The 121,896-nt window shown below is 47.0% G+C and overlaps 1 protein-coding gene across 1 annotated transcript; it reads left to right on the top strand.

Annotated features, from left to right (window-relative positions):
• Positions 1-20,957: 20,957 nt before the first annotated feature.
• Mab21l3 (mab-21 like 3) lies at positions 20,958-43,268 on the top strand. The gene is made up of 6 exons (XM_036190994.1): positions 20,958-21,295; positions 29,378-29,518; positions 32,883-33,174; positions 36,716-36,894; positions 37,483-37,677; positions 41,667-43,268. Exons 1-6 carry the CDS (start codon positions 21,047-21,049, stop codon positions 41,898-41,900), a joined length of 1,290 nt encoding a protein of 429 aa, XP_036046887.1. The 5' UTR covers positions 20,958-21,046; the 3' UTR covers positions 41,901-43,268.
• Positions 43,269-121,896: the final 78,628 nt, after the last annotated feature.

The raw sequence follows: 121,896 nt of genomic DNA, 5'->3' as shown, positions 1-121,896 counted from the left end.
TCTTTATTACTAAGCCATGGGCTCTGTGGAGATAGAGTACATATCTTCCTTTTCCCTGCCGTAGTGTAGTCCAGAGAACCCGATCTGGTGTTGGACAGATGTGCAAATATTTTTGAAGGAATGAACCAGTCTCTTGCCCACTCTTTCCTAAAGCTCTGTTGTCATACAGGCAAGAATAACTATTTTATTCACCTTAGAAGCTCTGCAGGCATTTATTGATATTGGGGTGAATGGATATAGAGACATTAGCTGGTTTACTGGTTTGTCTAGTCAGTACTCAAGAGGGATACTCTTCACCCAAATCAATTTGAGAAAATGTCTGTGGACAGTTTGCCTCCGGAAATGCTACTTATAGGTAACTGCAAAGGCTCCAGTTCCACCTCCACCTCGCTACACAACCCTGGCATTTGTGCAAGGTAGTAGGACCTTGAAAACAGAAGTGAGTAAAAGATTAGCCACTCAATTATTTTGTCCATGTAGTCTCTACTGAAGGGAGAAGGAGAATTTGTGGTGGGTGGACGGGCTGTGCATTATGTGTCTATATGTGATCTATGTGGTGTATATATGTCTTTGTATGTGACGTGTGTGTTATATGTGTATATGTGGTCTGTGGTGTATGTGTGATATGGGAGGGTGGGAGTGTGGAATATGTGTGAGTATAAGAATATGGTGTATATGATGTGTGTATGGGGATTTGTGTCATGTGTGTGTTTGTCTACATGTGTCTGTGTATGTATGGTGTGGGGGGGTGCATGGGAGTATAGTGTGTGTTTATGGTATATGTGATAAATGTATGGGTGTGTGTAGTGGATATGTCTGTGTATGTCTGTGTATGTGTGGTGGTTGTAGTATATGTGTGAATGTGTGTGTGTGTGTGTGTGTGTGTGTGTGTGTGTGTGTGTGTGTAATATACGTATATGTGTGTATGTGGCCTATGTGGTATATGTGTGATGTTTGGGACTTGGGAGTGTGATATGTGTGGTTGTGTGTATGGTGTATATAATGTGTGTGTGTGTGCACATGTGTATGTGTTTAACTGATCATCTCTGTCCTTAGAGGCCATCACTGCACTGTGAAGGTGTTCTTTGGAGGAATTTTGGGTCTAATCATCAATGTTGAAATGTTCATGTCTCTTAAATAGGAACAGCACATGGGAAGTTCAGGTATGCTGTCAATTTGGATACAGACATTTGAAGATCAATACATTTAAAAAAAACAATCACTAGTGTTAGAAGAGTGTTTAGATTTCTTTGTTGGGTCTCAAATGCTTGTTTCCATAGGTTAACTTAAATATGGATAACCTTAGAGTAGTCAGAGGAATGAACCCACATCTGAAAACAGCTGGAATTGAGGCCTAAGAGAACCGCTGACCCCTTCCTTGTATTTATTTCTTTATCTAGACACACCCCAGGAGAAAACGGCATTTATTTCTTAGTAAATGGGCCCCCAAACATCTCTGAGACAAAAAAAAAAAAAACTGCCTCCATATTCCACTGTGCCATGGAATTCCACACTGTTGACATGGCAAGCTCCTAGCAGAGACATAGCTGCTCGGTCTCACTTTCACGGAGAAGGAATTTATGATCCCAGCCATCCTACAGGGCAGGGAAGGGCTGGACCCAGAGTCAGCTGATTAGGAGATGGCAAGGTGGGGCCTGAGGCAGCAGCCACCCTAGTACATGCTGGGAGGCAAAGCTAGAAGGGGGGGGGGGGGGGCAACGTCACTGTTTGGGTCACGTGCAATGAGCAGTTCAGGTTAGTAGGAGAAGGGACTGATTAGTAAGTGCAGCTGGCAAAGGCACCCTGGGATGCTCTCATGTGAGCAGTAAGGGGGCAGTCCAGGGGTATATCTCATCTCCTGCCTCATGGAGCTGGGAGCTTATTCCTGTATGGATGTGTATAAATGATCAGAAGATACAAGCTGCTTCTAGAACGCAAGCGCTTTCAGGAGGGATCACATTCACTCAGTGACATAGGAAGCAGCAGCTGCATCCCGGGTGCCGTTAGAACAGGTGCTGGACTTGCCAGACAATATCTACTTGGTTTTCCCTTGGACTTGTTTTTTTTTCCCCTTGGACTTTGTTTAGTGAAGAGGTCTGGCAAACTGTCACTGCTGTTCAGAGGGCCCCAAGCTCCGCGCCACCATGTCAAGAATACTCAGGGTTCTGCCATATTGTTCTCATCACTATCAAGGGAGTGAAAACTGGGAGGCTAGGGACAAGTGACCCGCCCAGGGTCACAGCTGGGGTGGCAGTGTGGAGTCTAGACCTATTTGGGGGTTGACGAAGCTCACACACATGCTTGCTCCTCCTTCCTCCCGAGGAAGAGAGAGATTTCAAGAGGGAGCAGTGCTATTTGAAAGACTCTTAGCACCATCTCCACCTTGTCCCTGGCTCCTGGAACAGGGGCAGCAGAGCAGGCACATAGGATTCAGATTAGTCAAGGGTTCCCGTGTTTGTGGGAAGCATGGAGATTTTTTCCTCTCCAGTATTAAATCAGTGGACGAAGACATTTGTAATTAAATGATCCGGGTTGTCAGGAGCTGTGCCTTTACGGCAGGTAAGACATTGTAATGATAATGGCAGACTTTCGGGGTGTCTCTAGGGGTTGCTCATATTAACTGCTTTGGGGACACTGTTAACTTGTGTTGTATTTGAGTCCATTGGAGAAATCTGAGGACTAAGGCCATTGTAGTGGGCTTGAGTCAAGATCAACCAGATGGGTGTCTCCAGCTGTGAGTCTTCCCAGGTCTTTGACCTGACTGGGATGTATGTGGTTAGGGAGTCAGGAAGACAGACCACAGAAGGATCTGCAGCGTTTCAAGAGGGAAAGGCTAATGTGAAATTCCAGGGAGACCCCAGATGTCTAAGTCTGGACTAGTAACAACAATGTTGGCTTTCTAAGGAGAAGGAGTATCTTGAGAAGTGAGATCTTGGACATTTTGGCTAGAATTTTGAAGAAATCTGTAACTGCTAATCACCCCTCCCCCAGCACATTAATCATGACTAAAACCCCCTGCTATGGAGAAGAACTGTTAGTAAAAGGGTAGGGACCTTTCCTCTGAGTAATATCTCTCTTCTCCTCAGTACACTTAGTCACCCAGGGCAGACAACCAGGCCTGCCCAATACCAACACATTTTCTTTCATATTCCATAGGAAATCTGTTTATTTTGTGGTCAGTATCTGTTAGCCTTGGGATAGTTCAAAATATTCTCTAAAGACACTTTTGTGTCTCGGGAAGTCTTCGTAACTGCTCTGGTATAAATAATGGCCGTAGAATTGGAGTGGAATCCTAGTTTTCCTCATCTGCAACATAAAGTGTTAATAGCCTATGTCGTAAATCGGCTTTGATGATTCCTAACTGTTTATAAAAATCGCACATAGTAGGGCTCACAATAAGTGTGTGTCAAAGAGCTTTTCAAAAGGGTTTAAACTCAGAGATTCCCCTGCCTCTGCTTCCTGAGGCTGGGATTAAAGGCTTGCAGCACCACCACCCCGCCAAGACACCCGTTTTGGTTTTTTTTTTAAGTGATGGCTTTTTTCATTTTGGCCAGCAGTTCATGCCTGCAGTGGCAGCTAATCCGGAAAGTTGAGACAGGGTGGCCCATTGAATCTAGCAGCTGCCAGCCATTCTCAGTAAAACAAAACTGATAAAATAAAAGGCTTAAGGTGTGTGGCTAGGTCACAGATTCTGTGCTGAGCATGTGAGAGAGGTCCTGAAAAGCTTGGGTGGTTTTTATAAAGATTTCTTCCTAACGTGGCCTCTTCCTTTGTTTAGAGCCCCTCTGTTTACCAGCTAATAATGTAACTGAGAAAATGTGGCATTTATGAGGTCATTTCCCTTTTCTTTATGGTCCTAGAAGACCTGTCATTTTCAGGGAAGGAATGTCTATAAAACTAACCTCCCCCTGGGGCTGGGGCGAGCTGACTTCTCCTCCCACTTTTCTGAGGAATCCTGGGCCTGGGGGAGGAGGCTGCAGCCTCCCTGTGGAGCAGTGGGAGGTTACATAAAAACCCCGGTTCTCAGGTAAAGAAGAGCAGACCTCTCTGTCCGTGGAAGCAGGTTAAAGGGGTAAGTGTGGATGGAAGAGAATTGAGGGTCCGTGTGTGTGTGTGTGTGTGTGTGTGTGTGTGTGTGTGTGTGTGTGTGTGTGTGGTGTGGTGTGTTCACACACCCTTTCATCTATGCATCCGTGCATGTGAGCACGTGTTCAGTGGAGGAGGAGACTGGGCACACTGGCTGAGGTCGCTCTACAGAGGGAAAGGCAGGAGGCAAAGGTTCTTCCTGCCTACATGTGGCCTCGAGTGTCGTCTTTGTTCAAATTCCGGGAGCCCGAGGGAGCTGTAGGCGATGAGCTCTTGCATGCTATGTATATCACTTTTAGGGTGGGTGGGCAGAACACATCAGTTTGTTGCCACTGCCACAGCTGGTCCACATGTGCTGTCTTTCCTGGTAGCTCTCCTGTACACGCTTTTCTTTCTACTCTACACACGCTCTCTGAGCAAGCTCGACACCACCATCTTGGAATATTGAGTCCTGTGATTTGTAATGTTCTTTTGTGTCTTAAAATGATTCATTACTGGTTATAAAAATATCTTGAGTAATACAAGAAAAATCAAACGTTGAAAACACTAGCAAGGCATGGAGGTATAAACCACTAATCCTACCTATGGAGAGACTGAGGCAGGCCGGCAGGTGGCAAGTTCAAGCCAGCCTTGGACATTTAAAGAGTTTAAGGCAGTGGTTCACTGAACTCCATGTTGTATTTACATATCTATATCTGTATAACATAATGATTGTAAATGTTTGTTTTAAAAATATCTTAAATCCAAAGGCTTTTGGTGACTTCTGCCAAAGAGGTTTATAGACAACAAATAGATTTTAAAACATAAAAAAAAAAAAAAAAAGGTGGTGGTTCTCAACCTTCCTAATGCTGCAACCTTTTAATCCAGTTGCTCATGTTGTGGTGAGCTCCTCCCCACCATAAAATCATTTCATTCTTCATAATTAATAATCATTCTACTTCATAACTGTAATTTTGCTACTGTTATGAATTGTAATAAAAACATCTGATATGCGAGGATATTTGCTATGTGACCCCAGTGGGGGTTGTGACCCACGGGTCGAGAACTGCTGGTTTAAGGTCATCCCTCATTCAGCTAAAAGGGAGACCCCCATCCCAACAAAACAAAGAAAAACAAAGTATAACCTTACCAGCAAGAGATAGCCACTCCCAAGCTTTTGTGCATGTGTGGGTAATGTCTGGGATGTTTCTCACGAACACTTTCTGGTATTAAGTTGTCTTTTTCTAAACTACATTTTAAAGGCTACAGAGTCTCCTGTCTACCTTTCCTTCATGTAAATGAGGCATAGAGAGCGTCCCTTCTGTTTTTCCTTCTGATAACGGATTGGGTCAAAGGGCACAATTTAAAAAGTTTTAATGAAAACATTCATGTAAGATTATACTGCTATGTGTAATATATGAAGGCTAAGTTCTCACAGTCTCTTAAACCCTGGGACCTTTTCCGAGTCTTTGTCAAATTATCAACTTCGGTGGGCGTGTCTGTTGGATGGACAAGGGGTTGTCTTATTGTTAGGGCTTACTTTATGCCTTGTCGGTGGCTAGAGATGTGGCCCTTTCTATGCTTATTAAGCATTTCTATTTCTTCCTTTGAGGACTGCTTCTTCAAATGTATGGTTTTGAAGATTTTAACAAGTTTCCAGTACCTTCCACAATAGTTCCTCATGCATGTGAGTTCAGCTTTTTCCCCTAGTCCTATGCCTGTGTTTAACCTCTTCGTTTATTGGAATTTATTTTTATATGGGGAGCAGGGTGATATGGTGGTCTGACATCACATTTTTCTGAATGCGTTGAGCATCTTTCTTTCCCCAAGTCGCTCGTCATTCATTTTGTCTCCCACCAATGAAATGAGCCATCAGGGCTGGGCTTAGAGTTCAGTAGGACAGAGCTCACCTCAAGGTCTAGGTCCTGTGTTTGATCACAGAGAGAAAGAGCAGCCCCAGACTCAGGCCTTAGGCATCCGGAGCTCTTGGATGCTCGCAGCAGCTTGGGCAGAAGGCTAGGGGTAAAAGGAAATGGAGACTCCAGCCCTATGAGGAGCCTTTTGTCTGCCGTGCTTCAATAGGTGCTTCCATGTATAGAGTTTGGATATAGCCTGGGCATATTTTCTGTGTTTCTCTGGTGTTTTGCAAAAAAATTCATACATATGTACATGAATTATACAAACCTATGAACTATACACTTCCTGAAAGTTTAAAAGAATCGTGAGTAAAAAGAGCCCGCCCAGCATTTTTTGAAGAGACAAAACCAACGAGCATGCAGTTTGTAAAGATTACCTTTATTGATGCTTTTGCTGCTTTTAAGCCGGTCCCCTTGATTGTCTTCTGGGACATCACCTATTTAACGCTGGTTTGAGGCCGGTGGCCAGAAGGTTTCACAGAGTACCCTTCCACAGCTGCCCCTGTCTGACTCCGGTGTGCAGTGTTGATTTCTCCTTTTCCCCGTTTAAATCAGAGTATTCGCTTATTTGCTTACGCTCCTAGTAGATCCTTTGCTCATCACGTCAAGAGTTTCTCGGGCATCCCTAACTAAGGCTGTCTCCCTGCTTGTGTGGTTGGTGCACACTTTGCACTTGGTAGAGCCAGGCCTTTCCCCTCGTTGATCCTGCCCCAGTCTTTACATCAGTTTTGTGCCTTATAGTCCCCAATATCAAAATCTTAATATTTGGGTCATGCTCCTTTGTCTCCCACATGACTTTAGCTGTACACATTCTCTTTCTGTTTTTAGTTCTGAGTTCACTTTTTATCATTCTTTCTTTTCTCGTAGGATGTCATCATCCACTTTTCATTTAATCAGTTCCATGTTTGCTTCAGTTGCATACGCTCCCTGAAGAGGAAGCCCCATAATATTCCTAGAGAAAATCCTTCAGAAGTATCCTCATGCCCACTTCTTTTTTTCACTCATCTGTAATCTAAAAAGATAGATTTGACACCAATGCTTTCCAAAAACTTGTTGATTCTTGTCGGATGGCCTTACCTGGATGTGTAGAGTTTTATTCCATGTTTTAACTCGGGGAGGTGGTTAACAAAAACCCATTCACTGCTCTAAGACTTGAGAGGACTGTGTCCACAGGGACGATTTGTTGCCTTTGGGCTTGGAGAAGCATGGGAAGCAGGTGCAGTGTGCCAAGTGTAGTTTCTTATTTGGTGCGGCTGCCCTGCCAGGGTTTCGTGGCAACATCCGGTTCTTACTGGTTTATTCTCACCAAATTAAGATTGCTGTCTGGGTTCTGCCCCCTTAGCTGCCTTCTGAGACCCCTGCCCACAACTGGGAATGGAGAGGAGTGGAGTGCCGCTCTGGGGCCTTCCCTGTCTAACTGATGGCTCTGGGCAGAAGTTACACTTACCTAGTCAGTCACTCGCTTCCCAGCCTTCCTTTCGATGACAGGGAAGGGGCTCAGTCTTCAAGCTTGTATCCAAGTGCAGTTGGTGACATTTGGTGCCATCACTCCTTAGTTTCCACATGAATAAAAACCAAATGTGCACTTTTTCCATTGATCATTTAAAATGGCTTGGGAGTGGGAGAAGAAAGATTCTGATGCCTACATAGATTGTTCCTTTAATTGAGAGACTGTGGTCATTCTCTGGCCTCTTACCTTCGTGTCTCTATTTTTCTGATTTTCTATTTTTTTCCTGCCATCAGATGGATTTTTTTTCTAGACACACATGTTAATAATTTTGTCTTCCAGCTTTAAAAAACTATGTGGGGAGTATTGTTACACACACACACACACACACACACACACACACACACACACACACATTATGTATAACTATATAAAGTCAGCATATAAAGTATAACAATGTAAAGTCAGTCTTACAGTCCATGAACATGGGATATATTTGTATTTATTTAGGTTTTAATTTCTGCCAGTGATGTTTCATAGTTATATCTGTTCCTATCTATTTTATTCTCTTGGATACTATCACAAATGGAATTGTTTCCTTAATTTCATTTCAAATTGCTCATTGTTAGTGTACAATAACAAAACTGACTTTGCTTTCTTTAGATAGTTATATCCCTCAACTTAGCTACCAGACTTGCTTATTGAAACTAGTAGGATTTGTGTGTATGTGGATTCCTTAAGATTATCTATATATCTGGTAATGCAAGGAAAAGTGGTGTTGCCTTTCCTTCCCAGTCCAGACGTTGTTCATTTCTTTACCTTGCCTAGTCACCATGGATAGACCAGTTACCTAGTTTCCATGGTAGACCAGTTACCTAGTTTCCATGGATAGACCAGTTACATAGTTTCCATGGATAGACCAGTTACCTAGTCACCATGGGTAGACTAGTTACCTAGTCACCATGGGTAGACTAGTTACCTAGTTTCCATGGATAGACCAGTTACCTAGTTTCCATGGATAGACTAATTACCTAGTTACAATGGATAGACTAATTACCTAGTTACAATGGATAGACTAAATACCTAGTTACAATGGATGGACTAATTACCTAGTTTCCATGGATAGACTAGTTATCTAGTTTCCATGGATAGACCAGTTACCTAGTTTCCATGGATAGACTAGTTACCTAGTTACCACGGGTAGACTAGTTACCTAGTTACCACAGGTAGACTATAGAGTAATTTGGAGCAGAAGTGATGAAAGGGGACATGCCAGTCCTGTTCCCTATCATAGGCCAGAAGGTTCCAGATTGTCATTAACAAACTTCTTAGCAGGGGTTTTTATTAGTTACCATCATTGCTTCAATTTGCTTGTTTTTGTTTTGTGAGATACAGTCTCTCTGTGTGTATCCCTGGCTGTCCTGGAACTCACTATATAGACCAGCTTAACCTTGAACTCACTGAGATCCTCCTGCCTCTGCCTCCCCAGTGCTGTGCCACCACCCTCAGCTTCTTTCCAATTTTTTTTTTTTTTAAAGAAGAACTTGTGACTGACTAGCTGCCTGTTTGATGAGAGTGGACTTTTTTTTTTTTTTTTTTTTCAAAACAGGGTTTCTCTGTGTAGTTTTGTGCCTTTCCTGGATCTCGTCCTGTAGACCAGGCTGGGCTCGAACTCACAGAGATCCGCCTGGCTCTGCCTCCCGAGTGCTGGGATTAAAGGCGGGCGCCACCACAGCCCGGCGATGGTGGACTTCTTCTGTGGCGCTCTCTATCCTGAGGCTTACTCTCAGAGAAGCTTTTGACAAGTGAGTCCATCTCTACTTGTTCATTCAGATGCTGATGGCCTGTGCTGGCAGTTTTCTAGAAAAAATAGTTCCTAGCATATTCTCTTATGGCGTTTGATTTTTTTTTTCCGTCCTAGAAGACTTTCAATTTTGCTGTTCATTCCTCAACATTTCTTACTTTCTCTCAGCATTTTGTGAGAGGGGGCCCATTGCCTCTCACCTGCATGGCCTCTGATAAAAGGTGTTAATTTTATTGAGACTTCTTTGCATGCTGGGTCCCCTCTCTTGAGGTTTTGAAGGTTCTCTTTGCATTTCAGCAGTTCTGTCTGTGTCTGAGTGTGAGGCTCTCCGAGTGTTTTCTACTTTGGGTCCAGTGAGTTTTTGGCTCTATACTTTGTTTTTAATTAAATACAAGAATTTTTCAAGTGTTTTTGCCCCTATTTTCTCTTCTAGATTCCAGTGTGGATTTGTTTACAAGCTTGATTGTCCCACAGATATGTGAAGTTCTGTTAATGAAAAAAATTAGAGATTTATTTTACTTTATGTCTAAGAGTGCTTTGCTCAGATGTATGCGTGTGTACCATGTGTGTGTCTAATTTTTATTTGTCCTTTCTCCCATTAGCCAGACTGAACAACCTCATTAATGTATTCTAAAGTTGTCTGTTTCTTTCTGTGTCTTGTTTAGATCTTATGCTGATGCTCTCAGTGAAGTCTGTGTTGTACTTACACAGTTTTACACCAGATCTCTCTTTGGTTCCTTTTCGCAAATTCTGTCTCTTTAATGATAATTGATATTTGGTTAGTCATTGTTTTCATATTTTCCTTGAATATTAGGTTATAGTTTGCCTGAGCTCTTTGATATATTTGAGAGATTTGAAGTCTGGGTTTAATGAATCCAATGTCTGGGCTTCTAGGAACAATTTACACTAATTACTTTTTCCAATGAACTTCTCATAATTTGGGGTTGAGAAAAGGTAAGTTGGGGAGACTAGAGATCAAATTCCTCTTTCCCATTGTTGGGTTCTCTTAGTGTTTGCTGTGAGGGTTGTTTCTTGGTTGTCTAGTGACTTCTCTGAACTAATCCTGTAAAGTCATCCTTTACTGTGTGTGACCACTGACGTCTCTGTTCATGCAGCTTAATTGTTTATCGACCAATAATTGTCAGCTTTTCTATATCAGTAGGAATCAGCAAGTTCCCCAGCCGTTGCCAAGAAACTCTGCTGTGGTTTGGCCCATGTCTTTTAAAAACATTGCGGGGGGGGGGGGGGGGGGGGGGGGGGGGGGTGGCTCAGAGGTTAAGAGCACGGGCTGCTCTTCCAGAGGTTCTGAGTTCAATTCCCAGCAACAACATGGTGGCTCACAACCATCTATAATGAAATCTGGTGCCCTCTTCTGGTGTACAGGCATACATGTAGGCAGAATACTGTATACATAATAAATAAATCTTCAAAAAAAGAAAAAAAAAGAAAAAAAGGACATTCAGGATGCTGACAGTTCTGACTATGTTTTCCCCTGCTTGTGCAGGGCCTCTATTCAACAGAACTGAGAGCTTAGGGCCTCCTTGGATCTCTTTGGCCTTGGGCATGGGTACAACTCATACAGGCTTGATCCCTTAAGTTCAGAAATAGGTAGATGTTCACTAGAGTCTCTGTGGACATCCACTCTCTAACCTTCCTATTTCAGCTCTTTGGTAATGTGTCGTCTGTCTTATTGTCCATTTGTCTGGGCAGCTATGAAATTAAACAATTGCTTGAAATTGTTTAGAAAAAAATCCCATCAAGGAGAAACTTTGAGGGGGGCATCAGATAACAAGTCTATGACACTTTTTGTTGGTTTGTTGGGTTTATTTGTTTTTAATATTTTTGAGAAATTCATACATGTGTACCACCACCCCTGCCCCACTCCAAGTCCTCTATGTGCCCCCCCCCCCCCCCGTTCAATCTCCAACTCATGACCGCATCTTCAATTATTATTGTTACATACATGTACTTGTAAAGAAGTGTGTGTGTGTGTGTGTGTGTGTGTGTGTGTGTGTCCAGACACACAAACTGCTGAATCCATTTAGTGTCATTCATACGCACGTGTTTAGGGTTGACACCTGGGGATGATCTAATCTATCAGTGGGCTTGACCCTAGGGAAGACTGATTCTTCTGCTTTCAGCAGGCATCGGTTGCCTGGAGCTCTTCATCAGGGGTGGGGCCTTGTGAGATCCCCCCATCCACGCTGGCATGCCAGTTGGTGTTGTCATGCAGGTCCTGTTTGGGTGACGGTATTGTTGAGATCTCATGGCACAGCTTCTCTGTCGTGTCTCGGGGACACTGTCTCGCAGCTGCCGCCCAGGTCTTCTTGCTCTTGCAATTCTTCCACCCCATCTGCTCTAATGTCCCCTGAGCCTTAGGTCCGGGGATTGTACTATAGATGCTGGGATACCCCATGGGCAGTTGTACTCTGCATTTCTGACCAGTTGTGGATTTCTGTGATGTTCTCCATCTACTGCAAGAAGAAGCTTTAGTGAGGGGTGAGATCTGCACTCTCAGGCAAGGCTGGCACAGGAGCTACACATCCAGGCCTAGGGAATGTGGAGACGGCGTGGGCAGGCCTGGGTCTGGAGGAACACACCAGGCAAGGCTGGCACAGGAGCTGAGTGGTGGGAACCAGGCCTGGGAGTGTGGGCACTGGGTAGCAGCTGAGGTTCGGGCAGATGACACTTTGAAAAAACTTAAATCCCCTTGTTTCCCCCAGGACGCCAGGAGTCTCTGTTATTAAAGTGCAACACTACAGAAGAGCTGAATAATGAAATATGAATGAAATTAATGAATAAACAAGAAACATGAAAACACATGAAACTCATTCTCCTTACCCAGAATCAGCCTTTTTTCTTGAATAATCCCCCAGATTGCCAAAAGTCTTTAGTGAAACTATTTAAAGAATGCATTCTGTCAATGTTTACTGTTTTTTTTTTTAATTATATTTTAGTTTTTATTTTTGTAACGTATTCCTATTGGTGTGTATTCATTGTACATGATAGTGGCTTGTCTAAGGACGTTTCTATTCAGGTATATATACTCTGTACTTTGAGCACAGTCTCCCTGCCCCACTCAGTACCCATCTACTCCCTGGTCAGTCTTTTTTGTTCCCTGAGACAGTTTTGCTTGGACTGCCACACCATGTGCTCATGTACAGTCAATGTATCTATGTAAAATCTAGGGAGCACAAATGAGAGGCAAGAGGGGATGTCTGAGTCTGGGGACTTTAAAGGTCTGTGCCCTTGCCCTGACATCACTGGCTCTTGTTCTTCAACCTGCTTTCCTCTGGAGCATCTTTTCTTTCTGAGCTGTCTCACTAATCTTTCTGCCCTTTGTGACTAGTGTCAGCTCTTCTTCCCTGACTTCCTAGTGAACAGCCCGGCCCATCTGTATTTGGCTTAGGTTTAACTACCACCCTGCTTTGCAGTTGAGTGTCGCAGCCTTGACCAGACCCTTTCTGTCTTACACATTGACACCTCTGCTGTGTGGCACTAACTCCAGTGTAGAGTGTCAGCAATGTCCCCCAGCTGCACACCTCTGCTGCCCCGAGAGACTTAAGGCTTTAAAGGGGGAAATGTGAAACCCATTTACCAGGAGAATAAAAGCAAGTTGTCAGTGGACCTGTGAGTACAGACAGCGGTGTTACTTATGTATTCTGTCTACCTTAGCTATAGTCTTTCTGGGAGACCCAGGCTCTCTAACTGGGTTGTTTCTATTAACCTGGAGAAGTTATAATATATATTTTGGTTGTGGAAGCTTCTAGAAGGAGTTAATCAAAAGGAGTTATAGAGCTGGCCTGGGCACAGAGCTGCAGGTGTGGCTGAGTTATATCCTATTTCATGCTTTCCTTTTTAGGGGCCTTTGGCTTCCCTGTGTCAGTCAGCATTGTCTCCTATTTGTGATCATTTTCATCTCATTTAATGACTACGGCAGAGACGGGGCTGGCAAGTTGAGGCTTTATGTAATCTTTTTGATTGGGCATTAAAGAGGAAACTGAAATCTGAACAGTCCTTGATGCCAAGAGCCCAGAAACCCTGGGAACCCTCCAGTGTCAGCAACTGGCTATCCAGTGTTATAATATGACCAGGATTCACCAAGAGACAGGTCATTATTTGAAATGAAACCACATGGGCTGGAGATAAGGGCTTTCTTTTTCCTTCTGATGGATACTGTTGTACTAGTTGCTTATGATTGATGGTTGCTGCCATAGTGATAGGGGAAAATGCATTGGGAAGTGACTAACTGTGATGGATAATGCATTAGAGAAGAAGGAAATGGCCCACACATCATTTGTTAATTGTTGATAGCCTTTCATTGACTAGGGTATGAAGTGTCATGTTGCCCTTCCAGACATGAGAGCTATGTGAAGATACATTATATGAAGATAGTGCAAGACTCCTACAGTTTGTGGACCAGCTTGTCCCTGTCTCTGCTCCATTCACCTATGACCACAAGAAGCTTAGGCACCGAGACAGAGACCTGATCCAAGAAAAATGTTGTGTTTTTTTTTTACAATAAGTTTAGGAATTAAAGCCACTTGGAAAACAGCTATCCCATTTGATACCTGTTGTTAGACACTTGTCCTGATTATTTTTTTAATCTTTTTTTTTTTTTTCAGAGCTGGAGATCGAACCCAGGGCCTTGTGCTTGCTAGGCAAGCGCTCTACCACTGAGCTAAATCCCCAACCCCCATCCTGATTATTTTTTAGAAGCAGATTAATAATGAAGGCTGACTGGTGTTGGGTATCATCACACATTTCCTCTCTGCTCTTCCTGCCATTGTCCTCTGTGTGGATGGGCTGCCCCTGGCCGCTCTGATTGAAGGGGTGCCTGGCCTTTGGGCAAGTTTTCTTTTCTTAGCATCAGTTGTAGAGTATATGCTCCAATAAACGTGTGTGGGAATTAGCCATGCTCTCCTTGGCGCTTGGTTTTCTCACAAACACTGTGGTCTCTGAGTGGTGCAGGGGTAGTGGTCTGGTACAGCCTCCAGCACTACTTTGTGAGATAGTTATCTCCACCAGGAAGAACACAGTCTATTCCAGGGTAGCCTTTGTGGGCTCTCTTAATTTCCTGGAGTCCCAAGGGAAAGTGTTAGGCTATTTGAATAGTTCATTTTAAACCTCTGTGACAAAATACTTGAAGCTTGATACTTTTTAAAGGAAGTGGTTTGTTAAATTCCAGTTTCAGAGGTTCCATAACATAACATTCCCTTATTTGGGCCTCCTGCTTTGATTGAGGACTCTAAGGCAGATGGCATCATGACAGTCACAAGTTGGGACACAAAACCAGAAGATGGAGAGGAGCCAGGCTTGCTCTTTTGTAAAGACCCACTCTGGAAAACCAACCCAAGATGTCGTGAGAATGTCATAAATCCATCCAAGGGCCGTGGTCCCCAAGACTGAACCACCTCCTCCCAGTGGTGCCCACCTCTTCAGGGCCCCACACTTCCTCTTAGCACCAGCACATAGAAGACCATGCTGCTAATACATGAGCTTCAATATGCAAGTCCTAGGGGATGCGATCGCCCCTTCCTATACCAGAGCTGATGTCTCTATCGGGAACTCTGAGCACCGTTTGATTTACAGAGTACTTCTAAGTCTTCTGAAGAGAGATGTTGGAGGGGAAGGGGTCCTAGGGATTTACAGAGTACTTCTGAATCTTCTGAAGAGAGAGGTTGGAGGGGAAGGGGTCCTAGGGATTTACAGAGTACTTCTAAGTCTTCTGAAGAGAGATGTTGGAGGGGAAGGGGTCCTAGGGATTTACAGAGTACTTCTGAGTCTTCTGAAGAGAGAGGTTGGAGGGGAAGGGGTCCTAGGGATTTACAGAGTACTTGTAAGTCTTCTGAAGAGAGATGTTGGAGGGGAAGGGGTCCTAGGGGGCGGGGGAGGTGGCAGCCACTTTTCTGTGGCCAGAGGGGGAACATAACGCTGTCCTCAGATGCTTGTGGGGATGAGGAGAGTAGCAGAAACATTTTTCAAAAAATACCCAAGGCGGGCTGGGGATACAGCTCAGAGACAGAGTGCTTACCTATCACGGGGTGAGGCCATCCTAAGGACAAGGGAACAAAGGAAGATACAAAGTCTCCAAAGATGCTGGCCGAAGGGTTGAAGTAAAGGGTGGAGCCGCTAAGACGCTTTTACCCAGCTCTGGCAAACACAAGTGAGTTCTTCCACAGAGGAGCACCCTCTTCTTGGGTGGTTCTAGAACCCCACAGGCTGGGCTGACTAAACAGCAGATGCAGTTCACACACTTCCGGAGGGCAGAAGGCCGAGGTCAAGGTGCCGTCCCGGTTGGTTTCTCCTGAGACTTTGTCCCTGGGTATGCACACCTGTGGATATCAAGTCCCTTTTACAGTGAATGATGCCGGGGCTATTGACTTCCAATAGCCAAGAACTCTTTGTTTAACCTAAAGTTACAGGGGCTAACCCCACCTTTCCTTCCACAAGCTTTAGGTTTTGTGCTTTTCCTGGAGGTCTATGAGCCATGTCCAATTGGTCTTTAAAGGCCTGACTTCCTTTTCTTCGGTGGACCATCCATTGCTCATACCACCTGTTGCATATCTTTTCTTCCATGGGATTTGTTTATTCTTTGTCAAAGATCCGATGACCATGTTTGCATAAATCTGTGACTGGAAATGTTTATCTCCATCTACATCCTCGTGTTGGTCTCTTTTGAGTAAGCAATCAGACAGATTTGTCATGGTTCATGAACAATCGTGGGTGGGGCAGGAGAGGGGGGCTTTCCTCTGAATGCCCGAGAGCTAAAACGGTGATTCCTCTAATCAGGTGTTTCCTCCTGACTCAGCCATCCCAGAAACTGAGGTGAGCAGTTCGGCAGTTACCAGATGGCATTAAAAATGAGTGGACAGCCATCCACTTCCTGAATTGCTTCCCTCACCCTCTTGCTTTCTCTGGTGATAGCAACTTAAAAATAGCTCGGCCTCACATGACTGGCGGCATCCTGGATTCAGGAAGAGTTTTGAATGAAAATACAATATTCTCCCCCCCCCCCCCAAATAGGCAAAGAGATTTGATTTGAAAATAAAGTGTTATCCAAGTCATAACAAGAGCTTCATGGCCTTGGTGACTGTTCTCTGTTAAAACACCAAGTCTCTAGGCTGGTTTCTGGGCTTAATCCACTGAATGGGGACAATTCAGAAAAAGTATGCTAGCAATGTCATGCACTTGGATGGGCACACGAACCCACAGGCTTAGGCCTGGGAAATGTCTCTGCCCTCGCCCACACTGAATCATTTCTTGTACTTTCTCTCTTTTTAAACATTTCATACTTTTAAATTATTTGAATGTGTGTGTGTGTTCATACCTGTAGGTATGTACCTGTGTGAGTGAGGGTGCCCAAGGAGTCCAGAAGAGGGCATCAGATCTCCTGGAGCTGGAACTTTAGGCAGCTGTGAACTGTTGAATATAGGTGCTGGGGACCAAACCCAGGCCCTCTATAGGCGGTACTTACTCTTAACTGCTGGGCAGTCCCTCCAGCTCCATTTCTTGTATTTTTTGCACCTAAGCCAGATCCTCTTTACCCTGTGAGAAGCTTGAGCTCACAGCCTGGCTTTTCCCACTTTCACTGACCTCAGGCTGTGCACGGGGCAGAGGAGCCCTTGCCGTGAAGCAAGCATCTGTTTTCTTCTTTCTAAGGGGTACCACTATTTCTGGAAGTGCTGGGACAATCACAGTAGCTAATAAGCAGCCTGATGTTCTTCAGATGGCCAGGGGCAGCCCCGGCTTTCACAAAGACGTGAGGATTCTGGGCTTCCAGCATGTTCTGTTATTGGGCTGTTTTTCAGCATTCCTGCTGGCATTAGGCTGTGAAAAGTGACTTCCTTCAGGTGCAGACACATCTCCTATTGCTTTGCTCCTTCTGGGTTAAAGTCAAGCGCTCTTTCTCTCTCTCTCTCTCTCTCTCTCTCTCTCTCTCTCTCTCTCTCTGTGTGTGTGTGTGTGTGTGTGTGTGTGTGTGTGTTCATGTGAGTGTGGAGGTCAGAGGTCAGCCTCAGGCCTGGAGCTCTCTGACTAGGCTTAGACTGGCTGGCCAGTAAGCCCCAGGGACCCCCCTTTCTCTATCTCCCCAGTACTGACGTGGCATTTTACATGGGTTCTGGGGAGTCAAGTTTGGGTCCTCATGCTTGAACAATAACTACTTTCCTGCTCGAGCCTTGTCTCCTGTCCTGGAAGTGTGCCCCTGAAACTACCCTAGGTCTCCTTATTCCATGTCTACACTGTCTAGGTTTATTTTAGATTCTACCTTGTCCACATAAGCATATGAGTTCAGGAACCCTTGCCTCTGACCTCAGTAAAGAGGAAAGGAGACAGGTCTTTGGTGGAGCTGTGATGAATGACCCTTTGCAGGATCCGTCCACCAGATGGAGGGTGGCCACACACGAGAAGGCCCCTTGTCTTCAGTGAATAAAGTGATCACGATTTACTAAGATCCTAACTTGTGCCAGACTTTTCGTAAGAGGAGATGATAACCAAAGTGATCACAGGATCACACATGTAATTAAATTTGTAATACATGAAGTGAATGCTTTGTACCATATAGTATTTCATTAATTATCGATAGATGGGATGCATGGACATCCATAGAAACACAGATTTTCTCTTCCTCCTGCCCAAACTGGGAGCTTTTGTTTTTGTTTGTTTATTTGTTTGTATGGTGTTTTGGCAGTGGCAGCAAGGCGGGTGTTGGAAATGGGTCTCATATTCAGCCCAAGTTGTCCTTGAATTCAAAGCAATCCTCCTGCTCAGCTTCCCTAGTGTTAAGCCGTAAGATGTGAATTACCATGCCTTGCATAACATTTATTCTACATAATTTTTGTAGTACACTGCCACTAGTCTTAAGGAAGTCTGATAAATATTTAATAATATTTGCTGATCAACTTTGTGTGTGATAGAGGCCTCCCTGGACATGGAGATTGCCTTGGACCCTGTTGCAGACTGTTCACTATTGTGGGTTTCATCCAGGGTCCGGTCTTCTGAGCTGCTGGATTTGACCCTTCCCAGATTAAAGTGAATCTGTGAAGGAGTAAGTCAGAGTTTGTAACCCTGTCATTCTTGAGCAAATCTGCACATTTAAGATTGGTTTGGATCAGGCTCATCTTTCCCCTTCTTGCCATGAACTGTTTAGCCACTTGATAAACCAGTAATAACACTGGGTGAGCCTGGATAGGTGTGGTCTTCCCAAGATGTCTCACTGAATGTTAGGATTGACTTAAGATGGTTAAAAACCTTAAGCTGGCTCACTCAGTAAGGTTCTTGCCTTGAATGCATGAGAACATGAGTTCAGACCCCCCAGAACCCATGTAAAAAAATGGTTGCAGTGCCTGGGGTCCCCAGCAATGGCGAAATGGGGGGCAGGACATGGAGGCCTGGGAGCTTGTGGCTCAGCTCCTGACCTACACAGCAAGGTCCCTGTCTCAAGGAAAAGGCAGAAGGCACCCAAGGACTGACACCTGAGCTTGTCCTCTGACCTCTGTGTGCACACCTCACTACCCAACCCCAACACAAAACTATAAATAAGAAAAATATTTTGACTGCTTTGTTAAACAGACATTAAACATGTTATTGATGCTCAGAATCTATTACTTTTATTTATCTATTATTTGTATATGTGTGTGGAGGTATACATGAGGCAGCTAGCTCTCTCCTTCCGCCAAGTGGGTCCTGGGAGGTGGGGAGAAATGGAACTCAGGTGCTCAGGCTTGGTGGCAGGCATATCTGCTGGGCCATTTCACCTGACCCCAGTCCTCAGAGTCTACACTGAGGTGAAGCTGCCTTCTATTTTCACTTGCCTTGCATATGAATCATGAAAAATGAGGATTTTTATTTCCCAAGGAAGGAGGAAAACTTGCATTAACTAGGTCCCTCTTGGTGGCCATAGGCACACCCTTAGTCAACAGATTTTTGCTGACCTATTGTCCAATTAACTAGAGATCTGTATCTGCCAGGAAAGCTTGTTTTCTTCAGCCTTTCTGATAGGAGCTGCCGGAGCCCGGGTCTGTGCTGTAGCACGTTACCCACTAGGAACTGGGCCATGCAGTGAGTGTGTGCTTTCTGTGTTCACACAACACACCGATCTCCTGCTGGGACCAGTGGGAATGTGACTGCAGCCAGCTGCCCTGAGCTCACAGTGCCCTTCCTTCCCCGGGTTCCTCCAGTAGCTCAATTTTCCGCTTCCCCTGTTCAAACCTGGCAAGAATCTTTCCATCTTGGAGCAAGAGAAGTTTCCGGATAGGACATTTCAATCTGCAGTTCTGGAGTAACTGAGATGGGTCCGCATCAGAGTGACAATGATGAAGGTTTGGGTATTTGAGTCCAGAAACCCAGGACAGCTTTATTGTTACCAGGAAAGGCCTTACTAGAGGCGCAGGACTGTGAGGTAATGGTTCCAGCAAAAGCAGAAGCCAAGGGCAAAACCAAAAGTATGTGGGGGAAATGGGGACTTTGGTGCCATTCATAGTGACGTGGAGGGAGAATTCCAGAAGGCAGGTTAAGGGGAAGAGGCTCTTGTTTCATTTGTGAAAAACTCATGTGGCCGATTGGAGTGTTGATCAGGGGAACAGAAGCCAAGGGAAGAAGATTCTGGACCATCTGAGAGCGTGTGGGGTGAAGAGAAGGGGATTTCCGTGACACAGAACAGCAGGTGGGAGATCAAGGAAGTGTGGAGGGGATTCTGAGGATCCTTGAGGAAGCTGTAGCTTTTCAGGACTGGGTATAAGGTCCTGGATTGGCAGATGGAGCCCTGAGAAGGCAGCCAGAACACCTAGGAGAAGGAGGTGGGTGGGGTCAGACGTGGCTCTCACCTGGAGCTGTCTGGGAGGATATGCAAATTCGGGGCCACAGGAGAGAGTAGAAAGGCTGGATTGGCTGAGGTTGAAGAGCGTTGAGGAGGTTGGTTTGGGCAGCTGCCTGCCTGGAAGCCTTGATCAGATTCGAGCTGGGCTGTCAGTCCTTCGGGTCACAGACAGTAGATTGTGATATTTTCCAGTTTCGGGAAGATCAGGCTGCTGGGATTTTCTCACCCTGTACTAAAGCTATCCCCAACCAGTCAGACTGGGAACTCACTGTCTGTACTGTTGTCCAGGATGAGTTTTACTGGTAAAACTAGAAATGTCCTAGACTCTTAAGGGGCCTGTTTATATTGATTTTATTTTGAATGTCAGCCATCAAGTAGGACAAAGAAATCACATTCTAAGGTCAGCAGGTGAGAGGCAGGACTCTGCCCTACTTTTCTCTACATGTATGTGCCTGTTTGTAAGCCTGCCTCGTGTGTGTGTGTGTGTGTGTGTGTGTGTGTGTGTGTGTGTGTGTGTCCCCGTCTGTCTCTATGTGTCTGCCTGTCTCTCTCTCTCTCTCTCTCTCTCTCTCTCTCTCTCTCTCTCTCTCTCTGTGTGTGTGTGTGTGTGTGTGTGTGTGTGTGTGTGTGTGTGTGTGTAAAAGCTTGCCTTTGTACACAAGAGTGTATCTGTGAGCTCATGCTTTTCCAAATGTTGATCCTGGCCCTCATCTGATTGGCAAGGCTTGTGTTGGGCATGATGGTGAGAAACCAGACGGTTTGTTTGCAATTTCTTATTTGTTTATGGTAAGGAGGTAAATCAATTGCAGAATTTTCTGGATTGGAGGGCAGAGGATGTTTACTGTCAACAGGATAAGGACAAGGAGATGTAAAGATACTGGTCACCAAAGTGCAGTGGATAAAAAAGACAGGGTGACTAATACCAGGGAACACCAGGTGGGCTCCAGCTCATTTCCATCAAGCTTCCTTTCTAATCTTCTATCATTCCCTGAAAGATGGCAGACGGATTCTCCCACGTTGGAAAGGAAAACTGCAGTGATCAGGCACGAAGAGGCCAAGTCTCTGGTCCACGCTCACAATTCCAGAGAAGTTTCATCCAGAGAGTAACGTTGCTGGGAAAGCTGCCTACCAGTTTTGTCCTCCATCGTGAAAAGAAGCAGAAGGTTGCTGCTATCCTGGGGATGGACCAAGAAGCCATGAAGTCTCTTCCAGAGGGAGACTTACAAGATTACCTGCTGAGTAAGGTGAGCCAGGGCCGGCCTTTCCTGGGCACGCCCTCTTCCTCTCTACCCCACTGACATTGGTCCAAAAGGATTCCCCTGCTTCTGGAGATCATAGATGGTTCCTGAAACACAGGACCACTAACCTCAGCATGCTGAGGAACTTTACCTAACCAGTTCTTTTCTCTGAGGTTCTAGTACCCAGAGGAATGCTAGGTACAAAATACAGAACAGACCTCTGGTTCTGTTCATTGCTGACACTTATGAGGCCAGTTAATCTATCCAAGGCTCAGACTCCTTCCTTTTCCATCAAATGAGGTCTGCATGGGGTCACTGGGAAATGACCCAGGCAGGCAAATCTCTGTAAATTCAAAGCCAGCCTGGGCTACAGAGTAGGTCCCTGACCAGCCTGGACCACACAGTGACACCTTGTCTCAAGGGAGGAAAAAACAACAACAAAAAAGAAAGACAAAGAGGAGAGGAAAGGAGTGGGGGAGAAAAGAGCTAGTTTATTTCAATCTTAGGCTCTTTTGATGTCAGACTTTGTAGCGACCCTAAATATTATTTAATTTAAGATGTTCCAATGTTCCACTTCCACATGAAGCTTCTAAGGCATGCAGTTAATGTTTAAACGGAAAGGTTTAAGCTGAGAGGTAGGGACTGGTCTCTGGCTTTCATGCCTTTATATGTAAACAGAGCTAAGATTGTTATCACGGTGAGATATGAGTGCACTTTTTAGACAAAACCATCATAGGAAGGTCTACGCACATAAAAAATAATGAACAAAATGATTTTCCATTGCTCCTCTACGCAGAAGCAGTTTTGACTGGCATCTCCCTGGGGTCCTAGGTTTTCTGGGAAAACAACATTCCAACTTTCACCTGCTCGGTTCTCTGCCCCCTGTCTCTGGGTCCACCAGCAGAAATCATAAATGGTATTCCCAATATGCCATCCAGCCTGGGCTCACGCATGGTCTGTTTGGTCTATAGAGCATTTTCTAAAGTTTTCTTTCACAGACATTTCAAAATACTGAGACTTTGCATAGGAATCTGGACTTCTGTCTCCTATGGAGATTGAAAAATCAGGGTCCATGGCAAGCGCAGGTCCTCTGTCTGGCCTGGAAATCACGACTTGAGTGTTTGTTAGTGTGCCAGCCAGTTCTCGGGGGGCTGGAGCCCCTGCCTCCAGTCTGACAGAGCTCTGTCTCTTGTCCCTGAAGGTGGGCCAGCCTCCACATCTGCCCCATAAGAGCTATGTCCTAACAGACTTCAGGCCTAGCCTCTCTCTTCTCTCTCTCTCTCTCTCTCTCTCTCTCTCTCTCTCTCTCTCTCTCTCTCTCTCTCTCTCTCATTTTAATCCTTCTCATGCAGCTCAGAGTTGGTTCAAAGGCTCCCCTAACTCCGGGCATAGAACACTCCTGTCACACTGGGAACTCTGGAGCTGACCCTGTTTATTGATTACATACACTGGCTCCTCCTAGCATGGCTTCAGTTGCTGACTTACACCTTGGAAGATCTCATTACTTACACCTTCTTAGAGGGACCAACAGTGTCCTGGGTACATTACTTTTCTTCCACATTCCCAGAGTATCTTGCACAGATGTGGTCTGAACCCCTTCAGAGTTCACTGAAGATAAGGAAAAACACTGTGAAGGGCACTGACAGGTCGGAGTTCAGGTAACACTTATGTAGCCACCAGCCAACCTCCATTTCTACAGAGGAAGAGAGCTTTGTAGAGATGAAAAGATTTGGCTAGCGTCCAGTGGCTATAAAGTGAAGGTACTGAGGTCTCAGCACAGCTGGTTGGGCCCAGAGACTGTCTCCTCTGCTGAAATCCTCTATCTCCCAGGCACACAGAACCCCCACTTTATGTCAAATCCTGCTCTGTGGTTTGGAGGAGCTCAAGCCCTGAGATGCAGTCTGCTAAATGGGAAAGAAATGCTGTGCATGCCCGAGGGATGGCCGGCCATACCTACAGATTCTGTTCTTTACACCCCAGGAAGAAGGGGACGTTTATGTACAGTCATTCAGTCTATCATTGAGTGTACAGTCACTGAGTACACAGCAGACCCCGGGGCTGCAATGGAGAGATAGCCTTGCAGAGCAAAAGGAAGGGATGGGAGAAGTGGTCCACAGAAAGAGGAATGGAGATGAGGGCTTGGAGGATGTGTTAGGTTTCCATAAATGAAGCAGACAAGTACAGGAGGAAACTCAGTTTATCCACCCACCCCATTTGACGGGGGTTTTGTATTCAGATACCTTTTCTTTTAGGGAAGCAGAATTTGAGGTAGCAAATATGACCTGCTTATAACTTAACCAACTCTGTTACAAATTGCCTCCTGAGCCTCAAATCTCCCGTCTATAAAATGGGAGCCATCATTGAATGGTGAAGGAGGCTCCGGTACTCCTGTTCATACGAAGTGCCCGGTACCCTGGAAGGACTGAGTAACCCCAGCTCCACATGTGGAGCTACCAATACCAGGTGGGCCAGGCACTCCTCATGGAATTGAGTAGAGCTGTTTCCCCTGTGTCTGTCAATAAGTTTTTGGCTTCCTCCTTTTAAACTGGCAGCTTCTAGAGGACAGGGAAGATACCCATCCTGTTTTAATCCATTATCAGACTTAAAGCAATTCTAAGATTAACAGCACAACTTTCTATTGTCTGGGAGGAAGTTCTCGGCCATTTTTTCCTCCCTGTCCTCCACTGGGCGATGCTCATATAGATAGACCACCTGTCCTGGGTGCAGCTGGCCCCGTACAACTTTTCCCGCAAGCCACTTAATTGGCCCTCCACAGAGTTCAAGGAAGAGGGTTGCAACACCCATGAGTCAGCACGGTGTTGTTATGGGGAGAAGTCTTGAATTCCCAATAATTTATATTTGAAACAGTAAATTATTCACAAACCTGAACTATTAATAGCAGCAAATGACTTGTGGTCCAACAATAACTCAGAGGCTCTGGCTGGGAACGAGGGGAGGGAGCCTAGGATGAGACAGGAACGTGTGTGGAAGCACGTAGACACACCTGGAGAGAGAGAGGCCCTGGGCAAAGCTACGGCGTGAAGGCGTCGTCTGCTGCCTGGGGTGACCTTGGAGCATGCAGCCTTGTGTGTGCCTGGTTGATTCAATGTGGCTGGGCTCTGCCACACCCACAAAGGCAGCCCTTGAAAAAGAGAATGGCCCCTTTTGGATTCGCTGAGTTTATCAGCAGAAGAGGAGAGTGAAAATTGGATAGGCTCCAAAATCAAGCTTGGATTGAGTTAAGCTTTGAATCCATTTTCTTCAATGATCCCATTTCTCCCTTATGTTTATTTTCAAGCCTTTCTTTGCTGAAATGCATTTGGTGATGAGACTGTATTGCTGGCCTGTTGACATTTGAGAGACTAGAAAGGAAAGGGATTCTGAGATTGGGTGTGGAGGGGCCTGCACTTGTGGTAAAGCATCCAAAATCACTTTTACCAAAATCTCTCTGCAGTAGACCCCAGGCTGCATCTGCATCTCTGCATTTCCTCACCCACAGCTTCAATCCTCTTGTTCTGTTTCCCTGGGTTCAGTCAAGATAAGTAGAGGGCAATAGTCAAGCAGGGAAGGTCAGAGTCTAGGTTGGGGATGCAACCTAAGACCTGGCCTGGGATCCCCAGCACAGAGCGTTTGGGGGCTGTGGGTTGCTCAGTGATGCTGTCGTGGTAAGAGCCTGTCGCTGCACACGTGGTCAATAATGTGGGAGCAGGGCAGATATCACCTGATGAAAATTGAACCCAGCCTCAGCATCCTGGGCACTGTGGGGACAGATCTGCCTAGGGCTCTTCACTATCTGACCCCTACTATGTTACCCTAGTGTCCTTATGGGATGTAAGAACAGTCCGTAGTACCCACAAAATGGCAGCTCCAGACTTGCTGTTTCATGAGCCCAGACTCCAGACTGAAAGCCTTTTCTATCTAGGTCCAGGAAGAAGATAAGGGGCAGGTTCTACTCACAGCACTTCTGTCCATGAGGGCATGGCAGAGAGTGCTGGAAAATGGCATTGGAAACCCCACACATGTTCTACTTCCAGTTGCTGGTATGACAGAGGAGAGCCACTTGCTGCTCTGGTACTCTATTTGGTGACACCAGATAAGACGATTTCTGAAGTGGAAATAATTCTAAGATGCTAAGTTTAAGGCACCCACGTGTAAGACGTGACGGAAGAATTTGTAGTATGAGCTTCCAGTTCTCCATTCTGACTTCCATGTCTGCAGATCAGAACACATGAGGATAATGAGCTAAGCTAAGGATAATTAGAGTGATTACAGGGGCCTTCCAGGGTATGTTCAGACTTGTTCTGCCCAGTCACTGTCCAGTCCACGGTCAAGTTCACTCATAGAGAAGGATTTTGGTTCTGAGGAAGGCTGTTCCCCGGGGTGTTTTGTCTCCTACCCCAGTGCCAATACTGTAATGGAGCTTTTCTTAGTGTGCTGGTGAGGTTTCTGTCACCTCGACATAAGCTTGACTTGAGTTGCTGTTCTGTTTTTCCAGACAGGGTTTCTCTGCTTATCCCTGACTGCCCTGGAACTTGCTCTATAGACCAGGCTGGCCTCAAACTTAGAGATCTGCCTGCCTCTGCCTCCTGAGTGCTGGGATTGAAGATGTGTACCACCATGCCTGTCCTAGTTAGAGTCATTTCGAAGAGGGAACATTGATTGGCAAAATGCTTCCATCAGATTGGCTTGTAGGCAAGTCTGTAGAGGTATTTTCTTGATTAATGACTGGTGTGGGAGGGTGCAGCCCACAGTGGGCAGAACTACCCCTGGGCAGGTAGTTCAGGGTTGTACAAGAAAGATAGATGAGCAAGCTGTGGATAACAAGGCAGTAAGCAGCACCCTCCAAGGTCTTTGCTTGGTCCCTGCCTTGACTTCCCTGGTGTGGGAATATGATTGGAATGTGTAAGCCAAATATACACTTTCCTCCTCCAAGTTGTTTTTGGTCCATGTTTTATCATAGCAATAGAAGCAACTTAGGACATTGGGTTTTTCATATTCAAAATCTGTGGAATCATACCCATAAACTTAAAGATTCGGGGACTTTTGAGATTATAAGCCTTGGCCCCCTCCATGCCTTCTGAGAACTTGGCTACTCAATGACAACTCCTCACAGCCATTCTGTCTGCAGTGCTCTACCTGGTCAGAGCACCTTGCATGGCTTCTTTTTTTTTCCTTCAGTTTTTCTAGACAGGGTTTCTCTGTGTTGTTTTGGTGCCTGTCCTGGATCTCGCTCTGTAGACCAGGCTGGCCTCAAACTCACAGAGATCAGCCTGGCTCTGCCTCCCAAGTGCTGGGATTACAGGCGTGCCACCGTCATCAGGCAACTTGCATGGCTTCTTTATTTCAAGGCTTGTAAATGATTCTATATAATCCACACACCCCCCCTCGTGCTGCACTCATTTAGTAGATTCGTCCCTGTTCAGTACCCTGTAATCTACCAGCCTGGCTATATGCATTCCATCCTCAGGCTGAAAAATCCAACTCAACCGCCAAAACCCCACCTCCAACTTCCACCCTTCCAACTGAGCACCCCAGCCTGACTGGAGGGTTCAGAGGTGCTTCAGACACCTTACAACTGAGCCCACGAATACTCCCACAACCTCATGGGCCTCACCATGACTACAACTCCATCTTTACACAAGTACCCAAGCCATCCCTCATCCCTCATCCCTTGGGAAGCTGGTCTAGTCTATTACCTGAAGCCTGGCACCTGCCACCTTCTCTGGCTTCTTCTGGCCTCGTCTCCTACCTGTGAAGAAAATACGTAGACTTCGAGCAGGAAATCTCTCCAGTTCCCAACACCTCTCTCTTTCTCCTTCCTCTCCTGCTCTTCTCCCCTTCTGAAGCAATGTGGTGGTGAGTTCCTGGGGATTTGCATGACATTTTCCTGCTGGGAAATCCCTCCTCATTGTGTGGGCCTCTTCCTCCTGAACTGACACTTTCCTCCATGTTTAAACATGCCCAAGCCCATGTGTCAGTTTGAGAGAATCTGCTGTTGGCCCTGCTGGTTTTGTCTAATTTGTTTCCAGCCACGGTCAAGCTTCTTGAGAAGTGTCCTCGTGAAATTGTCTCCATTTGTTCTGCTCTTCTGGTTGGGAAACTCTAGACACTGGGGGTGGGGGTCATTGGTCTTTCCCTTTATTCTCAGGACCTGCCACCTTACATATGCACATTGAGACAAGGTCCCACTATCCCAGGACTTGCTGAGAAGCCACAAATGGTCTTCCTGCTTCTACTTCCAAAGCACCAGGACCGTAGGCCTGCATACCACGCTCAGTGTCTGTACTGCTGGTGGTGGAACCCAGGGCTTCATGTACATTCAGCAAGCATTCACTCTACCAGAGCCAGACCCCTAGCCCCCTGGCTGACTTCCTCTATCCTTACCTTCGGCCTCCAGGAAGGACCCTTGGCCTCCAGTTTAGACAACTGTCCTTTTGTGGGGTATCCACAGTATCCCATGGCTGTCTTTCCCAGAATTTCACTGCGACAATTTTAATCCATCTTCCACTGACAGTCTATCTGTAAACCTCTTGCCATGCAGTACACGGTCCAGCAAGAAGTAGGCATTTGAAAGCTGGCCAAATGGAGTTGAATCAGACACAGGGGAAGTCCTGTCTGTGGAGACCTTTAACCAAAGGTTACCAAAAGCACTCTCCTTTATTTTTGGCATCTTGAACTTCCTGACCTTCTGTGATCACCTCCTGTCTTCCACTTGCAGACTAGAAGATGTAGAGCCCCCACAGGGCACAGCCATTCCAAGAGGGTCCCTCACCTCCATCACCCATAGAGAGGTGGGCATTACAGGGATGGAAATGGAGGAGTGGTTGCTAGTGGCAAAAACCAACTGTTAAACTGCAGATACGGCTGCCATAGTCATGGTCAAGCAGGACCCATGGACTTTCAAGAGACTATTTTGTGTATTTGATGTTTCCAATGAGAGTGTCAGGTCTGCAGAGTTAGGGGCCTCATTTTCTGTCTCTGGCTACTCGACGTCGTGTTGGGCATCTGGACAATACAAGTTTGTTTTCCAAAGACAGTACTTTACATGGAATTGTCCATCTCAAAGAGATCTCTGTGTGCAGATTAGGGATCTCCTCTCTGCTGTATCAGTTGAACCCCCATACTTCTCTGTGATGGAGCCCCCACACTGGCACTCTCTTTCAGATGGCTTCTCCAATGCTTTGAGTGCATAGTCATGTCTGTCTGCTTCGTTCCTGCGGCCCAGCTGTAACCTGCATCCAGTGAATGTAAATAGAAATCTATCAATGGGCTGACTCTGTGTGTGGGCTATGAAACCTGTGCAGATAGGTGTGGTCTCAGCCTTGCAGTCTGTCTCTGTATGGGATGGCTCTGTAGGAGGCCCTCAGGTGCCTGGGCCATGAATGGCTTAGCATTGGTCAAATGTCTTGGGCTTGGCATTTTATTATCTGGCTGTTTGGAGTAGTTTTGGAATCTGCTTTCCATAGCTCTCTCTATGACTCACTCAAATGTCACCTTCTCTGACCTCCCTATCTGAAATAGCCACGCTTTATCCACTGGTCTTTATCCTAGCTCAGTGTTCCCTATGGCACTTTTCAAAACAAGTGTGTATGGCGTTACAGTCTGCACGCCCAACCATGTGTTTCCAACCAGAGGGACTGTACATCTGTCTGATTTGTTGCTTAGTTTTTTGAGACGGGGACTTGTGTGGCCCATGCTGGCCTTGAACTCACTGCAGAGCCAGGGCTGGTCCTGAACTTCAGACGCTCCTGCCTCTACCTCCCATGTGCTGGGATTACAGGTGTATATCACAATGCCCCCCCCCAACCCCGCACCCCCTTGGCCTTTGCTGTTGCCTTGATTGCTGTTATGTCCCCAGATTCTGCCCAGGAGTAAGTCCTGGATAGACTGAGGGACTGACTGCACCTGTCTAGGAGGAGGCCAGTGTCATTTTGGTCCCTGTCAGACCTAAGCAGCTCAACTCCCTTGGAATCCTGGGAGGCAGGATCTTTGCTTTGAACTTGGGTTGGACTTCACTGTGCCTTTGTCTTGTCGCTTGTATCCGTGCCTCAGGCCCGTAACTGTCTCGCTGACCCCCCTCACACCCAGGTGGAACTGAGGCGCCAGCAGATTTCTCAGAGTGTGGAGGAGGTGCAGAAAGTTATCCACTGTCTGACGGCAGAGATCAGCCACCAGGACAGTCGATTCCAAGCGGTGCCTGCCTCTGACACATACAATGACAGCATTAAGGTAAGCAGGTCCCTCTGAGGTGCTCCAGGGAGCATCCAAACCCTTGGGTGGGTGGGGCTCCATGTATGAGAGGTGCGTATCCCTCTGAGAACATAGTACTGCCCCAGAGTACAGCCGCTCTTCCAGGCTCCGTTCACACACCCCATGGAGTTTTCCCTCGTGGGAGCCCCCACACTCCTAGACCCCAGAGGCTAGGCGAAGGAAGTCAAAGAGCTTGAGTGAGTCCTATTTGGTCCTAAGGCCAGACTTGCTCCAAAGACTGATTCTGAAGCATGCTGCCTCATGGTCAAAGCTAGGTTAGGCACCTGCTCATTTACTGAACAACCACTGAATAGCTATGGAACGAGGCAGAAGTGAGGGAACGGATGGGTGATAGTTTCTGGGGTACAGGTAGGGGGACGCAAGAGGGTAGAGATGGCTCCGAGGGACTGTAGGAGTGCAGAATAGCCCCTCTTTGCTGAGGGATCCCACTGAGCCTAACCCCCATGGACAATGAATGTGTGGCAGTCAGCAGCGACCTCACTCAGACCCCGTCAGCCTGTGGGCAGGACTGCACGCTCATCTCCACTATGAAACAGGAAGGAAGGTTCTGTGTCGCTCTGAATCCTCGCCATTCTTGGCCTCAGTCTGCTTTCGCATGGCCTGCTTTCCCACCAGTCTGTAAGAGCCTTGGTTTTTTGTTGTTTTTGTTGTTGTTTTGTTTTTCGAGACAGGGTTTCTCTGTAGCTTTGGAACCTGTCCTGGACTAGCTCTGTAGACCAGGCTGGCCTTGAACTCACAGAGATCCACCTGCCTCTGCCTCCCGAGTGCTGGGATTAAAGGTGTGCGCCACCACTGCCCAGCGAGCCTTGATTTTAAGGACCATGCTTATTGGTTGCTTCATTCCCAGCATCTAGTACGTGCACATTCAGCCTATGAAGAATGAGCATGGGCACCAAGAACTATGACTGGCCCAGTGCATCCCAGACCTGTGGATACAAGGTCCGCTCACAAGGTTCAAAGACTTGTGGGTTTTGAGGTGGTGTCAGATTTCAAGAAATTTATTCTAGGATGGAAATTGTAAAAGTGCCTTTGATCCTGCCATTTAAGGATCACTTGCCCACCTCTTCCTCCCCAAGCCAGTCTTAATCAGGCAAATAGAGTCCCAGGACTAGAGAGAACAAGCCTGCGTCACTCTCCCCTGACCTGGACCGAAAAAGTTCCCTGGCATGGCCCCAGTTAGATTGATAGCTCAAAACATATATCCTGTGTTGATTGACATCTTGTCCTGCGTATTAAGCTTTAAAATAGGGTTGGAGATGTTGATCAGTGGTAAAGTGCTTTTCTAGCATGCATGAAGCCCCGAGTTGGATCCCCAGCACACCTGTAACCTCAGCACTTGGGAAGTGGAGGCAGGAGGATGAGGCGTACATGGTGACGTTTGATTTCTGTATTAGTTGGCTGCTTTACTTTACTGCTGCTGTGATAAAATGCTGTAATAAAGTAAGTTATGGAAGAAATCATTCTTTTGAGCTTATGGTGGTGACAGGGCAGCAAGCAGCAGGTGTGACAGCAGGAACGGAAGTCTTCTTCAACTGCAAGCATGGTACAGTGAGCTGGGGGTGGAGCCAGGTTCTGAATTCTCCAAGTCGGCTCCCAGTCATACTTCAGCGAGCAAGGCCACACCACCTCCTCACATAGTGCCAGCCTGTAGGGAACATTCTCATCCAAACTACCACAGATTCACATTGAATCTGAGACCAGCCTGGGTTACAGGAGACCCTGAAGAAAGAAAGAAAGGAAGGAAGGGGAAGGGAAGGGAAGGGAAGGGGGAAAACACATTTTTATCTTGAACTAAATTCAGTAAGTATTGAACACCATTTGTAGTTTTAGTCTTTATTTGACGTTGTTGGGGATGTGGGTGTGGGTAGATGTTTCTGTACCTGTTCAGATGTGTGTTCCATGTGTGTGGATGTGCTTATGGAGGCCAGAGGTCAAGATTCTTCCTCAGTGGCTCCTCACTTATGCTTTGAGACAGGGTCTCTCGCTGAACTGGAGCTCACCGATTCAATTGTATTGGACAGTCAACAAGTCCTAGGGATCCCCCTGTCTCTGCCCTCCCTAGTGTTGTGATTGCTGGCATGCAAGCACACACCTGAATTTTTTTGTGGGTGCTGGTGATAGGAACTCAGGTTCTCATGCAAGCCTGTCTGGTCAGAGCCATCTGTCCAGCCCCACCACTGTGCTCTTGAACTCATGTGCAAGTGGATTAAAATTCATTTGTAGTTTAGGCGTTTGACCCCCTATTTAATCCAGCCTCTGGATGCCAGAAGTCACATGGTACCATCATCTAAGCCATCAAATATTCTCTGAAAATGGGGCAGGATCAGCTGAATTGGTCATTGCTCAGAACAGGGACAAAAGCTCACTGTTGTTGGACTTCCCATAACCTTCTTCAAAGAAAACGTGGCTGAATAAACAAAGAGGGTGCTAGCGAGTCACCGGGGCACAGCCAGAGTTCAGGGTCCCTCTGGCAGATCTGCGTTGCCAACGGGTGTATTGTGTCCTTTGCGTTGTGTGCCTGCTAAGCATGCTTTCTTCCTGGCCACTGCTTAACTGGTTCCCGGAGAGTGGGAGTGGGTGGATTCCCATCCATTTTTCCATTAAACGCAGAATCAACTCAATGGCTCACATTGTCCAGACGACAGACAGGCTTTCATTTCACCTTTGATTCTGTGAGGGTTAGTCATTCATACTGGCCCTGGGTCATTGTGACAGGCAAAAAGAAAGCGTGGCACTTCAAGTTTCCGTCACCTTCTCTTTCATGTCAGAACGTTCAGCTGTCCCAGGACACTCGTTCCTGATGCAGAACTAGTCCAGGGTAGAACCGCCGCCGAACAAGCTACCAAAAGAATTCAATTAAAATCTCTGCTCTTGCGCTTGCTGGCAGTGCCCCGGGGGTGATCCCCAAGCCCCTCTGCGCCTTATCGTAGGTACCTCTTGCTGGACTTCGGAGATGGAAGAGACACAGCCAGATTGTGTGTGTGTGTGTGGGGGGGGGCTCAGTGGATGTATTTCCCTTCCCTTCCTTCTCCCCTAAACTCCAGCTCCCCCTCCTCCAGGGTTCTGGGTTTTCTTCATACTTAACTTGTGGCCTCACGAAGCCCTGAGCTGCTTGAGTCACTCTCTGCCGTGGCCTCCAGTGGGTTAGTGGTGAAACAGAAGCGTAGTTCTCAGCAATCCCCAGGTGTCTTTCTGTACACCTCATCACATTGCTGGGGGTTGAACGGTCACTTGAGCCGCCTGCCTGGACAGGTCAGCACCCTCTCCTGTCACCTCCCCTGTGACAGGAACTCAGCTCCTGTCTCTCCTTTTCTGACCCCAGGTTTTGGCTCCCAGACTGTTCCATGTCACAGTCCCTCTGAAAGGCCTCGCAGGATACACGGCGGCCCGGACACAGCGCTGGCGCTACTACAACCTGCAGGGCACCAAGCTCGCCTGCCCTTTGCGGGACCCCGAGGGCCTGCATCAGTGGCTGGAGACTGAGCAGTTCATGAAGACCCTGTGGCAGTGGCACCAGGCAGACGTGAACATAGAGGGGGACATCGTGCCTGCCAAAGTCCTCCAGGTGTTCCGGGCGCTGGTGGAAAACGCAGTGAGAACCTGCCACCTCTCGGGTGAGCTGGTCAAGGGAGGGTGAAAGGGGAGTGGTAACCAGTCACCTTTTGCATTGTGGTGATGGGGGGGATGACCTGCTAATCTGTTAATGAAATCCCCAAGGCAGGCATTCATTCTCAGGAAACACTTCCGAGACTTGGAAATGACAGCCCTGACGGACACACCTCAGGCTGTGGGTTTTGTGCCCTGCCCAAACCTCAGCATTACATGTTCGAAGCAGGAAACTGCTCACCCTCCATTCCACCCCCCAAGACCTTGGTTATCAGCACATTTCTGTGCAACACGGAGCGTCTGACTGAACACAGGGTGTGGAGGCTGCGTGCTTGCAAAGCACCCACCTACTACAGCCAAAGCCCGGCAGCCTTCGGACCCATTCACCTCGACAACTGCAAACACAAAAGCCACACAGTACAGGGTGACACACATAAATGCACACACATCTACACACGTGCACACGTGGAGAAACTGACTTAATTATAGAAGTAGTTATAAACCAAGAAAGAAAAATGGTGAGCCGATCAACAGAAATAATAACACACAAAGCAAAATAGACAGAAAAAAAAAAAGAAAGGAAGAAAAGAAAAACCAATAACACAGAAACAGGAATCTTGGAGGAAGAATATAAATGATTTTTTTTAAAAAAGGAAAAATATAGATTTTAAAAATTCTAGCAGATTGCCAAGGCATGATTGCTGGTGCATGCCTGTAATTCTAGCACTGAAAAGCTGAGGCAGGATGATTACTACAAGTTTGAGGCCAGCCTGGGTTTACAGAGTGAGGCCCTGTCTTATAAAATTAAACAATCAACGATCGGGGCCAGAGAAATGCACATGGTTAAGAAGATGGCTGTGCTTGCAAAGGACCTGAGTTCAGTTCCCAGCACCCATCTCAGGGGACTCATAACCACTGTAACTCCAGCTCCAGGGGATCTGACACCCACTGCTGACCTCCCTGGGTACCTGAATGCATATGAACATACGTACAGTCACATATACACCATGTAATTAAAATAAAATAAATCTAAAACAAAACAACGATGACAAAGGATCCCCAAAACAATAAAAACATATCAAAAACGCCTGGCAGATGGACAGCTACGTGAAGTGTGAGAAGTGTGTTCCTGCCGGGTGGGTGTAGGATGGGTCAGGTGAAGCATGCATTTTCATGTTGTTCTTGGAAGCAAAAATCAGTGTTTCATTTTTAGAGGGCCATTAGTCCATTATTTATTTTTATAATGTGCTGACTTGGGAATTCAACAAACAAACTTTTGCAAACACACAAAGAAATATGGCCAAGAATGTCTTCTGCCCTGGGTTTCAAAATAGTAACCAATTAGAAAAAAAAAAAAATCTAAATGACTATCTAAGAAAATTGGCCCAGTAAATGATGGTGCCGTGGCCTGGCAGGCTGTGTGCAGCCTCAGCTGAGTGAGGCATACACAGGCACACACACGTATTATGAAAATTACACAGGCTGCAGAACTCAAATGAGGCATTTGTAAATGTTTGCTTGTCCAAACAGAACAACTCTGAAAGTCTCCAGCCTGGTCGTATCTCATAGATGTTTACTTTATGTTTTTGTGTGGATTCTTTAACTCTGAGACACTCTGAGACTGGGGTAACATGCAGCTTAGTGTAACACCCGGGATTCGATCCCCAGCCATGCATACATCAGACACGTGGGTGCACACCTCTGATCCTTGCACTCTGCCAGGTGGAGACAGGAGGACCAGAAATTCAAGGTCATCCTCTGCTGGATCAAAAGTTCAAGGCCAGCCTGGAATACATGAGACTTTGTACATATATATATATTCTGTACCTATTTAAAAATGAAAAGACTAAGACAGATTAAGTCACTAGCTGAGGGTCACATACCAGATCCGCCTGCGTCTGCAGAAGTAAGGTGTGGGCTACGCAGGCTAGCTCCAAGTTCAGCCACTCCTAACACATGGAGAAGATCTACTAGAGAAAGGAGAGATGGGTAAATCCAGCTGGGCCAGACCTGTGACGAGGGTTCAGTCAACAAAGCTGAAGTAACACTCCGGATCCTAGCCTCGTCCAGGCTGCTCTGGTGAAATGTAAGCTGTCAGCCCTCACAGCTAGCTCGGAATAACATCCTTTCCTCCGAGCAGCCAAACACAGTTAAAAGCTTCACATTTTCTCCCAAGAAGGGCAGAGTGGGAAGACAGACCTTAGCTCAAGACACTCTCATTCTTATCTATAAGGAAGCCAAACAAACCAAAACGCTCAGGTGCTGGGGCTGGAGAGATGGCTCAGTGGTTAGGGGCACTTGCTGCTGTGGTAGAGGACTGGAGTTCAGTTCCCAGCACCCTGTCTGTAGCATCAGTTGCAGGGACTCTGATGCTTTCTTCGTGCCTCTGCAGGCTGCTGCATGCACATGGTGAACATGAAATCATGCAGGTGCTCAGATACATACATACATACATACATACATACATATATACATACATACATTCATACATACATACATACATACATACATACATACATTCATACATACATACATACATTCATACATACATACTACATACATACATACATACATACATACATACTACATACATATAATAATAACAACAACAACAACAATAATAATAACCTGTTGTTTTGTAAAGAGCCCTTTGGCAATGAGGGCAGGCTGGCTCATGAGCTAGAAAACTCACCACACACACTTATTTCCTCCTCTCTGCCTGCTTGGTAAATGAAATAATGGGAAACTTCTCCCACTCACCTGACCCTTTGCAGCTCAGCTATACCATGCTCAGAGGGGCTTCACAATCGTATGGACTCAGGATGAGAAATTCATCTGGGTGAAGTCAGCTCCTAAGATGGATGGTAGAGGCAAACACCATCTTTGAGACTGATTCAGATGAAGCACAGGCTAGTAGGACTCCCCTGGAAGGGACCTGGGTGAGGTGGGGTCAGAGCCACCCTTCAGCAGAATCCTGACATCAGAGTGAAGAGTTCCAGCCTGTTACTCTCGCCTGCCTTCCCTCCCAAACCGGTGTCAAGGTGCTAGGGTGGAACAGAGCAGGACGTAGAAGTGTTAGATTGCATCTCAGGAGCCAATATGATCCTTTTCTATCTTGTCCCATGACTCCCTTCATTGAACCTCCTGAAAGGAATCTATCATTTCAAATGGAAACCCTCTGGGCTTGGATTATAGCTCAGAGGTATTGTGATCCGCGTGTGTGAAGCCCTGGGTTCTACCTCCCGACACACACACACACACACACACACACACACACACACACACACACACATACCCTAAAATAACATGTGCTGAAAAGCTTTGGAAGAACGAGGAGGAAAAGGAAAGACCCAACTGACCATGAGCTTTCCTGGCCAGGCTGTGACAGCGGCTGACTGTCTGGTGTCAACAGAGCTGACACGGTGTGACAGACACGGTGTGACAGACACACTGACATAGTATCTGCTCACTCACTCCTGCCCTGGCCTGCTGCTTGTGTAAAGCAAAGGCTTTCTCTTATCAAGGGTCTCTCTGGTTGCTTCCCATCAGGCAAGGTCAGTGTGCTAGCAAACCGAGCTGCTGTTTGGGTTGCTGTGGAAACGTCCACAGGCCAGGTGGAGCTAGAGCTGGCCCCTACAGTGGAGATCCCCACCGCCTGGTCCGAGAAAGCCCAGTGGCCTAGGTGTCTGAAGCGGTGGCCTTCCCCAGAGAGAGTGGAGTGCATCAAGGTATGGGTGACCAGGCGGGGCTCGTTCTCTGGAGGGCTGACAGCCTTGCCCATCTCATTACTGACCATGTAACGGCTTATGGGGAAGGGGATCCTTAGAGCTGCTGTTCCAACGTGTCTGCTGCCCCCCACCCCCGGCCCCGTCTGCTTCCCCAGTGGCAGCATCACCCATGAGCTTGTCAGAAATTCAGGTTTCTTATCAGAAATCCTGGGCTTGCCGAATGAGCATGGGGCAGAGCCCAGTGACCTAGCTGAAGACTGGTAAATCCTCAGCGGCTCTGACACAGGCAGGAGCAGCTGCCATGTGTTTTTCCACGATGCCCTTTAGGCCTCTATGTTTTGCCGTCCACATGTGAGTGAGAATATTCAATATGTGTTTGTCTTTTTCTACATTGCTGCTCTTTACACATTATACTCTAATTCCATCCTTGTTCCGTGAATGGCTGGATTTGATCCTTTTTATTGGCTGAATAATATTCCATCACATAGACATACCATATGCTGTGGGCCATGGGTCGTTCAAGCTATGTGAGCTGCTCTCTACTTTAGCCAGTGTTTCACATTTTTCTAATCCCTTTGTCTTTTTCAGTCATTTGGGTTCAACTTGGTGGCCCGGTCCAGTTATCACTGGCAGCTGAGTTTCCCCCAGGCAGAACAGGTGCTGTTTGAGCAATTGGATGAGGATGGGGGCTGCCGCAGGCGATGCTTTCAGGTCCTGAGGCAGCTGAAGGAGGATGTGTGGTGTCCAGGGCAGAGGCCAGTCATCACCACCCACCACCTGCAGGTGAGCACGGGGTGTGGTGGGGGGAGTCAGGGCAACCGTCTCCAGGTGGGTCCCGGTGTGTGATGGGATCAGGATGGGGCCGTGGGAACCGTTTTCAATCCCAGGGTTTCCACACTGCATGCATTTCTGCTCGTGGTGACATATAAACCCCAGCTGTGTGTCACACACCTGCCAGGGGTGATGGCGACTTGGCTTTCTTCCCTCCCTCCCTGACTTCCTTTTTCTCCTCTCCTCTTCTCTCTCTTCCCTTCTTGCTTGACGTGACATTGGGGATGATTTACTGTATGGATTAACACCTTGTATCACATAGTATTTGTGAGGTGTGGAATAACTGGAGACACACAGGCCATCCACCAGGTAAAGTCCCGGGGATCAGCGTGTCTCCTCAAATGTTTACTCCGTCTTCTGGCTAGGGGCTTTGAACTCTGGTTCGAGTTATTTCAAAACCGAAAGAATTGCTGTCAACTGCAGCAGGCCCCTGCAGCACCAGCTCTGGCCAGTTTTAAACGATCCCTCCTGGGGTTTTTGCACTCCACCCTACCCTCCTTTGTCCCCCTCACCTCCCTTCCTAATGTCCCATTACCGCTGTTTTCCGTCTGCTTCTGTGGAGCCCACAGGATTCGCGCGCACGTGACTGGGAGCACACAGTGTCTGTCTGTCTTCCCTTCCTTTCTTGTCTCACTCGGCAGAAGCTCCTCCATTTCCTCCATGTTGCTGGGCACGGCAGGATTTCACTCGTTTTGTGGCTGAGTGGCAGTCCACTGTGTTGGCCTACCAATCTTCTCTAGTCTTTTGATGGACATCTAGGTTGGTCACTTTTTTTCTTGGCTATTGTGAATAATACTGCAGTAGCTGGAGTATCGGTAGCTCTTCAATATTCTAATTTCATTTCGTTGGTATGCATACCCCAATTTTTTTGAAGTTTTGTAGGAGCCTCCCACCTGTTTTCCACAAAAGCCACACTAATTTATACGAGTGCCCCTGTCTTCTAGTTTTACTCTGTTTTGCTCTTTTCTGAGACAGGTTTTCTCTGTGTAGCCCTGGCTGTCCTGGAACTCATTCTGTAGACCAGGCTGGCCTAGAACTCAGAGATCTGCCTGCCTCTGCCTTCCAAGGGCTGGGATTAAAGGCATGTGCTACCAATGCCCTGCTCATTTCTGTCTTTTTAACAACAGCCAGGGTGTTGTGTCTCACTGGGTAAGGTGGCATTTCCCTGTGGTTTTGTCCCGCATTTCCCTGAAGACAGTGACTTATATACTTGTCCATTTGTGCATTTTCTTTGGAGAAATGGCACTTCCTCTCACTTCTCCACTTTTCATGGTGTTATTTGTTCCTTGGCTGTTGAGTTCTGTTGTGTTCTGACTATTAACCCCCTTAGGAGCACAGCTTGATAACATTCCCTCCCACTCCACCTCACCCTGGCCACTGCTCTGCAGGGCAGATGCCTCCGAGTTCAATGTGGCCACAGCATCCATTTCCCCCTTTGTTGCCCATCCTGTTGGGTCTTCTCTGAAAAATCTTTGCCCGTGATAACACCACAAAGCATCATCCCTGCTTTCTATAGTTCCGTAAGTCCAGGCTTTATATTTTAGCACCATGATCCATTTTGAGTTAATTTTGTATCATGTGAGAGGTGTGGTCAGTTTCAGTGTGTGTGTGTGTGTGTGTGTGTGTGTGTGTGTGTGTGTGTGTGATTCTCTCTCTCCCTCCCTCCCTCCCCCCTGCCTCCTCAGTTTCCCAGGTCCACTTTAGTTGAAGAGATTATCCACTCTTTAAAATTTTAAATATGTATTATTATTATTATTATTATTATTATTATTATTATTATCTATGTGTATGTGTCTATGTAAGTATATGCCACGTATGTGCAGGTGCCTGAGGAGGTCAGAAGAGGGTACTGGGAATTGAACTCAGGTCCTCTTCATTCATCCAGGACTTCAAATTCTCTTCATTTTGATGCTTTTACTTTTGATTGCCATGTTTAGTTGCATATACTAATTGGGTTTGGTGTGACATTTTCATACATGTGGAGAAGGTGCACTGATCACATACACCTCCCTTTGCTCTGCCCCCTTTGCCCCACCCCTTTCCCAGTTCCCAGTCCTCAGCAAGCCGCGTTCAGACCTACTTTACCCTTCAGTTTCCACGTGTGACAAGGACCGTGCCGTGTTTGTCTTTCTGTGTCCGGCACATTTGACTTAACACGTGTCCTTCCACTTTGCTTCCAGCCATTTTGCTGTAGAGGACGGGGTTCCATTCTTTCTGAACAGTCCTCCATTGTGTCTTTGTGCTCTGTGTGCTCTGGCCATCCTCTCCTGGCACTTGGGCTGGTTCCACATCGTTCTTGACACCTGTGTCTGTCGAAAGGTCGGCCAGCAAGGCAGGGACCAAACCTCACAGAACATGTTAAGAACTGCAACCTTAGCCAGGTGTGGTGGCGCTTACCTTTAAGTCCAGCACTCAGGAGGCAGAAGCAGGAGGATATCTGTGAACACGAGGCTAGCCAGGGCTACACAGTGAGACCCTGTTTTGTATCTTACTTAACCAAGTGTGAAAAGAACTGTTATTTAGCTAAACAAACAAAAATAATGAAGATTTATACTTCAAAAAAAAGAAAGAAAGAAAGAAAGGAGAGAAAGAGAGAGAGAGAGAGAAAGAGAGGAAGGAAGGAAGGAAGGAAGGAAGAGAGAGAGAGAAGGAAGGAAGGAAGGAAGAAAGGAAGGAAGAAAGAAAGAGAGAGAGAAGGAAGGAAGGAAGAAAGGAAGAAAGGAAGAAAGAAAGAAAGAAAAAGAAAGAAAGAAACCCTACAGGTTGGCTTCTGGTAATTGGGATAGGCCCACACAGGTTAGACTGCCAAAGAGGATGAGATGTGTGGTGGGGAGGGCAGTGGGCGGGGCAGGAAGCTGAGTGGCAGGTCTGAGAGACCAATGAGCAGGAAGATGAGCGGGTTGGGTTGCCAGTGACAGCGAGGATGCAGCCCCAGGCTGTGTCTGGCCCAGCTGACTGGATAAGCAGGTCTAGAGGCAGAGCAGGTTTGTGGGAAAGGCCATGAGTTCAGTCTGGGCATGTTGAGACGGAGGTAACTTTCCAATACCCAAGACTAAGCAGGTCAGGAGCAAAGTCTGGGCTGGAGAAGGTGCGGGTGTGAGTCCTCCATCTTAGTGAGCACCAGGCAGGGGAGGGGCAAGGGCAGAAGGGGCGGGCGGGCGGGGGTGTCCTTACAAACCCCAAGACCCAGCGGAGCAGACATGGGTGGGTGCAGAGCAGAAGAGTCGCTGGGGTGCGGGGAGAGAGCCTGGGAGAGCATTGTCTTAGAGGCCAGAAGAACAGTGGGTAGGGAGGCAGGGTGTGGCCAACTGTCCGACCCACTGAAAGTGAGAAGAGGTGAGGCCGAAAAAGGCCTGCCCTGCCATTGGAGGCCTGGAGATCTTGGGCTAGGAGAGCAGCCTTCAGGATTAATGGCAGAAGACTCCCGACTGGACTGGTGGAGGCCTGGAATGAGTGAGGAGAGGAATTTAGCAGGGTGCCTGGACTTGCCAGAGGGGGGACCGCCATGGGAGGGCAGGAGGGCTATGACCCCATGCCAAGAGGCCGTCTGCGAAGAGGGGAATCGATCCTATAGTGCTCCTGGGAGGCAGAGGGAGAGGCCCGTGAGAGAGAGCGGTGGAGGCAGAGAGGGAAAGAGGGGGCTGCCACGTTGGCAGACCTCTCCGGTCCGGGAGGTGATGGCTTCCATGTTCCCGGTATGCTGGGAGGCAGAGGGCCTCTACTTGGAGCAGGGTATGACTCACTGGGAGAGTGTTGGTGGTCAAGGCAGCCGAGGAAAGGGTAAGAGAGTACCTGGGAGGTGTGAGCCAGCTAGGCAAGCCCCAGGCTCCGGTGAGGCAATGGGTCATGAGTTCCTGGTGAATCCAGTTTTCCCAGGATGCCTTGCTCCTCCTCCTCGAACCACGAAAACTCAACTTGTTCCCACCACCTTGCGTCCACAGACCGTGCTCTTCTGGACGTGTGAGAAATACCCACACCTCAAGGACTGGCAGGCCTTCCATCCAGCGCTCCTCCGCCTGGTCCGGAAGCTGCACAGATGTGTGAGCCAGCGCTTTCTGAAGCACTATTTTGTCCCAAGGAGCAATCTCCTGCAGTCAGCCAACCCCAGTGAGCTGGATGCTGTGGCCCAGAGGGTGGCCTTCTTCCTAAAGAATCCACAGGTCACTCTGCCCTGAGGTGGCCCAGGGAGTCCTTGCTCCATTCCTTTGTGCTGACCTTGTTCCCAGGGTGGTTCCTCCGCCAGCGGCCGGGACCCAACGCTAAGAGAAGGGCCACCAATGCCGGAGAATAAAGCAGGCCAGCAGCTCACTCATCAGAAGCAAATGCTCCTGCCCCAGGTCCCGCAAGCATTTCACCTTCCCTACCTCTCTCAGGGACAGCTCTCATCCAGCTTCCCCGAGTGACCGATTGTCCTTGCTCAGGTTCTCACTGTCTGACAAGGGGAACGGAGATGGGCTCAGGGCCGGCCAGGTATTAGCCTGCTGCCGGAGAATGCTCAGACTGGCTGGACCAGGACCCACACACTGACCGACAGCCCACCGGTGGCTGGTGTCTCTTCATGACTCTCTGTCCTCCAGCTCCAAGCAGTGGCCAGTGGTCCAGGCTCCTGAGCTGTTCTGATGTTCCTCTGACAAATATGTGGAGTCACAAATATGTGAGAGAAAGTTAGTACAGATCCAAGAAAAGGGCACAGCTGGGACTCTACCTGCCACCTGGCTCTAGTCACAGCCCTCTCTGCCACGGTCAAGCCTAGAACTTGCTTCCACTTCGGGAATAAGCTCCATGGTTGGCCTTGCATGGACCCACCTCCGTGTCACTCACATCTGGATGTCTTCTTTACTGAAATCCCTTCACTTACTTGTGGACACGTAGATACTCACTAGGTACTAAGAACACAGCAAAGAACAAGACAGACTCCCTGGAGAAGACAGGAAGTGAACAGCAGATCACTGAACTCAGTCACTACACATAGAAGGAAGTCTGCTAGAACAAGGTCACAGAGATCCCGAGGGAGAACATGTGGACAGCTAAAAGGGCCGTAATGGTGACCTCAGGCAGGCTGGGGTGGGTAGACATGGGTCCCTGGCTGTGTAAAGCTGGGGAAATTGGTATGATTGTGTTCTGGAATCAGAGGTGCAGCATTTGCCTCCAACAAGCACACTTCAGATGATGGCTCTGGTGACCATACCCGGAAGGACTCTGCGGCCCCTGCACCTCTCCATTCTGAAGTGCACCGAGGCCCACAGCATCACACATCTGCACCCTGTCTGGGGATTCCAAGTGCTCTCTGAGAGAATGGCTTCTTTGGGTGTTTCCTTAATGTTTCTCAACTCTGGGGAATCCTTTATGGCCTTTGAACATTCTCCAATAACAAATATGCTTAACAAAGCAATATCTCTAAAAGCACAACCCACTGGTGTGGGAGGCTTTGAAGGAACCTGTGTGCCAAGGACTGAACCTGAGGCCGTTGACATGCTGAGCATGTGCCCTGCCAATGAGCTAGGCTGACTTTATTTTGAGGCTGGATCTCACTAAGTTGCCCACACTGGCTCTATTTTTTTTTATTAGTTTTTTTTATTAGAATATATGAACTATACATAATGATTGGTTCCATTGTGATATTTTCATGCATATATGAAATGTTGTGTATGAATGTATGCATGTGTGTAATGACTTCAGTAGGGTTCCACCAGGAATATGGGTAAGGGACTAGTTTGCAGGAGAATGGGCACCTTTACTGGTTACATCACTGGTTATACCCCTCTAGTCCCCAAGAACCATTAACTGCTTATTAATCCCCGAGAGGGGAGGGGACTTGCAAGCATTTCCTGTCCATGATAGAGTGCTGATGAGCCCAATCTCGTATGAGTGACCACAGCCTCTGAGTTCAAGAGTGAACTGGCCATATCAGAGCTGAAGACAGCAGTCCACAATGCTCCTCCCTGTCCGTCAGCTCTTGCATTCTTCCCCCATTCCATAACATTTCTCAAGTCTTGCAGGGGGTGGCAAAGATGTCCCTTTAAGGTCGAGCATTCAGCAGCCACTGATTCTCAGCACTTTGGCCAGTTAGAGGTCTATGTAATCACTGTGACCACTTCAAAGAAGCTACTGTTGACATCCGAACAAATCTATAAACTCCAACATGGATGTGTTGAAGGCATTTTGGCAGACATATAATGTCCATTTCACAAAAAACCAGCAGAAGATTCCCCACCAGGGCCTATCATCTCTCCAGCCATGGGATTTTGACTAGGTTTATAATCAAAGATGTGGATTCACTCCTAAGAAGCAAAGAAGCAGGCCTCACGTCCACAAAACTACTGATTACCCCATAACAGTCATGCCGCTATCCCACCATATAACTTGCCAGGTGTAACTTGCCTGGAAGGTAGCACACAGGGTCTACAGTTGGGTCATATCACTTATGACAATTGTCCCCAGAAGCCTGCGGAGCCCTTTATAACTGGCCATTAGGGAAGAAGCATCTAGCCAAGTCCCAAGCTTAATTCTCTACATCCTGCAGAGTATGGTGTCTTCAGCAGCAGGGTCTGTCCATCTAGTTCTGGTGGGCATCCAAACAGTGATGGCAAAAGGCTAGGCTGGCTTTGAACTCTGTAACTCAGGCAAGCTTTGAACTTGCAATCCTCCTGTTCAACTTCCCAGGTAACTGGAATTATAGTCCTGTACCACCACTTCTGATTTTGTTTTGGTTGAAAATATTTTTTTTTGGGGTTTTTTTTTTTTTTGGGGGGGGGGTGGGGGACAGGGTTTCTCTGTGTAGCTTTGCACCTTTCCTGGAACTCGCTTTGTAGACCAGGCTGGCCTTGAACTCACAGAGATCCTCCTGGCTCTGCCTCCCATGTGCTGGGATTACAGGCGTGCGCCGCCACTGCCCGGCCAATATTATTTTTTCAAAAGCACTCTAACCAAATGGTGGGATTCCCCAGGTTATCGCACAGTAAATCATAGTTTTAAAAGGTTGAAACCTACCTTATTAAACTAACTGGATAATTGTTTTGGAAGCATGAAGTGATGAGCAAAGCTGTGCTTTGTTTAATCACCAAGGTTTAGCTTCTAGTTACCATGTTTGCTGATCAGAGGAACCTTTTTTAGAAAGCAGCAGTTGTAATAAGGTTTTGTTTCTGATTTTCTTTCTAAGATGAATTGTCTTAAGAAAGTATTAAAACAGCTATACAGTCATGGTATGCAAAAAATGAAGTTGGCTGTGCTGTCATTTAAAAACAATGTGGAGTTTAGAGAGGGTAGACCCACAGGCCTGTCACACTAAGTGTTTTCACACTTAGACCTGTGCACTGTGGACAAGCAGCGTGTTCTGTTGATTCTTGGTGGTTCCCACATCTGGCCAGCAGAGGGCAGCAGGCACTAACAAATGAGAAGAGTCAGCCTGTGGCTCCCTCATTTTCAGGGCCCAACCCTTGCTACTGTCTTAGTGTAAAAGCCACACACTGCTCCTCCCAGGCAGGTGGTTTTCTGCTGATGCTAAATTGCTGGCCTTTTATAGTGCCTTAGCTAAAGCTCCAGTCTTTGCTCAAAGCTGAGCTCTGAAGGGGAGCCTGCAGGACAGCCCAGCCTGAACACCACTGATGTCAGCTCCAGTGTTTCCCAGGATGGATTGCCAGCACGCTGTGAAGTCTGATCACCGTGCTTCTTGGCTTTGGTCAGTTTCTGGGTTTCTTTTCATTAAAACAAGTAAAGAAGGACGTGCTTGTGTGTCTTCTTGTGCACATGCTCTGTGTGTGCTGGTACCCGAGGACTCCAGAAGAGGATGCTGGGTTCCCTAGACTTGGAACCACGGGCAGTTGTGAGCTACTTGACATGGGTGCTGGGAACTGAACCTGGGCTCCTCTAAAGTCCTTTTAGTTGCTGACTCACCTCTTCTGTTTTCTTCTTCCTTTCCTCCCTCTCTCCCTTCCTCTTCCTCCTTCCTTTCTTCTTCTTTTTTTAAAGTTCTCCTTTTCCATCTTCCATAGCACCCCCGGGTGTGGGGCTGTGCTTTCTCAGGGGATGATAGGTCTACAGCCACTCAGATGAACCTGGCTGTGTGTGCCCATCACCTGTGAAGCTGAGTGAGCACATGACCTTCAACAGTTGCTTGATCTCTGAGTCTCCAGCTTCCCTCTTTCCCCAGACAGCTGCTAGTGCCGAAGTGGTACCCCTCCCCCAGTTCACCACGGAAACCCTAACCCCCAACATCTCACAAGACAGCTGTTAAAGAGTCCAGTTAAAATGCCCTTGCCTGTGGGTAGATCCTTAATCTGACATGGCTGGTGTCTTCAAAGAGTGACTAGGATTCAGAGGGGGCACTAGAGATGTGCCTGAAGGGAAGGATAAACCACTCTATGAAACAGCGCCAGAGGTCTGCGGGGAAGGGACTAGCTAGAGAGAAATCATAGATTTTAGCCCTGCCCACAGGGACCTCCAGACCCTTGAGAAAATAAATATCTTTTAAAAATTATCCTGAGTACATTGAAAGCAATAAAGGGGAGTGAAAACCTGGTGCTTGGTACAGGATAACTGCTCTGGAAACATGTGTCCCTCATGGTCCATCACTCCTCAGAGCCACACCATCCTAAACCAACCACACTCTATAAAAATAGAAACCAGCCACGGAATGGCTAGGGAGGTAGCTAAGGGGGAGAACTCTTGTTTCAAAAGTGTGAGCTACTTTGAAGCTTTTCCTTTTTTTTTTTCCCCTGTTACATTAAAATCTGTAGTGTTTGCTTTATTTTTCATAGAGAATATAGGTAGATCTATTAAAGAAAAATGTAAACAATCAAAACCACCACTAAAGAAAAGCCTTTCGTGCTGTAGGACCCCTGTGATTGCCCCCAGAATGGGCAAATTCACAGAACCTAAGAAAACGGTGTTGGCTGTATCCAGAGCTATTTTGATACAAACGGACCTAAGATTGACCGTAGATGCCCAATAGGGCCCCATCGATTTTGAAGTTTTACAAATGTTATTGTTTACAAATACACTGAGTTGTGTAGTGGTTTGAATGAAAATGTCCCCCATGGGCTTATATGTTTGACAATTTATCCCTATTTGGTGGAACTGTTTGGGAAGGATCAGGAGGTGTGGTCTAGCTGGGGACAACTTTAAGGTTCCTACATGCAGATTAGGATGAAAACTCTCAGCTACTGCTCTAGGACCATGCCTGCCTGCCTGCCTGCTTGCTGCCATGCTCCCTGCCCTGATAGTCATGGACTCTAGCCCCTCTACAATCCTGAGCCCCAAATTAAACACCTTTTGTAAGTCGCCTTGATCAGGGTGCTTTGTCACAGCAATTGAAAAGTAACTAAGACAGGTGGCTTGGTTATATCTGCATTCTTAACCACAGAGGTGGTCTGGAAAACCTCAATCCCTTCACATTCTAGGCAGCTAACTTTTAGGCCAGCATTTCCTCATTATGCTATATGCATCCCAAGAAGACATGCAAACACAAATTTGAAGTTCAATAAATGTCAGGTCACACGGTCACATGCTTCTCGACTTTTCTGTATTTCTGATTTTTTTTTCTCTGCATTTTTCCAACATTTACTGAACAAATTGTTTTTTTATAAATCTCCAGTGTCACAAATTTTTCAGTTTCTTATGGTTTTCATTAAACTTTTGTTTAATGTTGAGACTATGTGATTAGGGACATGTAGGCTTAGTAGTGCTACTATCTGCCCAGGTACCAGAAGCATTTAACATTACAAAGCAGCCTTTTCTAACCTCATAGACACTTTGCCTATAAATGATTTTGTTGGAAAGCCTCCATCTTATTTTAGTTAGTGTCTCCCAGTGTAGCTTTACCTTGGGCTCGGCATCCTTTTGCAGTTGAATCTTTTGTTTTAATGGCAGGCTTTGTAAAGATCCATTTGATAGCTGAGCTCCAGCTTGTGTTTGGGGGCCATGTGTTTATGTGCTATGATTAACATGTATGTGGCTTCACTGTTCCTCTGTTCTCACTTGGATTCCAGCTGATCCATCTTATCCTCTCCCTATGCCTCCTGACCCACCTTCTTGTCTCTGTGAAAATGAAGATGATTGTCTTTTTCTTTCTTTTCTTGTGTTGCTTGCTTGGGCATTTCTTGCTCTGTCTAGTTTCTCCTAATGGTTACCAGGGCTATGGACTGAAACCCAGAGCTAGCCAACATCTTCACTCTAATCTTAGCAGGCCTGGGTTCCAATCCCTTTCTCCCTGTCTGCTGCTGTCAATCGGAGTGTTGGCTTTAGCTCCATACACACAGGTACACAGACAAAAATGGATATTTTTCTCATCGGTACTTTTCAAAGTTCTGTTTTATTTGGTCCACACGTTTATCGCTGTCTTTCCTCTCTCATGCCTTTACTCCCCGAATGCACATGCTAGTGCTTTTCTGTGCTGAGAGTGCACACACGGCAGAGGCAGCAGGCTGGGAGTTTCGTCCTTCCAAGAAGTTTGCTAGTCTTGGTCCACACGCTTGTTCTTAGCACGTTATAAATATGTCTTCTGCTGTCTTCGTGTTTACATTAGGACTGCTAACAAGTCATCAGCTGACCATTTGTTATAGGGTATGTGCCTTTTCTTCTGTTTTTAATGTTTTCTCCCCTACTGCTGTGTGTGTGTGTGTGTGTGTGTGTGTGTGTGTGTGTGTGTGTCCATCCTTCTCTTTTCCTTTGGATTATTAGATTTCTTAAATTTGAAAAGTAATTTCGAATAATACTAGGGAATTATTAGCATTTAACTATAAAACTGTCTTTACGCATTCTTCCTATGGGGAGTCCAATGTAAGTGTGAAGGAAATTCTACATTTTACCTTCTGTGACTATCAACTTCTTTCATAATTCATATCATTTTATCTCTCAGCACTACATTCTGGAGGTGTGTGTGTGTGTGTGTGTGTGTGTGTGTGTGTGCGCGCGCGCCTGTCTTTAAAATGACTAGTTCTCTTCAGCCGCATCTAATCTTGTCTTGGTTGTGCCCACTGAATATTACTCTACTGTTTTGGTTATTATTTCAGGGCCTCCTTGGTCGTTTCTCAAACCTGTGTGTCTCCTGTTCCTGCTCATGTTATAAGCTCCTAGTTTACATATTTAAATATAATAAATGATTTTATTCCACATAAGGGCATCCTAATATCTGAAATCACCAGAGAATCATTTCTGGTTTTTTGTTTGTTTGTGTTTCTTGCTGTTTGTTTGTTTGCTTGTTTTTGACAATCACTGATAGTGTTTGTTTCTTGTGTGTCTTTTTAATTTTTAATGTGAATTTTTTGGTAATCCTTTAAACTTCATCTGTGGGAATTGTTTGAAGTCTGGGCTGAAGCAGAGCTACATAAAAATATTTACTTTTAAATTTCCCAGTTAGCCGGGCGGTGGTGGTGCACACCTTTAATCCCAGCACTCGGGAGGCAGAGGCAGCCGGATCTCTGTGAGTTGGAGGCCAGCCTGGGCTACAGAGTGAAATCCAGTAAAGGCTCCAAAGCTACGCAGAGAAACCCCGTCTCAGGGGGAAAAAAAAATCCCAGTTATCCAAAAACACAGCTAAAGTCATTTAAATTCCATTTGATGTTTGTGAGTTTTCAAGCCAACCAACAGACAAGTCCAGAGAGAAAACACTCAAAGCCACCTTGTGGTCACAGATCGCAAGGGTATGTCTACATGATTTTCCACCATTCGGTGCTAATATCAAGGTGTACAAATCTCAGATCTCCTTCACAGCAGGTTTGTTCTCATCCACTTCATCTGGAAATGTCTTTTCTACTCAAACTTAATCAGGAGACTCCAGAATATGCTGGATTTCCCCCTCAGGCAAGGCACGGGCATTCTTCTCCATTATGTAAATAACTACAGCCTTTGATGAAAGGCTCCACACCTCTAGGACTGCACACCTGGCCCCAAGGATCAATGCCAGCTCTGCTGCCGGCCTGTCTGCCAGGGTTCTTGGATTTGCTTCATTTTGAGGGCCAGTGGAATTCTATTTCTATGTTAAGAGTCCATTTGGAAAGGTTTTAGAGGCTGTACATTTTATTATTATTATTTATTTATTTATTTATTTATTTATTTATTTATTTATTTTTTGCTTTTTCGAGACAGGGTTTCTCTGTGTAGCTTTGCAACTTTCCTGGATCTCACTCTATAGACCAGGCTGACCTCAAACTCACAGAGATACACCTGCCTCTGCCTCCCGAGTGCTGGGCTTAAAGGCGTGCGCCACCACCGCCTGCCTGAGGCTGTACATTTAACCCAGTCAGTTGAGACAGTGATGTACTAGGGCCTATTCTGATGAACTACTGTCTGCAAAAGCCTGACCCAAGCCAACTGGACCCCTGCCTTCTTTTCCTGCTTTCTGCGTATGGTCCCAAGTTATAATTCCTCACCTATCTGGGCTAAGTCATCACTTCGCCCGTCTAGGCTGCTGCAGATCCAGTCTTTTCTGAGTCCCACCTCACCAGCTCCACCCACCCCCGCGCCACCCCCACCCCAGAAGCTAAGATGCTCCTACATACTTGCATATTGAATCACGTTCTGTCAATGCTCTGCTCCTTCCAGAAGCCTCACATCACTTCCTTTAAAGCTTCCTACCACGGCCTGCAAGGCCCAGGCGGTCTGGCTACTGCCACCAGGTCCCCTTCAAGCTACTCCAGGACATTGGACCCCTTGTTCTGTTTTGGGTACTCCAAGTGCGTGCCCGCACACCTGGTACCTAGTTGTCCTTTGGCTCACAAACCCTCCATCCCATGTGTTGACATAGCTCATCCTTCTGGCTTAACGCGGCAAGCCCCTCACAGCCCTGTGGCCTTCCCACACTGGTTTGTTGACTTGATTCCCTTTGGAAAATAACTCTGCACAGATGCAGCATGTTTTATTCTGTTCACAACTGTGTTCTGCACCCAGAATGACGACACCTTGTGCTGAGCAGTCGCTCCATGGATGCTCACTAAAGGCAGACTCGGATGAAAGGATGGGTGGATGGAAGATGGATTTTGCTCCATGGCTGGCGGTTGGGTTTGGAGCCAAAGCGGGGTGGGCGGCAGGCTAGACTTGATCTCAAGCTTTCTGATGCTCAGGTGAGGCTCTTTCCAAAAGTAATTTTGAGATGTTGAAGATCACAATGACAAAGAAAAAATGGCCTCTGGCTCCGGAAGCAGGTCTTGTGGGCAGAGCCTGGCTCCTCCCTCTGCGCAGAGCACAGCTGGATGCAGCTGACCTCAGAAGGCGCACAGACAGCACCGCTTCGCAGCCCCGCCCCCTGCCCCTCCTCCCCCAGATGCAGTCCGCTGCACTCCACTACCCTAACTGGGGCCCAAGGTGCACTGCGTGGACAAAACACACACTCTCTGCGTGTATACAACGCATGTCAGAAAGAAGTTCAGGCTGTCTCCCTTCCTGCCAAGCCTGGGAACAAAGAGCAGTGGTCTCAAGCGCTCCCTCCCCGTCTCTTTGTTTCCGAGTCTAGACCATTCATTTCCTCTCATTCAATAGCTTAGCTTGGGAGGGAGTCGCTTCCCTTTGCCAGCCTTATATTTTAAGTTCTCAGATCGTACTTCATGACTCTCCTGTCAGGATCCAACCCAACCCACGGGTGCTTGGATACAAACAAAGGAGCAAGAGACTGGTGCTCAGTGTGAGAGAACTGTGCATAACTGAGCAAACCGCCTCAGCCAGTGACAGCCCGAACTCCATCAAAGTGTAGAGCGTAGCCTATTCTACTATGGGCCACCCAATACTAGTGCTCTCCACAAAACCTAACCTGTGTTTCAGGCCCTAGAGACAGACAACCATGGATGGGGAACTCACTTGGCCAGCCAAGGGCCTAAAGGGGTCTGGGCTCCTTTCTCCTTTACACACTTCTCTCACTTTGCTTTTTCCTCTCCTGCCTCCTTCTAGAACATTCTTTTGTCCCCCTAGTGAGGGTCATCAAGAAGGTCCCCTGCCCTTGGCTGTCTCCGTGCAGGATCCATAGAGTAAGGAGCAACCGCAGAGTGGGTGGATGATGGGCAGGGCAGCCTTGCCATCACTGCAGGCGGATAGAGACCCTCTGGCTGTGAGTGCTCGCCTGCGCCTGTGCCTGCCCTGTGGAGGAGTCAGGGGGCCCGTGGTGTGACTCCTCTCTGGCTGGTCGCTGACTGTGGAGGAGGCTGTGGAGGAGGGCAGCCCGCCTCACTCTGGCCCTCACCCACGCAGACAGACTGTCCCGACCCGGGGGCTCCCCACAGCCGCTCCAGATGCGGCTGGCAAAGGGGATCAGCCACAGCCCAGTCCAGCCTGGACACACAGGGGAAAGCGCAAGCGCCCCTCCCCACCCCCACCCTGCAAGTCGAGGAAAACAGGTGGGTGGGGGGTGAGAATGTTCCAGAAAAGGACAGACCAGGCCCCTGAGATTCAGAGACACGTGTCCTGTGCGTTTCCGGGGTTCTTGCTGCTTTATCTCATTTGATCCCTTCAATCATCCTTTGAACTAAGAGTAGACATTATCAATTTACTCATGAACATTTGAAAAAAAAAAAATCACAGACCAAAACAACAACAACAACAACAACAACAACAACAACAAAACCAAGGTCATCGCCTGGGCATGCGTGTGTGTGTGTGTGTGTGTGTGTGTGTGTGTGTGTGTGTGCGTGCGCGCGCGCGCGCGCGTCATTACTGGTCATTCACAGTGCAGGTGACCAAGGAGGCACATGGAGATGCAGACCAGGATGGCTTTCCAAGTGGAAGCCTCTGCGGTTCCTGGCCTGGTCTGAGGACAGAGGGCAGGGCAGGTGCCTGTCCTTGACACGCCCTGTCAGCCACAGCTGTTCTTCAAGAGGGCAAGTGGGTGGAGTTCTTGAGGTGACAGATTGGGGAGGAAGACATCTTAGGATTTGCCTGGGGCTGAAATTTTCAGGTCCCAACTTTGAACCCTGTAAATCTCCTGTCATAGAAGCTAATCATTCACTCACTCTCTCCACAGGCCCGATGACCTTTGCGATGCAGCTGGAGCTTGTTTGCTTTTCTTAAAAGTCCCATAGTTTATGGTTGGAGCAATGTCCCTTAGGCCAGGAAGGAAGAATTTGAGGGTTCTGTAAAAAGCTTAGTTTTCTTCCAGCCCCTCCACCTCTAGGGCCGTATTTTCTCAGTAACAGTGGATGCAAGACTGGGAGTAGCTGATAGGGAATTGATCTATAGCTGTGTGTCTGTCTCATGGAGAGCCTAGCAGCCAAAAATGTTCCAAGAACAGCAACAATAAAATCCAAATATCACCATTATGCCCCAAGGAGGAAGGTTTGTATTTGGGGGTACAACTTCTTAACCAGCTGTGCACATGGAGAGGGATACAGGAGCTTTCTGTTAAAACAGAAGGTCTGATAAAACCATTGAAATCCAAATCACCCAAAGTTCCCTGGCCTCTTGTCAACATCACAGGAATACAAGGTCTACCCGATCCAGCAAGCCACAGGACCCCCACCCTCCTTAGAGGCCTCAGATCTACTGTGTCATCCGTGATGGAATCAGCCTCACAGTCCATTGCCAGACCAAGCTTGGAATCCTGCAGGCTGGGTTCCTCAAAGAGCTCCCTAGCTAGGAACAGTGGTGCACACCATTAACCCCAGAACTCGGGGGGCTGAGGCAGCCAGATCTCTATAAACTCGAGGCCAGCCTGGTCTACACAGTGAGACCTCCCCCATCCCCCAATTTACAACAACAACAAAGAAAAAAAAAAAAAACTCACTTGCCCTATTGTGTTCCCCTGACTACTTATGGCTCAGTGGTTCAGAAGGGCAGGCTGTACCATACCTATATCTGATATTCTAGCAACTCGGTGGCCATTTTCACTAGGCAGTTCCCATGAGACACTCGAACCTGGGACGCACAGAGCAAACACATCACATTGCTAATGCAGCTAGACTCTGCCCGGTTCCATTTTCCCCTCCTAGCACCTGGCCTCAGAACTACACTGTCATCTTTGAGGTCTCATAGTCCTTCAGCCTCCATGTTCTTGACACCAGAACATATTATCTGTGATGTGCCTTCCTATTAATAGTCGCAGCATCTCTGCCCTACACATCCTCGTCATCTGTAACCTGGGCTCCTGCTACCCACCCCCAGCAGCCCAACAGCCACCCCACCTCTGACCCCTCCACCCCCTCAGCCACCCACTGATCTGGTCTGGCTTGCCTCTCCTCTGTGGCGGGAACTGGAATGGTTTCTTGTGCCAACTGAACAGGCAGTTGCCACTTGGGGCCCTCCATGAAATAGCACACTCTCACACAGCAGCCAGACTCCCTGATGCTCACACACAGCCCTGCTTTCCTGCCCTCTCCTCCATGTTCACCTTTTCTCAAAGCTTTCCCCAGGCCGATGCGAGGTCCTGGGTTCACTACCTAAGAAGAACGAGACAAACTTTCCAGGAGGTACCCACTAAGGATCCTGTTCTCGTTTGTTTATTCAGCCAAAAATAGGTATTGTGCATGGATCTCACGCCAGATTCTCTTCCAGGCACCGGGAACTGAGTGGCAAATGAGAGCCATCAGTTCTGTCTGCCCTTGGGGAGCTGGCGGTTGCTAGGTGACAGAACGAAACAGGTAAACAAACAAAACCCTGCAGGCTGCAGGTGGGCAGTGGAAGGAGTAACAGTGTGGCTGGGCAGTCACCTCAGTCCCCTTGTACCATGCCTGTTTGCCGTGAAGTTCTCCCTTGGAGTCCTCCAGGAAGGGGTCTGAGTCTCACCGGTCTTAGAAACATCCCAGAAACCCAGCTTCGTCACATTTGTGCCTCCATGACAGGTCATTCTAATTGTCGACTGGATGGGTGCTGGAATTATCCACAAGACATGCCTCTGAGCCTGTCTGTGAGGGAGCTTCCAGAAAGGTTTAATCTAGGGAGGAACACCAACCCTGAATGGAGGTGGTGTGCTATGCCATGTGTGTGGCACATGAGTGCCAGCATGCCCTGTCTCTGCTTCCTGATCCACTCAGATGTGACCAAGCCTTCCCTGTCACGATGGACTGTACCCCCAAACCACAAGAGCCCAAGAAGTCCTTCCTCCTTTGAGCTGCTTCCCAGCAGGTATTGGGACACAGCCAAGGGAAAAGCAACTTAGCCTGTGTGCCCTGTAATTGTCGAGAGGTTTTAAACAAGTCCCTTCATCTCTTCAAGGCACTGAGGTCCCCATTTGTAAAATAAGGATCATAGTGTGTGTGTGTGTGTGTGTGTGTGTGTGTGTGTGTGTGTGTGTGTCTGTGTGCACGCGCGCGCGCATCTGTGTGTGTGTCTGTGTGCGTATGCATGTGTGTGCACATCTGTGTGTGCATGTCTGTGTGCATGTGTGTGTGCGTGCATCTGTGTGTGTGTGTGTGTGTGTGTGTGTGTGTGTGTGTGTCTGTGTGTGTGTGTGTGTGCAGTCAGAGGACAACTTTGGGAAGTGGCAGTGGTCAAGTCTCTCCTTCCACCCAGTGGGTCCTAGGGATTAAACCCAGGTCATCAGGTTTGGCAGCAAACACTTTTACGGGCTGAGTCATTTTGCTGGCCCTGAAATCGTTCTCATAAAGCTTGCCTTACTGACCTGGAACTCCAAGTGAGCTGGGAGAGGGAAAGCGCTAAGTTAACTGGAAAAGGAACTGCCTCCTGGTCAGCCATGAAATCAGATGACCCCAGCTCCCTGGATTGGCTGTGCTCCGGGAACAATAAAGTAAGCGAGCCACCCCAAATGCCGAAACTCTGCGCACTCAAGGATCTTTAAAGTCTTACATCTAAATCTACGCTTCTAGATTACGAAGGAAGAAGGATTCTGGCATTCTCAGGCTAGAGTTTCTCTCTTTCCCCTTCCTGCCTGTCTCCCAGGGCTCTGTTCTTCTAGTCTTTAGGGTTTGTTTCTCCTCACACAGGAGGCTTATGATTACCCTGACTGGAAGGCATGCCCTCTGCCTTGTGCTCCAGAAAATAGGACACACCGTGACTGCTGGCGGCGACATGTGAATGGGGGCTCACTCCAAACTGCCACCCTCCCAGCACGGACTGCAAAGACCCTGAAAGCTGCTATTTTCTCCCAACACTGTAATAGTCTCCGTTTTACCACTTTCATTGTTCCTGCAAACCCTGCCAGCTCCATTCTGTGGGTCAGAATGGCAGGGAACAGCTTAGCCTCGGGAAGGCTCAGCTGGCACAACTGTTGAAACACAGTGACACCCCGATGAGATGCCATTTCTTCAGCGTCGGGGGCCATGCTGGGGACCACCCAGAAGCAGCCTCACCCCTTGGTTGACTGAAGTGTCCAGGGCTTTGGTAAATGTACCTGCAGCATTTTGAGTTATTTTAAAATTATGTCACCCTTCCATTGCATGACTCCTGGATGCTGAGCTCTACGGCTCTGACAAAAACGGGCTGTTAGCAGTTGCGCAGACAAATACCAGGGTCTGGCGAATGCTAATTTTACTGAAAGGAGAGGGGAAGTATACACAGTGGCATTAGTATTTCAAAGTATCCCTCATTACTGTCCTGGCCTGTCACCCTCTCCCAACCACCTCAAGCAGGACACCTGTGGGTGTCAAGCAGGACCCCATAGATGAGCTTCTAGTTTCTTGCCCTCTGCAAGGGAAGAATGGACTTGCTGACACTGGACATATTGGCTGGCTGTCCTGTTTACTTTCTACGGGTGGCAAAGGACTTCCTTTCCATCACCACTTGGGGGAGAAGCAGAGCCAGGGCCAGTTAGTGAGGACCTCTATGGCGGTGGCCTGGGTACATTAGGTGTGTGTTAATTTCATTTCCTGTGCTGTGATAAAATACTCTAACAAGCCCAGTGAAGGGAGAATGAGTTTATTTGACTCACAATTCCACGCTACAGTCCATCACTGTGGGGAAGTCGAGGCAAGAGGAGCTCGAAGCCGCTGGTCGCATCCAAAGTCAAGAGCACATGAAATGTCATGATACTACACATGGCGATTGTTAGTTTTAACTGTCAACTGATCTGGAATCACTGGAGAAATGAGGCTCCAAGAGGGTTTGGCTAAATAGCCTGGCCTGTGAGCACATCTGTAGGGGTTTGTCTTGACTACATTAATTTTGATATGAGAAGACTGTTCTGAAAATGTATAGCACCATAGGGCTGGGTCCTGGATTGTCTGAGAAAGGAGGAGGTAAGCTGAGCTCACATGTGCAAGCATGTTCTCACTCTGTCTCTGTCTCTCTCTCCCCCCTCTCTGTCTCTCCTCTCTCTGTTTGTCTCCCCCCTCTCTGTCTCTCCTCTCTCTGTTTGTCTCCCCCCTCTCTGTCTCTCCTCTCTCTGCTCTTTGCTGCCTAAACTACTAGACTTGAGGAGAAAGTGGTTCCCTAACATTCTTTCTTTCACAGAGAGTCTAAGGCAATTTCACCACTATCCACTGACTACCATGTGCATTGCTGACCACCCAATACCCCTGAACTGTTAGGTGGTGGCCCTCACCCTTGACCTATCACTGTGACAATCAGAAGACATGTCTCTATGGCGGTGTCCTCAGTTTAAAAATTCCAGGAGGTCAGGACCAGGGGCTTCTCACAGCACTCAAGGCCTTCGCTCGGGAAAGATGGTGGCCCAACACTCAGCTGTGTGGCTTCAAGTGAAAGAGCTAACCTTTCTGTACCCAGCTTCCTTACCGCCTTCTTCATCATAACATTTGGTTAGGAGACCCTCACTGCCTCTCACGCTCTCTGACAACACTAAACAAGCTCCTGTGGGTAAAGCCTGAGGACTTTACAGGCCTACAGTTCACCTCAGCCCAAGAGGCTGTTTCTGCTTCAGCCAGTACCCCCGTGTCATCAGCAACAGGAAGTCACAGAAGTCTGAGCACCCCCTACCCATCTCTGTGTACATGAAGCATCTCGGGCAATGTGGTCTTCCTTGCCCTGTGACATCTAAGTGAGATCTACACTCTGTGGAAACGCAGATAAAATGTGTGACATGCTAGAGCTGTGGGACCCTGGGAACAGTGAAGGCATGCAGTAGTCAGGCCTCTAGATATGACTCGAGAGGCCAGCAAGTTGGGAGCTCCAGAATGGAACCATTAGGAACACTTCCCTTTTCATATGAAAGTAAACTACCAAACATGGCCCCATAGTAAAGCACTGGGTCTTCTCATGGGAGTCACACTTGGTCTGGGGAAACCTGTCATGCCCAGCATTTGAGTTCCAATCCCAGAGCAGAAGCCCCTCTGGAAACTGAATCTACCATGCAGTGAAGGCTCACACACCCCTTTCCTGCTCTTTTCCCTTCTAGTGGATCTATTTAATCACTTGTGACCTTCTCCGACTCAGCCCGCAAAGGAGGCTGGGAGCAAGCACTCATTTGGAGCAGACAGGCTTGCAAATCCTCCCAAGCTTTCCTGTTGAGTCCAATGGGCAGACAAGGCCTGCTCCTTCTTGGAGTCTTCTCAAACTGGCTTTTATGGTGGCTTCAAGGCAAGTGACCTTTCTGGGTGGGTCTCATGAGCACTGAAGATGCTGAGTGCTCTGTGACACCCTTGGCTTCTGTTTCCTCTACTGGAGTGGAAGCCTGGTAGAGGGAGCTGGCAGCCTCAGCCACCAGCCCAAGGCCTGCAAGTTGGGCACTGAGCATGCAGTCTCTAAGTGCTCTGGACTCCTTTGAGAAGGAGGACATTAGTGCTGATGTTATTATATAGTAATGAGAAAATGTTCCTGTGGCAGCGCTTTCTGGCAGAGCACAGTGTGCTCTGCCAGAAAATAGAGTTACAGGAATTATGCTCTTATGTATCTCCCCTCCAGGATATCAAAGTTGACAGCCCGGACTCAGGCCTGCGGTCATTTCCAGGTCGCCTATCTGGTCCTGCCTCAACCTCCTCTGGCCTCAGCTGCTGGCTACTCAGGCCAGGTACCTTCCCATCTGTCTTTCCTCTACTCCCAGAGCTCAGCATGCTCAGCAACTGTGCAAACACTTGGCTCCAATTTCCTCGTTCAGTTCATGGGACAGAAGCAGGGGTTAGGCGACATTTGCTTTAATTGTGACAGAAGGAGACCCAGGAGTGGTTAGAGTCAGCCGCACAGTGAGGAATGAGAATCCAGGTAATTTGGCTCCATACATGGGTGATCTGACCCCATGCTTCCCAGCCCCAGAGACTGGGGTTTCTTCTAGATACAGAACAAATTACAGGCATCATGGTGCTTGTCATCCTGAGCATGGGGGGCTGTGGGGGCAAGAAGTGCCATTGATACGCTCCCCATGCTGTGTAAGAGGGGCCCCCAGGTGAGCTCCTCAGGTGTCAGCCACCTCATTCTCTATCTGCCCACTTCTACCATGTGTGGTCCTGAAAGCCTTTCTGCTCTTTGGTTTAATGCCATCCAAACACTGAGGAATTTCATTAGCTTCTTGCATGCGTCCATTAACAGAGCCACTGCAGAGGGGACCCCCTTTCAAATACTACTGTAGAGTAACTTTGAGATGTACTACCTTTAAGCGTGAGTTCCTAGAGCTGATTAAAGTGACAGCCAAGGGTGTGTGTGTGTTAAATCAGCAGATATATTATCTTCAAGGTGCTGAACAAATAGTGGATGTTACTGAATTTTGCTCCATATGTGGCTTTGTATGAATGCCATTCTGAATAACAATTTAATAAAATAATGTATTTCCACATACACAGAAAAAGGAGACACCTGAAGTCTACTTGGATTGCCCATACAGAGTGTAGAGTTGGGGGAGGGAGCAGCTTTGAGTCCGTTATTATGTATAGTCTAGCTGAAGCAAAACCTCATGGACGGTGTGACCAACACAATGTGTCTTACACTTTTCCCGTTTTTAAGGCGTAGGTTTTGTACCTTTGGATAGACTTTGCATTTGTTTTGCTTTCCCTTTGAATTTACGAATTTGATTTAGGAAATAAATAAATAAAAATCAAGAGAACTTATCTGGGTTGCCAGGGGCCCCCCAGAAGCAGCCGTGTATAGGACAGCTGAGCCAGGAGTACCAGCTGCTGCACGCAGGCTCCCTGCCAGCTCCCTGAGCGTGGCCGTTGGCCAAGGAGAACATTCTAGCTTCATTCTGGAGCTTTGATAAAACACTGACCAAAAGCAACTCTGGAGAGAAAAGGGCTCATTCAGTCTACACTTCCAGGTCCCTTTCTGTCATGGAGGGAAGTCAGGACAGAACCTGAGGGCAGACATGCTTGCTATCCCACACAACATTACCTCCAGCCAGGAAACTCAACTCCCAGCCAAGGAAGTACAGCGGAAGCCCTGAAGGGTGCTGCTGGCCGGCTGGCTCTCTCACAGGCTAGCTTGCTTATATACCCAGGACTGCCTGCCCAGGAAATGGCACTAACCACAGTGGGCGGGGCCCTCCTACATTGTTAAGACAATGAAGAAAATCCCCACAAACATGTCTACGGATCATCCCAATAAAGACAACTATTCATTAGGAGATTTTTCCAGGTGGTTCTAGGTTGTTTCAAATTGACAAGAGTCAATGTTAACTAGGATGAGGAGCTCCCAAGGACACTGGACAAAACGTGGTGGAGTGTGTCCCCACAGACACATCCCATATCCATGCCCTCAGTGTGCACCTGTCTGGGGATTTGAAGGGACAAATGTATATCTCACCAGGGTGGCCTTCACCCTGTTGTCACATTGTGTCTTCACATCTGCCCACTAGAATATGTGTGTGTGTGTGTGTGTGTGTGTGTGTGTGTGTGTGTGTGTGTATGTGTGTGTGTTGTCCAAATACGTCTGTGTACTAGTAGGGGTCTACAGAGTGTGCCACAGTGTGTGTGAGTGTGTGTGGGGGGGGGCAGGGTAAGCTATGCATCTGCATGTATAAGGAGGTTAGGTAGGGTGAGGTTTATGGTTATGTATCCCTGTGGATAGGGGTCTGTTCTGGAAGTTTTAATAGTGGTGACAGATATTGCCCCCTCTGCCTCTGCTTTGAACCCTCACCCATGTTCTGTTCTGTTTGTATTGCTGGAAGCCACAGCCCCCAGCTCTCCCTGTCTTTACACTGGTCTCTCTCCCCACTGCTCTGTCCTGGCTTTGCTGGTATTCCCCAAGCTGCATCAGGATGAAGTCGGACATCACACTGTTTGTTGGAGAGCAGTTATTCTTGAACAGATAAAGGGACCGCTACTCAGGATCCCTGGAGCCTGGAGCCTGTGGCCAGAGACGCAAGTCTTCCTCCTATCCAGGCAGGAGCAACCTATGAGAGGGTCCTTCTCCCTCTATTCACCCATCATCCAGCATCTGGGTGGTTCCCAGGGGGAAGCTCTTCACTAGATGCTGCCAGTGGCTTCCCCAGAGCTTAAGGATTCCAATCTGTCCTGCCCTGTACAGTAGAGAGAGCTGGGGACTCTCAGTTACTCTTGCGGTAAGGCAGATGCTCTGGAGCTTCCTCGGGAGAGCGGCCCTTGGCACTCAGCCTGAGGAACCATGTTACTCCTTCTGTGGCTTCTCTGCCTTCTCCCAGCCTCTGCACCCCGGCCCCAGATCCTTCCTGACTGGGCGGGGTCACCGTCAGGCTTCTCTTGACAGAGGCTTGGGCAGTGTGCCTCCGTGGGGGGCTGTGGCTTGGTGAGGAAAAGGACCCAGAAGCTCTACCAGCGCGGCTGTATTGCCAAAGCCGTATGCAGCTTCTTTTGTCTGTCTGTAAAATGGAGAGAGTGGCAATTAAGGAGGCCACTCTGTGCCAAGCAGTTGGAACACTATCTGGCCGGTGGGAGGCATTGATATCTATTGTGAATCTCTGGGTCTGTTGGAGGGAAGAAAGGACACTTATCTCTTGCTGTGCCTGAGATGGGAAGAAAGGAAGGATACGACCCTGTTATACCTGGGACGTGTCCCTTGTTGCAGGGACTTCCTCTTGGGGCTGCCTCTCTGTCAAGGCAGAGGAGGACACAAGCAGGACACAGACCCATCTTCCCAGGACACTGTGCCTTGCCTCTGCCTGTCACCTCTGAGATCTTTCCTTAAAGGTGGGTCTGTGGAACACAGGGACCCTCTCTAGAGCGTGCATGTCTCTTGATAGGGCCAGCAGACACAGCCTCTAAAACTAGACTTCAATAAGACTTTAAGTAAACTCTTTATCAACAGCAATTCGGATCATAATTATTTTCTCTCTTGGAGCAGCATGACCTACAAGGAAGCACGGAGGAAGAAATGTCAAAGTTCAGAGCATGGGGGTGGACCCCCAGGAGAAGGGCAGTCTGGGTGCTAGCCTGGCTTGAAGGATATACTGCAAGGACCCTTAACTACAGCCCGGGCGGCTCCTGCAGCCCACCACACCCAAGACACAATTGAGGCCTGTTGTTCTGTCTGGCCAGAGCCCAGCAGGGAGGGACAGGTGGCCAGTGTCTCCTTTCACTTTTTCCCCAGAATGTAGCTTTCAGTGAGTGTGGTGGGCGCTGTCAAGGGATGCAGGGGCCAGGCAGGATTGTGCTGGGGGGGGGGTCTCTCGGCAGCACTCGGGAGGCTGGGGACACAGATGTCCAAAGATCCTTCCTTCTCCCTTTGAAATGAATAATGGTCAAAGGACCACTGAACCTGTCTGTAGCTCCTGCCGGTCTGGGGTCTTTCATTGAGGACGGGCAGTGGGGGGTGGGGGGGGTGGATGAAAAGGAAGAGGGCCGGCCTGGAAAGGGGCGGGGTTGAGGGGGAAGTGTCAAGGAGGGACAGGGAGGGAGGGAGGGTGTGACACTCGGCTTTCTCCACCCTGAGTGTGTGTGTATGTGTGTGTGTGGGGGGGTTTCCCTGTTCTCTCACTGGGGCCCCTCAGGATGGGGCGCCAGAGCGGCGCAGGGCTGGACTGGGTAGGATGGCGAACGTCGAGGCCCGAGCGTCTTCCAGCCAGAGGACATGCAGTGCCCAAAGCTGGGTGCCACCTGCGAGGGATGAGGGGTGGTGGTCTGGCTCAGCGGCGCCCCCTGTCAGCCTTGAGGGGCGACCAACTCCCTCCAGCTACTCATTTTCTCCTGGCCTTCCCTTGAATGGATTGATTTCACTGTTTCCTTCCTGCGATGGTGGTGGCGGCGGCAGTGAATTATTATTGTATTTTCGCCTCTGTTTCTGGTTAGGAATCTGAGCATGGGGGGGGGGGGGGGGGGGCAATCTCTCATAATTAATTCAGATGGCTGTCCCTGTGGCTACAGCTGGCCCCAGGCAAAGAACACTGCTTGAGATGTGGAGGTGAGGGAAAGGAAGGAAAACCTGGCTCAGTCTGCTCTTGAGTGTGGACGGTCACACGACCTCAAACTGGCTTTGCATTGTTATTCTCTGTTTCACAGCCCCTCTTCACACACACACACACACACACACACACACACACACGAAAAAAACCAGAAAAACAGATTTTTTTTTTGTGTGTGCACATGTGCAGAAGCTGGTGTGTGTATGTATGAGTTCATGTGTGTCTTCCTGTTCAGGTGTATGTGGAAGCCAGAGGCATCTTATTTTTGGAGACATGGTCTCTCCCTGAACCCAGAACTCACTGATTTGACTAGACAACTGACCAGTAACCCACGTCCCCTACCTTCCCCCATGTCCCCCTCCTGACTCCCCTCCACCCCTCTCCACTACCCCAGCACTGAAATGACAAGGCGTGTCTCCATTATCTGCTTCCTGAGTGGGTTCTGGGGGTCTGAACTCCAGTCTTCTGGCTTGCACAGCTCTTTACTGATGGAGTCATCTCCCCAGAGGCAGCCAAGCCCCACGTAAAGATTCCCTTCTTTGGGGAAGTCTCAATTTTCTCCTTAACCTCTCCTAGCCTAAGCTGCCGCCGGCGTCCATTCGCCCTCTGTCTCACTGTTTTATTATAATGCATTCAGTGAGAAGGGTCTGGAGCCTGTGCGTATTAAGCCTCATAAAAGCTTGAAGTATTCTCTCCCCTCTAAGATTTGTCTTTATGCAGCCGATAAATGCCTGAGTTGGGATTCAAAGCCGTTCATTCAAAGTCTCCTCGGTTAAACACATTCATTTATTCTTTATCTAAATACTACTTTGCCGAATGCTTCTGGGTAGGGATGAAGAACACTTCCCTCCCTCTCTGCTGGGTTCCTGAGGCCAGGCAACAGACCTGTAAACAAACTACTGTACTCACAAGTGGAAAGAGAGCAAAGAGCGTTAAAAAAGAACCGGTAAAGGTCAACTGTGAATCCAGGCAGCTTCCCCTCCTTCACAAGCATGTGTCCTGGGGGAGAGAGACACCCAGGCTTCTCATGGAGCCTCTTATAAGGTCCCTTGACTGAGCCCTGCTGTGGGCCAGATTTCATTTCAGTTTTCGAGGGATTAGCAGATTGTTATAAAGGGCCTCCCTAGCCTTTGATGCATTTGGACTGAGCAAATGCACAGGAACCATCATTTTGCTTTGTTCTTCCAGTTCTCCACAAGATGATTTAAAATTATCTTAACTTGAAGAATAAAGGCTTTTTTTTGTAGGAGTCTTAGGTAAAAATGGAAAACAGATGAAACTCAATGTATTTTCAAGGTGTCTTTTTCTGTTTCTATTTTGCAAGTTTTCAAAGCAGGATTGAAGTGTAAAGCAGAGGGAAGTTTCTCTGATAGAGCATTTACATAAGAAACACGTTCAGCAAAAGAGGCTGCGATTCTGAAAGTGTCCTTATTATACAGTTCTAAAAATTTCCCTTGGGCTGGGGGAGGTTTAAATGAGTTGGAGAGATGAGGAAATAAAACCCCCTTCTTCAAAATGAAAATTGAGTTCAAGCCCAAAACTCCACCTTGAGAAACAGCCATGTTGTGCTCAGGAGCCCACAGAGCCCTCCTTGTGTAAGGGCTCCACCTTCTCCAGCCTTCACCACCATTGGCCAGCTCTTCCTGCATCCTCTTGACAAGCCCCGACCTTGAGCTTGATGCTAACTCAGGCGTTTGCACAATTCACAAGGAGGCCTTGTTTCTAGTGGCGGCGTGTTTTGCTGCAGAGGTGTGTCCGTGAGACATTTAATTGGCTGCAGCAATCGGAGTTAGTGGGAAGAGTACAAATGTCACCTACCTTCACAAGCCTGTACTATCATGTCTGTGAATCTGTTCCTCCGACATCGGTTGTACAGTAAAGTGCACGAATGTCACATATAAGGACAATGCTATTGGCATCATGATTCTGGCTGTAAGCACCCCAAATTCAGTGGCTTGAATAGCAACCCCTGTATTATGCAGTGTGATTTGGTCAGGAGTTAGGGCCCAGCTCTGCTCACGGGTGGTTTTGTCTGGAGTCATCCGATGGTATTCAGCATTGTGGCTACTCTGAAGGATCCCAAACAATTTTACTGACATGGCTGCTCATCTTGGCCAGGAAGGCTCTGAGACTGCACTCCACAAACTCCTCTTTCCCTATGTAGCCCCTGGACCTCCCCACACATTCTTTCTGGCAAGGAGGTCAGAGTTCACAATGAAAGTTTAGGGACCCAAGACTGAAGATCAGGGTACACAGAGCCTATATTGCAGGTCTCCATTAAAGAACTTCCTTTGGAATCCCAATGTGGCCACTTCGTTTGTGTGGTCCCCCCTCTTATACCATGGGTTTGTTCAAAGCTGAGTTCATGTGACATGTTGATTATGAAAGTGTTGTCAAGGTCTATGTGGCATGGGCATTGCCTGAGAACTTGTTAGAAATCCTAATTTGGGGGTTCCAGAAATTCTAGGGGTGCAACTCAGTAAGCTGAGCTTTGATAAGGCCTCGAGGTACAGATTCTGCTGTATATTACAGTTTGAAAACACCTGTTACAACACAATGAAATCAGTTACAAGAATCAAATCAGCAACTGCGTCCCACTCAGAGAATCCATGGTCACTGTGATGCCCCCGTCAGGATATTTTCAAGGCAGGCATCCATGACAACACTAACATGTGTCAGTGTGGAGAGGCAGATGGAGTAGATTAGAAAGCTGATCCAGTCGGTTAGGCCAGCGAGCTCCCAGTGAAGTAGAAAGATGATCAGAACAACATGGACCCCAGGGCTCTGGGCTAACTGGGTCACAGAGAGGGGATGTCAGTCAGGCAATAGTGGCACATGCCTTTAAACCCAGGACTTGGGAGGCAGAAGCAAGAGGATTTCTGTGAGTTCAAGGCCAGCCTGGTCTACAAAGTGAGTTCCAGGATAGTCAGGGCTGTTGCACAGAAACTCTGTCTTGAAAAAAACAAACAGAACAAACCAAAAAACAGAGAGCAGATAGTTAGTTAGGGTTTCTGTTGCTTCAATGAAACACCATAATCAAAAGCAAGTTGGGGAGGAAAGGGTTTATTTGGCTTACACTTCAGCATTGCTGTTCATCACTGAAGAAAGTCAGGACAGGAACTCAAGCAGGGCAGGAACCTGGAGGAGGGAACTGATACAGAGGCCATGGAGGGGTGCTGCTTATTGGCTTGCTCCCCTATGGCTTGCTCAGCCTGCTTTCTTATAGAATCCAGCAGTCCAGGGGTGTCTCCACGCACAATAGGCTAGGTCCTCCCCACCAATCACTAATTAAGAAAATGCCTTAAATCTTCATCTTAAGGAGGCATTTTCTCAACTGAGGCTCCCTTCTCTCCAATAACTCTAGCTTGTGTCAAGTCGACACAAAACTAGCCAGTACAGTGGACCACACAGAAGTCTGTCCTCATTCCCCTCCCTGACATCAAGTAACTTATGGGAGGGAAGGTTTGTGGTGGCTCACATGGAGTCTATCATGGGGAGGAAGGCACGGTGCCAGGAGCTTTCTTGAATCTGAGTGGATCAGTAAACCGAAAGAAGGGAATTCTGGCACTCAGATGGCCAGCTTCCTTTCCCTGATTTTCATTCAACCCTGCACAGCCACCCTCCCATTCACAGGGGTGGTGCTTTTCATATTCAAGTTAGATTTTACTCCCTCAGTTAATTTTTTCTGAAAAAGCCATCACAGGTATGCCCAAAGGTGTTCCTTATTAACCACTAGGTGTGTATTAATCCAATCAAGATGATAGTTAAAGTTGGGCATCACGTTGGATCAGCACTAGTAGTATCGAATGTGAGCTTGTTACATATGAAGAATCCCAGGCTACGGCAAGATGTGCCTACTGCTGCAATAGTGGCATGGTCATTATGGAGCGATCAATAACTTCCTGATTGGTTATGAGGCCTGCCCCACAGGAGGCGTGCAAACTTGGTCCAAAGCCCATGGCTTGGGAGAGCCTAGATCCCAGAAGGAACCTAGTACTGTTGTCCATGGAGCCGAGCTGCCTTTTAAACGAACTGTTTATTCACGTAGATTTGTGCTGTTCTCAGCTTTGGTCAGGGAAGCTTCGTTCTGAAGTGGATGGTAGTTAATGTAGAGATTCAGAACTGGTCAAAATGCTGAGTATAAGGAACTAACTGCAAGTGCTCAGCAGTGCTCAATTGTGAATGAATCATCTATACCACCCCTACCTCCATCCCAGGCTCAGGGAACATCGTGGAAGATGGGGTGGAAAGAATGTGAGAGCTGGCAGATGGGGAGAAGGAAAGCTACTTTCTGGGCACGGCAGGGCTGATGCATCAACACATAGAAGCTGTAGTTATCTCCCTGATACCTGCACAAGATCAAGCTGGTCAAATTCCAACATGGATGGGGGAGGGGCTCTTCTATTGGCCCATTTCCAGCTAGGGTGAAGCTACTATTTTGAATTCAAATTTTGATTATCTTCTTCACATTGTTCTGCTCCTAAAAGCCCCCACCTACCTTGTAGTACCTTACCATAGAGATTTTTCTTCCACTTGTCAGTATGGAGAGTTAATGGTCAATTCTACTAAGATTTTACCTGCCACATTTGGATTCCATGGCTTGCTTTAAACTAACTAAACTTCCTATATGAGTGACAGCATTGTGATCAACTATGGCAAGATAATGAGAATCTTCCCAAACCTTCTGGTTTTGGGCTTAGCTGTGGACTGTTCACTGCCCCAAAGCTAATATTCAAGAGAGGAGAGTCTAGGGGAAGGAGTGAAGTTTATTCAAGGATCATTACCTAGAAGATGGGGTGGGGGTATTGTCCTCTAAGCTCCATCTTGGAGGAGTAAGGGGGTCAAAGGGCTTCAGTAGAGAGGGCAAAGCTAGACAAGGTGGGTATAGCGATCCAACAGGCAGGAAGGCCATGTGCTAAGCAGTACCTTTATGGCCTGGGGCACACTCCCCTACCACAGTTCTCATGACCAGAACATCACAAGCTACCTTGACATTTTTTTTTCCCTGCAAGTTATATTTGATAACAATTTCATGCTTTGCATCCCTTGATGTATCAGGCCAAGGTCTAAGGACCTGTATTGCAAAGGTCACCATATACTCCGAGTCCTGAAATCTAATGAAAGATTATTTCACACTCAACATTTCAACCTCAGGTCTGGCTTTCTTTAGAATTTACAATGCCCTGGGCTCTATTATTTACAAAAAGACCATGGAAGGAAAACAGTCCCACAGAAGGATAAAGAGAGAGGAGGCAGCCAAAGGAACCCTGCCGAGGACCACTGCCCCAAAAGGAACCCTGCCAAGGACCACTGCCCCCAAAGGATTGTCTCCTTCATTCTTTCTACACAAGAGACTCCTTGTTAGTCTTTTGGCCAGTTAGTCCAGTAGGCTGCAGCAGATGCTTCTGCTCGGGTCCCTTTGCCAATCTTACCACCTCAACCTGAAGCTCACCCCTCCACTTGAAGAGCAATCTTCTCAGAAGAGAAGGCTTTCACTTGAAAATGCCCACCAGGTCCCCAGCATCGCGGGACTATACTCAATGCCCGGCTGGCTGGGCTCCAAGCAAGTCAGTTCCTAATGGAAATGTTTGCCGTTTTCACAGGATGCTGTGTTTTTCTATTTTTAGCAAAGAACATTGTCTAGGGGATGAGAAAAGGTTTTGGCTTTTATGAAAGAAGGAAGTCACATCAATGTCAATGGGAGAGTGATTTGTCCTGATAGAATACTCCATTTCCTTGTTGAGGTACAGGTGGCAATGCTGCGACTAGACACAGCCATCAGAAGGACGCTTCCCTAGCTGGCTGGACTGCTTTAATTAGGTACATTGTCTGGTGGAGGACTGGAAAGGAAGAACTATGCCAGATGTGGTGAGTTTCCCGGTGTGAACACGAGTGACCAGCTTTGAGAAGGTGTGAAAAAAAAAGTGTTGGCGAACTAGATCAATCAGGGAGACATTCTTACATTGCGGGAGAACTGCTGTGTTGGGGTGATGACTCACAGCTTGTGGTAAAAGCATAAGGACCCCAGTTCAATGCCCAGAGACAAATAAATAAATAAATAAATAAATAGCCAAGTTCAGTGGTGCACGCTTATAATTCTAGCTCCGAGGAGACAAAGACAGGTTCACCAGCCAGCCAGCCTATCTACTTGATAAGCCCCAGGCAAATTAGAGACCTTGTCTCCAAAAACAAGGAGGATGATAGCTGAGAAATGATAGATACCTAAGGTTGCCATCTGGCCACCACACCAAGATGCACATGTGCACCTGCTCACACATTGGGAAGAATTATCCACAGGGCTTCTTTAAGTGTTAAGAGCTCAGAAACTCCAATCTGAGAAGAGATAAAAATGCTTTAGGGAAAGCTGGCTGGCCAGGCATCTCAGTATAACAGTGACCATATGGGTGTACTAGATACATGCTCTATTTCTTAGTCTGGACCTACCTGATGGGACTCTATGAGACTGACCACTGTTGATCTAACTCATGTCTAAGGTATAACTTAGTCACCAGTTTCTTGGTTTATGTAGGCACTCCCATTTCCACTAATTAATTCAATGTGCTTGTTTGAAAGGCTAGCCCCGTCTTAGGTGTTCCATTTGAGATGTTCTCTATTCCCAGCAGTGGCAGGGACAATAAAAGACAAGTTTGTGTTTGACATGCTCAGGAAAATAGCCGTGTGGTTATCCTGGTGAAGTCGGAGCGGAGCCTTGTCAGTTCCTTGCAGGTCATGAGGAGGTCTTCTGACTTCTGCTCTGGGTGGAGTTCTGTGCTTTGGGGTTCTAGAACCTGACTGACATTTAAATGCAATGGCCTGACTGGGAAATGAGGCCCTAGGTAAGGAAAGAAGTGGGGAGGCTGGTCCACATGTGCCCATAACATGGGGCCAGAGAAGTGATGCCAAGAAAGGGCCAGGTCCCAGACACATTCTGAACATGAACCCAGAGGTTTGCGCTTGTGTTTAGAGTGAGAGAGGAGACAGAGATGTCTGTCTGTCTGTGTGTCCTCACACGTTGCTGGGGAGGAGTGAGGAAGTCAGTTTGGAGGTGTGTGTGTGTGTGTGTGTGTGTGTGTGTGTGTGTGTGTGTCTGTCTGTCTGTCTGTCTGTCTGTCTGTCTGTGTGTCCTCACACGTTGCTGGGGAGGAGTGAGGAAGTCAGTTTGGAGGTGTGTGTGTGTGTGTGTGTGTGTGTGTGTGTGTCTGTGTGTCTGTGTGTCTGTCTGTCTGTGTGTCCTCACATGTTGCTGGGGAGGAGTGAGGAAGCCAGTCTGGAGATGTTCACTGTGTCAAGCCCACCATAAAGACAGTAGGAGATAGGAGCTTTGGGAATTCCTTGGAGAAGTCTGACATTACAATCTGAGACACTAGAGAAAGCTACCTAAACAGCCAGTGTAGGTAGATGGTTGCTAACAGTTCTGTAAGAGACGGACTGAACTTCACGGTTAGGGGAGTTAAAATGGTGTAGACCACGGCTAAATTCTCTTAGGTTATTTTTAGCCCTTTTGAAAGCCACCCATTGCCTGCCTCAGTGTCAGACCTAACACTACCCATTCGTAGATATCTTGTTATAGAAACAACAACCAAAAGTTATGGTAATAACCTTGGACAAGAACCATGTCCATGCAGAAGTGAGAACAAAGGTCTAATTGGACTGGACCCAAAACAGAATGGCAGAAAGGACATGTGGAGGATGAAAAGAGAGATCCCTAGAGAGGTGCTTCAGGGAAAACAGAGAATGGAGATAATAGTTTTGTTGTTTGGTTGTGTGTTGATTTTGTTTGCAGTGATAACAACCCATAGACAGGGTTTTGTCTAGGACTGACATCCTTGGGCAGGTGAAGGGGTTGTAGTCCAATGGCTGAGTGAAAGATTGTTAGTGGGTGTAGCAGGAATCTTAACAGGTCTTATTAATAAGAACAAACCTGAGGCCAGTTATTGGGGTGAATGCTGGAAGATCAGAGACACAGAACAAGCCACAGCTACCTCACCTTGCCAGTTCCTCAGCTGGTCTTGTTTCCTCAGACTGCAAGCTTCTGAGTCCTCATCCAGAATGAATCTCAGCTGAACTGTGTTGCTCCAAAGTCTAAAAGCTTAAACAGCCAAAATGCTTAACCAGCCAAATGCTTCTAGTTTCTGGTCTTCACGCCTTACATATCTTTCTACTTTCTGCCATCACTCCCTGGGATGAAAGGCGTGTGTCACCATGCCCAGCTGTTTCTAACGTGGCCTTGAACTCAGAGATCCAGAGATATTTCTGTCTCTGGAATGCTAGGATTAAAGGTGTGTGCTACCACTGCCTATCCTTATGTTTAATATTGTGGCCATCCTGTTCTCTGACCCCAGATAAGTTTATTAGCCTGCACAATATTTTGGGGGAACACAATATCACCACAAGTGGGAGCCTAAAATCATCCACAGCAGCAAAAAGGAACTCATAGTGCAGGGTAAATGGGGATATGATGGTGCAGCTGTTATGAGATATTTGATTACACTGTGTAAAGACATAGCACTGTGATGGTCTAATAAAAGGCTAAATGGTCAACAGCTAGGTGGGAGGTATAGGCAGGACTTCTGGACTGAGAGAACTCTGGGAAGAAGAGAGGGCGGAGTCGACAGCCAGACGCAGAGGAAGCCGGACATGCAGGAGGACAGGTAAAAACCACGAGCCACGTGGTTAAATAGAGCACATAGATTAATAAAAAAAAAATGATTTAAGTTCTAAGAGCTAGTTAGAAACAAGCCTAAGCTAAGGCTGAGCTTTCATCCTTAAAAAGAAGTCTCTGTATTTGGAAGCTGGCTGGTGGGACAGAGAAAGACTCATTACCTGTGGCCATGTTTCCTGACTGCTTCTCTCTGTTCCCAGTGAAACGGGAGATAGGATTATCTTGAGATGGAGGAACTAGTTTTGGAGACGTGTTAGCTTAGAGGAATGGTGGTTGTCTTGAACAGCAGAAGAGTCAATGTCCTCAGGGATTGGTTCCCCAAGTGGAACTCTGGGCTTCTCCTGAGGATGAGTTGGCAATGAAGAATCCCGGGCCCCACTCCCAACCTTGGGATTCAGGACCTCTGCAGCTAAGTCCACCATTTTGGGCTTCAATAAATCATCTAGGTGAGTGTGGTATACATTTCAGTGTGAGAGTCACTAGTCTGAAAAATGTGGTACAGCAAGGCATAAGTGCAAAGCAGCATGAAGAGCCTTGCTGGCATCGGTGACCATACATTTGCAGAGTGCCCAGACAATGGCCTCCATCCAAGCCAGTTCTGCATCCTCATCTGCCCATCCAGAGATTGAACCAAGAAGGGATAGCAAACTCTGTTTAACCTAATGCAGCCAGGAGAAGAGTCGGCAGGAAGGGCTTTTAGTGAAGGTTTTCTGTCTTATGAATGAGCCCAGCACACTGAATCTGGGGGTGGCTGCCTGGAATCTTAGCACTGAAAAGGCTGAGGTGGGAGGATAGAGTTGGAGGCTAGCCTGGGCTGCAGAGTTAGATGCAGTCTAAAGCAAGCAAGCAAGCAAGCAAGCAAGCAAGCAAGCAAGCAAGCAAGCAAAATAACTAAATAACTAGCTAATACAAGAAGATCCATTTTCTTTCCCCACCAAGTCAGCCTAGCCCTGTGCACCACCTTGCCATGGAAGGAGGCAGCCCTGGCCCCTTGTCTGTCTCAGCACCCTGGTGTGTAAGATAGTGCTGATCAACAGCTGCCTCCCACCAGTGTCAAAACTATGCCTTAGAGCTGGGCAGTGGTGGCACACGTCTTTAATCCCAGCACTCGGGAGGCAGAGGCAGGTGGATCTCTCTGGGTTTGAGGCCAGCCTGGGCTACAGGCTCCAAAGCTACACAGAGAAACCCTGTCTTGAAAAACCAAATGAAACAAACAAACAAACAAACAAACAAAAACCCAAAACCAGAACTAAAAAACAAAACAAAAATATCTATGCCTTTGAAAGTAGTTTATAACATAGAGTTCCACTCCTTCAATATGACATGTATATCTGGTTCATTCTGCTCATACATGCCTTTCCACTGTACACACACACACACACACACACACACACACACACACACACACACACACACACACACACACACACACACACACACCTCAGTCTTCACCTCAAAAGGAATAAGAAACGGTTTATTCTGGAGCCAAAGATGAATGGCCAGGAACATGGATTCAGGATGTTCCCCAAGCCATGTTCCACTGTGGAAGAGGTTCTATGAGATTTTTATTAGCGGAATAAAGAAAGTCATAAATCAAGGCATTTACCAAATGCATTGGTGAGGGCCATAGGTGGATGGTTAAGGAAGGAGAGAGAGAGAGAGCTGAGCAGAGCTGCCTCTCCTTCCCTGTCTCTTTCTGTTCCTGACTGAAGACACAAGGCTGTGATCAGCGGTCTTCTGCTCCTGCTATGATGCCTTCCTCCACATGGTGAGCTGTCCCAGCCAACCATGAGCCAGAATAACACTTCCTTCCTTCAGGCACTTCCTTCAGGCATTTTGTTACAGCAAAGAGAGAAGTAATGACTGTGTCACCCATCATGACCTTGGATAGGTCCTGAATGCATCCTCTACCCTAGTGAGTCCTCATGCCCCTCACCCAGAGTTCATTTCTCCATAAGGTCATGTCACATGACGCCCTTCCTTCTGCAAATTGCTGCCTTTGACACCTTCCCCTGGACCTAGTCAACAGTCAATCCAACTTCTACAGTTATTAAGTTCAAACGCCCAGTTAGACTCTGCAGTGTCCCTGAGCAGTTCACAAAAGCCATTGTAGAAACACTGATCATTCACCAGGCCTGGACAGAAGCAAGGCCCAGTGTCACTGGGCCTATAAGACCTTGAACTACACTTGGCCAGGCCTGACACGCTGCTAGTGTGTTGAACATCAGTTTGCTAATTCAATAGTTTATTGGTGTTGAATGGGCTTGAATCTGACCTGTTTCTTCCAGGAGAAGCCTTCTTAAAGGTGACACCAGGACAGGCTCAGTGAGGACACCAGGGAAGGAGACAAAAGTCTGTAAGAGGCAGGCTGAGTGTAGGAAGGAGAGGGCTGATTGCAGGCTGTAACTGCAATCAAAGGGCGACAGGGAAGCCATAAAGCTATCCCCTGGAGGAACAGGGACCTGGCTATCCACAGAGGGCAGGTGACCAATGGACTGTTGGAGCTGTGGCCTTCAGCCTATGAAGATTGGGTATACCTGCACCTATTTGCAAAATGCCAGTTGGAACAGGTCGGCACAGGGAAGCACCTGAATGTGAGAACCACCCATATCCAGGCACCCATAGGGTCACCTCAGCAGATCAGAGAGCTCTCTTAAAAGACCGAGATCTCCTAGAAGCAGAATGCTCTAGACCTAGGCAAGGTCCACATCCCCTCCTTCTAGAATCTCTTTGTATAAGGCAGCCTGCAGGGCTCTTTCCAAAGACCTGGCTTCTCTAGGAGCATCATGTGCTAGCACCCGGACCCTGTCCCTGGCCTCTTGGAGGCCACACTCAGTCCCCAGTGACCCTCTATGAGTCCATTCTCAGCCAAGTATTGAGTTGAATGCTAAGACCAGGGGTGGGCAGGCTTTTCCTGACAAGGGCACAAGTAAATATGTGGGGCTTGGTGGGCCATACAGTCTCTCTCACAGCCCTGTCCCACTTGTAGGAGAGGTCTCAGACAACACATAAAGGGGTGGGGGACTGTGGGCTGAGAGAACACTGCAATGGACAGAGATGTTTGATTGCATGTTGTCTTCAGTATCACAGACCATTGCTCTGAGTTTTCAAACTGTTAAAACTATGAAAAGCATCCTTAGCTCATACAGGCTGTGCAAAAACATCCAGTAGTCTAGAGGCTGTAGCATACTGTCCCCTGGTCTAAAGTATCGACAGTGGCCTGTTGGGGAGGTAAACAAAAGTCTTCCTTGAGTACTTCCTGGTCTCTTAATGATCACTGAGTGCACAATGTCCTAATATTAGATCACTCTCATTTCCCCCAGGAACACACACAGAGACACAAACACAGAGGACCATCTAAGATGGGCTTCTTATTCTGGACACAAGGATGTGAAGTGGGAAGGCTCTAGGTTGCCATGGTAACTGCAGATGCTCTTTTAAGGAGGTTGCTGCTGCTAAGTAAGAGAAAGGAGATTGTCAGCAGCTTGATTCTGAACTCTCTTCCCAGCCTCCACCCACCATCTATCCCTCCAATGCTTATTAGACAGGGGTCGAGACCAGAATCTAGCATGGGATTGTAAGGCCAGACAAACAGCAAGAAAGGCATTTCTCACCTCAGCCTCACTTCCCCTGAACTTCTTCATCTTTAGCACATTTAAAAATGATTTGTTGGTTTTTATATTTATGTGTGTGTTGCCTGAATATAAGTGCACCATATGTGTGCAGTGCCCACAGAGGCCAGAAGAGGGCATCAGATTCCCTGGAGTGAGAGTTACAGATGGTTGTGAGGGGCCATCTGGGTACTGGGAATTGAATCCTGGTTCTCTGCCAGCTCAACAGGCACCCTTAACTGCTAAGCCACCTCTCCAGCCCCTCTAGCACATTTCAGTTAATCAGCTTCTTCCAGCTTTCAGGTCTCTGGCTCCCAACAATGCCACAAGGGATGAAGCACCTTGCCAAGGGAAGGGGAGTTGAGAGAGCCTTGGGAGTTTGCTTGTGTGGCAGAGCCAAGATCGGATCAAGTTTTGTTTTGTTTTTTTTTGTTTTTTTTTAATCTCAAATGGATTTGCTTATTCATTCAGCAAGCCAGTTTTGAGTACAGTAAATCTCAGGCTCTGTGACATAAAGATGATGGAGAAGAAATGGTTGCATTCCTCCAGGGTCCCCAGTTGCTCTTGCCTTGACTCTCAGACTCAGGGTTCTGGATGGATCAAATACCCCGTGGAGCAAAGGGCCTCGGAGCAAGTCTCTCCTCACTCCCCCACCCACCCAGCTTGAGGCTGGGGCAAGACCAACTTCCCAATACAGAGAAAGCTCCTAGAGCAGTGTTGTAGGAAAACGTGTTGGGAAAACGTGTTGGGACGAATCAAGTCCACAACAGTGTGCAAGGTGAAAGCAACCTCTGCCCCCCACCTCGGGTGGGCTTGAAGTGACTGACTGCAGTGAGAGGCCATGTGGACTTGAATTCAGTTATTTACAACATCCCAGGTGGCCTTTTTCCCACAAGTCCACAAGTGATATCTGGGAGACAGCTTGAAGTTTGTCGCCTGCCCTTTACTAATTAAGTGTTTTCCAGGTGAACCCTGACTGTCTAAATTTCAGAGTCCATGGACTCTCCCCAGGGAAGTGACTCTCTCTCTCTCTCTCTCTCTCTCTCTCTCTCTCTCTCTCTCTCTCTCTCTCCTCTCCTCTCCTCAGCCCCAACCAGACTGCCACACCCTCCCCTTTCTGTCACCCCTCTGAGAATGAGTGGTACCCTGGCCTTTTTTTTCTAGACGGGAGCTCTACCTGGTTTCTCCAATTTCCTTTCCTCAGCTAAACACAGTATTTATTTGACAATTAGACTTAGGAGCTAATTCTTTTGAGTGGGATTCAAATGACTTCTGTGGCTACTGTGGGTCCCGTCTTCTCATCTGAAGCAGGAGACCCTTTTCGCATCTGGGGATTTGCAGCCCGGCTGCCCCAGGTCTACACAGCTCTTCCATTTAAAAGTCTCCCTGCCAATATTTACTGCTAGAGCTACTGTTTGCCCAGAAGCTACAGTCTGCCGCATCTTCTGGGAAATGGAATTTATGTCTCCTGGCAGCAGAGGGGGTGACGTCACCAAAGCCCTGTGCTCATCTCTGTCAGTAGCAGCGGCTGGGGTGGTGGCTAAGGTAGGATGGAGCAGGGTAGTCTGCGTAAACAAATCCTGCTCTGAAGGCCTCCTCCTCCCATCCTCTTCCTGCACCACACCTTTCCCCACTTATATTGAATTTCTGAAAAATTAACACCCTCCAAATCAGTATTGAGGGTTTGGGATCAATGGTGGTGGGAAGATGGCTAGGCAAGAGGGGGTGGGGGTGCGGTGTCCACACAGCCAGGAACAAGGGTGCATTTCCTCTGGAGAGAGTTCTCCTCAGATGAACCCTGCAACATGCGTTGCTAGCTTACACTGCAGGTGAGCTGCCTAAGACACCTTGAGGCTGAGTCTGGTCAGTGCCTAGCGAGGCTGGGGTGACGCCAGCTGGCTCCTCCTGTGAAGGACTGTGGACGAATTCAGCACCCACCTGCTGCAGCCCCTCTCCCATCTGCGCTATGTGAACGACAGCCCCAGGCTCCAACCCAAGCTGCCCAAGGCAGAGAGACAGAGTGCTGCAGCATTTGGCATCGACCCTCTGTCTTCTACATTGGCTTTTTTGTCAGCTTTCTTCTAGCTATTTCTCTAAGAAGCACTTGGGGCCCCTCTCTGTCCCCTCATGCTCCCCATGCCTCCACAGTCACACAGGTCCACAAACTCAGAAGGGTCCCACAATGACTTGACCACTGATGGTTTGAAATTCTTAATGCTTGGACATAGAATTCTGCATTCTCAGTTTGCCCTGGGCCTTGCAAACCATGTGGTGGACGACATTAGAGTCTTTCTGACACACGACTTCTGTAACAGACACCACCCCACGTCTGTCCCTCCTCTTCAATGGAATCTCAGTCTCCCCAGTTACCTTTGGGGACCTCTAGTAACCAGGAGAGGCACAGAGGATGGTTAAAACAGTGATGAACTCTGGAGAGCCTGATCGGGAATTGATCCAGAAGTGACCCAAGTCTTGTCAAAGGAAGAAACTGAAAGCATATTCTGGGAAATCTTTGGCATTTCTACGGAAAGCAGGCCGACCTGGCTAACTTGTTCCTTGCCCTCTTGTGCCTCCCTGCTCTTCCTGCTGTGGATGTGGACACAATTCCTGGAGGCTCAGCAGCCCTTTTATAACACAGGGAGAAAATCCAACACACCGTGAGTGGGAAAGGAAGAGACGGAGGTGTGTCTCTGGTAGCCATGTTGGACTTCCGGTCATGTACCCGGAGGACACAGTGTGAAAACCTCTTGTTTTTTCAGTCATTTCGTTGACATTTCTCTTTCTTTATTCACAATTGAATGCTCTGTGACTGCTATGACTTCCAGTTTATTTAGTGCAATGCTGCCCCTGCCCTCTACTTAAGACACTCTTACTGCTGGGCATGTCTTGGACTCCTCATCTGCTCAGTCCTTCAGGGCAAGCTGGCAGGATGGGAGTGTTGAATTCTTTCACTGGTCACCAGGCGTGTATACATCAGCTGGGGGAGGGGTGTGTGTCTCCCTTTCACTCACAACAATCCTATTAGTAAGTCCTGGAAAGAGAGAGAGAAAAAAAAAAAAAAGACACAGGCCTGCCCTGACTGAGTCAGAGATCCTCACCGTGCTCCCAGCCAAACCGTGAGAAGAGGAACAGGGGCATGTGTGTGTGTGTGTGTGTGTGTGTGTGTGTGTGTGTGCGCGCGCGTGCGCGCGCCTTTCCTGTTCACAAGCTAACTCCGCCATTGTCTTTCCAAACCAACTACTTAGATCCCAGGAGGCTAGGCAGAAGGAAGCTGCCCTGCAGAGCCTTGCTCTATGGGAGAACTTTCTGTGATTTCCTGTAAAACATGCCGAAAGATCTCACGAGGCCCAACTACAGAATGGCGGGCCTAGCCCTGCCTCTCTCAACATGGGAAAATGTGAGAGCCACTGGGAAGTGTGTGCCAGATTCCGCTAGGCTGCCAGGGAAGGAGACCCACTGTGGTTGAGACTAGCGTGGCTGAAAGTGTGCTTCACTCAGGATTGATGTAAAAATGAAGGGCTTAAAATAAAATGGCAGTATCCAGGTGTGGTGGTTTTGAAAGACCCCCCGGCACCCCTATAGTAATGCTATGTTTGCAAGGCTTATAAGGGAACAAAAGACAGTTCCAGGAAATAGAATGGCCCCACCGCAGCCCAGATAGCCGATAGATAAGCAGGGTGTCGGGGCAGACTGCCTGGCGTCAGTGCGGGAGGGCCAGAGCAGCTGGAATTCTAGATAGGGGTTGAGCCAACACACATATCTGGTTACCAAGGGAAAAACCCACAAACCGCCCTGAGCCTGAGTTCACGCCCCATTTGATTTATGCTCATATATTCGCGCCTCACTTTGACAGAGCTTTGTCCAATTAGAACCCTTTGACTATTCGCGCCTCACTTTGAATTGTCCAATCGGAGCTTTGTCCAATTAGAACCCTTTGACTATTCGCGCCTCACTTTGACAGAGCTTTGTCCAATTAGAACCCTTTGACTATTCGCGCCTCACTTGAATTGTCCAATCAGAGCTTTGTAACCATTAGCGCCTTGTTTAAATTATCCAATCAGAACCCTTTGACTAATGCTTTCCCGCGCTTCTTGCTATAAAAACTCATCTTACCAACCCAGAGGCGCGCAAGTTTTCCGAGAGACTTGGTTGCCCCAGGTACCTGTGTTTAAATAAACCTCGTGCTGTGGCATCTGATCCGTGGTCGCTGCGTGCTCCTTGAGCCGGGGGTCTCTCCTGAGGGGAGACCTCTCCGGGGGTCTTTCAGTTTGAATGCAGATGCTCCCAATAGTGTATTGGAATACTCGGCCCCCAGTTGGTGGTGTTTGAGGTTTAGGAGGTGTGGCCTTGCTAGAGGAAGTATGTCACTGGGGGCAGGCTTTGAGATTTTAAAGCTATGTGCCATCCCCAGTTTGTTCTGTTTTCTGCTTGCATTTCAAGACGTGAGCTCTCACCTCCCTCCTCCAGCTACCTTGCTTGCTTGTACCATGCTCCCCCACCATGACAGACTCTACCCCTCTAGAATGGTAAGCCAAATAAACCCTTCCTTCTATGAGTAGGGGTGGTGCCACACACTGGTGTGATGGTTAACCTTGGTTGTTGATTAATGGAATTTAGAATCACCATGGGAAAAAAACCTCTGGGCAAGTGTAATGAGGAGTTTCTATATTAACTGGGGTGGGCAGACCCACCTTAATGTGGGTGGCAGCATTCCACGGGCTGAGGTCCTGAACTGAATAACAGGGAGAAAGTGAGTGGAGCACCTGTGTTCATCTCTCTGCTTCCCAACCATGGACTCCATGTGACCAGCTGCCCCAAGCTCCGGCCACCATGTCTCCCCCTCCATGATGGACTGCATCCTCAGAGTTCCTTCTATTGCTTTTGTGAAGAGTTTTATTGCTGCATCAGGAAAAGTAACTAATATACACCTATAATCTCAGAATTCAGGAAGCTGAGGCAGGGAGCTAATGAGTTTCAGGCCAACCTTGGGGTACACAGTAAAACCCTGTCTCTGAAAACCAGGGGCTGAGGTTGAAGTTCAGTGGTAGAGCCCTTGCCTAGCATGCACAAGGCCCTGGGTTTGAGTCCAACCACCACACACACACACACACACACACACACACACACACACACATTAAAAAAAACTGGCAACCCACTAATTCTGTGTATGAGATCATCAAGATATATATTGATTATTTAGAATAACAAAATACTGGGAGACAATTCCTGCTACCTGTGAAATTTAGTCCCATGTGGTCATTTAGCTGAGTATTAAAAAAAAATTGCCAAGTTTGATGGCACACACCTTTAATCCCAGCACTTAGGAGACAGAGGCAGGCAGATCTCTGAGTTTGTGGCTAACCTGATCTACACAGTGAGTGAGACTTTCTCTTAAAAACAAAATATAAAAACAAAACAAAACCCCAATCATCCTTTATGACTCTCTCTCGCTCTCTGTGTGTGTGTGTGTGTGTGTGTGTGTGTGTGTGTGTGTGTGTGTGTTTTGGTTTTTCGAGACAGGGTTTCTCTGTGTAGCTTTGCGCCTTTCCTGGAACTCACTTGGCAGCCCAGGCTGGCCTTGAACTCACAGAGATCCGCCTGGCTCTGCCTCCGGAGTGCTGGGATTACAGGCGTGCGCCACCACCGCCTGGCTTTTGTGTGTGTGTGTGTGTGTGTGTGTGTGTGTGTGTGTGTGTGTGTGATGCATGTATTTGCACATGTTTGTGGATGTGTGAGCTCCATGCAGGCATGTGCAGAGTCAGAGGAGGTTTTGGGTGCCCTACTCTATTATGCTCTGCCTTATTCCCTTCAGGCAGGGTCTCTCTTCTCCCCCCACCCCCACTGGGTCTATCATTGAACCTGGAGCTCACCATATTTTGGCTAAGCCAGCTGGCCAGTGAGTCCCAGCAATCCTGTCTCTGCCATCCAATCCTGAGATGACAAATGTGTGAATGGGGCTGGAGAGAGGGCTAAGCAGTGAAGAGCACGTGTTCTTGCAGAAGATCTAACTTCACTTCCCAGTACCCACATGGCAGATTCCAGCCTTCTGTAACGCCAGTTCCAGGGGATCCAGCACCCTTGTCTGACCCCTGGGGCACCATACACATACTTGGCACACATACATACATGCAGGCAAAACATTCATACATATCAAATAAAGATGTGTGTGAATGGCCATGGCTGGATCTGAACTCAGGTGTTAGTACTTGCACAGCATACCTTTTAACTCAAAGATTCATCTTCTTATCACCATTCAATGGCCATTTCTAATAAATGATCTTAATAATCTAGGAATCAAAATATTTTCCTTAAGTTATGGATGATGTATGGACCACACATGAACGTATGCATATGACAAACAGTCTAGTGGAAAGGAAAGAGAAGAGGCCTTGCTGTCAGAGAACAAGGAAACTGCCCACAGTTCTTGGAGATGGGACCACAGGGATGAGAGAGAGAGAGAGAGAGAGAGAGAGAGAGAGAGAGAGAGAGAGAGATCTGTCAGCCCAGAATGAGAAGCTGAGAACAGCTGCCAACCTCAAGAACCACCATGTGCACAAAATGCTCATTGTTAAAAACATAATGCCAGAGGACCCTTCAAATTGTCTGTAAGCCAAAATATTTTTAAATAAAAATTAACATAAAAAATTCCTAAAGAACAAAGTATGTAATTTTCAACTAAAAGCATTTGTCCTTGCTCCCAATCTGAGATGGTAGGAACACTAAATGCTTCTGTTCTGGTAGGGGACTTCCAGAAGCTTCACTGAATTCTGTACCTACAACAAGGGCCTTGTTTACCCAGTTATAGGACCAGATCTGTTGTTCTTGTCAATCATATTCTCAGGTTTTTGGTCAATGTAACACACATACACACACACACACACACACACACACACACACACACACACACACAAAGTAAAGGGGGAAATGAGGCAAAAATCTTGTAAAATTATAAGTAAATCTGTTATTTGTAAATAAGGTTGCAGACAGAGGACACTGAGGCAAGCCTTTACAGCATGGCTTTTGGTGAGTCAACTGACCTCTCAGCTACACAACAGAGACAATAAAAGTGATTCCTTCAAAGGGTGCTTGGGACAGATGGGTTAACAGGTGAAAAGTGCTTAGATACAGATCGAAAAGTCCATACAGTGCAGAGCTGTCCATTACATCCATCCATCCAGATGTGCCAAGAGAAACTGAAAAAAAAAGAATCAGTTGGCCATGGGGGTTCATGCCTGTTATCTCAGCACTCAGGGGACTGAGGTAGGAGGATTGCCACAAGTTCCAGGTCAGCCTAAGCAACTAAGACCCACTCCCCAAAGAGTAATTGATTAATTAAGTCTCAGCCTTTAGGAGACAGAGTCAAGGTGATTTCTATGAATTCAAGACCGACCTGATCTACATAGCAAGTTCCAAGCCAGTCAAAGTTACACAGTGAGACCCTGTCTCAAAAGGAAAAAAAATTAGTCAATTTATAATGGTTTGAGGGTATACTCAGTTATAATATTCATGAGATCCCAGCACAAAATAAACATAAAAAAGAATCATGTTAGAAAAAAATTAATAGCTTTCTTGCACAGCAGCAATGTCCAATTAATAACTATAATGTAACACAAGCTGCTTTTACATTATATGCTTGCTTAATTCTATTGCTGTGATAAACACCATGACCAAAAGCAACTTGAAAAGGAAAGAGTTTATCCCACTTTATATCTTACAGTGAGGGGAAGTCAGGGCAGGAACTCAAGGCAGGAACTGGAGACCCTGGGGGAATCATGCTTAGTGGCTTGCTTCCCATAGCTTGCTCACCCTACTTTTTTATACAACTCAGGACCACCTGCCCAGGGTGGCACCACCCACAGTGAGCTGGTCCCTCCCCCATCCATCATTAATCAAGAAAATACACTACTTGCTTACAGGCCAATCAGATGGAAGCATTCTCTCAATTGAGGCTCCTTAGCTGTGTCAAGTTGAACCAGCACACCCAGCAATTAATATAACTAGGAACCCAGAACACTTCTTTGAGGATCAAGCCAGGGGCTTAAGTATCCTAGGCAGGGACTCAATGACTGAACTATCCTCTATCCTCAAACTAAAATTTGTCTAGCAAGGTCTATGCAAGATCGATGTGAAAAAATTGTATTTTTCTTGAGTAGAAAGAAAAAAAGAGTTTGACCAAACTAAATGACTTAGATGCTTTCCATGGAAATAGTACTACAAAGAGATCACGGGCCGCCCCCTCATTAATCCATATCCCACATAATTCTGTCAAAATGACAACAGAAATATGAAATCAGTTTGGGTTGGTTCTGAAAATTCATCTATTGGGCATGGACAGTTAAGGAAATCTTGTGCTGCCCAGTATCAAGCATATTACAAATTTATGGTAATTAAAACAGTGTGGTGCAGGCTCAGCTGTAGAGCAGCTAAAAACAGACCCAGCAGCATTCAAATATGGAAATCAGTTGTCAATGATGGAGCTCACATTCGCGAGCTGTCTTCCAGTCAAGCCCAGCACCAGGGAAGTTAGCTCCCCTTTGCTAGCTCCCTGGAAATAAATTCCTAATGAATTAACAGCCTATTTGTAAACTAACAACAGCAACAATAAAATTACTAAGAGAAATACAGGAGAATCTAGTTTTCACCAGTGTATGGAACAGTGACCTGCACATAATTACTTCATGACTACATGATAAATAAATAAGTAAATAATATATAGATAGATAAATAAATAAATATAAATCAATAAGTCTTTCTAAATAAATGCCAAACCCTTCAAAGAGATAACACGGCCATCAAGAAGCCTCAGAGATTAAAGGCCCCTGAAGCCAAGCCTGATGACCTGAGGCTGAGTCCTAAAACCACACACACGGTGGGAGAAGAGAACCAGCTTCTGCAAGTTCCCCACCAGCATCACACCCTACCCCACTAGACAATGAATTAAAAATGCAAACACTGTAATAGTAAATGATGGTTTGTGCCGACTATGCAATACTTAATGATGTTGGAAGAAAGAAATCTACAAAGTTAATTTCCAAGGGACGGTTGGGAGAAAACCCTTTTGACATTCTCCTGTATTCAAAGGGCTGACACGCAAGTAGAGTATTCCTACAGACTGATAAGGAAGGAGAAACAATAGAGGGAAAAATAGAGAAAAGAATGTAAATAAACACTTGAGAAGACCTCAAGCCCTTAGGGACCCAAGATTGACAGGTTAGTTTGTTTGGACATATTTATTTATTTGTTTGTTTGTTTGTTATTGGTTGGTTTTTTTGGGACAGAATTTCTCTGTATAGTCTGGGCTGTCCTGAAACTAGCTCTGTAGACCAGGCTGGCCTTAAACTCACAGAAATCCACCTGCCTCTGCCTCCAGGGTGCTGTGATTAAAGAAAGGTGTGCACCACCACTGCCCAGCTTGTTTGGGCATTTTTAAAGATGAGGTCTCTCTCTGTAGCTTAGGCTGGCCTGAGCATCACTACACAGAACAGGCTGGCCTTGAAGTCCTGGTAATCCTTTTATCTCGCCCTTTCAAATCTTGAGATTACAGATGTGACTCTCCACACCTGGCTCAAAGGTTCATTTTGACTGAGGGCAAAGGGAAACAACCTTCTCCAGTGCAGTATGGAGTTGAGCTTGCTGCGGTCCAAGAGACAGGAGCAAGGGATTTGCCTGTGCCTGTCCAGATGAAAAGGTGTATACCCTTTCACCTGAAGAGCTCTCCTAACAGAACAAATGTGTATGTGCACAAACAAGTAGCTTGACCAAACAATTGCTTAAGATGTGAGGAGACTGGAATCATCCAAATAGCCGTCAGCAGGAGGGATGTGTAATTGACAATGATTCTCCTGCCCTAACATATAATTGTGTTTTTAAAGACAATGAAGCCATATGTGTGCTGACATGGAAAACCGAGACATATTGAAAGTGAATAAAACAAACTGTAGAAAAATTACTCTTATTCTTATTTGCTCAGTGTTTTCTAGTTCTTAGAATGGTGTTGACACACAGGATGGCTTAAAAGTCCTTGTTAAATGAATATGGGTAAGATGACCCATTTACTGAATAGACTCCCGGCTGACTACAAAATCTTTCACATAAACACACCTTGATCTTTACCTCATGTTTTTGTGTCATGTTTGGAAAAACAGTAACACTGAGTTGGAAACTGGATAGTCTCCTGAAGCACGATCCTAATTAATCTTAACAATAAAAACCTGGAGTCAGATATCAGGGTGAAAGCTGAAAGATCAGAGAAGCAGAGCAGCTAGCTACCAGTGACTTCATACCACTATGAATCCTCAGACTGAATGGCCTGAGATCCTGTCTCCACCTACCTTATATTCCTGTCTCCACCTCTCTAGTGCTGGGATTAAAGGTGTGTGCCACCACCACCTGGCTCTGTTTCTCTTTTAGACTGGTTCATGTCTTGTGTAGCCCAGGGTGGTCTTGAATTTCTGATCTTCCTGCTTCCTCCTCCCAAGTGCTGGAATAAAGGTGTGTGCCCCCACTGTCTGGCCTCTATGGTTAAGTAGTGGCTAGCTCTGTCCTCTGATATCCAGGCAAGCTTTATTTGTCAGAACACAAAGTATCATACACTAGTCCCCTACAGATTATGGTTTGTCTAGTCATTTATCTTCTCTAAGAATCATGTCCCTCTTGCACATAGGAATTTATGGCATTTGAGACAGTACACACAAGACCTGTACGAGCGCAAGCCAGATCAGCATGGAGAGGGGAAGTGAGCAAAAATCCCACCCTTGCTAAGGAGCTGTTGGCAATTGACAGCTGCTGGGAGAGAGTTGGTTTTCATTGAGGGTGTGGCTCCTGATGGGCTGACCACATGCAAATGGAAGGCCACATATCCAAAACAATATGGGCAACACCAATTGTACCTGATTTTTTAAAAAATAAGGACACAAACCCAGATGGGTAGGGAAGTGGAGGAAGATCTAGGAGGAGCAGGGGAGGCAGATCACACTATCAAAATGCATTGTACAAAATCCTCAAAGAACTAATTTTAAAATTCATAGAAAAAATTGTATGGCTCATCAACAACTAAGGATAATAAGCTATCCCACTCGTGGGGGTTACTGGGGACATAAAGGGAAGCTGTGTCACCTCTCAGGAACATCTGAGTCATCCCGTGTTCATGACACACTCAGGCAGATCTAGGTTGTTATTCTTGGGTTCCCTATTCTTTCCCTGCAAGCCCAGGCTTCCTAAGCACTCTCTGCTCTGAAGCTAGAGAGAGAAAATTAGTGGTTGTTGGAGATGTGGCTGTGCTGGGCTCCTCTGTAGTGGCTCTTGCAAGACAGTGGCCTGTGGGTAGACCCTTAGCTGTCCTATCCTTTCTTCCTGAGCCCCATTTTGAACCCACTATCTGAGAAGGACATAGAAGGGAATTATTATTCACACATATTTAATAAGCACCCACCAGGTCTGAGCACTAAACATGCGATGAGGCACACTCTCAGCCTTTGTGGGCTTCCAGCTGGCTGCTGGTGAACAAGGACTACCAGGCAATTCCTAAGGCATGTTCAATGTCATGAAGAGGCGGGGGAGGTGAAGCGGAGAGCAGCCCACAGAGCCTCTCTCCCAGCTTGGGAAGTCGGAGGAAGCAAGGGCCAGCCTAAAGCTTAAGAGTAGATGAAAAGCTGAAGAGGAAGAGGCTGGAGAGATGGATCTATGGTTAAGAGCACTGGGTGCTTTTGCAGAGGACCCAGGCTCAGCTTTCATCACCCGCGCAGCAGCTCACAGCGTCGGCAACTCTAGTGTCTGTAGCTCTAGTTCCAGGGAATCTGATACCCAATTTTGGCCTCCTCAGGCACCAAACACACACATGGTGCACACATGTATTGACAGACAAAACACTCATAAAATAAATCATTTAAAAAAAGGAGAGAGAAAGAGCTGCAGCAACAGGGGAAGTGAAGGAGAAGAGGATGCTCCAGGCAGAGACAGTGCTTTAAAAGGCTCATGTAAGAATGTGACTGGATCCAGGGTAGCTGGAGCTCTCAAGTAGGATGTGTAGGATAGCAAGAAAGCAAGCTGGGAAGGTAGGCAGGGGCAGGCAGTGAAGGGCTTCATGGACCTAAGGAGCTGAGAATTCTTCTAAGAGCAAAGAGAAGCCTTTGAAGTAGGTGAATAGCTTCGAAAGAATCCCAGCTATTCTTTGAGGGACACATGCAGGAGAACTGCATTCAGAAAGTCCAATTAGAAAGCTGGCATAGACTAGAGGGGACAGTGGCCTGGCTTAGCGAGATGGTGGGGGATGTTGGTGCATTTGTAAATATTGGATATGTGTACTCAACTGGATTTAGTACCTGATTAGATGTGGGAGGTGAGAAGGCAGAATCATGGATGGTATTCATATTCATGATTACTCCTTGGCTTTTCTCAATGTATTCATCTTGAATCCCACAACCTGCTGAACATTCTGGCATTTCTAATGCTTAGCTGTACATGTGCTTGGTTTCTGTATGTATATAATTATATTGACTACAAATAAGGATGATTGGGACTCTCCTGTTTTTTGGTGTGTGTGTGTGTGTGTGTGTGTGTGTGTGTGTGTGTGTGTGAAAATTCAGGTGTCCATGTGCACATGTTGCATGCTCATGTGGAGGCCAGATGTCAGCATCAGGTCTCTTCCTCAGTCACTGGCCAGATGTCAGCATCGGGTCTCTTCCTCAGTCACTGGCCAGATGTCAGCATCGGGTCTCTTCCTCAGTCACTGGCCAGATGTCAGCATCGGGTCTCTTCCTCAGTCATTGAACAGATGTCAGCATCAGGTCTCTTCCTCAGTCATTGAACAGATGTCAGCATCGGGTCTCTTCCTCAGTCATTGGCCAGATGTCAGCATCGGGTCTCTTCCTCAGTCATTGAACAGATGTCAACATCAGGTCTCTTCCTCAATCACTCTCAATCTTATTCTTGAGACAGGGTCTCTTGTTGACCCCGGGGCTCACCAATTCAGCTGGCCAGTAAGCACCAGACATCCTCCAGTCTCCATCTTCCCAGGGCCCGGGATTACAGGTGTACATCCTCATACCTGGCTTTTTATGTGGAGTACTAGAGTGTGCTTAAACCATTAAGTCATCTCCCCAGCCCTCCTATTTGGTTTGATTGATGCACAATTAGGCACTATCTGGCAGAGAAAACAAACCCAAAACCAAAAACTGCTCTTGGCATTTCAAGCAGAGGTGGGTAGAGGGCACCCAGTGCTTACAGAGCTATTGGGGGGGGTGAGAGTGATGAGAATTCGGGGGCTGCTGCTCACTCTCAGGTGTGTTCCTTCCTGCACCCAAGCTCAGGAACTGCCCCCCAAGTGCCCAGCTGCCCTCTAGCAGAGAAGGGGGCAGGGGAGGGGGTGCTGTGGAATGTTGTAAATTCTCCCGAGGTCACTGCAGACACAGGTCGAGTCCCCCTCCCTCATGTTCCCACACAGGAAGCAGGTCCACCCCATTAGTGGATGTCAATAGAGCCCGGAAGCATGAAGGGAATGAGCTGTGTGGTTCCTGGGCTTCTAGGGAACCCCATGATAAAAGGCGGGCATGATAGGATCGAAGAGTGATTGCAAAACGGGGCTGGAGAAGTAGCTCAGCAGTTAGAGTGCCATTATTCCTTCAGAGGACCGGGGTCTGGTTCCCTGCACTTGCTTCTAGGTGGCTCCCAACCCACAATTACTCCATTCCCGAGGGGATCTGATGCCCTCTGACCTCCATGGGCGCCGGGGTGCACACAGTACACATAAACTCATGCAGGCACACAAACATATGCAAAATGAATAAATACATGACCAAGAAACTAAGTAAATAAACATCTTCCCCCTACCCCCGAGCCAAGGACCGAACTCAGGGCCTTGCGCTTGCTAGGCAAGCGCTCTACTACTGAGCTAAATCCTCAACCCCTAAACCTCTTCTTAAAAGAAAAGAAAGAACAACCAGTGAAAAGTTATGTTTAGTGTAATTTTTCCTTTACTTTCCTAGGCCTATCCTTTTGCATGGATAGGTCTGTTATGTTTCAATGCTGAGGATTAGGCCCAAGGACTTGTGCATACTAGACAAGCGCTCTGCCACTGTGGCCACATCCCCACACCTCAGCATGTTTCTTATGCTCATGGCACTGGCAGCCTCTAAGCTAAAATTCACAGGCCCCATTCCAATTGCCTCCATCATATCAAATCAACACAAAGATCACTTCCACCGGCCAGAAAAATACAGATCACTGTGTACTGCTGACAGTGGCATTGAAAGTGGAGGGCAGAGAGGTTTTTACTCCCAATTATTCATGTGGCACCAGAGGACTATAGAGTTTGAAGTGTCCTTAGAGATCCGATTCCTATGTGGACATACCCACAGGAGGCTACGAGTTTCCCATGATTCCTTAACTCTGAAAAAACTGGTTAGCGAGCTCATCTAGCAAATTCTTCAGGTCAGGAAAACCTCTCCAGCAGAGCTTAGCTCGGGTCTGAGCGTACAGTAAGCACTTAAGCCCTGCTGTAACACAGGAGCAAGCCATCGGCAAGAGGGGCCTTGGTTTCCTTGGCGCTGGCTCAGCATCCGTCCTGACTTGTTTACATGCACCCACTATACAAAGCTGCAGACTTCCCAGTATTCCTTGCCTCCCTTGTACTTGACTATTGGCCAGTCTGACCTGTGAGAGGAAAGCAGAAGCCTCTAGGGGTCTCTGTGGCAGGACAAAGGGGCGGGTGTCTGGCCTGCTTACTCCTCTTCTTGCCTGGAGGGGGGCGTCGTTGTCTGCACCAATGTTGGCCTTCGGCCTTTGTTCCAAGGCCAGGAGATGTACAGAGCTGTTGGCCCTCATCCTGCTGAGTTGCCAGCTATCGCCAGCACCATCCACCTCCTGCCTTCTGGTGATGCCAGACAGACTCCTCTTTGTCTGGGCACTGAATGCCTCTGCCTGCTCTTAAGTGCTTTTCTAATATTTGTTTTATTCTAACTGAAGGAGTTTTCTAAGGTCACCGCCCAGCTCATGAAAGAGAACTCTATATCCACCAGATACAACTGTGGACACCAGTAAAGAATAGTTCTAAGTCTAGTGTGGCAGTATTTTCTTGTCATGAAGTTAGTCTGCAATTCACTGAATACAAGCATTTAATAATAAGGGAGACCAGTGGTTGCCGCAGGCTCCTGCCACCTCTCAGGTGACCGTGTTTAGTGGCTTGGTCCTTTCTCACACAGGAAGGGCCAGAGCTGGAAGGGTTTGTTCACCCTGCAGTTTCAGGTCTGAAAGCTGGAAGATGTCAAGGGAGCATAGCACCAGCACACACAGCCTGCTCCCCGCAACTGAGGCTTTCCAGGTACGTACTGGGAAATCTCAACACTCTGAGTCACTGATGATGGCTGGGAGTTCAAGGCAAAGTGAAATGCACAGTGAAGGTCTATCTCAGAAAATAGCAACAGAAACAAAGAAGGCCAGAGAGACGACTCAGGGGTTCAGAGCACAGGCTGCTCTTCCAGAGGACCAGAGTTCAGTTGGCAACATCATGTTGGGCAGCTCACAACTTTAACTCCAGGTCCAGGAGCTTCAGTGTCTCCTTCTACCTCCCTCTGGCACCTGCACTCTTGCCCACAAACCCACACACAGATACACAGATACATACATACTTTAAAAGATAAAAGAAAAATCTTAAACAAGCAAAAAAAAAATTTTTTTTTCATCTGTAGTGTGTCAAGTTTGAAGAAGTTCTTCAACACAGTAAATGGTCTCTGTTCAGAGGAAAACAGTAGAATCAGAGTCTGTGAACTCAAATCCCAGGATGCTGGCATGCCAGCTGAGCATCTCTGTCCTGGTGTTCTCATCCATGAAATGGGCCAATGAGTAGTACCCACTGTACAAGGTTGACAGGTGGGTGAAATCCGTCAGTACAGACAAGGGGCCAGGATGCTGCTGGCCATGTGATAACTACTGTTAGCAGCCATGACATGAATGATATCCCTTGTTCCCCATGGCTGGTTTCTGTCAGATGCTTACTCAAAATTCAAAAATAAATACAATTAATCTCCTTGAAACAACACTGAATCCAAATTTCATATTTAATTCTTTGCTGATCAATGGCATAGAACTAGCCCAGATGTGTTGATCTGCCAAGGTGAACTCATCTGAGCTCCAAAAGGAAGAGTGAGGCACCCAGATCTGAGTAGGTATAAAAACATCCCCAGTGCAACATTTTATAAGACTGGTCTTCTTGTTGTTTTTCAAAACTCAAGATTGTATTTTCACCCCACAATATGTTTAACAAAAGCCAATTTTTTCTGGCTTCTTTTTTCTTTGGGCCTGTGCATCCTGTATTTAATCCATGTGCATGATCTTATATAAATAAGCATGGGAGGTCTTCATTTAAGAAAAATAATAAAGCTGGCCATGGTGGCACATGTTTTTAATCCTAGCACTTGGGAAGCAGAAGTATGTGGATCTCTGTGGGTTTGAGACCAGCCTGGTCTACATACTGAATTCCAGTCAAGCCAGAACTACATAGTAAGGTTCCATCTCAAAACACTAATAATAAATAAATAATAGAGAAAAGATCAGTACAGAAGAGCAACATTTTGAATCAACATTTACAAAACAGTTGGGACAAGTTATATATATATACATAAGCACAGAAAACCAGAAGTTCTGCTAACTATGGTCTTTGGTTTTAGCATATAAACAATGGTTACATAAAACATTTAAATGTGGTATTATATTTGATGTTATTTTTGAGACAGGGGTTTTTGATGTATCTCGGTCAGCCTTAAATTTATTTACAAACTTCTTGTCTTGACGCCCCACCCCCACCCCATGTCAGGTTTGCAGGGTTACCCTATGTTGCCCAGTCAAATTATTTTCAAAACATTTTAGATTATAAAGCAAACTGAATTAGGAGAAAATACTCATAGGTTTGTTAAGTAGCCCTGTATAGAAGTCGATCTACTCAAGCTTAAAAATCATCTAAGTAAATATCCCACAAGTTGCTTCTAATATTGTAGTTTGGAATTAGATAGGCTAAGCTGTGAGAGCAGCTGGCTGCCTCTGTCTTCATCATCCATCCAGTTGGAGTGGTTCTTTGTTCTGTACGAGGCAGGCTCATCTCAAAAACAATAAAACATGAGCTGAAGTGATGACTCAGCAGTTAAGAGCACTGGCTCCCACATGGTGGCTCAGAAACATCTGTAACTCCCATATGATACCTTCTTCTGACCTCTGTGGTTAACAGTGGCCCCCTTGGTGCACATATATGCATGCAGGCAAAACACTTGTATAAATAAATAAACTTAAAAAAACCAGAAAACCATTTTCCTTGAGGGTGGTCCAAGGAAAATGGTCCTATGACATGGGCTAATTAATATATTTTTGCCAACAAATAACTCAACTTCATTCCAAATTATGAAAACATTAATAACACAAGAAATGCCTGGTTTATTAGCACACACCTTTAGCCCTAGCCCTTGGGAGGCAGAGCCATGTGAATCACTGTGAATTCAAGGCCAGCCCAGTCTATGTAGTAAGTTCCAGGTCAGACAGAGGCACACAGGTTAGACCTTGTCTCATAAAGCAAACAAACAACAACAATAAACAACCACAGTGATACATTATAAATAACATTACGTTTAGAAATAGGGAAACTCCAGAGTTAAATAATTCACCATTTTAAGAAATGATCTACAATAACAATCCTGGCTACTCTCTATACTTCTTCCCAGCCATTTTCATTCTGCCAGCCATTTTCCCCCACAACCACAAAATGGCTGCCAGACCTCTGATGATCATTTCCTTGGGCAAACATGTTCAAAGCCAGAAAAGAGAATTCCATACTCCTTGTAGTTCTTTTAAAAGCTTTTTCCAGAATCATCCACAGAAGAGCTCTTCAGTTCCATTATGCAGAATTGAATTTTTGTGTTTCTTTATAAATCAAGTCCCAGCAAAGAGAATCAAATTACCATGATTGGTCAAATATCAATGTACTAGGGTTGGGAATAGGGCCAGTTCAGAGAAGTCCATGGCCTCACTGAGGAATGTTCTTGATGGAGAGAACTGAGCGCTTTGCTGGCCGACTGTGATGGTTGGTTATAACTGTCAATTTGACCCAGGCTAGAATTATCCATGTGACTTTATTTGAATCTCTTTGAAGGCCTGAATTTTATCTCTGTAAAATGGAGCTACTAGGTTGTTTCAAGAACCAAGAGGATGATGCATAAGATTGTTATAAATTACATAGCACTGCAAATGTTGGCTGAGAAATCTAATTGCCAATAAATCCAAACAGCAGGATGGCTCTTGCTTCTTAATTGAGATTACTTGTTTGAATTCAAAACAATGCACCCAGTGAGAACATGTCTGAGAATTCTGAGGATTCAAGTGATAGAAACTCCACTGTGCATAAACAAATATTCTCAAACTCATAGACTGAATCTTTTCAGTAACTCATTGAAAAAGTAATCACCAACAGGTTGACAGGAGTGACTGTCTTTAATGGGTTTTAATCATATTCACCCACTCTTCCCCAACCCCTTCCCCAGACCAACCTCCCTCCCCCAGCCCCTCCAACTTTTTATTTTTTATAGCTCACTGGTTCCAATGTGTGTTGTCCATATGCGAAAACTGGGTCTCCCTCTCTTAGCAGTCATCAACTATCCATTTGCAACTTGGTGGTGAAGAAGTAAAACTCCTCAGCTAGAAGAAGGAGCTAGTGAGTCCCTCTCCACTCCATACATAAAGGAGTCACTTCTAGTGAGGCTGTGCCAAGTAAGTGATATCATAACAAACGAAAGGCTGGGAGATAAGGCGACTGCTATCTTCTAGATGTCCCTTCCTCTGCCTACCCTACCTTAAGGCCTTCCAGTACTCTCCCACTGGTCCCATCTCAGCCCCTGGACCCTTGGTCCTTTCTGTGGGTGCACTCCAAGCCCTCACAACCATCGAGGTGAGTATGCCAATTCCAGCTCCCTGTTCATGGTCCCCATCGCTCAGTCTTCCCTCCAAACTCCCTCTCAGTTTAACCATCTCTTCACAGAAGAAGCCTCCTTCTTCACCACGGAGTCGCAAATGCCCATTTGGGTTTCCCAGAGATCAATGAACAGAATCTCCAGAGGTGTCAGAATGTCTGACGTGATGAGATCCAGGGCAAAGCAGACTTTCTAGGGTAGTGTGTGAGTCTGCAGGATTAGAGATCCCACTTTCTTAGTATATGAGACAGCCAATATGAGAAATTAGATTGCCCTGTGATAAAGCCATAAGGCTTTGTTGGTTAATGGCACATAGATGCCAATAATAAAACAAAAAAGACATTATAAGGGAAGAGATGGGAGGGAGATGGGAGAGGGATGAGGGACTACTGACTACTGACTTCTCAGATAAGACAAAGCTATAATGATGGTACTGAGGGTAGAGTTGTCCTCTGGACCTAGGTCTTATGTCCCTTGAATTATGCCAGCCTTGTGTTTCCTGCAAGAGAACAGTACACATTTAGGGGTTTGGCACTGCCAGAAAGGACAGCTGTTCGGCATTCAAAACCTTTAGGAGTATACCATCCTCCTCTGTGAATAGACCGTGCTAGCCACAGGAATGTGGGAGAGGGACCCAATCTTGGTCCCTTCCACAGCCATAGTCCTCTACCCTAAGCATGTCAAAACAGGATCCTGAAAATACGCCCCCCCCCCATCAACATCCTCCCCGTGCCTCAAGCTCCCAAGTCCCAGCCCAATTCTCCAACAAGAGCAGGAAAAACTAATGTCAGTGACTTTTCCAGTGTTACCACCCATCCAGGAGTAGCGAATTTCTTCAAAGTTCTGGGAAAGGGGCAAACCACCTGTGCTATTTGGCTTTTGTCAACTTGACATAAACTAGAGTCACTCAGGAATTTTCTCCATCAGATTTGCCTTTGGGCATGTCTGCAGGGGCATTTTTCTCAACAGCTACTTGATGTGGGAGGGCTTAGCTTATTGTGGGTGATGCCACTCATGGTCTGGTCCTAGGCTGTATAAGAAAACAGGTTGAGCAAGCCATTGAGTAGCATTCCCCCTGGTCTCTGCCTCAGTTCCTTCCTTTAGGTGCCTGCCTTGGGTGCCTTCCTTTCATTTCTTCCATGTTGAACTGTGAAGTACATAATGATATAAATAAACCCTTTCCTCCCAAGTTGCTTATGGTGGTTTGAATCACCCTGACCCCCATGGGTCTTGGTGTTTATCACAGCCATAGAAAGCAAATTAGAGTACTATTGAACCACACATGGCATGAACCAGGGCTTCTGCTGGGTCTGGCCATCCTAAGAACCAGTGTCCATTCACACAAAACTTGCTTGGGTCCTAATAAGATCTTCTCAGGACCTCCTTTCAATTCATAGGCTATTCTAGTAAGGAAAGGAAAGATCTCTTGTAATGGGGACATCTCATCCTACAACAATTCCTTCCCAACTTACCAACAGTTCCCTGTGAGCGCACAGGCTCCAAGGATTATGGTACCCAAACACATATCATGATCCTGACAACCATCTTCATCTTCAAAGCCATCTTCCTGGAACCCAACTGAAACAATGTCTTATGAACATGACAGGACTGTGCACTCACAAACTCACAGTAACTGTGGTTGTCTGCACAAGACCTGTGTAAGATCAACATTCAATCATGGAGTGGAGAGGGACTCACCAGCCCCTACTCCCAACTGAGGAGAAATTGATAGTTGATAACTGCTAAGGGAGAGAAACTCAGTTTTCTTTAAGGGTTATGGCTCCATGCTCTGGTGGATGGCAGCACACCCTTAAGCATATGGACAACACACAGTGGAACCAGTGAGCTTTTAAAAATAAAAAGTTGGAGGGGTTTGTGGAGGGAAGTTGGTCTGGGAGCAGTTGGGGGAAGAGTGGGTGAATGTGATTAAAATATACTGTATGCATGTATAAAAATTAATTTTAAAAAGTTACACTAAAAAAAAAAATCCCCCTGACATTGCATAGGGGTCTTTCTGGTCTCTGCTTGGCTCCCTCCTTACATCTTTGCTGTGGCCCTAGTAATAGTATTTGATAGCCTGCATGGCTCTCTGGCCTCCAATTTATCAGTTATGGCCTGGCTTGTCGTTTTTTCTGTGCACACGTGTTTTAGATTTGTTGCTTTGGTTTTGTGGGCTACAGAGAGCTTCCCTCCCTTGCATTTGCCTCTTGGGCGGGCATTTGGATTTTATGTGCCTAGCTCACGAGCCTCAGTACAACTTGTGTAAGAATTTGTTTGTTTGTTTGTTTTTTCGAGACAGGGTTTCTCTGTGTAGCTTTGTGCCTTTTTTGGAACTCACTTGGTAGCCCAGGCTGGCCTCGAACTCAGAGAGATTCGCTTGGCTCTGCCTCTCGAGTGCTGGGATTAAAGGCATGCACCACCACTGCCCAGCAACTTGTGTACAATCTTGAGCCCAACTCTATTTATTCTTCTGTACCAATCCCCTGATGTGTACGTGTGTGTGTGTGTGTGTGTGTGTGTGTGTGTGTGTGTGCGTGTGTGTGTACATATATGTGCACTGTTGGTAAGCATGTGGAAGTTAGAGGAGAACCCTCTGAGGCTGGATGCTTTTCCGCCTGGTTTGAGACAGGGTCTCTTCACCCTGGCTTATGTCAGGCTAGCTGGCCTGTGAGCTTCGGGTGATCCCTCTGTTTCTGCTTCTCAGCTCTTGGTAGGGTGTGCTGGGATTCCAGGTGCTTGTGCTACCATATGGGTTCTGGGGACCCAAACTCAGTCATCGGGCTCCGCAGCAAGTACGTTTACCCACAGAACTATCTCCCGAGCCTCTACTTTTCCCCCCTTTCAGTTGTGACTTTTTTGGGGTATGTTCAGTTCTGAGAAGACCAATGTTGTTTGAAAGTGACAAAGTCTTCCAGGTTTGGGCCCCAGCACTGCCTCTGGAGTGATCTGCTTATCTCTTCCTTCAGCTTTGGGTAGGCTGTGAGGTTTGTATGAAGGGAAAACGAGGTCATAGAAAACAGGAGCCCTGAAAATCAGCTTGAAAATAAGAATTGTCTGTGGATCAGGTGTTCTTCTGTAGCAGACGCCAGCTTTATAAATGACTTCATTTCACCTCATGATGGTGTGGTCATGGTGGTATTACTGTTTGCATGAGTGCCTAGAGTCTGGGACAGGTAAACTGGCCGGCCTGAGAAAAGCTGGAGAACCAGGACTTGAACCAAGTCTGTCTGGCTCCAGACTTACAGGCTCCTCACTCCAGCACCATCCTGGCACCATGCAAGCCAAAGGAGCCATCCTTGGTGAGGAGGTGACCACATTTCAGGAAGTCCAGGGATCAGAAACAATAGCATTCCCTGCAGCTTTGGGGGAGGTGTGTCAAAAGTTTGCAGGAGATTTTAGGATCAAACTCCACGCCCTTGACCCAGGCGAGAGAATGGCATCCAGGCAGAAACATCTTTGCAGAAGAAGGAACCAGACTTACCAGGGACCTCTGGTGCTTAGGACACTAGCAGTGACAGTGTTCAGTGAGTGCCTAACAAAGCACATTTTCCCCATGGTAAGCTTTCTGTTCATGCTTAGCCCTGAATGATCCCACAGCAACCTGAGAGGGTAGGTGCCTCTGTTCTCATTCCCTTCTTATAGGTAAGGACACTGAGGCACAGGAAGCTTGCCCAAATCAGCAGAAAGACAAGAACATAGTCATGGAGCCATATACCTAACCTTCCGGCTTCCTTCCCATTTCAGTTTATAGGAATGATGTGACAGATAAACATGAGTGAATGGATGAACACGTGTAAACACTTCTTCACCAGGCTACTCTAGTTTTCTTTTCATATTCTAGATTGAAAAAATAGTGTAGTTTTAAAGACCCCAATCCCAATGCCTGGGTTATAATAAATGTTTGATAAATATTGTTGACTTAAACCAGCGAGATGGCTCTGTGGGTAAAGGTGTTTGCCGCCAAGCCTGACGACAGGAGTTTGGTCCCTGGAACCCACACAGTGGAAGGGAACAACTCCCACAAGGCATCCCCTGACTTCCACATGGGCTCTGTGGCAGCACCACTCCCCCCAACATATATAAATCAAAGTAAATAAATAACGCACACCCAATTTTTAGCCTTCAAACAATGGTATGAGAAGGGCAGTGAAGGAATACTAAAGCAAAAAGAACAGGAAGAAGTGAACTGTGGAATAGGGGGAGAGAATCCAGCACACAGTTCCTGACATGAACTGTCCTACCCGAGACCAGACTGAAGACAGAACTCAAGATAGCCCAAAGACTTCCCCAGGCAGAAACACCCAAACCCAAATCCAAATCATCCTTGGTGGCAGGAACTTGGTTATTGACTTTGGTAATGCTTGCGCCAATCTTTGTGCCAATAGAGTTATTAGAATTAAATTGAAAGAGGCAGATGCATAAGGAGAGCTGAGACCAAGATGCTGAACCACTGAAATCGATGACCTGAAGGGCAGACTCCCGGCCAAAGGCTGCATCAGCTCTGGGGAGGACACTTTGGTCTGGCGAGCAGCCGGACTCTGGGGAAGCTGCTCACTGGTGTTTAGAGAGTCAGCTGGACGCTGGCTGCTGTGGGGAAAGGAAAAAAGACACCATCCTACTTAGAATTTGGTCAACTTGAAACAAGTTAGTCACTTGGGAAGAGAGAACCCAACTGAGACAATGCTTCCATGAGATCTGCCTGTGGGCAAGCTTGTGGGCCATTTTCTTGATGACTAATTGATGTGGGAGGGCCCAGCTCACTGTGGGCAGTGACACCCCTGGCTGTTGGTCTTGGGGTGTGTAAGAGAGCAAACTGAGCAAGCCATGGGGAGCAAGCCAGCAAGTAGCGTTCTTCCATGGCTTCTGCCTCCAGGTTTCTGCCTTGAGTCCATGTCTTGGCTTCCGTCAGTGGACCATGACTCAGGATATGAGAGCCAAATCAACCCTTTCCTCCCCAAGCGGCTTTTGGTCAGAGTGTTTTATTCCAGCAATGGAAATGCTAAGACAGGCACTGCTTCTACTACTGTGAACCACACCAGCCAGGATCCATTAGGGTTGGGGACATTAGGGTTGATTATCTTCTTCCTCAGGTGGCTCAAGGGAAGAGGAGGCAGAGAGGACAGATGGTAGAGAACATAGTGTGACTCACAACCGGTGACAGGAAGACTGTGGCTCAATAACCTAAGACGAGATTGGTGGGATGTTACCAATTGCCAGGGAAGAGAAGGTAATCATCCCCAAAATGGAGGGCAACCAGAGAGGCTGTATCACCAGTTTACAAAGCTTCCCCATGTGTGCCAAACCCCATTTTACGTGGGGTTCAGGACACCCACAGAGAGAGGATGTGCAGGAAGCATCTCAACCAGCTGCCTCCCACCCTCCCCTGCTCTCTGTCACCCACCCACCACCTTAGAAGCAACACAGCTGCCATTCAAAGTGTGTGCCCAAACAGTTGTAAGAATAATGGGCACCTGTGTAGGTCTTAAGAGCCTGGCAAGGGGTGAGCTGTGTTGTATGTACCTTAGTTTTTTTCCTTGGTTTTGGACACAAGAGTGCTGAGGTCCTCTAAGAGCTGCAAGCCCGAGAACACAGGAAGTCCTCCAGCAGCCTGCACTGTAAACGAAGCTCAATGCTCTATCTGACTTACCCTGAGTTTTCAATTGATGTGAAATCTTCCCACCAAACAATAGTCCTGTAGTCTTGATCATACTCAGACTTTTCAAGAACTGATCGTGTCTGGGATAAACCCCAAAGCAAACAAAATAAAAGCATTGTGTAGGGGCAAGAGAACTAAGAATTAATGTCTATACACAAAACTTTAATATATAATATGTATTACATTTCTATGAGGTAACAACGTGCTCAGTCCTAGAAAAGAAAACAGGATGAAATGAAAAAGTAACAGGCAGAAGACAAAAGGAATTCTTGGAAATTAAACACAAAACAACAGAAATGAAAGGACCCAGGAGTAAGTTTCTCAGAAAGCAGAGCAAGAAAGTCAAAGACCTCTCTTTGACTCAGTGGATAATAGTTCTGCCTGACAAACCTGACCACTTGAGTTGGATCCTTAGGACCAACTTGGTAGACAGGAGACCTGAGTCCTGCAAACTGTCCTCTGATCTCCACATTCATGCGATGGCAATTTCACTCACACATAAGTGTGCACACGATAGATAGATAGATAGATAGATAGATAGATAGATAGATAGACAGATAGATAATGGAATTTAATTTACAATGAAATAGAAAATTAAAGACAAAATAAATCAGAACTGTAGTTCATGACACCAAATGTGTAAAGGATTCAAGTTTGTAAAAAATAGATGTTCATTAATGAAATTATTCCAAAATATTTCCCAGAGGTAAAAGATAAACATTCTGCCTCTAAAGAATACATCAAATCTTCAATGTAACAAATGAAAATAGACCCACCCTAAGACTCCTTATTGGAAAGGTTCCAAAGGCAGTGTGGGGAGGGTAAAGAGCCTACAAGAACACAGAGAGTGAAAACAGTCTGGGACAAAGGGCAGGAGTCAGGATGCTAATGATCTCCCCAATACCATCAGTGGAAGCAAAAGAAAAATGGGGGCTCTATGTTCAAAGTTCTGGAACGAAATGCTCTCCATTCCAGAGTTCTATCCTAATAAGAATGGCCCTCATAGGCTCATATATTTTAATGCTTGGTCATCAAGGAGTGGAATTCTTTAAAAGGATTAGGAGGTGTGGCCATTTTGGAGGAGGTGTGGCCTTATTGGAGGAGGTGTGTCATTGGGGGTGGGCTTTGAGGTTTCAAAAGCCCATGCTAGGTTCAGTTAGTCAGTCTCTCTCTCTCTCTCTCTCTCTCTCTCTCTCTCTCTCTCTCTCTCTCTCTCTCCTGTGTGTGTGTGTGTGTGGTGTGCCTATGCATCAGGATGTAGAACTCTCAACTACTTCTCCAGCACCATGTCTGCCTGAGCACCACCCTGCTCTCCACCAAGAAAATAATGAACTAACTTCTGAATTTGTAAGAAAGCCCTCAGTTATATTTCGTTTATAATAAGAAATTTTTATTATTAATTTTTATATTTATTTTCTTTTATGTTTATTTTTCTATTATTGTCAAATAAACTTATAATGAAAATAAATGAATAGAAAAAGTTAATTTCTTTTGTAAGAGTTGCCTTGGCTGTGGTGTCTCTTCTTAGCAATAGAACAAATAGGACATTTGCCATTTAGATCTTGTTTCATTCCTAGTGAGTCACAGTGCCTTACTCTTAAGAACAGAAGCGAGCCGAGGTGACCTTTGAGGCTGAATATACAAGGCAGTGCATTTCACCTGTCAGAATGCCACAGAAGCCAGCATGCACCACACAGTGAAGGAGGAGGAGCTGGAGAGGCAGCTCAGGAGTTGAAAGCACATACTGCTCCAGCAAAGGGGACCGGAGCTCAGTTCCCAGCACCCACATCATTGGCTCACAACCACCTGCAGCTCCAGCTCTAGGAGACCGGACTCCTCTGGCTTCTGTGGGCAACTACTTCCAAGTACATATAATCTATACACAGAGACACATAATTTAAAAATAGTGAGAATAATCTAATAAAATAATAGGGAAGGAAAAAAGATGAAAACTCTGCTATAATAACCAACAATATCTGTTACAACCTGGGTAGGATCAGTCACTCAATTATGACTAGGAACTGGCTTTTGAATGGTCATGTCCCTCTTCTACTCCCTCCCTACTTATCACTCAACTAAGGAAGCTCTGGGGACTCCATGGTCATATCCACATAATCAGTGGCTACCCCCAAGGAAGTTCTGTGCTGAGGGTCCAGGCAGGTCATTATCAGCATTGGCACTTATTGACCTAATGCAGAGCACAGTGGGTTCCCCTTTTGAGGTCTTTGTTTCATTCTTCCTAGCCAACAGCATTCTAGACCCTTGTAAAGATTAATAATGATTGTTGTCTCGACAGGGTCTAGATTCACCTTAGAGACAGATATCTTGGCATGTCTGGGAGGCAGTTTGGGTTGGGTTAAGTGGTATGGAAAAGCCCACCCTAAATGTGGGTGGCATCTCTCGATGGCCCGCAGTCCCAGACTATGTCAAAAAGGGAAAGGAACTGATCAGTGGCCTTCATCACTCTCCACTCCCTCACTGCAAGGCAAGCAGCTGGCTCACACTTCTGCCGCCACATGTTCCCTGCCATGATTGACTATATCCCCTCCAACTGTAAGCCAAAAATGAATAGACAAGCAAGCAAGCAAGCAAACAAGCAAATAAGCCTTGGCTGCCTTAAACTGCTTCTGCCAGGTAATTTGCCACAACAGTCAGAAAAGAAACTAATTCAGATGCCATCACTCAAGACTGGGCACCCTTTGGCCAGGTCCCTGTCACAACACTGATGAAGGTAATGAATACAACCTTGTGCTATGGTTTTACAATCAGGAAGATGATAAACAAGTCCTGGCCAAGAATTCCTAATTTCCAAAAGATTCTTTGACTTTAGATAATTCTGGTTCACTTTCTCCCTGGAACTCTCTGGAAGAGCATGCTTCAATAAGGTGTGTGTGTGTGTGTGTGTGAGTGTGTGTGTGTGTGTGTGTGTGTGTGTGTGTGTGTGTGTGGCGGGGGGGGGGGGGCAGGAAAGTTGGCTAGGCTGACTGGCCAGCAAGCTCCAGAGATCTGCCTGTCTCTGCCTCTGTGAGCTGGGGTTGTACATGCTCACCACTGTGCCCGGTATTCTGCATGGCGCTGGACCTCAGGCTCTCACTTTGCACAGCAAGCATCTCCCCAGCCTCCTCCTGTTACCTCGTTTGCCCTCTAGGTAGGGCAGCAGGTACCTATGAGTCTTGTGAAAGGAACCCTCAAGGACTTTTAGAAGAACACCCTGCCCTCGCTTAGCCTGCTGTCCTTGGGGGGGGGCTGTTAAAGACAGCTCCATTTGTTGAAGAGCCCCTACCTTGGTGCCCCACTGCCTAGTAAAGACACTTGCTGTGACGTGTGAGATTCCTTAACTTTCTCCTAGGCAGTTGGGATCTTCCCATCCGTGTCTTCTGAACCACGCATGTCTAGGATTATGTTTAGCACCCCACCTCCCCAGAGCCTCACACAGGGCTGCTGGTTACTATGCACTTGAAGAATGAACCACAAAGAATGAGTAATTGAGTTTCTATCACCTCCTAAGACAGACAAGGCACATGCATCACATTGTCAGAGTATGGCAGCTGCCCTAATTCTTAGGAAAAATCACATCTCTAATCTGAGTAGTAAAATCCCATGGATCTGTGTGAGCAGATGGAGTCTGTCACGATAAATGATAGTCATAAATTACGGAATTAAGGAAATATGCTTGTTTTATGTTTATGAGAACTTAACCATAGCCAAAACTAGGCCAACAAAATGGTCTGTAAAATAGAAGCCAGTTCACACAACAATGATTGGCATATTAACTGATATTCCTGAGGTCTCCGGGGCCCCTGAAAGCAGTTGCTCTCCTTGGAGCTTTAAACATTCTTCTTAAATTTTATTTTATAGAAACATCTGAGCTGGGATATTTAATCCCACATTCTGCAAGCATCTGCATTGGTACAGAAATTTTGACAGCATTTACTAAAATTAAGTAAAATGTCTTCCCCATGACCTTCAATAATGTTCTAAGGCACACACCCAACAGAGTGAGTGCTGTGCCCCATGGTGTACACATACAGCAGTATCCCTTCACTGTTCATAATAGCCCACACTAGGAAAAGAACGAGTATGTATTAATGGGCAGAAACACTGGTATATTTACACTATGGAATAGTTTGTAGCAACGAAACTAGAATTTACCTAACCATTGCATACCACAAGAAACATTGTTGAGAGAAAGAAAGAAGCCAGACTATTTTCAAGTGTCCTGTCCCATGAGTCCATTTCTAAAAAGGCCAAGAGAAAATAGAGAGTGGTGGAGGGCAGGCTAGGGTGGCTACTGACGGGAAGAGGAGAGAGACTGGTAATGTGTGGTGCTCTGTCTGGATGATAAAGTTCAGTGGGGCTGCATGGACACACATAAAATCCAAGGTGCCTGATTTTTGTGTTCCTCACCTCAACAGGTGACCCTCAGGTAAATTGTTGTTACAGTGCAGCACTCAGCCCTGTTAAACAGGGAAGCCAAGGACTGTAACAAAAACATCCAAACTGTCCTGGGAGAGACCTCTGATGCACCACAGAATACAAGACACACACTCTGTGGTGACTAATCTTGGCTGTTTACCTGACTACATCTGGAAACAACTAAAACCCAAGCTGCTGGGCTCTCCTGTGAGGGAATCTTCTTGATTGGATTATTGGATTACTTGAGGCAGAAAGGCCCACCTTAAATCTGGGCCACACCTCCTAGTGGCAGCCCACATGAAAGGACATAGAAGAGGAAGCTTCTGCTCTTTGCCTGCTTGCCCTCACTCTCATGTTGACCAGAACTAACTTTTCCAGGATTCCAACATAGAGGGAAGACAAGCAGCTCTCCAGGAATCCTCCAGGACTCCAGAACTAGACTGGAACTGCTGAGATGTCCAGCATCCAGGACCGAACATGCGGATTCTTGGCCTTTCAGTCAGGAGACAGCCACTGTTGAACTAGCCAGAGCACATCCTGTAAGCCACTCTAATAAATCCCACATATCTATATATGGAGAGCTCTGGACAACACACACTTCAGGGAGTATTATATAAAACATGGTGTAATGATGGGAGGTGAGCCACGAGTGTGGTCCAAGTCAATATGGTGTGAGGAAGGACGATGGGACATGGGGGAAGAAATGGAGTCCATAGAACCCAAGCCGAACATCGTGGGCATGCTTGATGTCTTCATTGCCTGGTTTTCCCAGACATCCTCCATAACTCAAGTGTCCTCTTCTAAACCTTCCCCTTGGTACAACTTGCCTCCTAGATGAAAAAGGCTGTTGTCCCACCCCTGTATCCCCCCACCACATCGTTCACCCAGTCACAGTAAGGATTTGAGTGCCAGATCTGGTCTGTACCTCCCCACCATGTCTTTTACCCAGTCACGGTAAGGATTTGAGTGCCAGCTCTGGTGGTCTCTTTCTTGACCTTATGTTCCCAGGCCACTTCACCATATTTTGGTTCAAAAACTTACCTCTTACTATTTTCTGGTAGGTCTATCTCCTCCCATTTCTTTGCTTGATGTCCTTCATGGGTCCATCTCTGCCCTTGGCATTCTCTGGGTACCACTCTCCCTGCCCCCTCGTCACCTACAGTGTTGGAGTTGTTTGCTTGTTGTCTCTAGTGGATAGACGCTCAAGAGGCCACCATCTTGTTTTATTCATTCTCCTGGTTTAAGCCTGTGGCTCAGAGTTGGTGCTCACAAACTTTTTTGCATAATTGAGTAAACCTGAAGTCCCATGGACTTCATAGCCTCAAAGATAGATAGCTCTGGAACTGGAAGGGTAGCTCCGTGGGAGAGTGCTGGCTTAGCTTGTGCAAGACCCTGGCTTCAATTCTCAGCATTGTCAAAATTTTAGAAAGAAGAATATATACACAGGGCTCAGCCATTGAGTCTCTACCACTGTTTCCCCTTCTCTTTCCAAGTCTCATCATGAATGCACAAAGCTGTTCAGGGTAGAAACCACAGTCCATGGTTCATGGAGTAGCCTAGCAACTCTCTTCATTGGAAATGTTTCCTGTTCATTTGCTGCTGGAAGGGGTACAGATGTTTGGGGGTCAGGACAGGTAAAACTCAGCTGCCCGAGAGACCGTTTCCCTGCTGAAAAGCCCTTTTCTCTGGGGATGCTCCCCCAGTTCAGATTAACAGCAATGGAAAACCACAAACGTGAGGAGAGGCAAGGGCAAAACATTGGCATAGAACAAACCAGTCACGGGGCCAGAACCCAAGGCCTGAGGACACAGAGTTCTCTTTCTTTGAGTCCTACAAAATGCCAGGTGACCCTCCTTGGGGCAATCTGAGGGGGCCATAGTGCCCCTCCCAGAGGTCAGCCAACCATGGACTTGCTTGAAGCTTTTCCTGCATTCTTTCTGTGGTCACATTCAACCCCCGACCCCACCCCCACACCCCGCTTATGTATCTCACTCTGCCTGGAGACAAAATAGGACTTCCCTTTACCATGAAGGTCCTCATGCTCTGCATGCCATTGTCCCCTTCCTAAACCTGCTGCACAGGGCTTGTGTGAGCAAGGACTTGCTCTCCTTGCTGCAGCTGTCCCTTGGGAGGGTGGAGCCACTCTCGGTAGCCCTTCTCGGCCTTCAGCTTTCCAGACTGAAGTAGATCTATGGTGTCTGGAAGCGGGCCCTGCGCCGATAAATATTGATGATGATGGTGGAGCTGAATCATGACAAGAGCTGACTTTAAGTGGGATTTAAACTCTTGCCTTGAGTCTGAGATGTGGAATTCATAAATCATTGCAAGCACGGTGTTGAGTGGAATAGATGAGTGTACTGGATCCCTCAGTACAAGACGGTCACTTGTCTCCCAGGTCCTCTCCCATTTGTTCCTGCTCCCCTCTGGGTACATGGTGGTGGCCATGGTGGCACTTTGGCCAGCCTGTCTGAGGACACACGCCTGTTTAGGAATAATCATTCTCCTTTTAGGAGAAGCAGCATGGTTAGTCTTCATTGTCAACTTGACTAGATTTAGAATCACCATGGAAACACATCTCCAGTATGGAAATATTTTCAGAAAGACGTAACTGATGTAGATGGCACCCTAACATGGGGTGAGGCCCCAGACTGAATAGAAAGGAGAAGGGGAACTGAGCAGTAGCATCCATCTCTCTCTGCTTCCTGCCTGCAGACGCTGTGTGAGCATCTTCTGCCGCCATGCCTTGCTCACCGTGCTCTGACCCTTTAATCTGTGAATCAGAAGAAGCCCTTCCCTCAGACTGCTTTTGTTGGGTGGCTGATCACAGCATCAAGAAAAGTGAGGAGTCCGAGGAGGATGGAGAGAAGGAAGAGGTGGGGGTGGGGAACCTCCCCCACTGTGCTAGTCACTGCCCGGCAGCTTTATAGAATCATTTCCTTTACTCTCTTGAAGAACCATGAGCAAGAGACTGGGGGCTGTCACACCAACAAGGATACCGAGGCTCACCCAGCCGGGAACTGCTCCAGAATGCTAGGAGCCGCAGCAATCTCATCCCTCTCACCCTATAGAGTTATGATTCCTTCCCTCGCTCACCTGTCTTGTGACTGCACTACCCGGAGTCCCTCCTAGCCCCACAAGATGCCCCCTGGGCCTCTCATGCTTCTCTGCTCCTCTTTTGTCTCCTAGCAGGAAGAAGACAGACAAGATGGTAGGGTAGCGGTGACTCATGGTTAGAAGGATAAAATCTTAAGTGGGGGCAGCCTACGTTGGTGTGACTTTGACACTCTGACAAAGGAAGAGTGTCCCCTGAGCTTTTGAAGGGTGTTGCAACACACTGCTGTCTGTCAGACAGGCTGCAGCTGCAGCAGATGGAGTGGGGAAGGAAGGAGGGCAAGAGTGGAGACCCTGGAGCTTTCCAGGTGAGAGGGAGGGACAAAGGCGACTGGAGAGGCATCTGTCGCTGTCCCCGGGTCTGTTGGCAGTGTCGGCCAAATCCCATGCTTTTTGCTCCTTTCTATTTTTACTTAGGAGATCATCTGGGACTTTACATAGGACAGACATGTCTGTCTGCATCATTGGCTGGGCATGCTGAGCCATCCACTCAGATCCCAAGTGATTAAACCTGTGATGTGTGTGATGTGTGCCCAGCACACAGCTTTTGTAGGACAGCTGCATTCTGTCCTGGGTGGGCTCTGACTTCTGTGAGGAAAAAGACATGTGTCTTCCTTTTTCATCTTGCTCCTCCCACAGGCTCCTACACCAGGGCATGGCCAGGGACAAGAGTGCCTGGTATGAGCGCATCATCTGGGTGTTGGCACGCTGACTAGACAATGCCACCAAAGGAGTAATGACCCCTTTCTCCTGTCTTTATTTCCTGTGTATCAATTCTTCTCTGACGAAATGAAAGGCTGTGAGGTGGGACAACACACAATGGAGAAAAGACACAGAGCTGAGCTAGAATAAAAACCAAATGCACTTCCAGTCTGTGTGTTCGCTCTTCCCAGTACGCCCCCCAGTCAAGAGTAAAGTGTGCCTCATCTACGCACTTTAGTTAGAACGGTGGTCTCTTTCTTCGTGACCCCAAACTTACTGCTGACATATTGGACCTTGACCCCCATATGACGTATTTGGAGATGGGGGCCTTGCAGGGGATGACTAAGGGTACATAAGGCTGACATGGTGTGGCCCTATCACATTGCATAAAGGGCTTTGTAAGAGCAAACAGGAGCTGGCTTCCTCCCTTCTGTCTGGGAGGATATGGAGATAGGGCTGCTGTCTGTGAGCCTGGAAATGGGCCCCAGTCAGGAAATGGATTAGCCTGAACCTTGATCTTACATTTCCCAGGCTTAAGAAGTGTGAAAATAAATGCTTGCTGTCAAAGACACCCAGTTTGTGGTGACTTTGCCCTCTATACCTGCAGGTTCCAGTCACTGAATTTCATCAACTCCAAATCAAGACTATTTGGAAGGAATTTTTCATATATACTGAACATATACAAACATTTCTCTTACCTTGATTCCCTAAACAATATATAAAAATTATTTACATAGCATTTGAAAATTTTAGGTCTTAGAAATAATCTAAAAATATTTAAATTATACAGGGCATGCATGGATTATGTATAAATACGATGCTGACTTTTTTACATTATTTTTTTATGTGCATGAGTGTTTTGATTGCGTGTATATATTTGCACCCACATGTGTGCAGTGCCTAGGAGGTCAGAAGAGAGCATTGGATCCTCTGGAACTGAAGTTACAGACAGTTGCTAACTGCTGTGTAGGTGCTGGGGACCTAACCTGGGTCCTTTGGAGGAATAAGAACTCTCAAACCACTGAGCTGTGTCTCCAACTCAATGTTGAGGTTTTAAGCAATATATTTATTTTATATTTTGTGTGTGTGTGTGTGTGTGTGTGTGTGTGTGTGTGTGTGTGTGACTATGCACATATGAGAGAGCATATGCATGCAGGTGTCCATGGAGAAGAGAGAAGTCAGATCCCCCTGAAGCTGGAGTTACAGGGGGCTTCGAGCTGCCTGGTGTGGAAACAGAACTTGGTCTTCTGTGAGAACAGCAAGCACTTTTAACCACTGAGCCCTCTCTTCAACCCCCATGTTGTTTGATATAAAGGATCTGAGCACCACAAGGAGGAGGGGCCTCGAACCAATACCCAACAGATTCCGAAGGACAATGATTTTTGTTATGGGAGCCTGAGCAGACCAAGGTGACCCCTGCACTGGCTGGTTTTGTGTCAACTTGACACAAGATGGAATTGTCAGAGAAGGAGCCTCCGTAGAGAAAATGCCTCAGTGAATGAGATCCCGGCCATCCCTGGGCAGGTAGTCCTGGCTTCTATAAGAAGGTGAGCTGAGTAAGCCATGGGAAGCAAGCCAGTAAGCAGCTCCCCTCCATGGACTCTGCATCAGCTCCTTTTTCCGGGATCCTGCCCTGTTTGAGTTCCTGTCTTGACTTCCTGCAGTGATGAACAGCAATGCTGCAGTGTAAGCTGAATAAACCCTTTCCTCCCCAACTTGCTTTTTGCTCATGGTCACAGAAATAGAAACCCTAACTAAGACAACCCCTTTAGTGCCAGTGGCTAGAACTGATCACAAGGACCCTCACTTTCTCTCTGCGGCTAATAATGAATATAAAATTACCTTATAAAAATAGTTACAAAGTGGTACACTTTAAGGAGTAGAGCGGTGGCTCAGTGGTTAAGAGCACTGACTGCTCTTCCAGAGGATCCAGGTTCAATTTCCAGTACTACATGGTCGTTCCCAACCATCTATAACTCCAGTTCTAAGGATCCAATGTCCTCTTCTGGCCTCCATGGGCACCAGACATTACTTGGTATACAGACATACATGTAGGCAAAATACTCCTATACATAAAAATTTTAATTTTAAAGAAAAATATTTAAAATATGAAAATGTAAAAACTATATATAATTATAAATATTTATGTGTATGAGTGTTTGCATATGAGTGCAGTTCCCTCGAAGGCAGAAGAGGATATAGGATCTCCTGGAGTTGGAGTTGTGAGCAGGCTGATGTGGATGCTGGAAACCAAACTCAGGTCCTCTGGAAGAGCAGCCAGGCTCTTAACCACTGAGCCATCTCTCCAACTGTATCTCCCTGCCTCCTCCCCAAAAAAGAAACTATATTTTTTACTTGAATTCTGCAAGGACATTTGCACTCTGAAATAAAGGTACAAGTGGATTCAAAACAGATGTCAGAATTTCTTTCTTTCTTAGACAGGATCCCACTAGGTAGACCAGGCTGACCTTGAACTCACAGAGTTCTGCTTCTGCCTTCTGAGTGCTGGGATCAAAGGTGTGCACCACCAGGCCCTACTTATTTGAACAAGTTGGGCTGAGGCCTCAGGGGTGGTTGGATGGAGCTCAAGGAGTAGGGGAGGGGAGGGGGTGTATGCAAGGACTACCGCTTCATGGTTCTGGCAAGATAACCTCTTGACATCATTTGAACCTAGGATGTACCCAATTTCATCAACAGCCACAAATATTTCTAACCACAGTCCATTACGTATCCGAGGAGGCTCCACCCATTGGCTCTGGCCTCACCCCTGCCTCTGCTTTAGGCAACTAATGAACTCAGATGCATACTGGTGTCTCATTCACACATAGACCCCAGAGCCTTGTACACTGAGGGACCCACAAAGGTGTATTCTCATCCCCAAAATACCTTTGTGGAGATGCTTCTCTCTGCTGTACAAGATGCTGTGTAATTTGGTCTTCAAGGCTCTCATTTTCTTTCTGGATCCAGACATAAATAAGACTAATGCTGGCTTCCATGCCCAGGATGTTTCTAAGCTCTGGTGCCCACAATCATGCCTAGTTCTGAGAATACAAGTCTGTCATTATGGTATTTGCAGAACCGAAGACTGTATTTAAGGTTTCAGATTGATGGTTATTATAACCCTTTCTGGATGCTTGTGCCAAAAAACACTGCACAGAGTCATTTTCAAGGAAATTTGCCAGGGAAGGCAGAGTACCTCTTATCACCATGGAAGTCTTTGGGGTTGTTTTCCAGTGGGGAGAGAAGGAAGCTTTCCTGAGGACTGGTCAGAGAGGACTACATGGGCTAGATACCGCACAGCTCAGGGCTGTCAGCCTCAGAGACGACTCTGGGATAATATCCTGTGATAATTAATCTTCACTATCAACTTGATGAGTTAGAATCACCTAGAAGAGGCATCTCTGATAGTGTCTGAGGGGAATCACCCTGGATGGAGGTGCCACCAACTCACAGGCTGTGGTTCTGGGCTGAACTGAGAAGCAGAGAGGGAGTTAAGCCTTGCTTCCTGACTCAGTTGTAATGTGACTAGAGGCTTCTGGCTCCTAATATCATGGCTTCTCTATTGGATGGATGATACCCTCAAATCCTGAGCCTGACTAACCCCTTCCTTCCTTACATTATTTTTATTATAGCAAAAGAAAAAGTAACATCCTCCTTTTCCCTGGAGTGGAGCGTGGTGGCAGTGCGTGTGGCACCATCAGAAGTGGGCGACCATGAAGACATTTAATCTTGAACTAATGTCCTATCACAGGGGACACTCTGAAGAGTGCAGAATGTCTGGGGGATGGACAATGAGGGAAATGGGCAGATTGAGCACATATGCACACCCTGCGCACAAGCTGTCTTGGGTACTTATTCCTTTGATAAAATACCATGATCAAGGCAATTTATATAAAGAAGGGTTTGTTTGGGGCTTATAGTTCTAGAAAGATGAGAGTCCACCATCATCATGGCAGGGAAGTATGGCAGCAGGCAGGCATGGTGGCTGGAGCTGGAAACTGAGACTGAGGTCTCACATCTTGAACCACAAACAGGAAGCAGGAAAAACAAACTGGGAATGGTGTGTGGCTTTTGAAACCTCAAAGCCTGCTCTTCATGGCATACTTCCTCCAGCAAAGCCATACCTTCTGAGTCTACCCTAACAGTGCCACAAACTGGGGCCAAGTTTTCAAGTGCCACATATTATGAGGGACATTTATTGTTCAAACCACCACATATGCCTCCAAAGGGAAGGGTGCTGGGCCAGGAAGAATGGAGTCACCTTCATTCTGGTAAAGCTCCAGTTTTCTGAAACTATTTTTGAATCCATTTCCAGTACCCAATGGTCAAAAATAACCATTCTATTTGGAGTTTATCATAATGCAATTGCAAACAACATATACCCTGCATTATTAATACCATATATGACCAATATTTAAAAGGGCATTGTGTTTTCTTAGATCCTTTTGTTTGTTTGAGATAGGGTCTCAAGTAGTCTAGGATGTTTTTGAACTCCTTCTGTAGCTCAGCATGGCCTTGAACTTCTGATCCACCTGCTTCTCCCTCCCAAGTGATAGCAATTACAAGTGTGTACCATCATGACTCATATATGTGATGGTGGGGATCAAACCCAGGGCCCAGTGTATGCCAGGGAAAGCGCTCTACCAAGTGAACCACACTCTACCCCTCCCTTTGATTATGAAAGCCAACTCTTCTGTGACCTTACCTGTGGGTGGGTGGGGGAGCCAAGAGCACCAAGTCAGGTACCAGAAACCTTGATCTGGAAGTTGGTATAGGAATAGACAAGGAGAAACAGCAATGGTATGGGAGATGCCATGCCCTCAGCCATTCAACATGCACACATTCACAACTTCATTTGAATGTTCAGCAAGCATTTACTGGGTACTTGTTCTGTTCAGTACTGGGACCGAGAGTCAGGTATACACAGGTGGCTTCTTAGCTCACTTTATCTCCCCTAGGATGTCTATATGGGATGAGATGGTCTGGAGATGAACTTGGGGGAGGGCTTATGAAAGATAAAGGAGGAAGAGGAAGGAGAGGTGAGGAGTTTCCAGCCTTGGTGCTGTGTGTCCCCAGTGGAGAAGAGAGGAAGGGAGGACAGTGGAGTAGGGCAGTTCAGTTCTCAGCAGGGCCAGCAAAGAGCCTCCAGCAAAGGTGGTCTGCTAGAGCAGCCACACCCAGGGCAGGAATGATCAGGTTGTAGAGCATCCAGATGTGCACAGACTCTGTACAAATGGGAAATGCAGAAACCATGGTGGAGATAAAGGCGGCAGATGGAGGCTGTCAGTCCACCACATTCCCCGAAGCAGATGATGAGACAGAGATCTAAGTAGAGCCCATCCAGGCTCACACCACCTTCCTGGCATTCTCAATCTACAGAGACACACACATAGTACATCCACATCTCAAGTCTGTGGAGCAGACCTTTGGGATTGGCTGTCCTTTCCTTGTTCAGTCACAGCCTAGGCTGGTGGGCAGTGACCACCCAAGGCTGCCTCCCAGGAAGACTGATGAATGGTTCAACACTGTCCTGCTGTCTTGTTCAGCAGAGAGATGATGGCTATAATATACTGGCATGCAAGTTACAGACACAAAGAGGAGGGAGTTCACTATGGAAAGGGTATAGGGAGGGTTGGAACATAAAGGAAGGTGGCCACTGAGTTTTAGAGCAGACAGCTGGTTATATGCATTGGAGAGAGACATAAGAATCCATGCTATCGGTACCCTGGGTTCACAGCCCAGCTCAGTCAGTTGTTAGCATGCAATCTTGAATAGGTCTTAAACCCTTCAAGTACCCATTTCCTTCCTTCCTTCTTTCCTTCCTTCCTTCTTTCCTTCCTTCTTCCTTCCTTCCTTCCTTGGTGACTTGCTATGTTGGCCAGGCTGGCTTTGAATCATTCTCATTTCCTTTCTTTTGCTTTAAGAAATACCATGACCAAAAGCAACTTAGAAGAGAAAATAATTTATTTGTTTTACATTTCTGGGTCATAGTTCACTTTTGAGGGAAGTCAGGGCAAAAATTGGAAGCAGAAATCGTGGAGGAATTCTGCTTACTGGCTCATTCACAGACTCATGCTTAACTAGCTTTCTTACAAAGCTTAGGATCACCTGCCAAGGGAGTGGTGCTGCCCACAGTGGACTGGGCTTTCCTAGTTCACCATCTAAACAATTCTCCCCAGACACGCCACAGGCCAATCTGATCAAGGCAGTTCCTCAGCTGAGACTTTCCCTTTCAGATGACAAAGCTCAGCAGGACAAACTCCCGGGTTCAAGCAATACTGTGCCTTAGCCTCCCTACTAGCTAGAGTGCTGTCTTAGTTAAGGTTTCTATTGCCAGGAGGAAACACCATAACCTTAGCAAGTAGGGGAGGAAAGCATTTATTTGGCTTACACTTCCATGTCTGTTCATCATTGAAGGAAGTCAATACAGGAACTCAAACAAGAGAGGAACTTGGAGGCAGGAGCTGATGCAGAAGCCTTAGAGGGGTGCTGCTTACTGGCTTGTTCCTCATGGCTTGCTTGGCCTGTTGACTTATAGAACCCAGGACTTCCAACCCAGGGTTAGCATCACCCACATGGACTGTGCCCTCCCCCATGGATCACTGATTAAGAAAATGCCCTACAGGCTTGCCTATAGCCTGATCTTACAGTTGTATTTTCTTAATTGAGCCTCCCTCCTCTCAGATGGCTTTAGCTTGTGTCAAGTTGACATAAAACTAGCCAGCACTGAGTGCAGGGTAAACTCCAACACCAACTTCTTAATCTGGACAGTGGTGATAACAATAGTTCCTGGTTTACAGAACTGGTCCAACAGTACATGTGAGTTCATCAGCAGAGAACCTAACTCGCTATGTGTGATCAGTAAGTGAGCCTTGGCCTTAGTACTCTGGGCATCCCAAGTAGAGAGGGCATCCAGTGCAGGGAACACCGGTGAGTCTCCATGGTACAGGGAAAGTGTAGTAGAGAGAAAACAGGGTTGGGGAAACAGGCTCCCCTGCCCGTTGAACAGTCTGCATGCTCTATAGTCACTCAGAGCTCAAAGAGGCTATGAAATGACCTTATTCAGGGAGGTAGAGAGTGAGATGGAATAGAGGACAGGGAGATAGGAGATAGGGAGATGCATTCAAGAGCTTTTAGACTAATGCAGTCTCCCCCGCTAAAAACACAAATGACCCAAGAGGGAGAGGACAAGCAGGCTGGAAAGGCATCTTGGAGGTCTGCCAAGCTGTGCTAATCAGATGGGCACAGGGGTGAGAGAGAGGCCTTGGTTGAAGGAGATGCATAGTGACTTGATATGCATAACTGGGTGAGAGAAGCTGGAGGTCTCTGTTCCTGTTTCTGTGACTTTCAGGCGGGAACAAGTGATGAAGGGCCAGTAGTACAAACAGGAGAGTTGAGTGTGGGTGTGTCTGATTGGCCAGAGGGACACATCAGAGAGTGGGTGAGTGTCTACAGAGCTCAGACATGAGCTGTTTGAGAACTGGGGCCACAGACCACAGAGCACATGCATATGGGTGGTGGTATACATATGGGTTCTTTCTCTGAAGTCCCTTTAGGAAGACAAGGTAGGGAGATGCCCACCATGTCATGTATGCCAAGTCCCTGGATTCCAAAAGGATAAACTGCCATCCACAGCCAATCCAGGGACTCAAAGAGAAAATCAGCCCGAAGCAAAAAATGGAATCAAGTTAACCTGGCTGGGGAATGGACATTCATAGAAAAGCCCCAATCTAACAGGTACCTTGCTTCTCCAGAGGTCATGGGATAGTTGTGAAATAGATGACTTCCATTTCCTTCCAATGGCAACCTTGATCCACTTCATTAATCCCTTTTATCACTACAGACACTGTCATGACAGCACCCTGCCCTTCCCTGCCTCCTGGATCCTACAGCTAGAAGCCACATGCAGGACTGATCCCTGGTCTCCTCTGCCCCTCTCCTTATCCTGTGGCAGAAACAGAACCTTGGGGCTGAGGACGCCACTCAGTTGGTAGAGCACTTGCCTAACATACACAAAGCCCTGGATTCAATCCCATATAAACCAAGTTGAATGGCACATACCTGTCATCTGGCACTGGTTAGGTAGAGGCAGGAGTGTCAGAGGTTCAAGGTTAGTCTCTGTGTCTTAGTCAGGGTGAATATTGCTGTGATGAAATGCCATGGCCAAAGAGCAGGTTGGGGGAGGAAAGTGTTGATTGGGCTTACCCTTTTACATCATGGTCCATCAAGGAAGGAAGTCAGGACAAGAACTCAAGGGCAGGAACCTGGAGACAGGAGCTGATGCAGAGGCCACGGTGGGGGGTGGTGGTGCTGCTTTCTTGTAGAGCTCAGTACTACCAGCCCAGGGACAGCATCACTCACAATGGACTGGGCCCTCTCTCATTAATTACTAATTAAGAAAGTGCCCTACAGGTTTGTCTACAGATCTTATGGAGGCATTTTCTCAGTTGAGGCCCCCTCCTCTCAATTGACTTTAGCTTGTGTCAAGTTGACATAGAACTAACCAGGACACTGCTGTATAGTGAATTTGAAGCAGCCTGGGAGACATCTCCTCTCACTCTTAACACACACACACACACACACACACACACACACACACACACACACACACACTGTAAAAAGCACACAGCCTCTCTGTCTTGTCTAGCAGCACTCCTCAATTCCTCTGGGGTATCTTCCCTTGCTAGGTCAAGTCAGTCAGTCAGTCTGTCTGTCTGTCTGTCTCTCTCTCCCCCCCCCACCCCCGTGTGTGTGTGTGTGTGTGTGTGTGTGTGTGTGTGTGTGTGTGTGTAGGTTATCCTGGGTTGTCTTTGGGTGACTCAGTTTTAACACTATGCACACTCTGAAGCAAAAGCATTGCTGAGGACGGCCGTGTGCTAACCAGTTACATCACCCGGGGGCTGCAGCCCCTGCTTAGAATAAAGTACAAGGAGTGAACGACTTTAATTGGAAATCTGGGAGCAGCCTCCCCACACTTGGCTGGGAACTTGTTAGCCCACATCTAGAGATCAGCTTCCTCTTCTGGGCTACATCTTAGAAGGAACATAGGCAAATGGGACCACATTCCAGCAAGAATGGTCAGGGTGTTAAAATAGCTCAAAAATAAGTCATATGAGGAAATGTTTGCAGGAACTGGGGTATGCAGTTCTTACAGAGAAGATGAAAAAATTCTGTTATCTAACAAGGTATAACTGTACTTACTGTTCGGTGCTGGAGAGCGAGCCTAAGGTCTCTCACTTACCACCCAGTCATATCCTGAGCACTAGGCATCACGGTTAAAGGCACTGCATTTGCCCTCTAAATTCTAGGATGGAATAGGAACAGCGTGGAAGCTCTGGGCAGTCACCTTCAGTGGGGGGATTCTGCAGTCAGTGTGAAGGCATAGACTGAACTGCCCCAAGAGCAGAAGGCCAGGCTGTGAAGAGGCCACCCAAGCCCTCAGTGGTATTTGACAGGCCTCTTTAAGTCCCTTCTACTCAGACTCCAATGGTGGTAGGGGCTATGGCTAGTCAGGACAATCCCCTAATGTCATCAGTATTTAGAGACTCCTCCTTGGAAAAGTAAGGAGAATGTAATGTATGGGGGTACTGAAACCAGCTCACAACCAACCACTACATTCCCGAAAGGACCTGTGATACATGCAACCCTGGCCATCTTCTGGTCAACTGAAGCAGCCGCTGAGCTCTCAATATTGCAAAACAGCTATGGACAGACTGGAATTTGAAGTGATTATACAGAAAGGGGCAGAAGGCCTGGAATTAGGAAAAGAAGCTGAAAAAAAATTTCCCAGAGAGTAAGGCTTTATTAGTCAGCCATTTGTCACTATGACCAAATGCCTAAACAAGGTAACATAAGAAAGGAAGGATTTGCTTCGGTTCACAGGAAGCTGTAGTTTCAGAGGATTCCATCCATAGTCACCTGGTGCCATGCTTCTGGGCCTGTGGTGAGGCAGAAGAGTGGAGGAGAAAACTGCTCACCCCACAGCAGCCATGAAACAGAGAGTTAAGATGGGAAGAGTGGGGCACGCTCTTCAAAGGGGCAGTACTCAGCAACACACTTCCTCTGACCAGGCTCCATGTTCCGCAGTTCCACATCTTCCAATGGCTTATTCAAAGTTTGACTCCATTAGTGGATTGGGTCAGAGCCCTCAGGGTCTAACCATCTCAAGAAGCTCCTTTCCTGGCACACTCCCAGGGGTACTTCAGTAATCTCCTAGGGTATCTCCATCCAAGCAGGCTCACATTGAAGCTTGACCACTATAGGAGGCTAGCAGAACCATGGATCAAGGGTACTACTGGTCAGTAGAAATTATAGTATAAACCTATTGGTGTTGCCAAGGGCAACATGGGAGCCAGGGAGAGAGGGAGAGGAGGATAGGAAGGAAGAGAGGAGAAAGAGTCTCCTTAATGGGTTGAGACAGTGCACCCCTGGGGCCATGATGATGGCAGGAGGCAGTGAGTACATTGGTCCCTGGTTCTTATCTTTGACCTCTTTTCTGCCCTGGAGGAGCAAAATGTTCAGCAGCTGTAGCTTCCAAATGAGATTGGTTGTCTTTACAGCCAAACATACAGGTGGGCATAAACTTGACCCACCCTGAGAGAGACCTTGTTTGTGGTAGTATAAATGAGAATGCCTCCCCACCACCCCCCATAGACTCATATATTTGAATGCTGAGTCATCATGGAGTGGCACTCTTTGAAAGGATTAGAAGGACTAGGAGGTCTGGTCTTGTTGAAGGAAGTATGTCATGGCGGTGGGGGTGGAGGTTAGGGGGTGGGCTTTGAGGTTTCAAAAGCCCATTCCAGGCCCAGTTTCAATCTCTCTCCCCTCTGTTGGGGAATACTATTTTAAGGTGTGTTACTTTTGTTTATGTTGCATTTGTTTAACTCTGTGAAGGTGTGTTACTGTCCCTGTCTAAAACACCTGATAGTCTAAAGAACTGAATGGCCAATAGCAAGGCAGGAGAGAGGATAGGGCAGAAAGAAGGAGAGATCTGGGAGGAAAGAAGAAGTAGCCAGAGAAGGAGGAGGACTCCAGGGGCCAGGCACCCAGCTACACAGCAAACTATGGAGTAAGATTTATAGAAGTAATAGAACAGGAAAAGCCCAAAGGCAAAAGGTAGACAGCATAATTTAAAGTTAAGAAAAGCTTGCAAGAAGCAAGCCAAGCTAAGGCTGTGCAGTCATATGTAAGAATAGCCTCTGTGTGTGATTTATTTCATAGCTGAATGGCAGGCCCCCAAAGAGTAAGAAAACAACCAACAACACCTCCCCTCCACCTTTGGATCAGGACATAGTTCTCAGCTTCTTCTCCAGGACCCTCCCTACCTGCCACTATGCTCCCTGCCATGATGATAAAGGACTAAGCTTTTGAAACTGTAAGCAAACCCCCAATTGAATGCTTTCTCTTATAAGAGTTGCATTGGTCATGTTGTCTCTTCGCAGCGATGAACAGTGACTAAGACAGAAGCTGGAACCAAGGAGTGGTGTGTTATTGTGATAGACCTGACCATCCTGTTTGTTGGAGGACTATGTTAGACATTGGGACCTTGGACTAGGAAAGCAGTTGAACACTTTAAGTGGTGCTTAATGGGGCATCCCAGTAGAAGCATGGAAAATGGTGGTGCTGAGAGCAATGTGCATTATGACAGCCCAGCTCAAGAAGTTTCAGGGGGGAAGAATTTTAGAACTAGAGACTGTTCTTGTGACATTTTGGCAAAGGATGTGGCCGCTTTTTACCCTTGTCCTAAAAAATCTGCCTGAGGCTAAAATGAAGAGTTTTGGATTAATGCTGACAGAGGGAATTTCATGACAGACTAGTATTGACTATGTCCATGGTTATTAGTGTTGACTCTTATACAGATCCATCATGAAAAAGAACAGGATGGACAAAGAGAAATACAAAATGTACAGTTTGAGGAGAAAAGGAGCACCAGGAAGTATACTGGAGCTAAGTCCAGGGCTCAAGAAGATAAAAAGAAAAGCCTGATGCTAAATGGAATAAAGGCATTGATGGCCACAGGGCAAGACCCCACCCAGCTAAGCTTCCAACTTGTGAAAAGGAATTACAGAAAAGCTTAAGCAGTGAAGGAAACCAACAACCACAGAGAGCTGGTGTCCAAGTCATTGAAGGAGGGGCCAGGTTGCAGGCCCACAAAGCAGCAGAACTTGGAAGTTCTGACCACATGGTTCCAGCTTTAGAGTCAAGGATTCAAGGAAGGGGTTGTGGAATCTTCCTTCACCGCTGAGGAAAGCAGCTGAGGCCAGGTGTGTGTCAGAGGTGTCTCTGCCTGGAGATGCCACTGAGTGAAGCTGAGGGGGTGAAGTCTGGATTGTCTTGAAAATCCCAAGATGTTGGAAATACTGGAGCCCTGGGATACGTGCTGTGGAGAACAGCTAACAGGGAGTAGAGCCAGCCCAAGAAACAAAAGTACGCTGTCGTCAGCCAAGTCAAAAGAAGTTGGAGATCTGAAGAGCACTTTGACAGCAGACATGTAGATGCAGAGTTTGGAGTTTGCCCTCCTGGTTTCCAGTCTTGCTTTGGTCCAGTATTTCCTCACTATGCTCCCTTTCTGCCCTTTTGGAATGGGAATGCATATCCTGTGCCATTGTATGTTGAAAGCATGTAATCTGCTCTTTTAGGTTTACATGGGGTTACAGTTGAAAGTAAACCTTCATGAGTCTCAGAAGAAACTTTGAACTTTAGACTTTTTAAACAGTGTGGAGAGTATGCTAGATTAGGGGGACTTTTGACGTTGGACTGAATACATTTTTATTATGATACAGCTACAAGCCTGTGGGAGCCAGAGAATGGAATGTGGTAGTTTGAATGAAAATTAAGTGTTTTCTCTTATGAGCTGCATTGGTCATGGCGTCTCTTCACAGCAATAGAACAAAGACTAAGACACTGTCTCTCAACGTTCAGAACACTTAAGAGAAGGCCAGATGGGGAAAAGCCATGGCTACAACCAATTGGGCTGTGAACCTCCCAAGCAGTGAATGTCGGCCTGCTCCTCCTCTCCACGTGCCCGTCACTGGCTCCCATAGGCTCCCTAGGGAGGCAGCCATTCCTGATCCTCCAGTATAGCAGCTCTTCTCCACCAAAGGTTGGATGGGGCTCTCCATGTACAATACTAGAGAGTTAAGCCCGACAGGTTGACCGAGTGGAAGGCAGCCTCCCTCTGTGAAGGGAGAGGGTGTCTGAGGTGAAAGAACAAGCTCCAGGCTTCCCATCAATTATGTCTCTTCTCAGAATCCAAGCAGCCAGTGCCAGCAGCCCTGGGAGCCTGAGGCTGCTGAGGAGTCTGGCAGCCTTGCACCAGGCCTCTCTCCTCTGGCCAGATCCACCCCCACCTCTTCAACATGGTGGCAGTACCATTAACAGAGGCCTAATGTGTCACTAAGAAACATTTATGAAGTTCCTCTAGATCCATCTTTGCTTCTGCTGTGCAGTATCCAATGCACTCTCAAAGAACAGCTGTGGGTACCAATGGCTATATCACTGTGATTGCTCTCTGCCCAGGCTTTTAGGAGAAGCATTATTTGAATGTTGCTTTTTTCAACAAGTCATTTCCCCTGAGGCTCTCTTTTGCTTATCCACCCTATATGTCATAGTCTCAATGAGTGTTGAATGACAGCCTACAGATAAAACCACCACATTTAAGTTTCACCAAGTATTTGGCTGGCTCTGTAATTACCCCAAATGTCTAACAATATCCCTAGCACAACATATCCACCTTGGCATGTAGGGTGGAGCTGTCCACTTTGATCTACAGACTTCCTCAGCTACTGTCACCCTTCCCTCCAAGCTCCAATTCCCAGAAGACACAGACACTGGTATCAAGGTTTCTTATTGAGGCTTCATGGAAAACACATTCTCATCTTCTGAATTTTGTCAGGGTATACATTAATGAAAATGTAGAAAACTAGATGCGGTGGTTT

Source organism: Onychomys torridus, chromosome 6, assembly GCF_903995425.1.
Source record: "Onychomys torridus chromosome 6, mOncTor1.1, whole genome shotgun sequence".
Classification (NCBI taxonomy): domain Eukaryota; kingdom Metazoa; phylum Chordata; class Mammalia; order Rodentia; family Cricetidae; genus Onychomys; species Onychomys torridus.
The sequence above is the reverse complement of the archived record's forward strand: the minus strand, read 5'-3'. Positions and strand labels throughout refer to the sequence as shown.

Bases quoted from the DNA above. Each gene is read 5' to 3' on its own strand.
- Mab21l3 (XM_036190994.1), top strand. From the start codon at position 21,047: ATGGCAGACGGATTCTCCCACGTTGGAAAGGAAAACTGCAGTGATCAG. The intron at 21,296-29,377 runs GTGAGCCAGGGC...CCTCACACCCAG, and splicing joins AAGATTACCTGCTGAGTAAG to GTGGAACTGAGGCGCCAGCA. The intron at 29,519-32,882 runs GTAAGCAGGTCC...TTCTGACCCCAG, and splicing joins CATACAATGACAGCATTAAG to GTTTTGGCTCCCAGACTGTT.